Source organism: Aptenodytes patagonicus, chromosome 3 (assembly GCF_965638725.1).
Source record: "Aptenodytes patagonicus chromosome 3, bAptPat1.pri.cur, whole genome shotgun sequence".
NCBI classification, from domain to species: domain Eukaryota; kingdom Metazoa; phylum Chordata; class Aves; order Sphenisciformes; family Spheniscidae; genus Aptenodytes; species Aptenodytes patagonicus.
In genome coordinates, this window is record NC_134951.1 from 65,470,155 (window position 1) to 65,613,717 (window position 143,563).

At 43.1% G+C, this 143,563-nt stretch overlaps 4 protein-coding genes and 4 non-coding genes across 9 annotated transcripts; 5 read left to right on the top strand and 3 right to left on the bottom strand.

Moving 5' to 3' along the window:
* Positions 1-2,406: 2,406 nt before the first annotated feature.
* Positions 2,407-12,864, bottom strand: LOC143158112 (pantetheinase-like). Its single transcript, XM_076333626.1, has 8 exons — positions 12,680-12,864; positions 10,643-10,902; positions 10,408-10,538; positions 8,403-8,595; positions 6,643-6,934; positions 5,090-5,463; positions 3,179-3,349; positions 2,407-2,919 (listed from the first exon to the last, which is right to left on the bottom strand). The coding sequence occupies exons 2-8, from the start codon at positions 10,853-10,855 to the stop codon at positions 2,791-2,793; spliced, it is 1,503 nt and encodes a 500-aa protein (XP_076189741.1). The 5' UTR covers positions 10,856-10,902; positions 12,680-12,864; the 3' UTR covers positions 2,407-2,790.
* A 160-nt stretch (positions 12,865-13,024) lies between these two features.
* LOC143158114 (pantetheinase-like) lies at positions 13,025-19,606 on the bottom strand. Its single transcript, XM_076333629.1, is given in 8 exon segments — positions 13,025-14,307; positions 14,724-14,894; positions 15,797-16,170; positions 17,250-17,541; positions 18,074-18,266; positions 19,162-19,246; positions 19,249-19,291; positions 19,387-19,606. Coding segments are annotated over 8 exon segments (1,491 nt in total). The 5' UTR covers positions 19,600-19,606; the 3' UTR covers positions 13,025-14,187.
* Positions 19,607-21,555: 1,949 nt separating this feature from the next.
* On the bottom strand, positions 21,556-39,676 carry SLC18B1 (solute carrier family 18 member B1). 2 transcript variants are annotated; one of them, XM_076333630.1, is made up of 14 exons: positions 39,574-39,676; positions 38,898-39,025; positions 37,680-37,775; positions 35,907-35,980; positions 35,013-35,160; positions 32,041-32,197; positions 30,372-30,508; positions 28,544-28,645; positions 27,416-27,507; positions 26,147-26,242; positions 25,267-25,341; positions 23,769-23,862; positions 23,619-23,665; positions 21,556-22,118 (listed from the first exon to the last, which is right to left on the bottom strand). In XM_076333630.1, the coding sequence occupies exons 1-14, from the start codon at positions 39,617-39,619 to the stop codon at positions 22,052-22,054; spliced, it is 1,359 nt and encodes a 452-aa protein (XP_076189745.1). In that variant the 5' UTR covers positions 39,620-39,676; the 3' UTR covers positions 21,556-22,051. The 2 variants fall into 2 exon arrangements, with proteins under 2 accessions (XP_076189745.1, XP_076189746.1); XM_076333631.1 differs by lacking the exon at positions 26,147-26,242.
* A 19,192-nt stretch (positions 39,677-58,868) lies between these two features.
* RPS12 (ribosomal protein S12) lies at positions 58,869-62,977 on the top strand. Its single transcript, XM_076333632.1, has 6 exons — positions 58,869-58,934; positions 59,073-59,124; positions 59,573-59,689; positions 61,388-61,490; positions 61,992-62,093; positions 62,891-62,977. Exons 2-6 carry the CDS (start codon positions 59,111-59,113, stop codon positions 62,951-62,953), a joined length of 399 nt encoding a protein of 132 aa, XP_076189747.1. The 5' UTR covers positions 58,869-58,934; positions 59,073-59,110; the 3' UTR covers positions 62,954-62,977.
* Positions 60,422-60,493, top strand: LOC143159141 (small nucleolar RNA SNORD101). Its single transcript, XR_012995132.1, has one exon. It is a non-coding gene; the product is annotated as a small nucleolar RNA SNORD101 (small nucleolar RNA).
* On the top strand, positions 61,839-61,924 carry LOC143159153 (small nucleolar RNA SNORD100). The gene has a single exon (XR_012995144.1). It is a non-coding gene; the product is annotated as a small nucleolar RNA SNORD100 (small nucleolar RNA).
* On the top strand, positions 62,402-62,536 carry LOC143159152 (small nucleolar RNA SNORA33). The gene has a single exon (XR_012995143.1). It is a non-coding gene; the product is annotated as a small nucleolar RNA SNORA33 (small nucleolar RNA).
* A 336-nt stretch (positions 62,978-63,313) lies between the features above and the next one.
* LOC143159155 (small nucleolar RNA SNORD100) lies at positions 63,314-63,398 on the top strand. The gene has a single exon (XR_012995146.1). It is a non-coding gene; the product is annotated as a small nucleolar RNA SNORD100 (small nucleolar RNA).
* Positions 63,399-143,563: the final 80,165 nt, after the last annotated feature.

Here is a 143,563-nt window from a genome sequence, read left to right on the forward strand (position 1 = left end):
GCCTTACACCACCGACAGGGAAGTCACCACTGAGCTGCAGCTGAAGAAACAACATCGCTTGCCAGATTAACAATTCAGGCATGACATTGCTGTAGTAATGCAGCTCAAGGCAAGGCCAGGTCACAGCAGGAAAACAAGCCAGAGTTCGGGAAATCTCAGCAAAGACCAGCACGGACACATCCCTGGCCAAACCAGAGGGCACGGGGTGCAGGCAGGGCTGCAGGAGGCAGGCAGCCGGTCCCGAGCTCAGTGCTGCTGCACGGGCATTACCTGTGCCACCCCAGCTTAGCACAGCACCGGCTCAGAGTTGTGGGGCCTTTGGGGGCTGCTCCACATTGCAAGGGGGCTGCCAGGCAGGCTGTTTGTCTGAGCAAACCCATCAGCACATCGCTCAGTAACTGAGCTCTGAAGATCTCTCGTCCCCAAAGGTCTCTGTTGGAAGAGTATCGTGAATGAGAGCCACAATTTCTAAATTTTGCCTATTGCAACCTGCTTTCTTACATCTACGGATCACTCCAGCAGAAATCTTGAAGCTGAAGCTGCACATGCACTAATCACTTGTATCTGGTTGCCCAAGTTTCTTACCTTCTTTGGTTCTGTCCCAGCTGTCAGGTAATGAAATGCTTTTTTGCTGCACTTCCCTGGAAGAAGTGTTTATTGCTTTCAGTGGTTACACGCAGCCTTGTCTTTATACAGACTGAGTCGGTATGTGGATGCATGGGTAGACTTGCATCGGATTACTTTCTGTATGCTCGACTCCCTTCACACAATAACACATTTCACAACGATTAATGTTATGCAATCTTTGTAACAAAAACAATTTAGTGCCATGGTGACTTATGCCAGTCTTCTATAGAAAAATACTCAACATACAAATATACCTAAACCACAATGGCCTTGAACCAAATCCTGAATTCAAGATACTCACCAGATTCAGGGTTGGGATCATATACTACTTGCACGCACATTCCCTTAGCCAGAGGACTGGTATCGGCAGTGAACAGACCTGAAGGAGCTGCCTCTCACCTCCTGGACCAGCCATGCGCTCCTGCTGAGTCCCTTCTGCACTGCAAGATGAGACCTTCTTGCATGCCATAGCCTCCCTTAAATCCAGATCCTTTCCCTGGGAGAGAGTTGCAGTATCACCCTCCAGGTTCCTGGGGCACAAGCACAGTATCTGCACTGAGTTTGTACCCAAGAGAAGAGGATCACATGGGATAATCCCTTGACAGACTGGGACCAGTCTGTGGTCAAACAGTAACTGACTCCAACAGTGAACAAGGTTTTGAGAGAGCGTGGCTCTAGCAGCACTGATGTTGAGCTCCCATGAGTCAAAGTACATTGTCTGGGGCTTTTAATAAATGTCATTATGTTAGACATGACACTATGTTATGTCATGTCACATGTGAATATCTATTTACATTTGAAAACAGAAAAGGTCATATGGTGCACAGCAGTGATAACCAGTGCTGGAGTTTGGATAGTATTTGCACTCCCAGCTTCTCACCAGCTTCATAACAGAAGTACATGGGACTGAGGACCTTGAGAGCACCATGATGAGACCAGGAGTGGTGCCAGTGTGGGGAAAAGGAAGGAGAAATTAGATTAATAGGGGTCTCTGACCACTCTTAAAGACACATCCACAGAACATGGACATATTTATACACTGGTACACTGAAGGAAGGTCACTAGGGTCCAGCAGCAGCAACAAAGCACAGGTCGCTGGGGGAGGAGAGGAAGCAAAGATGTGAACAGTGCCTTGTCACCAGCAGTAGCTGGTCTTAAGTAGATATCTAACCCCTCTAATCCATACAGTAAATGAATTTGCAGGGCAGCACCACCCAGCATTATCATGAAGGAGCAAAGGACAAAGCTTATTTCACGTATGTTGGTGTTACACGGCCAGAAAGAAATAGAGAAGATGGGAGGGAGGAGCTGCTGTATGATACCAGGTCACTCAGTGACCTCTTTACTGGGTGCAAACAGTTCCAGCACTGAATAGCACCTAGTGCAGCCATCAGGTGCTGACAAGCTGTTGTTCAGAACTGGCAAGTAGAACATTTTGAGGTTTCAATTCGAAGTTTTTGTTCAACAGAGATTTCAAAGAAATGATGCTTCATGTTGAGTTCTGACCAAGAGGTGGTGGCAAGTTTTGTTTCAGGGTTGGCTCTTTGATTGGAGTTCTTGCTCAGCCTCCATGATGCACTGTTCTGTGCTGCCATGTGCCACACAACGTGCACCAATGGCATAAAGGCAACAAAACCAAGGCAACACGAACCAAGGCAACACGAATAGGAAAAAAAATGTGTAAGTGAGGTAAAAGAGCAGACTTGCATAGGTCAGCATAAGTAGTTGTATATCGGAGACAAAGCATTATTGAGCTTTTTTGTATAGAGCTGCCACGAATCACATCTTTCACTGTTTTATTTACTGGTCTCATAATAATCTGCAATTACAAAATATGCAATGCTATTTTAATAAGAATGTATCCTCTGGCCCACAATACAGATTTTCTGAGGGCTAGAAAAATAAAAATCCAGAAAACAGAGAGAGAAACACAACTGCTGTTTTGCACTAATAAAAGATTAGTAATCTTACGATATAGAAATAGATACTTCTCAATGAATTGTAGCAATAAAAAAATATTGCTGCATTAGTACTAAACAAAACACATTGATAAGAAGTTTGTGCAACTGGAAATAAGATACATAATTGGGATTGTTGTAGTAGAGGATGCTGTATCTCATTTGGTCATGAGATTAATAGTGTACAGCTTCAGTTATGGTAACATCATGGGAAGGCTGGTGGTTGCAGGACTTGTTTCAGATGATCCTTTTCATACCACCGTCCAAAAAGTGTCACAGTGACGACTGGTTTTGTTGGTCTTGTCTTACTTATCAGACGCCCATCATTCAATACCTGATTGAAAAAGGTAAGAGAAGGACATAATTAGAGGAGTACCCATATGAATATGCTAAGAGCTCAGAAAGGTGTGACAAAACAGGAAGAAGATACGTCAGACCATATCTCTTACTGAAACTAGTGACTTCATTAAAATTTATTTAATAGATCTGATTATTCACTATGAGCAAGGTCACTTTGGCTGTTTTGAGACAGTTTATTCCATTACTACCCTGCAGAGAACCTAGCATGACACAGCTCCAGGGTGTCCCATTACCTCGAACTCCCCAGGGGCCAGCTGCACCCCGCTGTACAAGACTTCTGGAAAGACGTAGTTAGTGCCAAACGTGCCGCTGAGGGAGAACGTCTCAAACTTGGTCTGCGCAGTCTCCACCGGCTGCCCGCATGTGTTCAGGTCAGTGGTCTTGCACTTGAGTAGCGTGCATATCTGTGGGGAGGAGAAGACAACAATTTATTTAGCAAGACGGAAACACTCTGGTAGGAAAGCCTTGTGTCATCAAAGCTAGTGTGTGTCAGAGCAGGTGACCATCACAGGATCTCCTTCATAATCTTTAAGCAATTCCTTTTTAGTTGCAGCTTATTTTTTCAACCCTTGATCTGATTGGGAGTATTGCAGAGCTGCACTGCCTTAGTAGTTAGAAGTAACCTTAGTTTCTGACATAAGTGCTCCCAGAACACCTTATTTCATCCCTGAATGTCAATCCTGTCACTTCCACTAATTCTTCCAATTTCCAGTTCTCTCATTTGAAGTTTCCCTTCTCACATGTCTTAGTAAGATGAGTTTGTGAATGGAAATTTTAGGCAAATGAAACGAAATCCTCCTCATGGGTACATTGTGCAACTGTACTGACAGGTCCTCTTACTGGCATTTGTACATGTTGCTAATGACAATTCGTTAGATGGTCTGGTAGTCCATGGGAAACCTGAATTTGATGTTCTCCATCCAACTCCTGGTGAATATATATCAAGGTGATGAAGTCAGCATCCTCTGTTACAGTTTTGTGTTAGCACTTGTAGTACATAGAGGAAAGTAGGAATGGAAATGTTTTGTCCTTAAAGTTAATTCTCCAGGTTACAGCTGATAAATGTTTATGAACACCATGAAGAAATATGAAATAGGGCTAGCACTCCTGTGAGGGTTCAAAGGATGTTGGCTGGTTTTGCTGACAGGTGATGGCGGAGTTTTTCTGTGTCAGATATTGGGGGATAGAAGAAGCGCGTCTGCAAACATCAGAAGTATTATTCATCAGCAAATGCAGTTTCCTGCTGAAATGCAAATAAGCAGAAAGAAAGAATCTAATTCTCTCAGTATGTTCTGAGGACATGAAAAAAATACTGAGGGGAAAAAGGAAGAGTGGAAATTCCCATCTTCTCTAGAAAATTCAGTACTGGTAGAGACCATGTGGCAGCTTCCACAATCACTGAAATAAATTTTCCAAGCAAGCTCACCAAGAACTGAATTTATTCAAGCTACCTTCTTAAATGTATCAGATGAGCTGTTTGCTGGCTAAAACCTCCCCCTGTATCCTGGAGTCTGTACCAGCTGATATGCAAAGGCCGTGTTGACAGACAGAAGTAAACAATAATCTAAATTATGAAGGCAAAGAAGGTTTTCTAATATGGCTTTAAGCAAATTCAACCAGGATGCAACTCACTGTCTTCCCAAACATTTGATAAAAAGAGAGGAAGAGTGGACATTTCCAGTGAAAGTCATATGCCATTTCAGTAAACTTCATTGCTATGATTTGAGTAATGACAAAAAATTAACATCTCTGTGACTCTAAATTATCAGAGCGTCTCATAAAGATAGATATAAGCAACTGATTTTTTAACAGCAATTGTTTAATGAAGATTACAGAGGAGATTCAGAACACTTACTGCAGATAGTCACAAAAAAGGAGCTAAATTTAGCCAATATTGCACGGCCAAAAAAATAGTGAGCACACTCTGGGAACTTAAAAGAGGTTTAGAGACCTTTCCACTGCATTTGTTGGATTTAAAGGTAAGCAGGCTTGGAGATTTTAGCAACTACTTCCCATTGCTAACAAATAGGACACCAGGACTCCAGCATACAAGAAAGTCAGTCTTTTCCCCCCTCCAGAGCTGAAGGTTTCTCCCTGTAAAGAAGCTTCCTAAAAAAAGTACTCCCCCTCCAAAGAATCATTACCTGCAGATAGTACTGTCCTTCAACAACATGAAGCCCATCAAAAGCACCTAGCACATAAACTTCATCTTCTTGTTTCTCTGCCACCTTGTAGCTCAAGTGACAGCAGAGGTCCTTCTGGCAAACGGTGAGATTCCACTCAGGCTTAGTGACCTCAGTGAAAGTGAACCAGTCATAGAAGATGCATCCTCTGAAATCATGGTCATTCGGTGAGAATCTTTCAACACTCAAAGCATATGAGCTCCAGTTGACAGCAGGCGGGGAGGCAGGAGAAAGGCGAGGATGTGAATCTAGTTCAGCAATGAGGAGGCGACCATCCTCGGTTTTCATGTTGTAGTAGTATGTTCTGGCTCCATCTGGTGCATAAATACCGCTCCCTGAGGAGAGCGCAATAGTCAGTCCAAAAATAATAAAAAATTTCATATTATCCTTTTAGTTGTCCCTACTGCTAGCTTATCCACTCTTTTCTAAATATTACAGAAATTTTAGTCTCACCAAAGGTGACCATTAGCAACTCAGTACACAGAGATCATGTTTTGGCAAAGAATAGCATTTATTACTCTTAGTGAGGTCTGCTCAGTGTAGACAAAGGCAGAGGATGTTATGTTATGGTTGTATTTATGGCCTCCCCCGTTCTCTTTTCTCCTGTACACAACAGAGTTGCTTGAGAATTCCTTTATTCTCAGCTAATTGATGTAAAAGGACCATCTACTGATTGACACCATCCAAAACACAACACAGGCAAGTATCACAGGACCGTCCTGGTGAACACAGAAGGAGATAGCAGCTGTCCAGCCCCATTTACACTGGCTGAGGACTCCTCCCCACGTGGAGAGTTCACACCTGACCAGTGCCAGGCAACAGAGGGAAATCAAAGAAGATCAGTCATACCCATCACTGCCGAAGAGCCACATAAAATGGACAACAAGGAGTAGCCTGTCGGGCATTTCAAATGAGAAGCCCCAAGCCAATTCTGTGGTTTCACAGCTCAGTGAAGAAGCTGGTCTAGCTGAAATATACTATCCCGTAAGCTAAGCTCTAGAAAATCAGTGCTACACTCTTAAAAGAAAATGCGACTTCTTAGCAGCGTTACTGCAACAGGTCTGAAAATTTGCTTTTAACACTTTTCCACAACTGTGTTAAATACAGCTACAAATAAATCTTTCATTTGGCCAGAATAAATGGAGCCATGTGTTGGGTTTACAAGTATATTTATCGTTCGGCGTTCAATTGCAAACTTACAGGTGGAGAGGAATAGAACCTAAGTTTCAGAAGTTTTTACTCAGATAGAAGGGGCAGTAGCTTACTACTTCTTTAGAGGCATTAAAAGAAAGAAAGGAAAATCCTAAAAAGCCAGGGAGAAGAAAAGAAAACACCACAAGTTTTGCTGTGCTTTGTATGGCACCAGTAGGGACAGGGGTTGTCAGGTTTAAAATTTGGTGACTAGACTCTTCACCTTCCAAATAAATATATTATATTCCTCTGCAAAATCACCTTGCAGAACAGGGAATAAAGATTCATGACTGTAAAGATTTTTCAGAGTGAGAATTAATTACCTGTCATAGACATGCTGGTATAGTGTGTATTGGCAGCTAGGAAGTTGACACCCATGCCCATAGCCCAGGCAGAGTGAAACTCAACCGCAGTCAGAAACGGCAGGACATTCATCCAAGCCGTCGGGAAGAGCACGGTGTCCACCTGCAACTCGCTCACCAGGACCACGGCAGGCTCCCGGAAAAGGATGTCGAAGCACGTGAAAATGCCAAACTTCCCGAAGGGGGTCTCGAAGGTGACGGCTTCTGGCTCTTTTGGGTAATTAAACTGAGTTTCTGACATAAAGAGATTATACTGTAGGGGAAGGAAAAAAAAGAAACCAGTTAAAGGCACTTACTGCAATATCCTGGAGTCATTCCCTAAAACTGTTCAGAATGACTAGAGAAGTTTTTTGACTTGTGTTTGAAGCCGCCACATGTAGGAAGTCAGGCTAAAATTGTATGATCACCATAGTGCCCAAAAGATGGATATAGGGAGACACATATTGCCCTGGCATCTAGCTAGGAAAGCAACCAGCTATCTGCAGGTCTGTTGGTGTCAGCCACCTGCAACTCCCATAAAAATAATCTTGCCGCTCTCCCCACCTAGTTTATAATTCCAGTGACCTGAAAGACACACAGAAGAGAAATAATAATGGAAGAGGAGCATGGAGGATCTGGTGCCAAGAGATAGGATTGGTAACCTTGGTGTGGAGATGCACAGAAGGACTGGAAGCACACAGCACCAGAAGGAAGCGCGAGACAGTACAGGGAGATTGCAGAGCGGAGAAGAAAACAAAGGCAGTGGTGATGGGGGAAAGGCAGATGATCTCAGCCAGCAGAAAAATCCAAGTTTGCGACATTGTCAGCTTTCCAACATTTTCCTTCTTCCTTTGCATTCATGTTTACTAAAAGAGTCCTTTAATCTCCAGGTGGTCTGGACAATAAACATGTGCCACCGAGTCAGAAAAGAGGTTCAAGTTTACTGAACTTGTAACTCAGCGCCTGGGCTGTGCCAGGCTGGCACATGGGGGACCAGACTTGCATTATCAGTGTCCCCCTCACCCAGTTTGCTCACAAAGAAATATCTTGGCATCGCCTCTGAAGAACCAGGTGAAATACTAGGCCCAAATAAACAACTGGCTTCAGTCTAGACACATTGTCATGATATCTGGCACATGACCCTCAAACAGCTTTGATGAACCTTGCAGGTAGGCACACAAAACTGAAAGAAGATACTTTCATTGGGTGCAAATGTTTCAATGCCCTCATCTCTTTTTACATCCAGCTTAGGTCCATGGTTTTGTCCAGATAATTCCCGTTATGCAAAAACTGTGCTGAAACATCATCAGAATAAAAAAATGGTAGGAAAGGGCCTGTCTTCCTTAAATCAGACTACTCATCTGAGATGAGATGCAGATGAACATTTTAAAATCCTGGAATGTGAAGGGGTAGTCTGGTGAAAACCTGGCACTGAAAACTAAAGCTGCTTAAGCAGCAGGATCTCCAGTAATAGGGAGTTAATGAACTGAGGCAGTCAACCAAAGCCATATGCCACGAAATTGGACCTGCGCAATCATTTTTCATTCTAGTCTGTTTTGAGAAACATGATAGCAAATGCAATTGTGGAGTCAACACTTCACAGCAAGAGAGAGATTCTTTTAAATTATAAACAGAAGCAAAAATCTGCCATGGGACAATGACTGCCATTTAATTATCTTGCCAAATGGAGACATTTTGGAAGTAGTGGAAAAATAGCTCCTGACTTTCCAAGGCCACTTTACCTTGTGGTAACGAGCCACCAGTTTCCCCTCCGGGTCAAAGACGACATCAGTGTTGTACTGATAGCGACCGTCGCTGGGGCAGCCGGCATCACTGGAGTTACACGGCTTCTTGTCCCCGATGTTTGCAACCACATAGATGGAGTTATTCCTGGCCATGCAGCTGAGTCGTTCCTGCACTGGTGCTGGAGCAAATCTAATGCATTTTAGAAAAAAAGACTAACAAAATCTGTGCTGTCAGTGGTGTCCATCACTGGAGTGCTGAGGGCATGCCGGCAGCACCTCCAACCCTGCAGTCATGACAGGGCATGCAGATACACAGGGTTGTATCTCCTCCTCCCTCAGGTTGCTTCCCACACCTTGGGGCAGGTCCTGGAGCCCTCCCATTGGCGTCCGGAGGGACATGCCACCCTTGGGCTGCCTGCCAGCACCCCTCAGCACCCAGACCGTGCTCTGCAGCAAGTGGATAATCCTAGTGCTGGGAAAAGGCAGGAGAGGAATCACTGAGCAGAGGAAGAGACTAACTTGGTGTCACACAGGAGAATATCTTAGCATCTGGCACAGCAGCACCTGAGGACTGTAGCTCTGGGCCCTCAACATACCAAGCAGAGTCGAGCTATGGAATAGTGCAGCTGATGTGGTCAAGGCAATTCATCTCCTCCCAAGCATGGGGACACACAGTCCTCTAGCCATGGCATGAACAGCAGTGGGATATTCCTTTTAAGATGCGACAGGCCATGTGCCATAAACTGGCAGCACCTCTGAAGCACCCGTACCAGGTCACAAAGAGAGCAGACATCTCCCTCCGTAAAGTGGCGATGCATATGGCTTTGCAAGGTGTGCATGGGCCATGGAGGAGCACCATCACGCAAGATACAAATATAGCACCAAGGAATGGGGCATGCCAGACTGTGATGGCAGGCATTATATTCCCACAAGGCACTAATGAAAACCTGATTTAGGACAGTGAAGAGACACACAGATCACCTTCACAAAAACTAACTGTGCAAAGAACTGGAATAAAGACCTGCTTAGACACACTGCCACCCCACACCCCACATTCACTGAAAGACTCTGTATATTTTAGCTACTTATGTCTCAGTAAAAAGTTGCACATCTGGAACTTCTCCCCATTGTGAATCTTCCTCTCAGGACCGTTGAGGAATTACATCCTCACAGATGTAATATTATGGTCTTAGCACCTCATCATCGAGCAGGTGCAGAAAGCAGTGGTGAAAAAGGCAGACCACAGCTGTAGTTCCATGGCTGAGCACTTACTTCGTGCTGTATGGATCTAAAGTCCAGCACTCAGCTGTAGGTTATCATGTCCCTGCTGGAACATGACATTTGAATGACAGATCATGTTCTACAGCACAGAGACTCTAGCAATTTGAACTTTATATTATCTTAACTGTGAAAAACTAAGATTAAAACTTTCTGGCTTTGTATCACTCAGAGATTTGGACTTTGACTACTGAACTCATCAGCTCTGTTTTTAGCTGCTCAGAAACTACTTTTTGGCTGTCCTCAAAAATGGTATGTGTGCTTTTATGCATGCTATATTTTATACATATGAACATAGCATTTGTAAAAAACCAAACAAACCAACAAAGCAAATAGAAACTAGTGTTAAGAATTTCCGATCAGTTCTATTCAAAATAGTGTGCAAATACTGAAAGCAGAATGAGAAGCAGCATATTCTGGCATCAAAGCTTTTCCAAATGCAAAAAAAGAAGAAGTTTCCTCTACATTTAGCAACCCAAATTCTGTATATTGTTTGAATTTCTCTCTAAAGTTCTTAATTCAAAAACCATTTTTTTTAACAGGGTTTCCTAGTCAATTAGTCATGGACATGCTATATATTTTATCATGTAACTTACCCTCATATGCAACTTTAATTGGAACTTAACCTCATGTTAAAAGCATTAGCAATTCTTAGGCATTTACTGGGTCATGACTCCATGAGACACTAGTTCGAAACCACATAAATCACTGCAGAAGAAATCACCTTGTGGGGTCGGTGCAAGGAATCCAGTTCACCACCGGATCAGGGATGTCCTCTAGGTAGGGGTAGATAGTTCCTCTTGTGAAACGCCAGCCATAAATGCCGTCTTCAGGAGTCACAATGATGTGGGCACCCTGACACAACAGGCTCCGTTAAGAATTCACCCATCGACAGATAACCAGGAGGGTCAGCAGGAGCAGAAAACACTAATTAACAATGCTCACAATACACCTGGTACCTGCTGGGCGGCTTCCTTGATGGCTCCTTCCAAGACATCCATGTTTTTGTTCATCAGGGCCAAAGCATCATCAGGAGAAACAGGCTCACCAGTGGCATCTGGCAGGATGACCGCGTGCTCGTAGACGGCTGCAGTGAAGGTGTCGGAGGCAAGGGCCTGAAGGACTGCGAGTGCAAACACCGCAGCGTGCAGGAGAGGCTGGGACGGGAGCATGGCTGGTGCCTCACAGCTCCTAGAATGCTCTGAGTCACAGACAAATGCTGCAAAAGGTGCATACATGGAAAATGAAAAAGGGACAAAGTTTAACTTTAAAGGAGGGAGGAAGCACTGGTCTGTTAAAGCATTACCTTGGAATCAAGCGTCACTGGTGACATACGGGAAGGTATAACAGTACACAATAAGGATGTCATAACTCAACAAGACTAAAAAACTGGGCAATGCCAAGAATAATTGTGCCAATAGAAAAATAAGTTATTAAACACATGGCTAGAAAGAATGGTCCAATTTTTGTTGTTATACTTTTTTCTGTCATTGATTGCAATAGTCTTTTGCTATCTGTGTTGGCTCAACTCTGATACCCACAGGAAAGGTGGACGTGTCATTCCTGGAGCTAGTCTTCTGTGAAGTTTGAATGGCAAAGTTGGGGGTTTTAAAAACTGTTTGCTTTATTCTAGTGCCTTCATATTCCCCGGTTCCTGTGATATGTGCCATTATGTGCAGATTGCTTCCCAGAGTTTCTTTAGACCAAAGTCATTACTAGCACCACTCTGTTCTTAGATGTGATACACTTAATGTGCCAGCGACAGAACTGTCCCTTGCATTTATCCCAGTGGCTCTCCCAGTCGCTTCTGTTTAGCCGTACATGACTTTCCGACAGCCTTCCACCAGAACACTTGCATCTGGAGGGAGTGTTTTCTTCTGGAATCAGGCAAGTAAACCACCAGCCAGGCCATTAATCAAGTACCTCATTGCCTGGCTGCCACTTGCCTGAAGCAGAAAGGCAGGCTAGTTCACCAGGCACAGTGGCATGCCTGCTCCTCAGCTCATCTTTCCTGTCCCCAGGAAAATGCTGTGTATTGAGAGGCCTTCATTTTTAATCTTTTACTTCAATTCAGTTCAAATGCCTTTTTTGCTATAACATTTTCTGTTTTTTTACTTTCTAGTAGTTGCAGTATTCTCATTTGGAAAAGCTTTTCGGAATAGTGGGAAGCGGAACAGGCTGCCTGCCTTCAGCTACAGCAGACTGTCATTGTCTGTCATTTTCTGAGACATTCATGTCTCAGAAAAGACATGAATGCAAGCACTGGAGAGTTCCCTGCAAGAGTAGCACTGACCAAGGGTTTCAACCATTAGAAACATGGATTTGCATCTGGTAATTTTCACCTCTAAGTACTTCTCTACATACATTGCTAGATACAGCACGCTCATTCAGGAGCCCTAAATATGAGCCTTTAAAAGGCTGCAATGGAGATTTCAGTGATAATTGAAGTAATGTAGCTTGGAAGCCTTTTTTTTCTCCTGTTTTTCTTATCAAATGAAATATGGATTGAGTCACATTAACTACAATCAGACGTAAGTCTGAAAGAGGAAGCAGTAAATGGTCCGTTGTTTAGCAACAGCTAGGACAACAGTCAGCCCAGAAAGGTGACTCCCCTGGCAGAGCTGAGCAGAAAAAGTGCCAAGTGCAGGGGCCGGGCACTGCCCCGCAAAGTTCAAGTCACACTGCCAGGACAGGGGTGTTTCCGTAGTACGGTGGGATGGAGGCATCCCTGTCTGCCTCTGTACCAGCAGGCACCACTGCCTATCGCCTGCAGAGCTGGGCGCTCACACAGGAGCAAGGAACTAACTCCGGTTAAACAAACAAACCCGCTGAATAAAATGTAACAAGGTCCAGGCTATACATGGCTGTGGACAATGTAAGAGGAATTTTATACTAGAGCTCCCTCTACTTTTCACACCTCCAGCCTCGCAGTCCACTCTGCTCACCCCTCTACCGCCCTCTCCCCCGTCTCTGCTACTGCCCGAGGACTGACTTACTTTTGTGAAACAGGAGGCGATTTGATGCTGAATCAGCTTAGCTGTAGAGGTAGTCCATCTTCAGATTGTGGTCGTGCTTCTTTTCTTGTGCTAAGAGAGACTGCGTGGAAGACTACTCCTTATTGGACGGGTTAATCTTGCTGTGGAGATGCCTCTGTGAAGGGTCACGCCTGCAACCATGCAATCACTGCAAAGCAGTAAGGACATGCGGGCAGGGGTGAGGAAATCGGAAGCTGCTCATTTTTAGCAAGAGCACATAGTTATGTTGCTCAGCTGTAACAGGACACCATGTCCTAGGGCGCAGATATAAATATAGAGATACAGTACTTTTTCTCCACAAACAAGTAGAGTGTTTTCCATTACTTCTATTATATGAATTGTAGAGGGTTACAATTTAATACATCTAGAGACTAAAACCTTGTTTTTACAACATTCGCTTTGTTCAAAAACAATGTATTTTACATCCTGCAAGTCTATTTTTCAGTACGTTTATCAGATTAAATGTGAACAGTGTTTTTATTTAAAAACAAACCTGCAGAACAAACAACAGAATTAACAGTACATAGAAATCTTAGCCACACCACTGAAAGTAATCCAGTCCACTTGCTTAGAAGGTACAGTCTGCAGAGCCTGCACCCGCACACGTGCCAGTGCGTTCAATCTATTCTAGCTGTTTGCCAGCCTTTCCCAACACCTTCCTGCACCGTCCTGACTCTCCCTCACACCAGCATGAGCAACCATTTCACGGCAAGACAGATATGCACCTGCAAAATTGCTCGTTCTGAGAATTTTTGATATGGACCCACTTGACTGCCTGAAAAAGGTGACAAGGTTATCAATAGTTCTGTGGAAAGGAAATTTTCCACACCCTAAAACGGTGGCCAGAAAGATTCAAGTAGACTCCTCCAACTGTAAGTTAGGGCATGGCATGGTAACATACTACACCGTGTACTCAGCTGAATAACTGAGTTATTTTTGAAGCAATGGTGTTTGGAGGCTTGTTTTCTTTTTCAAAGTAAATGGTAACTTAAAAGTTCAACCATCGGCCTTCAAAGGTTCTGTTAATCTCTGGTTTAGAAAAGTGTGTGTTCAGAGATGGGGTGGAACAGAGATGTTTGTGGAAATGACTTCTAATACCCCGCCAAAAATTTCAAAGAATTAAAAATCGGTTGTTATTGGGCCACAACCCACTGCTGTGCGCCTGAATCCTACACCACTGAAGTCAGAGGAATTTATTTTCTGTTGTCCCCAGTGAGATCAAGGTCAAGCCTATGACAATCAAAAGCTATCATACGAAAACACATACAGAACTGCCCAGTATAGTAATTCATTTTTGCTGCAAAATCCAGTCAACAAATCAATGTGCAATGACTACGCTGTTAGATAAGGCAACATGAGAAATAGAATGCCATTATAATTATGGTATTAACGTTAATTAACATGATTAATTATTATTAATTAGCATTACAGAAACAAGCAGATGAGATCTTAAAGGATCTGCAGTGAAATCATGGTGAAGCTTGCTGTGTGTGTGGAGGGTCCTTTTCATACCACCTCCCAAAGAGTGTTACACTCAAAACTGGCTTTGATGTACTAGTCCGACTTATCAGACGTCCATCATGTAGCACCTAGTTATGGAAAAGTAAAATAAACAGGAACATCAGCAAAGCAGTACTATTGTATGACAAACACAAAGTAATATATTAATTAATGTTGACCTAGTTGAGAGATGTCTTGAAAAAAGACAAAGCAAAGCATGTCTGAGTCTCTTATTCACTTGGAGATACCACAAATTCTGAGAAAAACTACACTTCTGTCCTGAGCAAGATCTTGTTCTAGGAGGTTTGAGGAAGAAGGGAATCAGGGAAATGGACCTGCTGTATGAATGCAACAAGGAAAATCAGGCAGAAATAAAGCTGCCTTGAACTCAAGCCGGTTACTGAAAGAGAGCACACTGATAACTCCCAAGTTGCTCCTGTGCCTTGCAGTGGCTTTTTGGCCATTTGTGTTACAAGTCTGACTACTCACAAGGGTGTCCCATTACCTCGAACTCCCCGGGGGCCAGCTGCACCCCACTGTACAAGACTTCTGGAAAGACGTAGTTAGTGCCAAACGTGCCGCTGAGGGAGAACGTCTCAAACTTGGTCTGCGCAGTCTCCACCGGCTGCCCGCATGTGTTCAGGTCAGTGCTCTTGCACTTGAGCAGCATGCATATCTGCGGGGAGGAGGGTACAGAAAGGCAAAATACCACTAAGCTTTCAACAATCAAGAGCTGGCTTTGATTGTAAGAAAAGCTGTCATGATGAAGAAATTATCCAATACATCTACTCATTTATTTAGGCCAAGAGGATCCATGGGTGCTCTTGGCACCTGAAACTTTGCAAGAAGACAGTTCTTTGCCAGCACCACAGCAAAGCACTGTGTCTGTGTGTACACGTGTGTTTATAAGTTACGTGTGCATTCATGCATTATGCATATGCATTTAGTCATAGATGTGGAATAGTTTATGATATAGGTAAGTTACTTCAGCTCTGGCTGAGTTTCCTAAAAAACTGAAGCCATACTTCTTTGCCTACTCTAGTGGGAATACTTTAAAGATATTGAGAAAAGATATTAAGATATAGCACGTTAAAAATGCCTAACTGAAATTTAAAAGAACGAATACACTGACAAGCCATGTGAATACAAAGGTTATATCCATATCTAGTTTCTTCATTTTGTGAGATATCTGCATGTTAGAGAATCACATCAGCACAATGGCACAATCCACTGAGCAGAAAACAGCTCTCTGTTGTGACAAGACCATCCCTATGAAGACAGGGAGAACTGTACGATCTCCTCTCCCTTTTGTACACATATATGGAAACCTCCTTGAAGTGTTATAGCACAGGGTCAACTCAGGGCCTTCGCTTTCATCATTTATAACATAGACAGAAAAGCAGGATCAGCACCCCTAATGAAGTCAAAATACATCATGAAGAAAACAAATGTTTTCAGAGGGGCCTAAAAAATGCCTCCTCTTAAACCCCCTCAATCAAAAATGAGACAAATGCAAATGGGCTGCAAAGAGAGTATTGCAGCCTTCCCACTACCCAAATAAGAACAGAAAACGTTTACCTGCAAATAATACTCTCCTTCAACAACATGTAGCCCATCAAAGGCACCCAGAACATAAATGTCATCTTTCTGCTTCTCTGCCATCTTGTAACTCAGATGGCAACAGAGGTCCTGCTGGCAAATGGCACGATTTCCCTCAGGTTCAGTGAGCTCTGTGAAGGAGAAGAGATCATGGTAAACGACCCCAGTGAAATAGTGATCGTTTGATGGAAGCTGTTCAATATTGCTGGCATACAATTTCCAGTTAACAGCAGCAGGGTAGTCAGGAGACAGACGTGGGCATGAACTCAGTTCTGTCACCAAAAGGTGACCATTTTCCATTTCTGTATTATAATAATACGCTCTTGGGCCGTCTGGGGCATAAATACCACTCCCTGCAAACACATAACACCAGAAAGCTTAGCTTTTAATCTGAAAGCAAATGTATGGTACAAGTAAGCAGTCTTCACTAATTAAACATGTGCCAAATTTTATTCTAATGTTTACCAGATTGTTTTGAAACTAAATTGAGCCTTCACAGACTACAATCCTAACCTAATGCTTTTTGCAATCAGTGGAAAGTAGACCAAACTCTGATGTTTCATGTATTGTAAGTGACAAGACTGGTGTGCCATTATGTATGATTTAAGTGGCTGAAGCTATACATTCCTCATTGAGTTTAGCTGCATCAGAAATCAGTATTTCTGCTTAAAATGAATGGTAACGCCGTCAAGTCAAAAATATTCTGCAAGGAAAAGATGTTACCAAAAGTCACATCTTTATGCAAGCACTTTACATAAATACATAAATCTTTAAAGCCCAGAGTAAAACCTATCCATAAAGAATGAGAGTTGTATGACATAGGGTCATCAATGACTGAGAACTAAAGCAACAGCCCGTATCTGCTTTTATTTGGAAGGCAAAGTTTAGGGCTACATTTTAGCAACACCAGTTGCTAAAACCTTACTCTCACTTCTGCAAGCACGTGCCCACAAAACTTGCGCTTGACTTCTAGCATCTGCTCAGGAAAAACACACGGTGAAAACAGAGCCCACAAAGAAAAGTTGACACAAGGTCTCCAGCCCAGAAGTAATGTTTGCAGGACTCACAAGAACGTTTCTCAGAGTTAGGTTTCCACCTAGTGGAGAAAAAAAAGTTTGAGCCTTCACATGACCAAAACATCAATAAACACCAGGGTCAGAAGATGAAGAATCACGTGCATAAACTCTCAGGACTGATCATTTAACAAATATCTAAAGGTGTTCTAGTCACCTTAAGCATTTCTGAGTTCTTACGTATCACATTTGGATTTCCTTTTTATCTGTTCTTGTTAGGACAAGTTCTCTTGTCCTAATCCTGTTGACACGTGTATGCATGCCTAAAGCTGATGGGAATTTCTGCTCAGGTCAACTGCACTACATAGATATAAACGTTGCTCACGGGAACAAGATCAATTAGAGTGATATCACATTACCTGTCATATCTAAAGTGGAGTTGCGCGTATTTGCTGAAAGTAAGTTGACGCCCATACCCATAGCCCATGCTGAGTGAAACTGGACTGCCGACAGCAGTGGGAGAGTGTTACCCCAAGCGGCTGGGAACAGAATGGTGTCAGCCTGAAATCTGCTTGCCAAGACCACAGCTGGGTCATGGTAGAGTGTGTCTGCACAAGTGAAAATGCCAAAGTAGCCAAAGGACATATTGAAAGTAACAAATTCTGGATCCTTGGGGTAATTAAACTGTTTCTCTGTCACAAAAAGGTTGTACTGTTCATGGGAAGGAAGGAATGGAGAGAAAAAAAAGATTAGAAAAAAAATCAAACCATTTAAATCAGACTAATATTGAATATAATACTCATTCACATAAATACAAGTAACAGAGAATATGTTTTGTGAACATGCTATACCTTAATTTCAAAAAGGAGAATTCATACCACTGCAAGAGAAGTCAAGCACAAATATCTGTGGTTCTGATTTATACCAGTGAAGGGGATTTGTATTTAGTTAGCAAGAGTTTACGACATTAATGTTTTAGTATCTCATGTGTCACTTCCTATTGAGAAGCAGTAAAAATAGAGGGCTTATTGAGGTTTAATTAATTTCTTTTAATCACTTGCTATTAAATTCAGAATAGCAGGAATGAAGATATCTTAAGGCAGTGGCTTTCACCTGTCCTCTGACACCTGCTTTATAATGACTCTATGTACACATACATTTAAGCCTGGGAAGCAGCTTCTGTTTCACATCTTTAATCACCTGAGGGACCATGCGCTTCCTGAACTTTGTAAAATCCTCTTACCTTGTGATAACGAGCCACCAGTTTCCCTTCTGAGTCAAAGGCAACGTTGGTATTGTACTGATAGTGACCATCACTTGCGCACCTTGGATCACTGGCATTACAGGGCTTCTTGTCTGCCATATTCGCAACCACATAGATGGAGTTATTCCTCGCCAGACAGCTCAGTCTTTCCAGCACTGGTGAGGGAGCAAACCTAAACAGCAGGGAAGGAAGAAAGAAAATAAAACAAAACATCAAAACCAGTCAATCCATAAAAATGCCAACACTAAGACTACAGATCACAAGAATGATAGGTTTAATTTAGTCATTTCTAATACAAGACTGTCGTTTTCTGTTATTCAACAGAAGGCAGCGGTTTTGTGCTTCAAAGCTTAGCGTGCTGAAAATCCAGCTTCACCTCACGTTAGATAAGTGAGGAACACAGGGGTCTCCTTGCAGTAAAAGCAAATCTTTCCACCTTCCAGTCTCCCTTCTGCTGCCGGCGTGTGGTACAGCGTTGATGTTACACCAACACGTGGGCTAATCTCAGCTTTCTGCTTCAGCTCTTGATTCAGCTGCTGCGCTGAGGTAGCTTATGATTTGTTTCTTCTACGGTGCATTTCGTTATCTTTCATCAAATACTGCAGCCTCAAAAAATGGTGCAATTTATTAAGGAAAATAACAGAATAAAAAGGCTACCACATCATGATTCACAAATACAAATTTGAAATTGTGCAGTATATCCTTTCACTAGTAGCTGTTATTTTATTCACAAATATTCCTAATATTTCTGTATCTTAAACATTTTCTACAACATACATGGAATACATTACTGAAATGTAGATTCTGTAAGTTTTTGGTTTTCTTTTAAATATATCTCAACCTTTATGACTATACTAACTAAAATCAAAAGAATTACAGCGAGAAAAAATGACAAAGAAAAATGATGAAGGAAGTTGTCTAAAGCTATTTATGGCAACTACATGATGTCTAACCTGCCTTCATTTCACAGCAGTTGTTCCAAGACATTTAAAACTACCAACAACCACTCCTAAAGGTAGCCATCTTTCCCATTGGACCGTTCCCCCCATGCACAGCAGGGACAAAACCTTCCAGCAGCAGCACATGGAATCCAGTCCACCTGGGGGTCTGGGATATCCTCAAGATAAGGGTATATTGTTTGCCTTGTGAAGACCAGCCGTAAATGCCATCTTCAGGAGTCACAATGATATTGGCACCCTGGTACCAACATACAAACCCAAAAAACACCATTAAGAAAATTAATAAATGGTCAGTGTTTACCAAAATGAATGTCTCTAACTCTGTCATAATACCTGTCTGGCTGCTTCTTTGATGGCTGCTTCCAAAATTACCATGTTTTTGTCCATCAGCACCAAGGCCTCCTCAGGAGAAACCGGCACTTCAGTGTCCTCTGACAAGACCACGTTGTGCTCGTAGACGGCTGCGACGTCGCTGTCCAGGGCACAGGCCTCCAGAGCAGACAGCACCAAAAGCACGGCAGAGGCACGAGCTTTAGGAAGCCCCATGTCTGGAGCCTGGAAGTCGCCCAAGAGGAGGATGGGGCAAGCAAAGCCAGGGGGCTTTAGAAGGGAAAGTCTTGCACAAAACCTGGGAATTCCCCAGAGTGGCAGAAACCTGACACCAGGAGATGCAATCACCCTGCCCGGAAAGTCTCACAACATCAAAGGCAAGAGAGCCGTCAGCATTGAGCAATTCTGCCTTACACCACCGACAGGGAAGTCGCACAGAAGTCACCACTGTGCTGCAGCCAAAGAAACACATCGCTTGCCAGATCTGCGAATGACTCAGGCATGACATTGCTGTAGTAATGCAGCTCAAGGCAAGGCCAGGTCACAGCAGGAAAACAAGCCAGAGTTCGGGAAATCTCAGCAGAGACCAGCACGGACACATTCCTGGCCAAACCAGAGGGCACGGGGTGCAGGCAGGGCTGCAGGAGGCAGGCAGCCGGTCCCGAGCTCAGTGCTGCTGCACGGGCATTACCTGTGCCACCCCAGCTCAGGGCTGCTCCGATCTAGCCGAGCGTAGTTTGGCTATACCTGGCACAATCCTTACTTATCACAGCTTCACAGATCGTACAACTGTGTCAGTAACAGCAGATGGGTATTTAGACCTGCCACCACTCACAGATCGTACAACTGTGTCAGTAACAGCAGATGGGTATTTAGACCTGCCACCGCATGAGACAAGCACAGCACTAGCCAGGGGGTTGCCGAGTTTCCCATAGGAGATCCCACTGCTCTGCTTTAACCACGGTTCTAGGACCCCTGGATAATCATGGCAGGAGAACATGCTTCTGAGTTAATTTGAACAACAAACCTAGAAACCAGGATTCCTCTTCAGGTTTCTTTCACCTCCATTGTGTACATGAAAGAATGAAGAGGGGCGAAGATGCGTTGCCAGAAATCTAGAGAGGTTAGTTAAGCCTGTCTAGTTTCTACTGGAGGTCTGGTGAAGTTCATGCATTGCAGGACAGCTCATTAATTTCAATGACATTTGTGCTCTTTCTGGTAATCCTGGCCACTTCAAGTCCCAAAAGCACAAGTCAGGTAAGCGAACATGTCATTCCACAAAGAGAGCTAATTAAGTCTCATGTCTACAGATCTGCATCTTGTGCACCTTGCGCCTACCTCTAGTCCTCTCAGCTCCTCCTCACCTGCCTCACCATCGGCACTGGCAGGGCCAGCACTTCACAATAGGTTGAGGTGTACAGTCCCGGTTTCAGTAAAGTCTAACACCTGATACAAAATGAAAGGGAGCTATTGCCAGGATGTTCCCAGGGGAAGCCTGCCCTTTGGTACCCTGATGCTTCACCGTTCAGCCAGCTACCAGAGCAGGTCTTCTTGCTAGTGCCCCAAAAAAGGGCTCTGGCAGAGAAAGAAGTATTTCTCATGTAAATTCCAGTAGCTAATCACAAGAGAAACTGATTGGAAATTTTTCTTATTTATGGAAAAATGGGTACCACCGAGAACCCCTTCTAGGACCCAGTTCCGGGCTCAAGGACAAATTAAGAGACTTTTGCCACGACCGAGGTCAAGAAGTCTAGTGTGAGTTTGCCAGGCATGCCCTTGTCTCAGTTCCCCTTCAGTTGTTTTGCTGAGCATCAGGAGGAGGTGAGATTTTTTTTTTTCCCCATTGTTGGAAAATAGTAGCCCTAGACTTTCAATAGATTTACTGTTGCACAATGTTGTACAAACATTCCATCTGGCATTTATTAGTAAAATAGATCTCACACACACCAAGCTGAGTCTTCGTATGTAATACAAACATACATATGTCTGTGAGTGTATGTATACACACATACACACACGATGCCAAGTCTCCTCCCAGGACCGAGGGATCGGTTAGTTCTGTGTATGGATTCATTACCTTTGCCTCCCATTTTCAGGCACTTTCAAGACAACACAAGTGCTGGTAGACACAAAGTCTTTTAGACTCTTGTTGTCTAAGAAAATTCACAAAACTTAGGGAAAAAAAGTTGCTTTATTGAAAACAGTATTGTGCTTAATGCTTTGTCATTTCAAATTCTGTTTCAACATTTTATGTTATCAGTTAAAGTATTACAAGATAGTGAACCTTCTTTTAAAAAATACAGAAAATCACAATAGCAAAATAGTAGCTTTACCCAAGAATAACGCACAGCAGGCTCAAGTATAGAAACCAGACATTTGAAAACACACTTCTTCGTATACAGTGGTGGACTGTATATGGAACACAATTAAACAGGCTGACATCTGAGGGTTACTCATGACTTCAGCCAATCCACATGAGGACTTCCAAGAGAAAGGCAGTCAGTGTTTAGCGTTTCAAAACAGTAATGCAGCTACAACTAAACAACAACTGGTTGTTCACTAATGGATCATGTATCCCAGCTCCAGAATAATGAAAGACTGTTAAGTCCACTCATCTCAACACTAGGTTAAAACACAATAGTACACAGAGAATTGAAAGTATGTCTGGCTATGTTTCACTGCCCATCAGATGACTTCTTTCTTCATTATTACCAGGAGGATTTTGCAGGCTGGAACTGGAACCGTTTGCATAAGGAAAAGAACAGGAGGGAAGAAACAGGTTTAATATTCTCTAGATACTTCTATGCAATACCAACATTATAGCAAAAAAGGCACACATTACGTGGAAGGAGCTACATGGATTACTGGATTTGGTTCCCCACTATTGCACAGAACCATGTACTATTGCTTTCACACCTAGAATTTCACAGAATGGTTCGGGTTGGAAGGGACCTCTAAAGGCCATCTAGTCCAACACCCCTGCCATGGGCAGGGACATCTTCAACTAGATCAGGTTGCTCAGAGCCCCGTCCAGCCTGACCTGGGGCATCCACCACCTCTCTCGTGGGCAACCTGTGCCAGTGCTTCATCACCCTCAGCGTACAAAATTTCTTCCTCCTATCTAGTCTGAATCTACCCTCTTTTAGTTTAAAACAATTACCCCTTGTCCTATCGCAACAGGCCCTATTAAAAAGTCTGTCCCCATCTTTCTCATAAGCCCCCTTTAAGTACTGAGATGCTGCGATAACATCTCCCCAGAGCCTTCTCTTCTCCAGGCTGAACAACCCCAACTCTCTCAGCCTTTCTTCACAGGAGAGGTGTTCCATCCCTCTGATCATTTTCGTGACCCTCCTCTGGACCCGCTCCAACAGGTCCGTGTCTTTCTTATGCTGAGGGCTTCAGAGCTGGACGCAGTACTCCAGGTGGGGTCTCACCAGAGCAGAGTAGAGGGGCAGAATCACCTCCCTCAGCCTGCTGGCCACGCTTCTTTTGATGCAGCCCAGGATACGCTTGGCCTTCGGGGCTGCAAGCGCACATTGCTGGCTCCTGTCCAGCTTTTCATCCACCAGTACCCCCAAGTCCTTCTCGGCAGGGCTGCTCTCAATCCCTTCATCCCCCAGCCTGTATTGATACCGGGGGTTGCCCCGACCCAGGTGCAGGACCTTGCCCTTGGCCTTGTTAAACCTCATGAGGTTCACACAGGCCCACTTCTCCAGCTTGTCCAGGTCCCTCTGGATGGCATCCCGTCCCTCTGGCGTGTCGACCACACCACTCAGCTTGGTGTCATCTGCAAACTTGCTGAGGGTGCACTCGATCCCAGTGTCTACGTCACTGATGAAGGTATTAAACAGTACCAGTCCCAATACAGACCCTTGAGGGACACCACTCGTCACTGATCTCCAGCCGGACATTGAGCTGTTGACCACTACCCGCTGGATGCGACCATCCAGCCAATTCCAGCTCACAGACACCCTCCTGGAGGAACCATCAGTAGGGTTTGCTCATTAATGCCACAGTCCTGCTGCTTGTATAGAATAGGCATTGCCTGGTTTAGGTCTCTGTTTAGGTCAGCAGGGATTTAGGAAAGCATACAGACAAAGTTTTTAAGCAATATTTCTACTGCTCATCCTGTCATTCATTATCAGGTTGGTAGTGAGGAAAAAATGGAAGCGCAGCTTTCAAAGATTTGCTTTATATGTCTGTAAGTAAAATAAAGAATAAATATCTCAGCATACCTTCTCCTTGTTGCCTCAGTGATATAGAATATTCCAGTTGCAAGACCCTTTGAGGAAACAGTCAGTTACAATTGTAATAATAGTAACAATCTTATGCAATAGCTTATAATTGCAATAGATATAAAAAGCAAAAAATGTGTAATTACTTACACTTAACAGTGCCCATCCTCCTTGTATGGCTGAGGCCCATTCAAAACCCAGCTTTTCATTTAGAAATCCTCCCAGAGTGGGACCTGCAAATGCCCTGCAACAAATCAAAATGAGGTATTGGCATCCCAAACAAAAAAGATAACATATCATATTCTCACAGAACTTTTTTATTGCGTTTTGTGGCCTCCCTCCATTGATTCTCTCTCCTTTGTCAACAAAGAGATTGTCTTCCACAGACCTAACTTTCCTATAATTCACAATAAGTATTAATTCTTTGTTTGCCATGGCCCAAATAAACCTGTCTAGTTACCTCCTCAGCTGGAAATAGGATCCACATCAGAAAGCTGAATGCACTCTTTTCCGTATCTGGAATGGCTTAGAGGCCCCACTAAGGACCATGTTCTAACAGGGCATCTACACCGATCAAGTCTATCATAAAAGAAATTTAAACTCTCATCCCTCAAAATGTAAACCTTCCAAACTTCAAGACAAAAGACTGATGGATATAGGCAGGTGGGAAGGCACATTGTGACAGATGTGGTCACTGCAAGGTTGAGCTGTAACTGCCCCGCACCTTCATGGCTGTCTAAGAATGCCACGAAAGGTTATGCAGCTGCTGTCACTTTATGAAAGGTCTTACCATGATACGGTCTCTCGCTACAGAAAGGGACAAAATTGTGTAAAACTAGAGAGGCTTCCCGGAGGCAAGTCACATAATAAAACCAGGTTTGATAACAGTGTAAAACTGGGGTTTGGTAACTTTATACTACCTATATCTGTACTGAACCCTACGCCAAATAAACAGGACAGCTAGAACTTCAGTTAGCTTGAAAAAAATGGTGCAAATTTGTACCACTGAAACCCACCTGCAGCCACAGAGGACTACAAGGACAGATAAAGTCCTAGAAGTGGCTGTCAACAGGGGGACTCTGTCACATCCGACCAAGTGACAACTCTGAAGGGTCACTCAGCCAGTCATCACACTCATTCCTGTGATGACCACTGGGTAAGAAAGGCAGACACACTCTGCTAAGCTACGCAAACACAGACCTTGAAATATGGCTGTGGCTGAAAGAGAAGAGAAGATTCTACCCTAAGTTATCCTGGACAAAAGGAGGAAATGTGGAAAATGAAAAAGGGGGAACAGAATTAGTCAGGAGCAGATACCTTCTAGACCACTGCATGTGGGCAGAGTTAGCTTTGTAAAAAATGAGGATCCACCTCTCTCTATTATTAAGCATCAAATACCTCAGTGACAACAAAAATGATCACACAGAAGAGCAAGCTAACATCCACTTAATCACTGCAGCTTTTTGATATGCATTTCAAGGAAGACAAGTTCAGAGTCCACTCCCTTTGTTGGGTAAAAAGCTTTGTTTTAACATGTCAACACAATGACTACAATGCAAGACTTCTGGTTGTAATGCAGCAGGCTTTTGTGTGGCAATAGCGTAGAACCGAACGCTCATAGCTTACAAAAAGGTGACTGTATACTTACCCAAGGGACCACATGGCACTGAAGAGCCCAGACACCAGTCCCAGCAGACTCAGACCTTCTTCAAATCCATTCTCACTGCAGAAAGACAGACCAGTTAGAGTACTACAATACATTATTGTGTCTCAGCCTACAGCCTTCCCCTATAGAGTTTTTTCCCTTCTTTTAATTTACACACAACATAAATAGTTAACAAGCAAAAGTGTACAGTGGAATCATGTCTGTTTACCCAGTACTTTCTTCTTTGCTGCCTCTCTGGAGGACTGCAGTGCTAATCCTCATCTCTGATGTCTTCCGAGTAAGATTCCTAACATCACACCATGGCTCATTCCCCATGTTTCATACAGCAAGTGTAAAACAGTGACAGTTGACTTCTAAGAAGGAAAGACCTTGTTCCAAGAGGAACATACTAATAAGAGTAAATCAAGACCCTTCTAGGTCATTACTGCCAAGCCACATCACAGACCTTGTACTTTGGGCAAGTGAGACTCCTGTAGGTGCAGTTGTTAAAGCCAACGCAGTCTCAAAATACAGTGAAAACTGCTTGCTATTAATCATCCTCAGAAGCTGAAATAAATCCTATGTATATGAAACCACACACGGGTCGCCCCATGCTATGAGACTCAAAGTCTGATGGACTTCAGTGTGTTCATACTACTGAGGTACACACTCACAAAATTATATTTGGAGTATGACTGGGGTGCTCAGTCAGAAAAAACTAAGACAAAAGAGTAGTGGAAGCATTTAAGTGTTATTTACTGTCTTTGTCTCAAAAAGGGGGAAAAAAGCCACACCAAAACACCACTTCATATTCACCCCCGAAAATTAGTTGCGGTTTCCTACTGTCAGTAACATGAAAGATGTGTTGGACCGAGTTACTTACTATGCACAGTGCAGTATCTCTGGAAACACTGGGATAGCACTCATGCCAAGGGAAAAGCCAATCAAAACCAGCACTAGCACAAACATCCACAGCTGACTGAAAAAGAGGCATTTAAAAAGTTAGCTGCTGAAGACTCTTTTCAGAAAAGACCCCGTTTGACTGAAGGCTGTTATATCAGCTCTCCATGACTGACCAGAAAACTAGGTTTCTTGAAGCCAAAAAGAACTCTACTTTAATGGAACACTAAGACTTGAAAAATAGAGTTCTATGCTTAAAAAAAGACTTTGTAAAAGAATTTGAAAATCCTGTGCTCAAATTAAGTATTTCCTTATCAAATGCAGTTCATTTTAAGAGGAGCACATGGAGAAGAGGTAGACAGACAAGCTTAACTCAGCAATACATATGTCCAAGCTCCAGGCTTGGTTTGTTGCACAAGTGAAGGATTTTGCAGCTAAAATTTTGTAGCCTAATACATTATAACCAAATAGACTTAGCTAAAGAAAAGAATGTTGAAGATTTTACTGATTTCTTTTTCTCACCAGCTCAAACATATGATCTCACCAGTTTCAAATGTATGATCTTCTTTAAAAATCAGAAGTCTAGGAGGAAGGAGTTGGCTAATTCTGCACATTAGCAAGCCTATCATCATCTTTAGCAGGGTGTATAACCTAGGACAAAAGGACTGTACAGCTGTTTTGTAAATGTAGCAGAGTCTTTTGCTGTGAATTAACTTGAGAGAGATGGCAATGCAGTGTTCAGGTGCAGACACTGTCTTTACTTAGCGAGCTGAAAACAAAGCTATAATTTGGCATTTTCCTCAGTAAGCTATATACAGAGAGAAAAAAAATCAATACTGCTGCACAACCATGCAAATAAAAGCCATAGTTAAGAAACACTGATAAAATAGAGAAAATTGAAAAATAAGACAGAAAGAGAACTTTGTTTTGCTGGAACGAAGCACTTCCACTGGAAATGCCACAGAACTGGGAGGAAAGGAAAGCAGCATTCTTCCCACCACACACATTAACATGAGCAAACACAGTAACAGTAAAAAGCAAAGGAAAAGGATCTATTTTACGAAGCTGTAAAATCTCCATTTTCAGATGCTTCCAATGCTTTACATTCATAATCTCATGTTAGAAGTTAAAAAACCCGTTTCATGGTCAGAGGTGCTAATTATAGACTTGTGGACATACATGACTATGGTCATGATAGCTATCGCAAAAACATCACATAAGGGGACAGGCTCAAGAAAGGGCAGTTCTGTACCTTTCAATGTGCAGTACAGGAGCAGGTCCTAACATGAAAAAGCACAGTGCTGTCATTAAGCCTCCAGATACCAGCAGCCACTTCCTGAGGTACTGTGAAAGAAAAGGAAGAGGTATGTAATTTAAAGATGTGAATTTGTAATGTAACTATTTTGTCTTTCCTAATACCCCTCTTCTAAATCTTCATCTCCTGAAAAGTACGGCTCCTGTACAGACCATCATTACACACAAACTGGGAATTCACAATTTCTCTGCCAGTGCTGAACACCATCAAGAAACACTGAATTCATGTTTCCTTGCCACCAATGCAATCACTGGCAGCAGCTGCTTAATACAGAGATTTCTTCGGGATACCAAGTAACAGTGCTTCTCTGTTAGCGAAGTATTTTAGGTCTTCACAATGATTCATTTCAACCAGAGATGTTACCCTTATTTTAGGTCTTACTCTTCCTTAGTGTAAGGAATATCATGTAGCATTGCATGTAATTCTCATGTACAAAGGCCACTATTAGTTTCTGTCAGGAAAAAACAGTGTCAGAAAACTGGCACTGTCCTTCATGCACAGCATTCAAAGTATAAGTTTCCTTGATCAATTAGCAGTGGCTGTCAACCAGGCAGTTTTAGGTATATCGCTGTCAAAGTCTCTTTCTATGGTGCAGTTAAGAGCTAGAGAACCATAGCCAGTCAGTGTGCTGATCTGATTTGGATATTACACTTTTTAAGAGATAAAGTCAATACAGCTATCCAGAACATCTTTACTCCTCTTCTCAAAAGCTGATAAAATTACATGTGGTCAAAAGCATGGATAACTGGGACATATTTTCCCACTCTCCATTCCATATTGGCTGGAAATAGATTGTGCTTAGTCCACTGGAAAAGCTCAACACATTTCAACTACAGGATACTTGTCCAACATCCTTTACTATTTTGGACATTCTTGTATTACCTGGACCTTGCAAAAGAGACCTTCAAGTTGGCAGCATTCAGTGCACGTGCAAGGTCCTGTAAGACACATCCCTTTACAGGACCAGGCCTACATCCATCGCTTCAGCATGGGAAGTCCTCTAGTTTTAACTAAATGTACAGAGTGCTTTACTAACCCTGCACAAACAGCCAGGGTAGTACTCACTGGCAGTTTGTCACTTAGGAGTCCGAGGAGGGGAGAAGACAGGGAGTACGAGAGTGCCAAACCGAGGAACACCAAGCCCACATAACCAGCTGGGAGTTTGAACTATGGAAAGGAAGACAAATAAAACAAAAACCAAAACATCAAACTATATATGCTACATTCATTAAAGGACAATCCAAGAATTATATTTTAGGTCAAAATACTGAAATGCATGATTTTAAGTATTTTACTGGTACCATACAGAGGTTTTTCAAGTATTTGAAGTCATCAGCAGAGCTCGTTTCCTTCCACTTCCATTTCTAAGCATGGAGTGAAAACACCTGACACAACTGTACTCAGATAAAGCCTAAATAATCTCAGGAGGAAACACTGTGCTATGTCCCTACACCAGCACACTGGATTCTAACATTAATATCTGGCACATTTGAAACAGATACTTCAGACACTGAAATTTAGATGGATTTAGTCTTTACCTCTCAGTTTTATTTCCACTTAGAAAAGCATAAATACTGTAGTCATCCACTGCTAATCAGTGCATCTTAAAAGTAAGCAGTGCTATAAAACACAACTCTGGCTTTTCAACCACAGGAGGATTTTTATGAGAATGAGTAAGAGGCTTTTTGCGAACACCCCAAGGTCTACATTTTCCTAACGCAGAGTCACATTTCTGTATTGAAACAAAATGTATAATGAAGCAAAAGCATACTAGTCTCTCAAACAAGTGCTTTAACTACCAGTTAGAAGGTATTCCAAGATGTTTCATGTGGCATGGACTACATAAATATTCACTGTTTCTTTGCCATATGCAAGCACATGATAATAACTCTAATTTAGTGGTTAGAACACCTGCCAAGAAGGCTACAGCCCTTTCACAGCAAATACCTGTTAGCACAGAGCAGAGGGAAAGCAGAAGAGCCACACAAGTACACAATATTCTACAGTGGGATAATACAGATCCCTCCTGGGTGGTGGAAGACGTACATTCACATCTACACTGATGGAAGAGGTTAGCACCAAGTCTCCTCCACCCTGGATGAGTGCTCTAAGTACTGGACTAGACAGACAAAAAAGGAGCACAACCACCTGTGAAATGCTATTCCCTGGAAAAACAATTAATAAATAAACCACTCAAAAAACATCGCTTAATTTCACACAGGAACAGAACCTTAAACTGTTTACTTCAAATTCATTACCTTAAACGCCATGGGGAAATTAAATAAATAAAATTAAGTAGGAAACAAATAAATAAATATTAAAATAAATTGAAAATAAATAAAATGGCATTTGCCTTTTTAATGAGTGAGTGAAGAAGTCAGCTGGCAGGCTACATAGTTGCAATCAGTTTAATTTTGGCATTGCTGTAAGAGAAGGCAGAGCTGTGACATCATGTCCCCAAAAACAAATGTCCCCAAAAACAAATGTCCACATCAAGAGACAGAACACTGTCAGTGACTGTTGCAGTTTTGCAGAATTTGCTTTCAGAAAGGAGTAAAAAGTCCCTCGTTTACAAAATCAGCTGCTATGCCCCGTTCAAAGAAGGTACTCTGCAGTTGAAAGCCAATTAAGTGGAAAAAGCACATTTTTAAAGGCCTTACATTTCCTCGTTCTCAAAGTTACCAAGACCCAGCAGCAACAGATGGTGTCAATGGAAACTGTGATTTGTCAGTACTGTGGAAATCAAGTTATTTGGAAATTATATTATTAACAGTTAATTAAAGCAGTGTAATTGGATAGGGCTTAATTTTGTTTAGAATATTTAAACCACATTTATAACCAGTTATTCACTGTTTAGCAAGTCAAGACTTCCCTGCATGTTAACAGGACTTACCTTCTTTAAGATAAATAGAGACATTGTGGGATCCAAAAAGCCCAAGCATGCACTTAGAGAAAATATAGTAAGACACAGTAGTAAGACTTTCGGCAGAAGAATGAGCTTCCAAAAGGAGCCCTTGCTAGGGATCGAATCTGTTTCAAGAGAAAACAGGGGGGGAAATTGCGTTATTTTCAGCAGCATAAGCTCATGATTGATCTTCTTGCTTCAGAAAAGAAATCAGCATTTCCCTTTTTCTAGTCCTGTCACTCTTGTTAGATAACAAATGAAAGTCAATAGTAGATTATTATGCACCATACTATTTTTATATTAGAAAACCAAATTTGATAGGTGAATAAAAGAAGAAAGGTACACAGTTTAGATTCCAACATCGCAAATCCCCAACTTGAGAAGAACAAAAGCATGTACTATTCCAATTATGTGAAAATACGGTTACTTCTCTGCTAGCCCTTATACAATAAAAATCTCATGGGTACGTCTCAACTTAAAACAACATGCACATGTGCATGAACCATTCATATCCAATCAGAGAAGCATGCTTTGAAAGTAAAATAAAAAGATGGCTATTTATCAGTTGAGATCTGTCCAACTTTTTAAGCAACTAGTCATTCAGGTCTCCTACACGTTCAATTTGTACTCCAGACAGGAAGCTTCTTTCAGATGTCATGGTTAGATAACATTTCTAAGTCAGGCTCCCTTCCCCTGATGCCGTTGGTGCTTTAATAGTTGAATGTGGTCTCAAAGTATAAACTAAAAGTTCATTCATTAGCATCCACCAGCTCAGAGCTAACATTTATTTAATGTAGTTTCAAATTGGCTAGTAATATCATGAATCCAGACTTGGGGCATTTCAGAGCTCGGGGAGGTGGGGGGGGGGGGAAGCCAGCAGCAGCAGCACATGGTTAACCACTGTCAGTTTCTTCTAAAAGCCAATATATATGAAGTTATTCTCCAAGGTTTTCATATTTAAGAGGAAAAAAAGATTTTAAGAAAAGTATTTTAAAGTTAGTAGGTTTTTTTCTAGAAAAGACTAACAGAACTGTAACCTTGCAATTACGATCTTGTGTGAAGACTTATCTTTAAGTTAGCTTTCTTTCTGTCCAAGCAGGACCATCTAAAATTTAATCAAATTTATATGACCTCCAGCACTTCAGTTAAACCCCTCATTTATTAATTTTAACATTCTTTCACGTTAATCAGATCCTGCATCATTCAGTACAAATAAACCCCTTTTGTTCACCCTGTAATTCTGTTCCCCCCCCCTCGTTAACCCCTCAAACATGTCAAGTTCTCTTGTTTTAGGCAAAACCTATCTCCAGCTTTTCTTCAACTAGCTGCAATGACAAGCTGATACTAAGCAGACACAACTGATCCTTTACAAGCCCTGAAGCTAAGGAGACAGAAGAAAACAAAAATATATCTCAGTTCACTTCCACACAGAGTTCTCAGTGTTTCCAGAGATGGGCATAAGGTGTTGGATTCATTCCGGCCATTTGCACGCATGAATTTGTTAGCATTAAAACATGGGCCTCATGATCACAAGTTAATTCAGCTGGAGCTCTGCCCTCTGAGTGGATCAGACTCCAGAAGCTGATATTTTTTTAAAGGACAGTTAAATACATGAGAAATTAAGGTGAGTGAAGGAGGCAGGAAGAAGGATGCTTACCATATTTTGGTAATATGCACATATTCACAGGCACCAAGACCAACACTATGCATCCCAGTGTAATGAAAGGGACCTCATAACCAAACGATTGATACAAAAAGCCACCTAAAGGCGGGCCCAGCACCAGTCCGAGTCCTGTAAAAATTTCAAGGCAGCCCTAAAGGATGAAAAAGAAAGCAAGCAAAAAAAAGTCAGTATGCTGAGAAACTCCAGTGTAACAATAAAAAGCAAGCCATTTGTCTGAGGAGCAGCACAACATAGTCAGGCTAGTGGAAAGAAAAAGGCACTGCATCACTAAGGGGGATAACAGCTAGCAGTGACCTTCACAAAGTGGGACAGCGAAAGGAATTTCACAGCTGTCTACGCAACAGCCATCACCTCTTTTGCTTCACTACAGGGAACCACCTGTACTGCAGTGTTAGCCACCCTGCACTCACCTAGCAGATCCCAGTCCTGAGGCAAGACAAATGCTCTAGTGATGGAAAGCATCCGTAGCACAACTCAGGCTGAAGTGATCATCTCTCCCACCTGCCGTTACACTCCAGCCTGAGGGGGAGGACCCAAACAAGCCTCCTCAGAGGGGTCATTATCTCATGGGATGAGGTACATATGCCAAGTTAAAGCTTTCTCTCCATAACCGACTGTTTGGATTCACTGACTAGTGGTAGGAAGTAACAGTGAAATTGCAATGGGGATAACTCAGATTATTTTGGCTATAATTTAATAATCTAGCATCTTTTATAAGATACTAATTTTTAAAAGGACAATAATACAGTTACACTTAAATCTTGTGTTACACCACCATAGTCACCACTGTCAACATCTGCCTCAACACTTGATTAATCAATATTTAGACCATCAGTAACAGCTGGTGGTAGTAACTGCTTACAGTTAAAGTTTTGCTAACTTCTGGGACCCAGAAACATAGTATGGGGATTCATCCTCATCTTTAATTTTACTGACACCATTCAGAGTGCTCAAATGGCCCGAGAGCAGGCACAGTCAGCAATAGCCAAGTTCTTCACCCTAGGTCAGCCTAGGGTCACAGCCTTTTCCTCTCGTAGCAAAGGAAATAACTAGTAACAACATATGACTAGCAAGTCTTCAAAATTTCTAGATAGATTTGAGACATTTTGGTAAACTTCAACACATGGAATGCCCATGAGTTAATATAACTGCATCCAAATAATGCTTTGACTTGTGTTGCTCACCAACCATAAAAAATATTTATGATTGGTGAGACTTCAGTTCAAATCAGGCTGTACATCATTTAGCCCTTCTAAGTTAATGAATTACTGGGGGGGGGGCGCGAGGGAGCTGAGGCATTGCATTATTACAGATCAGAGGAGGATAAGGTAAACCTGATATTGTAAGAAAAGTGGTATCGCTTATATTCTGAAGTTCATACCTCCTCCAACAGAGGGATCATGTTGGCAGATGCTGACCTTCCCACTTCAACAAGGCTGACATGCCTACATTTAATAACTTCCCCATTCATTCTCTAGGGTACCCAATGGGTAAAAGGTGCGCTGAAAACTGGTACCAAAAGGATAAGGAGAGGAAAAGTGCTTTTCAGTATCTAGTGCTATCAAGGGCAAAGGAAAGCAAGGCTAAAAATCCCTCTTCCATTCCTTCAGGCTTTATGGTTTTACCCTAGGACACATCTTTCTTCAACTAATCAGCTCTTTCTTCTGCCTCCTGCCTCTGCCACCACCATGAGCAGAGCTCGAAGTAACAAGAGGTTTTATTCTCACGCAGAACAAGACATTAGAGTGTATAATATGGCAAACAGACCAACATTTAAAAGTGATCTGTCTTCTCACAGCACCCTTTCTAGATTTTAAATCAAGGTAGCTACCAAGCCACAGCTGTGTAGCGCTTCCGATTGTGGTCTTGAGGTGACCTTCATCACTACGTACCGTTTTCAGCTACGCATCATGTTTATTGTGCTGCCACCACAGAATTTCATTTATTTTTAAGTCTGATTATAAGATAGATAACTAAGTCCCTTTAAGGCAAGGTTACTTTAAATTTAAATTACATTTTAAAATTTGCAAACAGGAAACCTTAACCTTATTGACTGAATAAATCTGAAACATGATTACAATACATAACCTGCTTTCCAAAGAAACTGCCAGCTCCTCACTGCTGATACAATTTAGTAGTTTTGTGCTAATTAGGAGGCCGTATTTTTACAGACATTTATTTATAGAAGTAACTATACAGCTTAACAACAATATTAATAAAAGCATCAACTTTTCCAATTATATTAAATGTTCTGAAGGATGTTCTTAACATTTGTTCACTCATTAAAATTTAACCCAGTTATTTCTGTCAGTCTATATTTGACCTGAAACCAGAATTTATTGAAAAAGAGAAAGAGAAAGCAGCATTTTATTAAATACAAAACTTTTTTTTCCTAACACCATAAAAACCAACTAAATAAGGGTAACATCTCTGGTTGAAATGAATCATTGATGACCTCCAGATTTCAAGTTCTAGCTCTCCTCTTCTCATATATCACTTTTATCAATAGATTAGAAAAATGAAACCAAAACTGTTTCCAGTTTTGCATCTTTCAGTCATTTAAATCAACACTATTTGAATGAATTAATCAAACTTATTGAATCAATCCACATGGATTCTTACTATCCACGTAGAAGTAGTCACTAAAACCACGTTAGTGTTTTAATAGTCCGATTTCAACTGAAGAGGTAACTACTGCCATCAATGGTCAGCTGTCTTCAGAACATAAGCAACTAATACATACTGCTTAATTTTTATCTGATTGGAGTTATGCTATGGTCTAAACTTGTTCTGGGATTGCGATTCTAGATTACAAACAAACATGTGATGATTTCAAATATGCCTGCATGTGAGACAGCAGATTTTCTCCTCCTGGTTTTAGGCTGCCTACTGGCAATTTATCATATTGCAGGTACTCAGCTGTTAACACTGGTTTTTGCACTTACCAGGACAGTAGCTATATTATTGGGAAATGCCTTTGCAAGGATTGAAAACGATGCTGTCATTGCTGCTGCAAAACCTACTGCATCCACTGCTCTTACTAAAAAGCACAAACCGATAAATGTTGGTCCACTTGGCACCTTGTCCAGCATTCTGAAGGAAAAAAAACAGTAAATGGAGATCTCTCAGGATGCAACAAGTCATCTACTTGCATCATTTCTTACTCATTAAAGGACACAGTTACAAGACACTCAATGCTTTCTATTGCCACATCTTTTTGAATCACATTGGTGAAATCATTCCAACTCTACCAAACTATTTCTGGCAGCTTTCTCCTTTTCCCCTTTCTTTGGTGGTGAAAAGAGCATGAAAAACCTAACCTGTGAAAAACTCCAATGTCATCTTCTGTTGTATTTCATAGCTTTTCCAAGCAACTGTGCAAGGAGTCTGACACAATGAGTTACAACCACCTAGTAAGAGCTTCCTTCATTGTTAATAAAACTTGTATTTTGCCAAAATGAGTGGCTTAGCCTCTCCACCTGCCAGGCAAAGCTTCTCATTTGCACTCAATATTTTTAAGAAAAGTATAATTAAAACATTATGCATAAATAGTTCCCTCATTGCTGCACTTTGACAGACTTCTTGCCGTTCATGAACTATAGTAGTTATTTAAATACTTTCAAAGTAGTAAACAGGCTTTGAAACCTACTGAAAGGGAGAAGCGTTCATTCTGCTTTACAAGGGAGAGATAAAAAGTAAAGATGCAAAAAGTTAGGTGACCTAACCAACACCCGAAAGATGCCCAAGAGTTTCCAGTTTTGTTTTGTGTCCATCTTTTCATATGGATGAACATGATTAGAAGACAAATGCAACAAAACCAACCAACGAAAATTACTCACCCAAACAGAATGGTCCCACATCCTGAAACAAACATCCCTGCCACAAACATGAATTTTGCTCCAATATGAGTAAGCTGTAAATTAAATACCATTTTTACATGATGTTATTTCAAGCCTAGATCAAAAATCTTTCAAAGTATGTTACTGTTAAAATCAAAACGTTATGGGCACTTTATAGCATATGTAACTAAAAGATCTGGAGACACTGCTCCTGCCAGTGTGCCTTCATGCAATACTGAACCTAAAAATATTCTAAATGGTTAAGTGACTTAACCCAGTTTTCCGAATGGTAAGACAATGGTGCAGTTAATTATTTCACAGCGGCGCGCTGCAGCTTCTGCAGAGCAGCAGGTTACAGCAGCATTCCTCATTATAAACAAACAGAAAGTAATACATTCCCCCTCCAGCACCATCAGTGGTGCCAAGTCAGCAATACCTGCCACATATATGGCTACGCAGAGTCAATGGAAGCTGATTTTAAAGCAAGTTTATCACAACCTTTAATAGAACAAAACTTTGGCATAGGAAGCACAGTAGCTTCAGGCTTCCCCATTCATTACCAGGGAAAGGACCCCACCTTCCTTCATTTCAGACTCCATCACCAGGGTGAAGGATGACAAGAGGCATGCCGTAAAGCTAACTCAATCCTGTAACAAAGTATATCTGAGCTTCTAATTCTGTGCTGTAACTTCCCCTAAGGACAGTAGGTATTTCAGATTCTTTCCTTGTTCAGGCCTGGGCAAAGTCCCTGCGTTTCAGCCATTATTACTAAAGCCATATTTTGTCGAGTTTCACTGAAAGTCTCAGGATTTCTGATTGCTAGACTGTCCACCTCTTTTGGTGCTTACTTCACCCGTCTGCAGTGAGGATGGCACGCTCACTCTCTCTCTCCCCTGCAAAGTACTTGGTGAGGGCTGTGCCACAGTCGAATGCCATCACAGGCACCAAGATTGGACTTACCAATGGCACTTGTGTGACACCTTGATGAGTCACCTCACCACCAGAGAAAATCATTCACCATGGGGTCAGCAAAGAGACTGTCCAGCCCCAGCAAAGAGAAGACTGTGACACTGCAGCAGCCCTACCTTAGGGTATGATCCTGAGCAGCCCTAGCCAAAAATGCATAGACAGCAGTGCTCTGGCATACAGACAAACAAACTGTTATATAATTTATTTATAATTCCTCCAGCATGAGAAAAATCCTGAATCTATGGGAAAACTGAAGTTGCAAGACCTGGAGACATTTACCTCATACTGCTGTATAATGACGTGGAAGGGGAAAACGAGTTAAGCAGCAGAGAGTCATAATAGGAGGAAATGTTAAGACAACATACCAGAAAAAAAGAAGGGGTGCAGCTAACTAAAGAGAAAAAACAAAACCAAAACAAAACACCTTAAGAATGTCGCCAAAGGCAAACAGAATATATAAGTAAGTGCAATAAATAAAATGGGACGTAGGGGGAAAGGAGGTAATAGAAAGGAGAATTGATCAGCAGATTACTCTGAAGCAAACGGAACAGTTAACCAGAGAAACAAAACAGCTACATGTCCACCACCCTGTGCTACCCTCAAGAACCACAGAAGAGTAATTTTTAAGTTGTACTGACAAGACTTAGATCAGATTCAGACTGACTGGCCAGGCTCCAATTACTGCAGACACAAGCCTGCAGGAGCATTACTGAAGAGATGTCTCTTTTCTCAGCCTTAGAGAACTGTCTTCATGTACCAACCTGTGTCATCACAGAAATAAGTTACAGCTTCAATTATACTTACATAATTTCCCAAGATTAAAGCAACCAAGAAATTGACCAAAGCAAAACATCCGAAAATCAGGCCAACAACGGTGTTACTGGCACCTTTTTTTTCTGCCTGCAAAAAAGATCACAACTGTGTAAGGATGGAGGCAAATTCCTGAGGTGAATAAAAAACAATTAAATGTACAAGGCATGAACGTTAATTCTCTATTAGCGCAGTTACAAAGCAATTTCCTTTCTCAAAGGCAGTAGGGGCTCATAAGGTAACAACATAGCAATTTAAATACATGTTGCACTTCTATTTAAGCTATATGTAATCAAGGGAAAAGCAATGTTCATTCCTCAATGAATGGAAACACTGTGCTGTTTGCTGAACTACTGAACAGGTGACCAGACTTTAACAGGTGGCTTCAGCTGGTGTACAACGGAGCTAGCTACAAAGCTTTGATCCCTTGCGTGGTGAGAGGGCAGTGAACAGAGATATCTGTTACCTTCACTGTACCATGCCTCCCCATAACAAGCACCAGGCAAATTTTTGACTTATCCAACTGGCAAAATATGCTTACTTGGGTACAAGCAGTACATAGGAATATTTAGAGCAAAAATAATCTTAACATTTCCTTATTAATACTTGGGAACAACTTGGTCATGATAGAAATGGACTTCTGTTGCAAAGGCACCATGACCATTTTTTTTCATCCTATATTTAAACATTTAAACACTCAGCATAAGCAGAGATTTCCTCCCCCCCCCCCCCCCCCCCTTCCAGTTGCTAGGTCAGGAAGTTTAACACAGTGCACAATGGCCCAGCATGAGTTAACAGAGAGGTAGCTATAAATAAAAAGTCATTGAGTGATTTAAGGCACTGAAATGCAAGTCAGGACACGGGCAGAGTTTTAATCTCATCTCTACTACCAAGCTGCTATGCAACACTGGGCAAAAAACTATTTCACTTCTCCAAGCATCCATTTCAACTTCTATCTCATCATTAGTTTGCTGTCTCCTCTGCAGCCACAGGAAAGATGAAATTAGTCCATGGACAGGACACAGGTCACTGTTACACATACTCTAACCTATTTTAGCCAGCATCAGGCTATCACTATGAATTCCCACAACTGAAAAGTCTAACGCGGAGCTTACAGACAGCTATAAAGGTCCCACAGTGTTCAAGACCCTTTTAAAAGTTTCAACATGCAAAAACTAATCTAAAGAGTAGCTGCCTAAATTGTTCGTTTACCTCTGAAGGGAAAAAGGGTCCCAGGATTGAAAAACATATCATTGAACTGAAGTTTATAGAAGCTGTCGCAGCCACTGTAAATAGCTGTTCTCTGGTAAGCCTTCTGGATTCCTCACCAAGTGCTTCTTCTTAAAATACGAAAGAAAAAGGAAAAAAAGTATTATAAACTGATAGAGGGAAACACAATTTGCAAATCCGGTTTGAAAATTAAAATCCGCACAAAACTTCTACCCTCCCGGCTCTGGGGAATTAAATCAAGCCATACTACTTTTTTTCCTCATGCAGGAGTGCAGACTTCGCGGTAAAGGCAGCACCTTCCCCCTGCGGTGCCAGCCTGCAGCCGCCCCTCAGCCCACCCCGAAAGCGCGCGGGTTTTTGCAGGAGCTGCCCCGCCGCGCTCCCGGCCCGGCACCACGCGTACCCCCGCGGGGCGCACACCGGCTGCGTGAGCGCACGCCTCACGGGGGCAGCCCCGGTACGCGGCACTGCGGCATTCAACCCCGGGGAGAAACCCGCCCTCGTCCCCTGCACGCCCGCTCCCTTTGCTCCGGCGCTGCGGAGCGGCCCTTCGGCGCCGGCCCGGCCGCAGCAGGCGAGAGCCTGCGGCGCGGCAGCCGCCCCTCGGCCCCGGTCAGTGCCGCCGGCGGAGGAACGCGGGGCGCCCCCCGCCTCCCACCTGGGGGCTGCTCGCTCCCCGAGCCGTCCGCCGCCCGGCTGCCCATGGGGAAGGAGCGCCGCGACCGCAACGGCCGGCACGCTGCGGCACCTCGCCGCCGCCCCGACTGGCAGCGCACCGGGGCCGACGACAGCCGCGGCGCCCCGGCCGCCGCCACTGAGCATGCTCGGCCGGCGGGGGCGGCCTCGCCGCGCCCCACGCACCGCCGGCCGCTGCCGGCCGCCTCGGACTGCCGGCGGGGCGGCCGGGGGGTCGTGCTGCGCCGGCGGGGATTGCCAGCCCGGGCGGGGAGAGCACCGAGGGCGACAGCAGGCGCCGGGCGTCGGACAGTCTGACAGTAACCTGCTGGCTTCCAGGGTAGGCTGCGCATCTGGCTGGGGGAGCTGCTCACTTACTGGACCTGGTCAAACGTGAAGTGCAGCCTGTGCTCGTGGTACTGCGGCTTCCACAGGTTGCAGGTGAAGAAAACCGAGGAGGTAGCAGCAAAGCTATCAGGAGAACAAGCGGGTATTTGCTGAATACAGCTATACCTCACCTGGACATTAGAAAGATGTTTCCGACAAGCAGAACAGCACACATTATAGAAAAGCCCCTCACAATGGAAGTGTAAATCCCAAGTGTATTAAAACAGGCGCTCAAAGAGTTTATGAATATTATGTTATTGTGACTGCTAGGGACTGGGGGAGCTGGGGTCAGGGACCCAAGAGGTACATCCCACTTCGTGCAGCTAAAGGAAGTTTGGATGGTAAAGAGGAATCGGCTCTAGGGACTCTGCCTTGCTACAGCTGACTAACCTGACTGCGTTTCCTGACAACTTAACCCCTTTGGCCCGGCTTCGCTCTCTAAGATTCCTCAGGGGTGGCTGGCAGTTACTGTAGGACTGCTGATGGAGATGGTATGTAAACTTCGCAATGAAGCCGTTACTGTACCATGGAGACCATTTCGTGGAGACAACTAGCAATTACAGTAACTTTTCTGAGAGTTTTTTTACGGAGGAAATACAGAATGGCAGTGTCACTACCTTCTTCTATGATGTTTCCTCCTTCATTACAGTAACTTTTCAGTATTTTGAACATCCTTGGGCAGTTAAGATACTTCTATTGGTACTTCTTTGGAATATTGTTTCGGTTTTGTCGAAAGTTGGTAAGCAATTTAAGAATATCATCCAGAGATCTGCCCCAAGGCTGGATAGTTATGAGTGGCAGGGTGTGTGGGACAAGATGGGCAAGTACCTAGGCCAATGGGCACCCCCAGTGTTTTGGAACTTCACCCCTGAGCAAGTGCAGAATCCTGAAAAGTTAGTAGAATATTTGGAAAAAGTATGCTGTCACCCTGGCAACTCCAGAGAGATGCAGCTCATTGCAACGTGCTGGGGCCTGGCCCATGCCTACCGAGCCCTGTTCAACACCATTCAGTACCCTCAAAGGGAAGAGAAGGTCTCTGGCTCTGACAGTAAAACGACACGCACTGCGGCCACTCAGACCCGGGCAACGCGCCCTGCGGCCACTCCGACCCCAGCGACAGGCCGTGCAGCCACTCAGACCCCGGTGACATGCTCTGCGACCACTCCGACCCCAGCAACATGCTCTGCAGCTACTCAGACCCCAGCAACAGGCCCTGCGGCCACTCAAACCCGGTGACATGCTCTGCTGCTACTCAGACTCCGGCAACAGGCCCTGCGGCCACTCCAACCCTAGCGACAGGCCCCACGGCCACTCAGACCCCGGTGACAGGCACTGCGGCTACTCAGGCTCTGGCAACAGGCCCTGTGGCCACTCAGACCCCGGCGACAGGCCCTGCGGCTGAACCAAAGAACCAGCCTGTGCCGGTATCAGTCGCCCCTGTACACAAGAATAAATCTTGGAAGCAGAAGTCGGCTCGTTTAGTAAGGGAGGAAGAAGCTTCTTCTAAAAGGGGGCTGGAGGAAGAAGTGTACGAGACAGACAACCCTGGAGAAGGGCCATCACGAGAACAGCAGGAGGAGAGCCGGCCGCTGATCGGGGAGGAAGAAGAGGAAGAACTCATAAACGAGGCAGTGACCACCCGATCTCTATCCCTGAGTGAGCTGCGAGATATACGAAAAGATTTCAGCCGCCGTCCAGGTGAGCATATTGTCACCTGGCTGCTCCAATGCTGGGATAATGGCACCCGTAGCCTGGAATTAGAGGGTAGGGAAGCCAAGCAGCTGGGATCCCTTTCTAGGGAAGGGGGCATTGACAAAGCAATTGGAAAAGGGACACGTATCCTCAGCCTTTGGAGGCGACTCCTGTCAAGCGTGAAGGAAAGGTATCCCTTTAAGGAAGATGTCATATGTCGCCCAAGCAAGTGGGCCACCATGGAGAAGGGTATCCAGTTTCTGAGAGAATTAGCTGTGCTGGAGGTGATTTATGATGACCTGAACAATGAACAACTACCTAAAGATCCAGACGAAGTCAAGTGCACACGACCCATGTGGCGGAAGTTTATAAGGAGCTCACCATCGTCATACGCCAATTCATTGGCAGTCATGACCTGGAAAGATGGAGAGGAACAAACAGTGGATGAATTGGCTAGTCAACTCCGGCAATATGAGGAAAGTCTCTCTTCCTCCCTCGTCTCGGCTGTGGAGAAACTGTCCCGGGAGATCCAGCAACTCAGAGAGGATAGGTCCTACTCCTCACCTGTACGGACCAGTATCTCGGCTATTAGGAGTCAGCGTTCTTTTGCTCAAAAGAGAGAATATAAAGGGTACACACCACGGGGCACCCTATGGTTTTATCTGCATGACCATGGAGAGGACATGAGGAAGTGGGATGGAAAACCTACTGCAGCCCTAGGGGCACGGATACGTAAATTGCAAGGGAAAACAATCACAGGAAAAGGTTCTTCCAGGAAAATTGCTGCTCCAGTTTCCAGCGGGCAGTTCCCCAGAGAGAGTAGAAGGGCTGATCTTACTCTTGATCTTAATGAAGAAACTTCTGACTCGTATGTACAAGAAATGAGAAACGAGTACTGTGATGAGGATTAGAGGGGCCCTGCCTCCAGCCAGGGGGAGGAAAGGGACAACCAGGTTTACTGGACTGTGTGGATTCGGTGGCCTGGCACATCAGACCCACAGAAGTATAAGGCTCTAGTGGACACCGGTGCACAGTGTAGCTTAATGCCATCAAGCTATAAAGGGGCAGAACCCATCTGTATTTCTGGGGTGACGGGGGGATCCCAACAGCTAACTGTATTGGAAGCTGAAGTAAGTCTAACTGGGAATGGGTGGCAGAAGCACCCCATTGTGACTGGCCCAGAGGCTCCGTGCATCCTTGGCATAGACTACCTCAGGAGAGGGTATTTCAAGGACCCAAAAGGGTACCGGTGGGCTTTTGGTCTAGCTGCCTTGGAGACGGAGGAAATTAAACAGCTGTCCACCTTGCCTGGTCTCTCGGAGGACCCCTCTGTTGTGGGGCTGCTGAAGGTCGAAGACCAACAAGTGCCAATCGCTACCACCACGGTGCACCGGCAGCAATATCGCACCAACCGAGACTCCCTGATTCCCATTCATGAGCTGATTCGTCGACTGGAGAGCCAAGGAGTGATCAGCAAGACTCGCTCACCCTTTAACAGTCCCATATGGCCAGTGCGGAAGTCTAATGGAGAGTGGAGACTAACAGCAGACTATTATGGCCTAAATGAAGTCACGCCACCGCTGAGTGCTGCTGTGCCAGACATGCTAGAACTTCAATACGAACTGGAGTCAAAGGCAGCCAAGCGGTATGCCACAATTGATATCGCTAATGCATTTTTCTCAATCCCTTTGGCAGCAGAGTGCAGGCCACAGTTTGCTTTCACTTGGAGGGGTGTTCAGTACACCTGGAACCGACTGCCCCAGGGGTGGAAACACAGCCCCACCATTTGCCATGGACTGATCCAGACTGCACTGGAACAGGGTGAGGCTCCAGAACACCTGCAGTACATTGATGACATCATCGTGTGGGGCAACACAGCAGGAGAAGTTTTTGAAAAAGGGAAGGAAATAGTCCAAATCCTGCTGAAGGCTGGTTTTGCCATAAAACAAAGTAAGGTCAAGGGACCCGCACAGGAGATCCAATTTTTAGGAATAAAATGGCAAGATGGACGTCGTCAGATCCCAATGGATGTGATCAACAAAATAACAGCCATGTCTCCACCAACTAGCAAAAAGGAAACACAAGCTTTCTTAGGCGTGGTGGGTTTTTGGAGAATGCACATTCCAAATTACAGTCTGATTGTAAACCCTCTCTATCAAGTGACCCGAAAGAAGAACGATTTCAAATGGGGCCCTGAGCAACGACAAGCTTTTGAACAAATTAAAGAGGAGATAGTTCATGCAGTAGCCCTGGGGCCAGTCCGGGCAGGGCAAGATGTGAAAAATGTGCTCTACACCGCAGCCGGGGAGAATGGCCCTACTTGGAGCCTCTGGCAGAAAGCACCTGGGGAGACTCGAGGTCGACCCCTAGGGTTTTGGAGCCGGGGATACAGAGGATCCGAGGCCCGCTATACTCCAACTGAAAAAGAGATATTAGCAGCATATGAAGGGGTTCGAGCTGCTTCGGAAGTGATTGGCACTGAAGCACAGCTCCTCCTGGCACCCCGACTGCCGGTGCTGGGCTGGATGTTCAGAGGAAGGGTCCCCTGTACACATCATGCAACTGATGCTACATGGAGTAAGTGGGTCGCACTGATCACACAACGGGCTCGAATAGGAACCCCCAGTCGCCCAGGAATCCTGGAAGTGATCATGGATTGGCCAGAGGGCAAAGATTTTGGAATATCGCCAGAGGAGGAGGTGACATGTGCTGAGGAGGCCCCAATGTGTAATGAACTACCAGAAAATGAGAAGCAATATGCTCTGTTCACTGATGGGTCCTGTCGTATTGTGGGAAAGCATCGGAGGTGGAAAGCTGCTGTATGGAGTCCTATGCGACAAGTTGTAGAAACTGCTGAAGGAGAAGGTGAATCGAGCCAATTTGCAGAAGTAAAGGCCATCCAGCTGGCTTTAGACATTGCTGACCGAGAAAAGTGGCCAGTGCTCTATCTCTATACTGACTCATGGATGGTGGCAAATGCCCTGTGGGAGTGGTTGCAGCAATGGAAGCAGAGCAACTGGCAGCGCAGAGGCAAACCCATCTGGGCTGCGCATTGTGGCAAGATATTGCTGCCCGGGTGGAGAACCTGGTTGTAAAAGTCCGTCACGTAGATGCTCACGTACCCAAGAGTCGGGCCACTGAAGAACATCAAAACAACCAGCAGGTGGATCAGGCTGCTAAGACTGAAGTGGCTTAGGTGGATCTGGACTGGCAACATAAGGGTGAATTATTTCTAGCTCGGTGGGCCCATGACACCTCAGGTCACCAAGGAAGAGATGCAACATATAGACGGGCTCGTGATCGAGGGGTGGACTTGACCATGGACACTATTGCGCAGGTTATCCATGAATGCAAAACACGTGCTGCAATCAAGCAAGCCAAGCGGTTAAAGCCTCTCTGGTATGGAGGACGATGGCTGAAATAAATATGGGGAGGCCTGGCAGATTGATTATATCACACTCCCACAAACCCGCCAAGGCAAGCGCCACGTGCTTACAATGGTGGAGGCAACCACCAGATGGCTGGAAATATATCCCGTGCCCCATGCCACTGCCCGGAACACTATCCTGGGCCTTGAAAAGCAAGTCCTATGGCGACATGGCACCCCAGAAAGAATTGAGTCAGACAACGGGACTCATTTCTGAAACAACCTCATAGACACCTGGGCCAAAGAGCATGGCATTGAGTGGGTGTATCACATCCCCTATCATGCACCAGCTTCTGGGAAAATTGAACGATACAATGGACTGTTAAAGACTACACTGAGAGCAATGGGTGGCGGGACGTTCAAACATTGGGATACGCATTTAGCAAAGGCCACCTGGTTAGTCAACACTCGGGGATCTGCCAATCGAGCAGGCCCTGCCCAGTCAGAACTTTTACGTACTGTAGATGGGAATAAAGTCCCTGTAGTGCACATAAAAAATATGTTGGGGAAAACAGTTTGGGTTATTCCTGCCTCGGGCAGAGGCAAACCCATCTGTGGGATTGCTTTTGCTCAAGGACCTGGGTGCACTTGGTGGATAATGCGGAAGGATGGGGAGTCCGATGTGTACCTCAAGGGGATTTGATTTTGGGTGAGAATAGCTAATGATCTGAATTATGTGATGTTAAGTACTAATTATAGTTATAATAGTTATACTAATAATACACAGATACACTAATAATACACAGATATACTAATAATACTAATAATATTATATGCCATACTAATGTTATTACAATAAGAATCACCCAGATTAATGAAGAATAACTTCAGTGAAACCAAGCAAAGCACAGTGATGATGGTACCAGAACTGACTTCAACATGAAACAATCCAACACCACATACCATCTCCATTTTTTCCTGCCCTGGAAGATTATTATGACAGATGGAGCCCGAAGTCATGGACTAAATGAACTCACCGAACGTTTTAGAGGGATGGCCCACAGACTAAGGGTGTGGGAGACTGGCTGGCTGAGCAGAGGCATGTCAACATAGAATTGATAAGTCAGCAGGATCTCAAGAAGTGGCGAAAACAGCTGGTGTGAGAACTAATAAAGTGCAAGGACACACTGATCTTGTTTACTCCGGCATAAAGCCGACAAGAAAGTTGTGGTTAGCAAAAGGGAACGGCAGCTGGAGGAAACAGGGTGTTGGGAGAAACAAGATGTGTATGTAAATGTTGGGAGAAACAAGATGTGTATGTAAAGGCTGGCATTTAGGCTACTAACCAATAAGGAGCTTGGCTTTTGTAATATGTATGAGCTAATTAAGGAACCTATAAAGTGTGATGATTGTATTCTAATAAACGAAGTCTGCTGATCCCTCACATTGAGTGACTGCTCCTTCCCTCTGCTTTGGCAAATGGCACGACATTTGGCGCCCGAACAAGGGACCCGGCGACCCGATAGCGGAGTCCGGAAGCCACGGCCAGTAGAGAACTAAAGTGCGGTCCTGTAAGCAGCGCAGGAGGTGAAAGGGATATTCGTCCCCGCACCCGGGAGCACCTAAAGAGGCTGTCCCGCCAGCTACGCGCCGCCGAAGTCTGCAAAGGCTGCAATAGAGCGCTCTTTAAAGGTATGAACAGGCAAGCGGCGTATAACTTGCTCAAATGCTTCTTAGAGAAGCGGGGCACAGAAGGGGTAGATTTAAAGAAGGAACTCCCTGACTTGTTAGAGTATGGGGTAGCCCGGGGAATTTTTTCAGATTCTAATACGGACTGATAACGGAGCAGTCTGGCCAACTGCCTCCCAGTGAGCGACCGCTATCATGGAAACAGAGGCGGCAGCTGTGTTGCTCGTAAGCATCCTCTCCAAGAGAGGGATCGAGACAACGGTAAAACAATTATGTGCGTTGATTAGGACAACGTTGGGGACATTTTAAGGACAGTCAAACTATTTTTTCTGACCTTGAGTGGCGAGAGCTTGGCAATACTATGTGGGAGCAGACTATCACGGGGGATGAAAAGTCAAAGAAGGAGATTAAAACAGTGCGGGAACTATGGAGGTCTGTATCAGAGACTTTAAAAGCCATGAAAGCTGAAAGAAAGGTGGCTTGTGCAGCCACTCAAATGCTAGCCCCAGAACCCTTGCCTGATAGACCGAAGAATACAACATCTGGACTGTTTCGGTTCTTTGGGCCGTCGGCAGTCCGAGGTATGTCGGGTACCCCCAAACGAACTGCCTTGGAAGCCAAGTATAGTGTTCTGGGGGGTGACGGCGCTTCTGAACTGCTTGAAACGTACCCTCCGCTTACGGACTGCAAAGATGCAGAAACTAGCGGTAACGGGGCCCCTCTTTCACCTGAGACGGTCGCGGAAGAGCGACGACCCGGAGAGGAGGAGCGGCTGGTTCCGTTAACCCCTCCGTGGCCAACAGCCCCACCTCTAGGAGTCTCTTCAGGTGCGTCTACTCCACCACAGGGTGACAGCAAAGAACAGAGTATGGCTGGGACTAATGAGCTCCTGAAGAAGGTGGTGCAACAGTTACAGGACTTAACAATTACAGCCCAGAGGGGAGGAATAGAACACCTGTCCGGGGCATCAGGGGAATCCCTACCCCCTTGCCTCTCTGGACCACCAGCGACGGTTCAGCCCAGACGCTGGAGCGAAGTGGCTAGAGACGCTATGCTGGACGGGCAGTGGCAAGCGGTATCCAGCTTGGGGGCGAGTGCTTTTCCTGTGCTGCAAGAGAATAACGGCAATAAGTGGGCACCTCACGATTGGAAAATCCTTCAGCAAGCAAAAAACACTGTGTCCCAGTATGGGATAAAATCAGAAGCTTCACGTCAAATTGTAATCTGGATCTTTTCGGCTGACCTGATGTGCCCTGCTGACTGCCAAAACCTTATGCGGCTTTTATTGTCACCTACGCAGTATTTGTTGTGGGGGTCGGAATGGTCACGGCGGGCGGCAAGTGCTGCGGCACAGCATCAAACGCAGGGGGATCCCCTCTATGGGATTACCGTGGAAATGATAACGGGGACGGGAAGGTTTAATGATATTAATGCTCAGTTGTTTTTTCCTATTGCTTTGTTGCAGTTGTCTGCCAAACTGGTGCTAGATGCCTTTTTAGCCTTACCCGGTTCGTCCACTCCATCCTTTAGTTCTGTACAGCAAGGTGCCACTGAAGCGTATAGTCATTTTGTCGATCGCTTGTGGGGGGCGATATGTGGGAAAAAAAAAAAAAAAAAAAAAAAAGAGAGAAAAAAAAAAAAGAGAGAGAAAAAAAAAAAAAAGGAAAAAAAAACAAACAACAAACAAAAAAAAAACAAAAACAAAGAGTGCCTACAGTGTGTACCGTGAGTATTGTGTCAGTGTTACCATTGTGATAAGAAGTGGTGGGCCCGGTGCACGTGCGCACAAAGGTGATCTGAAACTTGCTATCTGAAAGAAATAGTGCTGTATAGAATATTAATAACCACTGGACACGAAATACAGTCCACGAAACTGCCAAATTGATTATTGTTTATAAAAAAAAAAAAAAAAAAAAAAAAAAAAGAGGCAATTCACCTAGAAGAGAAAATGTTGAGCCAGGCAGATGTGATTGTAATTGGGCTAATCTTAATAATCCCAGGGTCGGCAACTATACATCGCATTAACCCAAGGGAAAATATGTGGGTAACCTGGGCAAATAAAACAGGGCAGCCCGCATTTTGCCTTTCCCTCGCCTCAGCAACTGAGCCGTTTAGGACTTGTTTGTTAGGTATGCCTGGATATAAGGAAGGTGACTTTGCCAGGTTCAGTACTGGCAGTTGTACTAATGTGACTGCAACTAGCAACTGTAGTGCTAACTTGATAAAAGGATTAAATCACTCGCTACCCTGGAATCCCCAGGAGTTGGAACTATTAGGGTCGATGCGAGTTGGAAATACATCTAAAAATTGGACTCAGACATGTTTTATATTTGGGGGACCCCTACAGACGGGTATCCACTTCTACCAGGCAAGAAATTGGACAGGGTGGACTAATGTCACCTCTCACGCATCTTACTACAAGTATCAGGATGCGGGCGATTTTTGTGGTACCAATGACAGTGGTAATAGCTATGCTTTAGGAGCGGCTGGAGCGGAAACAAAGGGAGGAATAGGGATCTGGAACAATGGTACCCCAAAGGCGTTGCCCCCACAGGTATTTTTAATATGTGGGGACAGGGCCTGGCAGGGTATCCCAGCAAATGCTGTAGGAGGGCCATGCTACTTAGGAAAATTGACCCTGCTGGCTCCGGGAGAAAATTGGTGGAAAACCGTAACAAGAAAAGAGCAGCAACAAAGACGAAAAAGAGCCGCCACGGGTCTTTCCCCAGACTGTCGTGATGACGTAATTCTACCTAGCGACACCGAAAAGGTCTTCCTTTCACTATTTGTACCAGGCGCTGCAGCTGCGAGGGCCCTAAATGAGGTAGGGAAATTAGCTTGTTGGGCTAAAAAGCAGGCTGATATGACAACAGAGCTTATTGAAAAATTACTTGCAGATCAGGATAGCTTCCATCATGCAATTTTACAGAATAGAGCTGCTATTGACTTTCTGTTATTAGCATAAGGACATGGGTGTGAGGATTTTGAAGGGATGTGTTGTATGAATCTGTCTGACCATGGGGAGTCAATCCACAAACAGCTACAATGGTTAAAGGACCACACCAAGAATATTCAACAAGATCACGGGTTATTCGATACCTGGCTTAAGAATATATTTGGGGAACTGCCATCTTGGATAATAAGTTTAATAAAAGAAAGCTTATGCATTTTAATTGTTATATTAGTAATAAGTATATGCTCTTGTATAATTTTTAGCTGTGTGAAGAAAGCAATTATGAAAATTGTTAATCAAGTCTGGGTTGCTCAAAAACAAGAAGGGGGAATTGTGGAGGAGTGGCTGGTACAGCAGGGGCACGATCTAGTATCCCTGAGCAACCGATGTTTTTAACAGTAGCAGGGATATGCTGACAAAAACGGCTGGTGACCTTGACCATCCTTCCCTGAGCAGAAGAAGGAGCCTCACTACGTGATGAACAACAACAGCGGAACAACACCCAGGATAAGGAGGAGGCACAGATCGGCGAGACCAGCCGGCAGCTACCAATGAGAAGGGCTAACTAATTGGCTAGGCCTAGGAGGGTGGTTAAAGGGAATAATTCAGAGCCTAATATTAATACTAATAATAGTGATTATAGGATTATTGTTGTTTAGTTGTGCTTTGTCTTGTATTAAACGATTAATAACACGTATATCTAGTGACGCTTGGCTAGCCCAAAATAAAAACGGGGGAATTGTGGGAGACTGGCTGGCTGAGCAGAGGCATGTCAACATAGAATTGATAAGTCAGCAGGATCTCAAGAAGTGGCGAAAACAGCTGGTGTGAGAACTAATAAAGTGCAAGGACACACTGATCTTGTTTACTCCGGCATAAAGCCGACAAGAAAGTTGTGGTTAGCAAAAGGGAACGGCAGCTGGAGGAAACAGGGTGTTGGGAGAAACAAGATGTGTATGTAAATGTTGGGAGAAACAAGATGTGTATGTAAAGGCTGGCATTTAGGCTACTAACCAATAAGGAGCTTGGCTTTTGTAATATGTATGAGCTAATTAAGGAACCTATAAAGTGTGATGATTGTATTCTAATAAACGAAGTCTGCTGATCCCTCACATTGAGTGACTGCTCCTTCCCTCTGCTTTGGCAAATGGCACGACATAAGGGAATGATATCTCTGTGTGTGTGTGTGTGTGTGTGTGTGTGTGTGTATATATATATAAAGGGGGTGGTGATTAATGAAAACGTACTGGAAAATATGAGACTTGAGCATGACGCAGATGGTATAGAATAAGGGGTGGATATTGTCCTGGTTTCGGCAGGGATAGAGTTAATTTCCTTCCTAGTAGCTGGTACAGTGCTGTGTTTTGGATTTAGGATGAGAACAAAGTTGATAAGGCATCAACAACAGTTGATGTTTTAGTTGTTGCTAGGTAACGCTTACACTAGCCAAGGACTTTTTAGTTTCCCATGCTCTACTGACTGAGAAGGCTGGAGGTGCACAAGAAGCTGGGAGGGGGCACAGCCAAACTGGCCAAAGGGACGTTCCATACCATGTGACGTCATGCGCAGTACATAAACTGGGGAAAGCTGGCCGGGGGGGCCGCTGCTCGGGGACTGGCTGGGCATCGGTCGGCGGGTGGTGAGCAATTGTACTGTGCATCACTTGTTTTGTGTATTATTATTATTATCATATTATTATTATTATCATTTTATTTCAATTATTAACTGTTTTTATCTCAACCCACGAGTTTTTCTCACTTGTGCTCTTCCAATTCTCTCCCCCATCCCACCGGGTGGCGGGGAGTGAGCGAGTGGCTGCGTGGTGCTTAGTTGCCGACTGAGATTAAACCACGACAGTAAGCACAGGCATTCATCTGTTTTAAGAAGAGCTGTAACGTCTCTGTCTTCCATACCAAAGGGAGATTCAGGATGGCTTCTTAGGACTGGTAGACCAAGTAAGATTGAAGATCATCTCCACAGCCTCTAGCAAGTTACAGGAACCACAAAACAGTAACAGAAGAGCTGAATGACAAAGTTGTCACAAGAATCAATAGCTATAAACTGGCCAGGAGTAAATTCAGGCTGGAGATGAGGAAGAGGTGATGTACTCAATCCATTTGTCACAAGTTCCTAACGGGAGGGGAGGAAAGTGAGGAAGGAGATGAGGCATGAGCTGGGGACCTCTTCAAAATTTAGTGAAAGACAGACCACCTATTGCTTGAAGAGAAAAAACAGTAATTACTTCTAAAAGCACTATTTTAACTAGGCCATCAGTATTCCATCTAGTCACCAGTTATAATATTAAGATGCATAACAAGGCATTGCAGAGCAAAGGTTGCCATGTAGCTAACTTTAGAATCCCACACTCCATGTGATAAGAAAAAGCAGAATTACTTTCTTATCACAGGATTAGGGAACTTTAAAACTATTCAGCAGCCACAAAGAACAACAGCCACACATTCCTTTGGGGAAGCCTATTTTGATAATATATCGTGTGTGGCATATATTATGGCTGTGAAGTTAAAAAAATCCCTAAGAACTACCTTGATCTTTTCCTGCCTGCCTCCAGAAAAACACGGAAACGTAAATCCTTTTCGTAGATACTGCCCCTTGAACAGCCTTACGCCCCCAAAAAAGAGGAAGAACACTTGCAAATGAGAAAGGCAAAAGCCCAGCTAGAACGCAATCTGGCCGCTGTCGTTAAAGACAACAAAAAAAGTTTTTACAAGTATATTAATGACAAGAAGAGAGCCAAGGAAAATCTCCATCCTTTATTGGATACAGGGGGGAACATTGTCACTGAGGATGAGGAAAAGGCTGAGGTACTCAATGCCTTCTTTGCCTCAGTCTTTAACAGGCAGACCAGTTATCCTCAGGGTACTCGGCCCCCCGAGCTGGAAGACGGGGACAGTGAGCAGGATGAACCCCCCGTAATCCAAGAGGAAGCAGTCAATGACCTGCTACGCCACCTGGACGCTCACAAGTCTATGGGGCCAGATGGGATCCACCTAAGAGCGCTGAGGGAGCTGGCGGAGGAGCTTGCCAAGCCACTCTCCATCATTTATCAGCAGTCCTGGTTAACGGGGGAGGTCCCGGACGACTGGAGGCTTGCCAATGTGACGCCCATCTACAAGAAGGGCCAGAAGGAGGATCCGGGGAACTACAGGCCTGTCAGCCTGACCTCGGTGCCGGGGAAGATTATGGAGCGGTTCATCTTGAGGGCGCTCACAAGGCACGTGCGGGACAACCAGGGGATCAGGCCTAGCCAGCACGGGTTCATGAGAGGCAGGTCCTGCTTGACCAACCTGATCTCCTTCTATGACCAGGTGACCCGCCTAGTGGATGAGGGAAAGGCTGTGGATGTGGTCTACCTGGACTTCAGCAAGGCCTTTGACACCGTCTCCCACAGCATTCTCCTAGAGAAGCTGGCGGCTCACGGCTTAAACAGGTGTACTCTGTGCTGGGTAAAAAACTGGCTGGACGGCCGGGCCCAGAGAGTTGTGGTGAATGGAGTTAAACCCAGTTGGCGGCCGGTCATGAGCGGTGTTCCCCAGGGCTCAGTACTGGGGCCGGTCTTGTTTAATATCTTTATCGATGATCTGGATGAGGGGATTGAGTGCACCCTCAGTAAGTTTGCAGACGACACCAAGTTGGGCGGGAGTGTTGATCTGCTCGAGGGCAGGAAGGCTCTGCAGAGGGACCTGGACAGGCTGGATCGATGGGCCGAGGCCAACTGTATGAGATTCAACAAGGCCAAGTGCCGGGTCCTGCACTTCGGCCACAACAACCCCATGCAGCGCTACAGGCTTGGGGAAGAGTGGCTGGAAAGCTGCCCAGCAGAGAAGGACCTGGGGGTGTTAGTCGACAGCCGGCTGAACATGAGCCGGCAGTGTGCCCAGGCGGCCAAGAAGGCCAATGGCATCCTGGCCTGTATCAGAAATAGTGTGGCCAGCAGGAGTAGGGAAGTGATCGTGCCCCTGTACTCGGCCCTGGTGAGGCCGCACCTCGAATACTGTGTTCAGTTTTGGGCCCCTCACTACAAGAAGGACGTTGAGGTGCTGGAGCGTGTCCAGAGAAGGGCAACGAGGCTGGTGAGGGGTCTGGAGAACAAGTCTGATGAGGAGCGGCTGAGGGAACTGGGGTTGTTTAGCCTGCAGAAAAGGAGGCTCAGGGGAGACCTCATCGCTCTCTACAACTACCTGAAAGGAGGTTGTAGCGAGGTGGGGGTCGGTCTCTTCTCCCAAGTAACAAGCGATAGGACGAGAGGAAATGGCCTCAAGTTGCACCCAGGGGAGGTTTAGATTGGACGTGAGGAAAAATGTCTTTACTGAAGGAGTGGTGAAACATTGGAACAGGCTGCCCAGGGAAGTGGTGGAGTCCCCATCCCTGGAGGTATTTAAAAGACGAGTAGATGAGGCGCTTAGGGACATGGTTTAGTGGGCATGGTGGTGGTGTGTTGACGGTTGGACTCGATGATCTTAGAGGTCTTTTCCAACCTCAATGATTCTATGATTCTATGATTCTAAGTCATCCTGAGTTCGGCAAAAGGATAACAAGAAAAAGGTGATATATGCAAAGCATGACACACAAATAGAGCGAATAAGAGAAACTTGTAGAGAGAGATTAAAATTGTGGAGAGATAATAAAGCTTTCATTTTGTGGCTAGAGATAGACAGTCAATTATGTTCAGGAGGTGCAGTAGTTTTCACTCCAACTACTTGCTCTTCTCAGTCTAGACTCTCACTCAACAGATTCCAACTCCTTTCAAAACCCAGTCCTCCTCTCATTAATAATTACATGTGAGTAGTGAGTAATCCAATAAAGCCTATGGAGTCAGATTTCCACAAAGTCAATGAAGTGTGGGAAGTAGCAGTGATGCACTGTGATCAGCATGAGCTATGGCTCCAGTAATGAAATGGGGCTGTGAACTCCCTATGCATGCAAACAGTTTACTTACGCACTGCTCATTATTGCCAGAAGAAACTGTTTGATGGAACATGTTTGTTATTTCTTCATATATTCTTCGTAAGCTATAAATATTTGGTAACCTTTGAACTGGGACTTGTTACCAGCCTGTCACAATACTTTTTCAAGTCTAACAAAAATCATTTTTTTAAAAGCATACAAGCCCTTCTTGCTTATGTCATGTCTGCAGCAACTTTAAAAAAATGTATCTTTCCTTTCAGATCCCAAATCATATGTAGAATTCGAACCTTGGAGCACTAGCTCCAATACTACAAATAGAGTCTACATCCATTGCTTATGTCCACAAGACAAAAACATATTAAGAACAATTGCTTTAAGAGCAGTTTCCTTCATAGACATCCAGGGCATTCTGAAATGCTCAGCACGTGGGAATACATCTCCCTTATTATTGTTCTGTATATTTGTAGAGATCTTAGAAATACTTTTGCATTACAAGCCAGAAATCGCTTAGCCAGTGCTTATTTGCATCATATTGCTATTTCTTTTGCCAGAAGTCATAGTGGCTGCACACAGGTATTTGGAAAGAGTTTAAAATGGGTCTAGTGTAACCACATGATAACCACATCCTTTGAGAGTCTAGTGCAGAATCTGTGGAAGGCAACAAAAACCAGCAAACTGTTTTGTTCAGTTACCATGACATCAAGGTCTTTTTTCTTTTCAAATCGGTATTGAAACGCCATAGCTTGTCCTCTTTCTGAGACCACAGAATGGTCTCACCATAATTTCTCCAGGCGCTTGAAACTCGACGCAGACATCTCTTGCACTCTTGAGTAGCAGCACGTGGTTGGCTGTTCTGAACCGTTACCTGGAAGCACTTGGAAATACACATCTCTCCCCTCTGGACTGGTGAGCAGGACTTCTGTGGATATAGGGCAAGAAAATCAGTAAAAATAGCCTGGCCTCCCATCTTTATGATGCACGACGTTTTTTTGGACTGTGTGACCAGGAAATGAAAAAGATAATTGTTTAGGAAGAGTAGGGTGAAATGTGCACTGGTGTTATTTGCAAGAAGGCTTCCAACTCGATGTTCCACAAGACTGAGAAATCATGTCTGTTTTGGAAGGAAGATGAGATAATTCTATCTTGTGACATTGGAAATCTAATCCTAGCACATGCCTGTGCTTGGTATTTCTAGAAACAGATGCCAGAGGGAAATAAGTTTTGCAAGGATTGTTCAGAACTGAAATTCAGAATTGATTGTTCAGAGTTTACGATGTCATGGACTTCTCTTGGGAGTTTGTAATACATGACACTTTTGCCTGCCTACCTGGCTGCCTCGCCATACTGTGCCGCTGTCTGAACTACTCATTACTCAGTTCCTGAGCCTCCAGTTTACAGCACGGCACTTAAACTATCACTGGAGTCTGGCATTTTGAAGAAAAGTGGGTCGTGGTTGCCAGGGTGAAGGTAAAGGTTACCACAGCAAGAGACAGGGAGAGAAATAGAGAAAGCAAAAAGGAGCAGGAAGAGGATTGCTGAGGTGGAGTGAACCGTTACATCCTCACTGCAGTACCGCTCTTCTGAAAAAGCCCCCAAGTTCAGTTGCCATTTTGATCACAGAGGGAAAAAAGAGGAAGGCTGCCACCCCGGAAAGGGGGGACAGTCAGGGGGAGTCAAGGAATTGAATGGAGAGCACAGAGGGTAGTAGCTATAACCAAAGGATTTTTAAATATATGCAGCAAGATGGTGAGTCCAAATCGATTGCCCAGAACAGCTGGCTGGTGAGAATCCAAATTCTCGAATGTCATGTGACAGCAGCTTGTTGTTACTCTTCCTCTCCCCAAATCCAAGTTTATAGACAACGTGTTATGCTGTTTATAATATAAGCAAATCTTGAGTGGACCAAGTTCCTCTGCTGGGGCTGGCTGCTCAGTGAAACACCAGGCCAGCGTTTGCACTGACACCACTTCAGCCCTCTAGAGCCCAGGCAGGCTCTTGCACTGCATCTGGCAGCTCCTGGTTTTCTAGCACTCTGCTTGTCACCCCACTCACCCTCCCTTGAGTGCACTAGAAGTACGCTCTTAGCACGGGACTGCAATCCTTGGTTTAAACGTGTCATGCCCCGTGGCTGTATGCCAGCATTTAAACTGCAGGGTGCTAAATGGACATCATAACTCCAAGAGAAAATACAGAGGTTAAGGAACTAGCTACTCCTTGTAGGAATCTGGACAGAAAGGTGGAGCGGGTGGAGTAGTGCCAATAGCGTGCAGAGCACCCACATGAACGCTGAGCTCACATCAACACACTGTGCAGCGGAGTGGACTTTCAAACAGGATCACACACTTCCATTAATTATTACACACAAATATGTACACCTACTACACTATACCAACATTTCAACACAGAGTTCAGTGCCAATGCAAACCTCCCCTCTACACATAACATAACTTTTATCTTGGCGCAGCTTTGTTTTCTTGCAACTGTGCTAGGAAAACTATTTTTGCATATTCTACTTCTAGAATATTAAATTATAAATTGACTGTGATTATCACTGTTGCTGTAATCCAAATCTTTCAGAAATGCATACTTCCATCTCCTGGACAGAATATATATTGCACTTATCCAGCAATACTGATGTGTCTTATGGCTGGCTACGGACTTCTTGTTATCCTGTGATGACCTTGAGAGAGATAATGGTTTATTGTTCCACTCAGTACAAAAACTGCTCTATAGATTAGGCATCTTTGGGGCTTTTTAAGGGGCACAAGAAGGTTAAGTGATAGATGGATATAGGGAAGAACATTGTCCCTGGGGAGAGGGAAAGAAGGTGGGCATTATAATTTGTGTGTATTTGTGTGCTTTCTGGGGTCTGAGCAGTATGAAGGAAATTATATGTTCCCACTTTTTCTGGAGGAAGGAGCGGAGAAGTCATGGCCAAATGTCCCACAGGAGCTGCTAAATAAGAAGACCTGTCTTGGGGCTGCAGTTCAGAGTTTCAAGCAATATATGGCAGTAGTTGGAGGTGGCCATGTGCACCTTGGAGGCTGTCAGCGTGAGTAAGGGGCAGTGTTGTTCCTACTGGGTTTGCCCTCGGTAGCTCAGAGTGCAGGGAGAGGAGCACCCCCACACTACATTTCTCTCCGATTAGCTTCTGCCCCCTCTAGATCTCTGTCATACAAAGGGTATGTATCTGACTGCCTCAGCGTTGGCATTAGCAGGGAGAGAGACAGCTGGAGCCTGGGAGTGCTGCAGCCACAGCCCCCAGCCAGCCCTTTCCCCCGTGCAGGCTCAGAAAGGTCGTGCTGCCTGAGCTTGAGGCCCGTGGGACAGTTCTGAGCTAGCTGAGAGGCTTCTACTTTCCCTCGCTGTCCTCCCCTGCCCTCATCAGCCCTGGTGGGTCACTGTGTGGACAGTGTCTCCTCACTACCTGGATTTAGCCTACAGCCTGCCGCTTGACGATGCCAGGAGGATCAAGGAAGGACATACTGTAGAAAAGGTGACTGACAATGTTGGTGACAAATGTGTTCGATTGCATGAGCCACAAACCATGGCTATCAGTGTTTGTTACTTATTTTTGTTATATTTTGTCACTACATATTTATTACAAAGTTGTCAATACGTAGACCACTCGACGGTCAAATTGCCAAGTCTGAAACAGGTAGGATGGACAAAGTCCCGTGTCAGACTGACAGCACCTGAGCAAGTACCATGTTTGAAATGTGGTGGCCATGCTGCACACGCACACATCAGCTGAATCACTCGTGCTGCCCACGCACGCCACATGTAACCTGTGTGAGCATCTGACAGGAACGGGAACGTGCGGTTGCACTTTTTAGATTTCTGAGTCGCAGCTAAGCCCTATAACCCCCACCGAAAGACAGCAGAGATTTAAGTAAGGTTTGTTCCCCATCTTCCTCCAGGCTGCCAGGTACGGAGGAACAGTGCCATCTGAAGCCAGACCACTTCAGCAGCAACAGGTGCACTCACTGCTCTAGGGAAGATGATGGGACCCAGCCCCAGGTGGCCCCTAGCCCCAGGCGGCCCCTACCCGGCTGCTGCAGTTGGCTTTCCCCCCAGGAGGCCGCGCTCCCTGTCGGCCGGGCCGGGCCTGCTCTGGCACCGAGGGAGGGAGGGAGGCCCCGCGGCCCCTCCTCCGCCGCCGCCGCCGCCGTGGCTACGCGGGAGCGGGCGCTCGGCGGGCGAGGTGGCGGATCAGGCAGCGCCGCGGACAGCCTCCGCGCGCGCGCGGGCTGGGGTCCTCGCGCGCTATAAGAGCGTGAGGCGGAAGGCCCGCCTCTCTCTTTTGCTTGCGGCTCGCGGTGGTGCCGGGGTGAGTAGCCGTCATGGCGCCGGGGCCTGCCGGGCTGAATCCCCGCGGCCGGCGGGGCATCGCGGCGGGAGCGGGCCGGGCGGGGGCCCCGGGGCGGCCGGCGCCACTCACCGGGGCGGCCTGTGTCTGTATTTGCAGCAGGAACCCGGGCGGGAACAGCACCCACCGAGAGCGCCATGGCCGAGGAAGGGTGAGTGGGGCCGGGGCCGTTGGGGGCGGCGGGCGGGGGGGCCGCGCGGGCCGCGTCTCGCCTGACCGCGCCGTTTCGCGCCGCTCCGTGTCGGGCCTTGCGGCCCCGGCCGCGCGCGGCCTGCGCAGGCCGCGCCGTGGATCTGCCGCATGCTTCCTGCGGGCGGAGGCGGGGTGCTCGGCCTGGGGTCTGGCTGACAGGGCGGCGGTGTGCATGGCTTCCCCTCCGTGAGGGAGCGTGGAGAGCGCGCAGCTGGCTGGCTCGCCGCGAGGATTTAACCTCTCTTAGTTTCTTCTTTTCAGTTTCTCCTTGGGCTTGGTTCTTTAGCTTGCCTGCTTTCTGTATTTTTTTTTTTAACGATTGGATGCCTGCAGGAGAACGGGAAGCTTTTGCTTAGAGTTGTAAGACGTTGGCGCGATCAGAGCAATATCATCTGTCTTCTCCTTAGCATTACTGCTGGAGGTGTAATGGATGTTAACACCGCCCTGCAAGAAGTGCTGAAGACCGCACTTATCCATGATGGCCTAGCTCGTGGTATTCGTGAAGCGGCCAAAGCCTTGGACAAGTAAGTGGTGTTCCCATTTTGTCTACGGTGAATAGCAAAACTGGATGAGGTATGTTGTGATGAGGTATGTTGAACACATACAGTGCTCACTTTGTCTAGATGTTTAATTGAAAGCTTTTGCAAGAACTTGTTTTTCTGCCAAGGAGTTTTGTCTTTTGCTATCTCTGTTTCGGGGTTCTTAATTGTGATCTTAAAATACAGACGCTAAACTCAGTGACTCAAGAATAACAGCATCTAGTGTAGTTAGTTAGACAGTGTTCTGTCTTTTCGTGACCCTAGTGCCATCGAGTTTTCATGTGGATTGGTTTTGTGAAGAAAATGGAATGGTGCTTGCGGTATGTAGCTATGGAAATCTGGGGCTCAAAAACCTTGTGTTTTAAGAAATGATAAACTCTTCTCAAAACTTTCGAAGAATGTTAATTGGGAGGGTTAATACGTATGTCAGACTTAACCTGGAAGAGTTGGTTTAGTTTTTATGAAGAAAAACTGAAATTCATAGCTTGCCTTTTTTGCTAGGTTCATTTTGTGTTGCAGCTGTAAATAATTGCTTTGGTACAATATCAAAACAATACTAAACTTGTCACATATGTGCAAACCATGGTAATTAGTTATGGTTTCTTGGTAGGGTGAAGTACTGTATGTGTATCTATACATGCACACACCTGTGTGTATGTGTCTATATATAGGCACATACTTTTAAGAATAGACAGTGCTTAAGTGTAATGCTACAGTGTTTGGGTGATGACTTAACAATTTGTCGGATACCCCTTCACTCTCATGAGTGAGAACAGCAGTCTGACAAACCTGTATGCGAAAAGCTCTAAGACAAGGTACCAGATAATGAAAGAGAAATACAACTTAGGTGACTGACAACTAGTTTGTAACAGTTCTTCTGAGTTCAGCTACAACTTCGTATGCTGTGTGTTAAGAGGATGATGTATGTACAAGGTTTACATACATTTGTGTGTGGTGGTTCTTGCTTGGAAATGTTTCTGAAACATTCTGGTGAAACTCACGATGAAGGCAGCCATAGAGAAAACTGACTTTGTTTGCAGTGGTCAAATTACATCAGGTTAAGCATAGAAGACCTATACAGCTCTCTCTGTTGTCAGGTATCCCTTTGGTATTCTTAACATTGTACCACAGTATACAAAGAGCCTAATTAGAATTGGGGCCCTGTCATAACAGCTTCTTTGAACGTAAGTAGAAAAGATTGTTCTGAAGAGCTTATAACAACTTGACATGGAAATTCAAGCTTTTAATAATTACAATTCTAATGTTAAGTTATTGTAATCTGAGGTAAACAAGAAAAAGCAACTTGTAACTTAGTAGCTTTCTAACAGTGACACCAGGTCTTTATGGGACCTGGTGTTTATCCAGTCATTACACCACCTTCCAATGGCTGAGAATTTATTTAGTGGGATTTTTAGGAGCTTCTGAAACTGGAATAGAATCTGATAATAAAGCTAACAATGTATGAGTAGTCTGTTATGTATATGAAAAACATAAAAAGTAGTAGATCATATCAAAAGTGTATTTAGTATTTCAAAAGCTTATGGTGTCTCAAAACCAAAAATTAAACTTGGGAAGTGGTTGTCTAGAGATGCACATGCTGAATTTTGGTCTTTGCAGTTTTGATTATTAAAGAAAGTTTAAGCAGCGTCTGAAGTTACATTTGTCAGTTCTCATTTTTTTTAGACGCCAAGCCCATCTTTGTGTTCTGGCTTCAAATTGTGATGAACCCACGTATGTAAAGTTAGTTGAAGCACTTTGTGCAGAACATCAGATCAACTTAATAAAGGTGAGTGTCAGAACTTTAGACACAAGCTTGGAACGGTTATCCTGCTTGCAATATAAACTGCTTGTTTCAGCATATAGAGAGCTGAACTTTTGAAATGCTATGCTGTAATTCTGTATATGGCTTATCTATGCAAAATTTCTCTTAGCAGTAGAGATGGTTTTAGTTCTATGTGATTGTCATATAAGCAGTACAAAAACTGGATGTAAATGGCATAGGATGTGTATCAGGTATTTTACAAAGTTGAAATGAGTTTTTGTCCTGTATAACAATAAATAGAATTAATACTGCAAGTGGTCGTGGAGCATGGGAGGAGTCTTAACATGATTCTTCAAATTAAAATACTTCGGAGCTGTACAATGATGATACTTTGGCTCCCTCTACTGATACTTGTGAGGAAAGAGCCATCCGTTACCCAATACTTCTGAGAGTACAGCGGCTTTTTTGCTGAACCCAGTTATGTTAGAAATTACTAGTTCTAATGTGATGCAATGTTTTACACAGGTTGATGACAACAAGAAACTGGGTGAATGGGTAGGTCTCTGCAAGATTGACAGAGAAGGAAAACCTCGCAAAGTAGTGGGCTGCAGTTGTGTGGTTGTCAAAGTAAGATGATGTTAATTCTAGCTTATTTCTTGACTTCTGAAAATAAGCAGTAAAGATTAGGATGCTCTTGATAAGGGACTATTAAATAGAGCTCTTAGATTATTTTTTTAAAACAGTTGCTTTCCATTGTTGATAGTGAAAGTGAACTGCTTCCCTCTTCTATATTCCCTTTCATGTTTATTTAAAATACTCCTATTTAATTTTGTGAGTTAATGGTTCCGTCCTTAAAGTATCTGTGCCCGCTTGCCAGTAAGCATTAAAGGAAAGACCTTTTAACTAGAAGAGATGAAGTTTTGTTGAAAGAAAAAATGCCAGTTAAATGTGTCTGCTCAACTTGAAAATGTTTTGCAGAGCATATTTTAAAATAAAGCTGGTAAAGTAAAGCCACAGTACGAGCCTTGAAGACTTTGTTGTCTTTGAGGTCCCAGGAGATGGCTACATCTTCACAATAAAGGCTAATGCCTTCTGCATGTGTTTTCCTACTTCTGTTACTGTGTCGTACGCTTTACTTGGCTTTCTTTAAGCAGAAATGATGAATTTGTTTGAATCCATACCAATGGCTGTTACACTTGAATGAAATAGAATAGTCCTTTATTAGAGTAGTCATTTATAAGAGAAAGAAGGGAAAGCAGCTGGCAGATCGCTTGAGGTTACTAGTATGGAATTTTGAGAATATTTGACACTTTTTCCTCAAGGCATTTCCTCAAGGCATTCCCAATCTCAGTTGTCCTTTTAAAAATAGGTTGTAAAATCTTGAATGGGTCTGTATGTTACTAATGTGTTATCTTGTGTTACAGGACTACGGCAAGGAATCTCAGGCCAAAGATGTCATCGAAGAGTACTTCAAGTGCAAGAAATGAATGGAAAATAAATTTTGAACCTGACGTGTGTGTGTGTGATTAATGGGTGGGTATTTGTGGAATAGTTTTTTGAGTTGCAATGGATAACATCAGAAGATGAAAGGACTTTGCTGGTCTTGGTGTAGTTTATTAGTATGTTAACTCAGCTTGCTAAAAAGATAACGGTAATCCCTGCCATTCCTGTTCTAGGGTGCTTCTGTTTCCTGTTCCTGCCCCAGAGGTTATCAACTTACGGAACTTCGCACAGTTTCTCAGTTGCAAAAATGCTGACAGTTGATTGCTACCTTTGCTTGACAGTGCTTAGGTCTGTGCTTCTGCAGGGATTCTGAGTAACTTGTTAGGGAAAGTCCGAAGTACTGCTGCATCTGTGATGAAAATTTGGCTCCCTCTGCTGAAACAAATGAGGAGAACAGCCTTAACCGTTACCCAAATCTTCTGAGATGTTGCAGGGATTTTTTAAATGCTATCTTAATTTATTCAGGGAACTTACTTGACACAAGGTGTGTTTTCATGGGTGGCCCCCCTGCCCCCACTCAGTTCTGAAGCAAATTATGGGTAGAATTAGCTTCTTGTAAGAAGTACTGTCCTGTATGTCTAGATCTGATTCTGTAGGCGTTCTCAGTAGTTAAGGTAGCCAAGTAATTGAGATCTCACTGCTCAAACAAGGCAGTGTTGAATTCTGACTTGCCTGGTGTCTTGGTTTCCCTAGTAGTTGGATCATGTACAGTACTTGTGGTTTTTGTCAGTTTTTCTGCTTTTTGACGATAAGGTGAGATTGGGACTGGAATTCAAGATTGCTTTTCTCTCTCCTGCAAGTTGTTTTATGTGTCTTACATTTTTTTTGTGGAGCAGCTCTAAGTGGAGTTATAAGGAATTCCTCCATTATGCTGATCAGGAGGACGTGAATGTGAGTATGTGGGGCTGGGTACCTGTAGACTGAGGAGACAGGAATGTGTATCTCTGTTTACTTCTTGGGCTCCTGAGTTTGAATTTTCATTATAGTTTGTAACCCCTTTTTTGACATCCCTAGTCATTCAAGTGTAGAGGCAGATACCTTCTCCAGATGCTGGGCTCAGGTGCACTTCGTTACAGCTCATTAAAGCTCTTGAAATGCCTTGTTTTTTGCCCTGTCACAGCTTTCTAGTAGCTAGATCTGGGTGACTTGGATTTCTGAGAGGTTCCTGTAGTAGCCGTTTCAGGCGTACTTAATGATGGAGTCGCCTGTTCCAAGTCTGGCTAAAAACAGGAAATGTATCCTTGCGCTGAACTGATACATATGTTCAGTCTTGTCTGTGAGTTTCTCAGTAAAGGAGTTTAACTAAAATATTAAAAGCTACTGTTTGTCAAGCTAGTATTACAAATAGAGGGAAGTTCTTAACACAAATGTATGAATGTTACCATTTTCCATTTGGATGCTTTTGAATATAGTTGAAATTACAGAAATTCACTCCTATAGATAAAAGCCTTAGTTGCAGATCTTATTTCATTAAATTACTGGAGGTTCCTAAGCACTGAGAATAGAAATAATTTGTAAGGATAATCCTTTTTAAATGGAGTTGAAAGACACTAACTTGAAAAACTGTCAGTTGAGTTTGGCTAATAATGTTGAGTGTCTGACTCTTGTGTACAGAAGCGCACCAAAGCACGCTTCGTCGTTTGTCCTGTCTTAAGCTGCTGCTTCTGAGAGTTTTGTATAAAATACACGTATGCTATTTGTTCTTTGTATTTTTATGATGCTTGCAGCTACATTCTAGAGAAAGAATTGTCTGAAATGGTGGTGGTGTTGGCAGTCTTAATAGGATTTATGGTTTGCTTTTCCTTGGCTGGCTGTTTTATCAGGGAATTGGGATCCAGAACCAGAGCTTGGTACCTGGATTCAATGGCCTGTGTGTTGCTGAGGTTGAAAATTGTTTCTTAATTGAACATGGTTCTGTACCAGAACATTTTTTACCTGCTAGGAGTAGTAAAGTCATCTTAATTCCTTAAATCTCTGGATGCAGGGTAACAAACGTGCAATCCAATAGGCTCCTCCAGGGTAGTGTGTGAAGATTTTTAAAAAAGATGAAATCCATAGACTTCTCAAATTTGAGGAAGTCTTTGCTAAGCCTGTGCAAGCAAACTGAGCTTTTCCAGATGTTTGGCTTTTTGGCTAAAATACAGCTTTTCATTTTGTTTTTTAACACTAAATGACCCAGGAGAACGGAGAAGAACACGGTCCCTAGTTCAGATACACTTCACTGACTTACAAAGGGAGTTTAGGCAAGTAAGTCATGTATAGATATTTGCTTTCTGGATGTATATGATTATGTGAAGCTAACCTGCTTAAGGTTTTAGGGCTGTTTGATAAAATTCTGGTTGCTTTAGCATGGGCAGACAATAGATCTTAGATTTTTATTTTTTTTAAACTGGATTTGCCCTTCTAAGTGAAGCTTAACTTCGCTTGAGGTCAACTCAACATGGAAAATTTCTGCTGGTACGACTTACTTTCTCATAAATCTACTAATGGTTTCTTGTGAGGTGAAGCACCAATACCACCACATACTAAAGTTTCAGAGGGGACTATTTCCTAATTTGCTATTGGAGGGAGAAAATAGGAAGGATATCAGTGGAAGAAGGAAGAAATGGTTGTGTCCAGGTGAATTGTAATTCTGAGACGATGATCTTCAACTATTGCTGAAAAGAATGAGTAAACATAAAGTTGATAACCTGTTGCTTTAATAAAATTCTGAAGAAGTTGGCTGTTAGTTCTTTACCTCCATAGAGTATGTGGAAGGCTGTTCACTTTGTTGTGTATTTAATATCTCGAGTTGTTCCCCTTTGCACTTCCCTCAATATTTATGGAGAAAGCTGATTGAAAGTAATACTGCATTGCGGTATCATCACTGGATTTCCTGTCCGACTATAACACTAGAGAAATAGGATACGCTGGGTAAAGAAAAAGATGTTCTGTGAGCATTCACAACCTACAAGAAGGTTACAGTAAGGTTACATTCATTTGGTTAGGCTAGAGTAGTACAGCAGCACTGGTTTCAGATTTGCACTAAAGGTAGGTAAGGTGTCCGTTTCCATGGATTTGGAGTTAGTAGACTGCTTTTTACTTCTGACAGGAGCAGTGAAATTCCTTGCAACAAGTTGGGTTTTAGTTTTGGGGGATTTTTTTTAAAGCCGTATAGGGAAGATGCACACTGAACCTGTAGTTGTATAAGACTTGTTAACACATTGTGAATTTATGTTTAGTCAAGTTATTTGTCTTGATTGTAATGTAAATAGGTCCTTAAGGAGTTTTACATATTTTAAACCTGCGAGCAATTCGAGAAGAGTCCAGCACACTCCAACTATTCAACTTTACAGAACATTCTACTTCGTTTAACACATTTCAACTGTTTATTTTCAGTGTGAGAAAAATAACATTCTCTTCATTATCAAAATGGCTTCTGTGTTTCATTTATACCATGGGATATTGGAATCGCTACTTCAGCAGTAGCTGGGTTATACATTTCCTCTTAATCACTATCAAGTATGATCAGTTAACTCCTAGGAAAAGGAGTTGAGGTCAGGAGAGCTGTAGGCCACGAGCAAGTTTGTTAGGCAGCCTTTCTTTCGCAACAATGGAATGATGCCTCTAACTTCGGGGCTATGTTTTTTTAAATAAGTCACTTGAACGTTTTACATGGCAATGAATATTAATACTAGGGAATGACAGCTGTCTTTCCATGCCAGAGCTTTTTCATTGGAACAGAACCAACAGTTCCTAAATATTTTTGCCAGAAGGAATTGGGTTTGAGGTCTTAGTTTTCTGATCAAAATGCTTAGGTATCGAGTTAGGGTTTTTCCTATGTTTTGTTTCCTGGATGTGACCTTAGAACCTTTGCAGGGTCAGCATTGGAGAACACAAATCTGTGTTTGATTTATTTTCAAAAACTTCCCGAGAACTAAATTCCACCCAAGCTTTCACCTTCATCTTTTGTAAAAGTTAATTTTTTTTAATTCAAATTGGCTGAGGAAGACAAGTGATTGCTAGTCCATCATACTGGCAGACTTCACATATGCTTCTTTGAGACCTCTGCTTTGTAGAGTAAAGAGACACGGTTTCTTCACACTTTCTTGATAGATGGTATTTTTGTTTTGCTGTAGAAGATGTATTGATATTGATGTGTCCTGCAGAATTTTAGATAAGGTTTCAGAGGAGTAGACTTTAGATTACTTCCTAAATTACAGCCATCTGTAGTCATCACCCTAAAGGTACCTGTTACCTGTCCCCTGAAAGGATGTGGTTAGACAGTGTTAAACATGAGACCGGGAACTAAAGACTTGAGAGTTAGAGTTCCAGGACTGACCCTGAGTTTCTCTGTTGCTGATCATATTTAATGTCCCTTGCAGGTTTTCCTTGCTGTGAAACGGGGGTAATGCAGAATGGTTTTCTCAACGATGCATGTTTTGTGGCTTTAGGTTGGCAGAAGAAGCAGAACTGAATTTCTTTTGCTGGACTAAAATACCAGTTTTTAGTGGTTTTGCATGGATTGGTAGTCCTTTCCAGGCCTAAATTCTTATGTTTCCATGGGAAGTAGAAAGCTAACGGTGCTTTGGAGAAATGCTGGTAAGTCATTGTGAAGGTGCTAAGTACAGACTTCTAGACAGTATCGGAAGAACATGCTATGTGAGATTCAAAATAAGTATCTTGAGAACAGTTCAGCACGCTTTGTTTTGGAACCACCTGTGTGTTATCCTGGCCAGTATTGCTTTCGTCTTGTGCATTTTGCCTTAAATCATAAAAGCTTGAGCATCTGGACACCACCACCACTACCATGATGTATTTGCACAGCTCCTACAAGAAGGAAGTATGTGTGCTCGTAATGTGTAGTGGGAGCCTGAGTGCTCACTTGAAGGTAATTTCTTATCAGGACAGCTCATTCACATCAGGATCTCCCATTGTAATATGCTGATATGTTTTGCAGTAGCACAAAGTCAGGGGGATCAGGGCTTTGTCAGCAGCAAATCGCCATGCTGCGCAAGCACTTCTGCAGGCTCCAGCTATTCCTTTGGAGAGCATGGTTTATTTTGCCTGCTTTGCAAAGAGAAAAGTATATCTTCCAGTCTTATTTAAGGCATAAAGTAGTTTATGGAGGGTGAGCACTAATCCCACATGAAGAAAAAATGTATTTAATATTAAAGCACACACTGTCCTTAACACTTTCTGTTATGAATAAGCATAAACCCCAGTATTTTCTGACTAATGTTCCTGATGTAGAATTGCCTCCACCTGTTTGGTTTTGTTCCTTGTTTGTACTACAGAACCTGGATATCCCAGCGGTGAGCTGGTGCCCCTTTTGTGTCCATGTTACTAAAGCTGGTGCAAACATGGTCCCTAAAACATGCTCCCTTTCCCGGAGACCTCACGGAGGTCTCTCATCCAGCGTTGTAAAGGAACTCTGAACATACATCCATTTGTCAGCCTTGTCTTCTCCTTTGGAGATGATGTGAAGCCTCAGTAGGATTTTTAACTTTGTGTTAGGCCATTGAACTGGATACTGGATGTTGGATGAGCACAGTTGTGGCTCGATTTATGTAGCCTGAAGGAAAATGGAAGAAATTGCAAATTATTTTCTCAATGGTTTTAGGCAATTAATTTTGGACAGTTAAGTAAATACACAGGATTTCTTTCAGCCATTGGTCAGCAAGCAAATGTTTATTTTGGGAGTCTTAAAAAACTGAGCAGGTGAAGTGGTTACGATGCTTGTTGTATATAATGATCCTACACACATTCAAAACTTCCTCATGCGTTGGCATTATTTTTGAATGAAGGTCCACCTACAAAAAACCCTAAATCCACATTCTCTGCTTTATGTAGCTGACCTGTTGTAAATGATGATATACTCTTTTATGGAAGTAAAACACTGTACAGATATCTGAACTTTCAGCCATTGGTAACTGTGTGCTTCCTCCATTCAATTCCAAAAGTGTCTGGGTCACGTAATACTATATGAATGAGTGAAAACTAATTTGAAAATCAGACTTACAGGAGCTTTTCTCCTCCTCTTCCAATTCAAAAGCAATTGGGGGGGCTTTTTATAGTACTTAAGCAAAGGTATTTAAAATACTTTCAGTGAGACCTGTGTGAGCGATATGGTATTACACAAAATGGGGATACTTTCTATGAGTAAAGTGACAACTACACTTTTCAAAAATTTACAAACTGATATCATTTTTTTTTGTACATGGTTGGCTTGTTTAAAAAAAAAATACCAATTTTTAATGATCATGTGATATTTCATATTGCTGAAAGATTATTAGGCACAAAGCAGAGTTATATAAAAATACATACCCACAAGGGGAAAACTGTTTATGTACAAATTAACCTAGCTGTTGTTTTGCTTCTCTGATTGGAAGTTTGTTACCTCTAAGTGGTCCTCTAGCTCAGTAAATGTCAGGAATCTGTTAATCTTTGCTATCGCCTGACTGAGGTCAGTGTCTGTAAGATAAGAGTAAGTTTTACTGTTTGAAGCACAACGGTAGAGTTTGTATGTCAATACTCTGCAAAAATACCAATGCATAAGCACTCAGAAATTCTTTTCTAAAAGCAATGAAATAATAGGCATTTAGGTCAGTGCCTGGCATGCCAAGTTCCTGCCCTGTAAAATTTTACAATCAAGTTATGAAACTGAAAAAATATATTTTATGCTGACATGCAGAAAAATGTTTATTAAAGCAAATTTCCTGTTTTCATACTCCAAAAAATTGTAATTCCAGTATGCTTCGTTTTTTCCTTTTTTTTTTTCCAAATGGTTCTAAGACATTTTCCACAGTGAAAGAGTTCAAATCCCTGTTAAAATAAGCTTTGTATTTTGAGGACAGAAAAAAGCCATGCCCCCTAAGTAACCTTTTATATTGATTGTATTGTTAGCAGCCAGTGTGTTGGATAACATAATACAGATGGTTAGGACAGGTTTAGGAAGGCAAATAGGGGAGAAAAAAACCTGAAATGTTTCTAGTTTTAAGAGTATGTGTTTAAGGGAATGGAGGTCATGTTTTGTAGAACCCCTCCACAAAAAAATGAAACACCCTCAGATATCCATATATATAGAAGTGTTTGTATGTCAATACAAGCTATGGTATATATTCTCTTTTTCATCCATTTATTTGAATGGACAATATTCAAGTAACACCCCTCGGCTTTGCTTTTTTCAGGGTAGCAAAATACAATGTTTGTCACAGCACATGTACAAGAAATGGCTTTATGTGCACGGAATTTAGCGAGCTACTGTACTTTTAAAAACATATAAATTCAATTCCCGTTTCTGCAGAGACTGACTTTCACCATTCTGTTCCTTCCATTGATATGTTTTATATCCAAATCAAAATCTCAGCTGGTTCTGACTCTTTCCTCATGGCTATCTAACCATCTGTTAGATGGTTAAACTCGGCATGACAGCTTTTAACATTTCCTCTTAAGACCAGCATGTCTTGATCCTTTTATGATCATTGTGAACAGCATCATCATTCTGTCTGACCCTCAAGCCTATTTACATGTCCTCTTCATATGAAAGTTAATTGGAATACATGTGCCTCTTCTACTTGCAACTGTGTGAAAACACCCCTAAAAGTGCTGTTTGGACATGAGCTATAAGTGATTTTGCATATATTTGGAAGAGAAGAAAAACTTTTAGCCAAAATGGCCTACAGCCAAGAAACAAGGATGGAATTGCAGTGCCGTTTGTACGGCTGTCTCCATTATCTTATGATAAAATCCATCATGTTGTTATTGACTGGGCTAGTATGGTTGTGAATATAGATAATGTTAGCTAGTCCTTCCCATAAGATCCTAATTACATTGTTTCATTGCTTATTTTCCATGAACTGTAATTATTCCTAGTAGAGGGTCCATCTCAAATATTTTGATTTTTTTTAACTTAAAGCAACATAGCTGTTTCTGAGATGTTTGTTGTGTGTATGTTGTTTGATAGGGGATTGTTTACTTTTTTTAACCCCAGCTGATTTCTTAAAATCTTTTCATTGGGAAGTTCAAGTGTTTCCATTCATGGACTTGAGATGTAATAGGAAAGTGGGGGGAGAGGAGGAGCACTTCCAGATGATGGGTAAAGGGGGAGGATTGGATGTGTAGGAAAGAAAAAGCGATGGGTAGTTAGGCAGACTGGTCAACATAATTAATAGTAGGTGGGGGCAGAGCAGGAATAGCAAGAGGCCGAGTCAATGAGACACAGGAGACTCTGGTATTGAGCCTCAAGAAGCCCCTGTCTCACCACTGGTTTCTTGCCAATAATCATCCATGAAAGGAGTGGCAAAGTGTGTTTCTCATTGTCCTCTAGCACTGCTCCATAGGGAGGATGATTGTCAAGGGACAGAAGAATTCAGCGGAGGAGTGAAGATGCATGCACACATACACATGCATATGCCATCCTAGGGGCAGATTACAAAGTTCCAGGTAATATTAGGAAAAAGAAAAAAGGCTGCATGTGCAACCCTCTTCAAGTCTCTTGGCAGATTATATATATAATTTAAATAGTCATATGCTGTTGTTTCTACAGTTGTCTTACATAATTTGAAGACAAAGCAGACCAGCAGACCCTAAAAATGAGCTAGAGCTCTACTGTGAAGAAGGCTGCTGTGGATTAAAAAAAAAAAGACTATGGTTTTGTGGTTAAAAATGGTGTAGATTCTGCCTCTGCCACCGAGTTCCTATGCGGAGGTCACCAAGTCACTTAGAAATGTTCACAAAGGGTGACTGATGGTGATTTTTCATTTTCTGGGTGCACCAACTCACCTGTGCCTTGCTCTGTAGGAATGCCAAACATTCACTGCTATTGAAATCTTGGGTTAAGCACAGAAAGCTACCAAGCATGCTTTTTTCCTGAAAAACAGAAGTTTACAAGAGTCTCAGGTTGGCTAGTCTACACGGGTGGGTGCCTGTAGCTTGTGTATTATGACTTCCCAAAGCGTAGAATGGGGAAATAATCCCCTTCGTGAGGACGGTGAAGACCGATCCCTTCCTGCTCGTCGAGCACTTCAGCGGGGACGCGTTTTGGGGTTCGGCCGGTTGCGGGCCGCACGCAGTGCATCCCCCGTGGACCCTGACAACGAGCGGTGCCCGGGCCCTGGCGGGCGGGCAGCCGAGGGAGCCCCCGGAGCCCGGCCTGTGCGGGCGGCTCTCCGCCAGCCCTGAGGCTGCCGGGCCGGGCTGGGGGCACGGCCCGCCCCGCGGTGGGCAGCCGCGGGGCGGCCCTGCCCCTCAGCCGGCCGGGCCCGGCCTGCCGCTCCCGGCAGCGCTTCCCCGGGCAGGCAGGAGGTGGCACCCGTGCTGCAGCGAAGGGGCCACGGCCCGAAAAAGGGACCAGGCCCGTGAAGCGGCTGGCTCCGCGGGACCGGGGTTATAGGAGCAGGTGCTGCCGTGATCCCGGCAAGCTGGCGACATAGGAAACAAATGTGAAATGAAACTCTCTAATGCCTTTGAATGTTGTCGATTTCTATGCGTATTTTCCAGTATTGTAGCCTTGTAAAATCCAAGTAAGTCAGATGTTTAGACTTTTACGGCGTGTAGAAATGTGTTTGCATAAACCAACGCGTTTTGTTGTACAGCTGCGACTCCTTTAATCTGTTTTTCTCAGAGTTGTACCGCACAGAGCAAGCAGTCTTGTCTGCTTTCTTTCACAGGGGTATTTCACGAACAAGGTACAAACTTAACAGAGGTTTGGGGGATACGTTTAAATAGTCAGTTGTTTGGAAGTTCGCTTTGTATGTTTTAAGTAGCACCGTCTATGAGACTAGAGAACACCAGTGTCAAATTAAGCACTTAAAGGGCAATATAGACTTAAGATAAGAGCCAAGATAGGTGAAGGCTTTTTTTTTTTCCCTGCTGCCTCAAGTGTCTGATGTATTACAGCGTTCAAAGCATTTCAGTATGCTTATATTGTATTCACACATATGCAATGTATTTGAAACATTCCTACCGAGGAGATTGTGGTAAAAACTGTAATGTGCAGCTTGCTGGGTTTCATTGTAAAGTAATATAATCTCCACATGTGCGAAGGCCAATGCAATATTTTATTTTTTGCTTACCCCAGGGAATGTGATATTAAATTTATCAGCTGAAGTATTTGAATGAGAACTCATAAATATTTTTTGAGGTGCATCAGTGGCGTACATGGGGAGGGAGAAGACGCGCAGCACTGGGTGAAGAGGAAGTAGTTCATACTTTTCATTCTCCTCTGTCACATAACAGCTATGCCTTGCTCTTCAGATGGGGTACTGGTAAATTTTCTCAGAGACTGAAAACAAGTTTTAAATTGGGGAGAATTTGTTAGTCACTGATTTTTATTGATAATTATTAACTCTATAGTACGTGGACTTCAGATGTTCTTCACATCGGATACAGAGCTCCGGACACCTTGGGGGGAGAGGAGATGCTTCCCTAAAAGAGAGGTATCATTCTGAAGACATTTCAAATGCACAGGAGGGACTGTTGGCCTGTCCATTTTATCCGATGCGCTGTGATTGTAGGCACCCTAGCTGGGCAAGGTACTGCCAAATCTAGGAGGAGTCTGTGCACTGCGTTAACGTCGTTACAAATCTTCCAGGGCTTAAGCAAGTATCTGCATGGCATTATCCTCTGTTGTTGTGTGATCTAGTCTCTTGTCTGGAGTCAGTTTGGGCATCTCTGAAACAACTCTGTGGTGCTTTAGAATAATCCAGGCCATGCTGAGTTAGCAGTTTTTTGTCATCGTTGGCTCAGTGTTCAGCTGCAGCCAAAATTGCCCATATCAGGAAAGGTTCTGAGAACATGACCAAAGATGACGTTTTGCCACTGTAGAAAATCTTCATGCCTCCACATCTTGAGTACTGCATACAACTGGTCTTCACATCTCAAGAAGAACATAGTTTTTTTCTTTTAAAAAAAGAAAAAAAGGCATGGAAAAGGACATCTAAAACTATTAAGGGGAATCAATAGCAGGCTTATGGTCTCACTTCAGTTTGGAGAGAAGGCTGAGTGAGGATGAAGCTGATTTACAAAATCAAGAAGGCGGTGCGGAAGATGAGTGCTAAATTTGTTTACCAAATCCTGTAACGGTAGATCAGGGAACATGCATTGAAACTGATAGGACATAATTTAAAACAGGTTTCTGAAAGTGCCTTTCTTCAAAGCATGTGATAAACTTCTACAACTTGCTGTTGCAAGAAAGTGTGGAGTCAGAACACATCAAGAGGTTCAAAATGGAGTAGACAACAGACAAAAGGTGCAAACCAGATACTATTGGGACTAGGCAGCGATGTTCCCTCTGACATCTGAAATCTAATAGCAGGATGCAGGAGCATGAGGATTGGGCCTCAGATAGTGGCTTGTTTCACGTGCTCTCCCTAAGCAACTTCTGCAACAGCCACTGTGGAAGACAGAAAACTGGGCGATGGACATTGGTCTCACCCTGTGGGGCACTTCTGACAGGAAAAGATATGGACAGGCTCCCAAGGGTGCTAAAAGAGCCCAAATGGATGCCTAAAACTTCTGCTTTCACGGTCACAGCCATAAAAAGGTACAAAAGGAATCGTTAGCGTTTGCAGAGAAAGCAAGCAAAGAGGAGGTGGCTACTTCAATCCCTTGGAAGTCAAGGAGCTAGACCTTTTCAGGAATCTGCTTGATTAGCAGCCGGCTCAAAACTGAAGGCTAGCAGAGACTGAAGGTGGCTCAGAGTGGTAGATCATAGAAATGAAAGAAGCAGTAAGCCTTTTTAGTATAATTTAAGTTGAGAATATTGGAACTGTGAACCTACCTAATCCATTTAGCTTTCCAGATGCTTGTAGGTAATCTTGTTTAAAAGTTCTTGGGTTTTTTTCCCTCTGAGGTTGCTCCCATTTTGCAGCGGACATACCTTCTGTGCCTTTGTCATCTTGGGAATTACATTGCTGTGATGCACTTCACTCGGAACTACTTATCGAGCCAGCTCAGAAACTGAAGTCAGTCCAGGGCTGAATTTGGCACACGCTGGCTATTGCCCTGCAAGTATGTTGCCTTTGTGCACCAGGATGGGCTATTTCCAAAAGGAGTTGAAAGCTGTTTTTTTTTTTTCTACTCCATAAAGTCTTTAATGACCCAGGCCTGCCCATATTAGACACCAGCTCTTTTCTCTCCATGATATTTCATCCAGCAGAAAAGATGAGCTGGCACTTTTTTGGTATAATAGTGAGGGAGCTCTTGGCACTTTAGAAGGCATTTCTCCCTTTGATCTAAAATAGCCCGTGTGCGCCGGCCTCTCTGGCACACTGCAAAGTTCACCAGTTCTCTTAAATTTTTCTGAGAGGAACAGAAACGTGAAGGTGGTGAAAAGGTGAGTGGGGGCAAGGATTTGTTTTTTTTCTTTCTCTGAGCTGTTGTTGGCCTGAGATCTGAGGAGTGAGCTAAATTTGTCATTTGTAAGGACTGTATTTTAAAATATTTGCCAGTTGCTCCAGATAATAAAATAGGGATTTTTGTCCAGAGGAGAAGAAATGAAAATAAACAAACATGGATCTTTTTCACCTAATTTACAATCTGCAAATATGGTTCCTCCTTAACCTGCACAATTAAGTCTCTTCAGTCAAGAGTGACCATCTTGATTACATCTATCAATAAAAAGCTATGAAACCTTTTTTTCATAAGAGAAAAGAAATCCAACAATATCAGATGACTGCAGTGTAGATTGTTTTGCCATTTGTACCAAGATTTTAACCATATTACAGCCAATATATAAATTACAGTACCTCACCTTTAACATCACTGTCAGATTTAGTATAGCCAGTTTAATGGAAATTACCCTTACTCATACCAACTTTAAATCCAGTAGAGCTGGAAAGCTTTTTTGTATGGGCATACTACTTGTTCCAACAGGTGCTGGTTATGATATAGCGTTGGTTTTCGACCATGTGGATGTATCAAGAGGGGTTAGAAAGATCTGTTTAAAATGTTGCATTTGATTATAATTTTTGAAGCCCAGTTTTCTTCTTTTAGAAATACTTTGTGGCCTAAGAGCTTATAGAAGATAGTTGATTCCCGAAGGAAAAGGTGCAGCAGTTCTGTGTTAAGGTCTCTGTTCAAACTTATTATCCCAGCCTCAGAAATATGTTTTCACTAACCTAAGAGTGTGATAAGCTGAAGGGGCGGGTGTGCAGCTTAAGCATTTGGCAGTGCTTCCACTGGAGCTGCTGTGCTGGGATAGTGGTGGAGGTTCATGAAGTGAGGTGTTCTTTCGAGCCTATCATGTCTCAGCTACTTTACAATCTCTGGAGGGTCCTGGGCAGAGTTTCTACAAGCTGTGCCTTGGTGTTCATCAGATAGTACATGTGTTGCAGATGTTTTAGGCTGACCACCTGAAGTTTGTGATAACTACAACACGTGCTATATTTTGGATGATCTCAGTAGTACGTCTAGTATCTTATTTCTGAGGCATTTTTGCTGCATGAAGCAATAAATTCAATTCTGTCATCATTAGGCAGGTGTTTATATGTACTGCAAGACTTTAATCTCTCTCCAGGGAACAAAATACTTTAGGGGCCCATTCTACAACTTGGCGTTTGCTTTGCATCTCTGGCATGTTCCTGTTTCTCTCTATGCCAGGAGAACAAGCATGGTTTTATGGTTAGGACACAGGTCTTGGATTGTTTCCCAGCTTTGCTAGTGATTGCTGTGAAACCTAGAGCAAATCTGTCCCTCAGCTCACCAACTACAAAGAGTGAGGGTAGCGTGGCTTTTTATTTCTGCTGTGTGTTCCATCTACTTAGCTTGGAAACCCTTTAGGACATAGACTGCGTTGTGTTAGATGTATGTATCATGGATCCCAAGGTTTGTACACAAAGTCAGAGTCTGCTGGTAGTAATGGAACAGCAGTTTAATCTACAGAATATTTGATAAAGGGTCCCCCAAAATACAAATTACTTGCCATCATCCTGTACTTTGATAGTCATGTGATGTGCCAACGAGGCATTCATGGTTGTGACGTGACTACTGTAATGTTTGGGTTTGGGAGAGTGTCAGTGTGTACCAACTTTATTTTCCTAAAACAGCTTTATGTAGTTGGTGAGCTGATTTATAACTGGATCGTGAATTAATTTTCTTCAGACCTACCCATGTCTTATTCACGCAATGTCTCCCTGGTTCCTGTAGGGAGTCCTGGTGGTCCCTCATGTTCTCCATCTCTGAGGGACTGGCTGTTTCTGGCTGCAGCGGCTCCCAGGTCTGAAGGCAGTTTGCAGCATCTGAATGGCCTGGAAAACCTGGAGTTCACTCACTGATAGTTGTTGAGCAGTCGTTAGTGAAACTTTGTGCTGAACCTTAGTGAAAATTACTGGGGTATCCATGAGAAAATTCGTAAAACAAAGAACAGGGTGGAAGGAAATGCCTTGAAGATGCTTTGAGGAGAAAGCTTAGTAGCCCACTAGCTCTTATCGTCAGAAAATTACCTCAGGGAAGAAAAGAATAGCATTTTAAAAGTTTTGGATCCTGGGAGAAAACTCACAAAGAAATTCAACATTTTCTTGCAAGATAATTTTGGTATGCTACATAGACTTGAAACAGCCCAGCCATAAAGGCAATGTTAAAACAATTATCTCAAGGAATTGTGGTCAACTGAAAAAAATAAATAAACATTTCCAAGTAAACTTCCCGTACTTAGAAGACAGTATGGTAGGATAACACTAAGTTAAACAGAAAGACTATGAGAAGCCCAAACAAATCCTTACAGCTTTAAACATGAGCTAATTTGTTGTGTGCATAAAATCAAGACAGCAGCTACCATTTGCATCAAGCAGTTAATGTTTTCTCTTAATCATAGCTATATTTTAAAAAAATTATTCCATTAGATTAAGATAATATTCTTTATTTTACTCTTGAAAACAATTACAAATTCATTATAAAATATATTCTAGTCTAATACTTCAGAAGTCTGTGCTGATACAAAGGAGAAATTTCTACATTGTTATTTTGCAACTTTTAGTTTGCTTATTTAAAGAAAAATACACCATAATCTGAATTTCCTTTTCCTGTGGAGTCTAAGAAAATAAAATTGCTTCCTTTCCTGACTCCCCCACTGCATGTGTTCGCATACATACAAGTGCATATGTGCACACGCATGTGTTTCCCTCCTTGAAGGAGGTCATGTACTTGCAGATATTCATGTTAACTCTACCCGTTTATTTCTTGACTTTAATGATAATGATGTCAGACCTTCACACTCACGTGTGCTTAAAAATCTGAAGTGCTTAAGGATTTTTATATGTGCAATACTTTAATTGGGTATATTTTTATTCTAGCAAATGAATGTCCATTTTATTAGCTGTATCCTGTGTTAGGAAGTTTCTGTAGTGGCAATTTCTACTGATTTCTCTTCTGAACTAATCCAGACCTTTCAGCCTCTCTATGTAGGTAGTGTCCCCCCTGCCCTGCCGAAGGTGGACCAGTGTAGCCAGGAATGCTAAAGTCTTGGGGCAAGAAGGAGAGGAGGCAGGAGAGATCCTGATCTGTAGTTCAGTGGATACAATCCTGAACTGGGAATTGGGAGCGAGAAGTCTGGTCCTTGAAGTCCAAGTAATTTCTTGGAACTTTGTTTTGGGGCTTTTTTTCTTCAATGACTCTAAAGTAAAATGCAGAAGCAGTCCATGGGGAAAAAACATCAGGATTGTTACTGACTTCCTTCTGGTTAAGTGCCCTCATCTCTCCCTTAGTGTCTCTGTTTATGACTTCAAGGCTGGTTTATCAAACCTATGTAGCTACAAGGTACAGTTACCACCCCTGACTCTCCTTATTGCCAATGCAAAACAAAAACGGGAGTCACTTAATCTCATCTTAAAGTAGGTATTTAAAATGGTGAGCAAAATGAAGCACCTACTCCTCAGGAACTGCAAAGGGAGGCTCTGATGACCGACCCAGATGTCTGCATGCCTTTGGTGCATGGGCCCTTGCGGTGCTGTGAACAAAGCTACCTCAGGCCAAGTCTGAATCAGAGTGAGTCCCCCATTTAAGTAGCCCTGCCTTAATTTGTTACAGAAAAAGCCTGAGTTGAATGACCTTTAGTTTTGTTTTTCCATGTTTTTTCTGCTGCAGTCTGAGTAGCAGCCACTAGTATTTGTCAGTTCTCCAAATTTGATAAGAATGGAGAGAATCTCCCTCCTTAAAAAATAAAAAATACAGGAATCCCACAGAGAAAGAAGTGTGTTGTGCTCTGTTAGTGTGGGGGAAGGCATTGGAAGGAGATCAAAGGCGGGGTCAGTGCTTAAAAATAGCGTGTATGCAGTACCAAATGGCCGCTTTACCCTGACCACAACCACCTAAAAACTGTTTAAAGTTGCAGTTTTGCTCTCAGCATGCAAGCTGGATATACCCCAAAGCTCAAATTGCAATCCATGAGACTGCAAACCCACATGGCCAGTCAGGTATGCTGAAAGTCAGTTAAACAAATCCCAGTAAATGCGAGTATGCTGTAACTGCCCCTACTTTTAAAGGAAGAACTAGCAAGTAGATGTACACAGTTGGGCCCTTCATCCTCACTGGCTTCAGTGGAAGGTGATATGGAAACTCTTAAATCAGGTTTGGAGATTATTTAGTCTTAGAGATAAAATTATTTGAAATGAAAACACCTAATACAACAGAAGATCCTTGCCACCTCTTCCACAGCATGTTTATTCAGGCTGGTACGTTTTGAAAAGTAATGGCTAGGGTGTTTCCTCCCCTCTGAAAAACTCTGAAAGACACAGAGGACACTCAGTTTCTCCCCGCTTCACAATAAGGAATCAGAACTGTGTGCCCACCTTTTGTACAAACCAGGTGCTAGGACTGGGAGTTGTGTCTGGTGCTAGGACTGGGAGTTGTGTCTAACTGTAGCAATATATAATACGGGCAAAACCACAAATGCGTCTAAGCCTGGGAAAGATGCACAATTTTGCTTTCACTGAATATAGGAAACAAAGTGACCCTGCAAAATGCAGAACAGATAAGGTCTAAACTCTTTTCACTCCAGAGCAGTGCCGAGATCAGCGTGGTATGGGGAAGGTGCAGCTCTGATCAAACGGTGAGCCACATGAAGGGAAGAAGGAGGAAGGAGCTAAAGGGGGTTTGCTGCATGGCTATACCTCTTTCAGGTGACAGCACCTTCTAGTTGTGCTCAGCCATGCCAACTGCAAGTTGCCCAACAATTCTGGTAGATGTACCTGTGCCACAGATCTGCCCTAGTGTCTGAGTTATCCAGGCTTAATTTTATGCTTCCTGATTAATTTCTTCTGAATTATTTAATTTGTCATCCTGAGGAAAACAAATTATTAGTAGCTGTATTACAGTAGTGATGCTGTTAATAGAGCTTGGAGCACTCCTGATTCAGCTGTGGCAAAGGTGCTCAGGCTCCCTCATCCTAGGGTAAAACTAAAGCTTCAAAAACAAATACCAAAAATCTTCTCTATGGCCTTCTCTCTTGCCTGCCTATAGGACCAAAACTCTCTCATGTCTCTGGGTTTTTGGCAGAGCAGAGTGTGGGTTCTGTACCCCTTTTTATGTCGTCACAAACAAGGTAACTACTAAGAGCACTTGTATGCATAGGAACAGTCCCTGAGTGCAACGCGGTGAAATTAACTGTAGGGCTGTGTCTCCCCTTAGAGCAGGAAATCACTCAGCTGACAGTATTATAAAACATTACATAGTTATTAAGTGGTTTTCCAGCAATTTTTCAGTACTCAGCAGAAAACATTATCATAACCGATACACACTAATTTTCTCTTGTTTATGTGTGTATATAGTGTAACTTCCATTAAAGGGCCATTACATTTACAAAAGGGATTCTGTAAAAATGACCTGGTGGTCTTCCAAATTTATTCTTTCAATGGCTCCAGATCAAATTTGCCTACTTTAAACAATATTTTTTAGAATTGACAGTGTTGTGGATCCCACCTGGGATCAAGTTGTGTTCTTTCTGTGTTGCATTTATAATGAGGATGATTTAATTACTTAGCTGACAATGTTATTAACAATGTGTAAGAGAGAACAGAGTCTGGCCCCCTAAGCCTTTCTCCCTTTCCATCTCACCCTCCCAGGAGTCATCGTAATTGTAGGGTGTTAACAGAGGCAAAATCTGTGTTGGTTAGTTGAGTGAGGAGGTATAACTGGATGACAAAGACAGCGTTTGGTGGGAAGGTGCCATACTGAAGGTTTTCTGATCATTGTGATATTTTAAGGCTAATGAGAATTTAGTACACATGTTGAGTGAAAGGATTTAGGCATCTTAAATCACTGAGAAACTAGCTTCATTGGTGGTTGTCTTCTGTTTCCTTCCATCTTGGCTCCGGAAAACTTCTGTAAGAGCAACCTGCAGCCCTAAATCCCACCCCAGATTTTTGTGTGTTACTGTTGGACGTTGCCCAGGATCCATGAGAAGGCTGCTTCACCGCACGTCATGGCTGTATTGCTTCAGCCCCCTCCACTCCCCCATCAATGCTGGAATCGTTTGCTGGCCATTGTGCAGCTTCTCCAGAAGTAATAGGTCTGTCTGCATTCAAACATTTTGCATATACAGCTTTGTCAGCTAAGAGCATGGGGAGAGAAGAAAAGAAACATACCACTAATTAAAGTGTCAGTTCTGGTAAATGTTCTTATACCAGCAAAAGGCTCTATTGAGAGGTATAACTTATGTCATTTGGGTAGCTGGTATAAACACTGCTAGCAAAAATCTCTCGCTGGTATACACCACATCTCCACTCAGAGACTTTGTTGTAAAAGCTATGTCTGCAAAGATCTTGTACTACAGAGGAAGGCCCTAGCCACAGGGTGGAAGAAGCATTACGTTGAAAGTCAAGTTTCAGTTTTTCTAGTCTAGAGTAGAATCTGAAACTGCATGAAATTGAGATAAATGGGCAAATGTACCCCAATATCTCCTAACACTTTAAACAGTAGCTTGGCCTTCAGAGCAGATGCTTTGCGAATGTTGCCTCTGTCTGGAAGCTTCTCATCACCTGCAGAGCCTCCAGATGATGATCCAGAGCACGTAGGCTTCAGCAGAAGAGCTTCCACCGACTCTTTGGGCAGCCTTGCCCTCTAGTTTCTTCCCCTAATTTTGCTGACTGGAGATGGTGTGAGTACCTCTGCTCTCTCCCAGTATACGAGAGTGCCTGTGGCTGAACAGAGAAAACAGCTGGGAGGCAGCGGCGAGGCACCCGAGGCCGGTGTGCGGGCGAAGGGCGAGCAGCAGCTCGGGAAAGCCACCGGTGGGAAGGGGGAGAAGTGTAGCTGCACTCTGTCCCATGTGCCCTGCACCTGTGGGCTGCCATAACCCTTCCCGGTGATTTTCCTGCTGGCGCTGCTAAATGTTTACTTGGTGCAAAAAGTGAAATCTGGAAATAAAATACAGGGGGTGTTACAGATAATAACCTTTCCACAGAGCACACCAGGTAGAGGCAAACAGCAGGACCTCAGACCTAGTGCCCCCAGTCTTCTGTCAAGCAGCGGGGGCCATTTCCAGTGGTTTGTCTACGTAGAAAAATTCAGATCAGAAGTATTTCCCTTCTGTCCAGCCTAGAACATCTGGACTTTGCTGAAGTCATTAGTGCAGTTATTTCACTGGGAACTATATGGCAATTAGCATAGTGAGGCCACACTAGAAACAGGATGCACGACCAAAATTTTTAAAACCCATGGTGACCCAGACAAACCGGGAGTAAAGTGCAGGAGAATGAAAGCTCCTGTTCACACGGGTTTGATAGCTTTACTTGCAGATAAGAGGGAAAGGTGTCTTAACATAAGCTTCATTTTGAGGGAAATGCACACATTAATTATAGTCAAATTAAAGGAAAATGTTATTATGTATTTTAAACAATCCCTAGGAGTGCCACTGTTATCACTGTTAGTGTCTGGAAATTCAAGGAAAAAAAAAAGTAAACCCACAGTTTTCACTGTTTATCTGCTTTTGCATGTATCTGCTTAACTCGGTTTAGACTATGAAATTACTAGACTTGTCTGGTTCACTTTCATTTATGGGCAGTGCAATGTTCTGGTTTTCGTATCCTATAAAAGTAGCGATGCCACAAAATTACAAGGGAAATGCTTCGGTCCCTCAGTATAGATATAATTAAATCCAACTAAAGTCTTTTCATTGCCTGAGATGAGGAATCTTAAATAAAATAAACAAGCTGCTCAGGTAATAACATAAAGATAATTTTTAACACTGTATTGTCAGACCATTGATGAGAATTTTCAATTACATATTTAAATTTAAACCTTTTCTTTAGTAAAACATACAGTCATTATCATATGTTATAATGCCTATAACCAGCTATACCTAACAGGACTGTAATCCTGTTGAGCTGCTGTAATGGCAGGAACCACAAAAGCAAAACCTGAGTGGTTTATCAATGTCAGCAAAGTCCCAGATGGAATTACAGTCTTATATGCACCGTTTAGTTGTATGCTATTCATTATAACATATGACAAAAATTATGCTTCTATTAAAAATGCACAGATGAGAATATGTGTTGTTGAAGGGGACTTGTTCAAAGAGCAGAAGGCATCTATCGCTGCAAAGCAGAGTCATTTTCAGTGCAGTACCTTTTCAGGCGTATTTGCAGGATGATGGAGACTTGGATTCAAGCTCTGAAAGAAATATGGTGCTTCAGGCTCAGTAGAATATTTCTGGTTTTGTCTCTTCAGCTGCAATTTTCTTGTGTTGTCTGCCTTTGGGGAAATCTGGCCATCTCTGGAGAAAGTGTGAGCTGGAGTACGGCACTGAGAATCTTTGGAAAATAAACCATGAGGTGCTGGCCAGGGAAGTCCTTTGGGACCCATCAGGACTTCATAACAGAGCAGGGGCACTTCTAGGATGTTTTAAGGATCATTATTTTGTAAAATTTCAAAACACGTCAAACAGCACGGATTCCAAAGTTCGATGTGCTCTCTGTGCAGTCATGTTTGTCATCTTTTTAGAAAAGCCCCAGTGTAAAGAAAATCTTTTTCCCAGCTTAAAATGAAATTGCGACTGGAAAACAGTGTGGTGAGAGAAACATGGAGCTAAATTGTACCAAGTAAAAGTGTTTTCTGTGTTGGAACTAGCTTGGGAACCCCCAAAGTATTTCAAGGGATCTTCAGTGCTTCAAACGCCACAAAGTTCACCCATCTATAATTGACATAGATGGACTTTCCAGTATTTACAGGTGTAATGGCTGCACAGGCAGAGAGGAGAGGTAAAAGCAGAAGAGGCTGAACCTAGGGAAGCGGTTCACCATCACTCAGGACCCCCAGGAGAGATGTTAGCTCTGTGGATGACCAACCCCCAAGAGAGACGTCAGCTCTGGGGATGACCAGAAGAGTTCAGCAGTTAGCTCCAGGGAAAGAGTAGGATGGGCTCTACAGTGAGAACAGCGTGCTGTTGTGGGTTTCATTCCCCGGTGCGATACCAGAAATAGGGTGATAGCATTGTAGGATCTCAGAGTTTTTTAATTCCCCCATCCTAGAGAACTGAAAGGCTTACGCCTGCACAGAGCTGACTCCTCCAAGTGCGCTTTATGCAGGAACAACAGTGGTGGAAAGAAACGGGATACGCGTGCGGGCTAAAGAAGGGAAACACTCCTTTAAATTCCACGCTGCAGCGAGGAGACGCTCAGTGCAGATTTCTGCGGTATGCACTGCAAGTCTCAGTGTGGAAGTCGTGTCTGGGGACATAAATCCTGTCTCCACAGCCCTCACGATACATGCGCCTCTCCAGTTGGCCACTAAAGTGTGACCACAAATGCAAGCAGCTGCCATCATCAGCAAGGGCAGTTTCTCTGAATTGCTGACACAGACTCAGTCTCCTCATTTGCTTTTCTTCTGAGTTGGACATGCATGGAGCTGTCTTTCAAACATACCGAATCTGACTTAGCGGAGGGAAAGCAGGGCATGCCTTGGGTTGAATGATGGTTGACAGTAGCTGGGCAGTATCAACTGTATGTGGAGGACAAGCTCCAATTGGTTCTAAATGGGCAGTGTGGCTCTTAGGTTCATTTGCAAGACAGCAAGAGATTTTAAGGGCAAAGACTAGGAAATTAGCTTGAGCAGGGCAGAAATACTTTCATCAGGTTAATCTTGGGGTTTCTTTGTTTTAGTAAAGCAGATTTCATCCCAGTGTCTCCTCAGACCTAGTCCCCTAGATTCTTTCATACGTTTTCCTCATGTACAAATCCAAATTTAAAGCTTTGTTTTCAGAAAAAAAAAACCTGAATTTAGAATGAGAAGGTTTTCCTGTAAGGTTTATATTTTGTATTTTTCATTGTAATTTGTATTCTGTAATTCCATGACATGTCAGTAGAAACATGTTTCAGGACAGTAGAAATACCACCATAACATGTAATAGTTGCAATATTTCACATTCTGTTTTTAAAATTGAAAGAGCCTGCTTTGTACTGACTGAAGTATCAAATCTGCTTTTCCATAGCAAAATGTCTCCTCTTCATCTTCTAATGAAACCACTTGATACCTTTCCATAACAGGCACACTTACGGCTAACAGGAACAAGTGTAAAAATATAAAACCACAAATGAAATTTAAAATGAAGTCTCAATTTGCAGTACAACATTACCTGTTTTCCAAGACAAATGCCAGAAAAGCAGAACATTTTTAGAGAACTGTTGTTGTTATAATTCAGAATTCAATTGGGGGAAAAAAGAGAACTTTAAAAGCTTTCTGCAAATATGACTTTGCTACGCTCAACAATTTTCACAAGGGGACTAAAACCAGGCGTGACACAACCCCCTGCCCCACTCCCTGATCCCTTCCCAAATCCCTTGGTGCTGCTCCGAGTCTGCCTGCAGTTGGGTGGTGGGTAATTCTTGAGCGAGCTAGAAGTAGCAGGTGAGAGGGTTAAATAAGCTTCTTAAACAATTTCCATCCTGCCACTGCCCTGTTTTAAAATCCCTGAATTACTCACCAGCAGAACTGTTTATTTCATTATTAAAATGAAGCTGCAGGGCTCTCCCTTCTCCCACCCACGCATGATGTTCACGGAAGGAGAACTACTCCCACATGATTACAAGGTCTGCTATTAAGTGTGAACTTCATATTTAATTGTAATTGCTAGCAAAATATAATTTAGCAGCAAAGTATGCTGAATTTGTAACAAAGTACCCCTTTTATTTGAGCAGGAACATGGATGCTGCCCAAATGTATCCGCATGGTTCCAATTAAGTGGAGGAATGTTTAATGTAAAACTCAACTTGATGAAAATAACTGAAGTTTCTGACAAACCAATAAATTGGAGTCTAGAAAGCTCTGCATATACAGTACAGTCAGGGAGGGGCAACACCCGCTGGGTCATCAATTTTGGTGCAGTCTTCCTGTTCGTTTATGCTAAAATAATACCATGTAGGTAATTCAATTTCTCCCCAGCTGTAAACATAGAGAGGAATGCTGGATGCAGATCTGGCTGAGGATGGAGGGGGGTCTGTGCTGACTCCTTAGCCCCTGTGCAATTCCAGGCTGAAATTTTGAGAAACTTTAAACCCAGGGTTGCTTTTCTTCTCCTCCTCCTCCTTCTCCTCCTTCTCCTCCTTCTTCTTCTTCCTCTTCTTCTTCTTCTTTGTCTTCTTCATCTTCTTCTCCTTCTCCTTCTCCTTCTTCTTCTCCTTCTCCTTCTCCTTCTCCTTTTCTCCTTCTCCTTCTCCTTCTTCATCTTCTTCTTCTCTTTAGGGGCTAGGACATCAACAGGTGTCAAAAGGTCCCACAAAATATCCACTCAGAAGATCTGAGTGTTTGTTGATGGAGATCTGAATATAGGGTTCCCCATAGGAGCTACCAAGGATGCTGGGCATGCTGCAGGGAGACTTCCAGCCAGCGAGGTCTGCTCCTCTCAGCCCCTGTTGTTACTGCCAGGTCCCACCTCAAGGTTTTGTTTAAGCTCCAGGTAATGCTGGAATCAAATTCTGATCTTGGATACAGCTATATAAAACTGGATGTGCTCCACCAGCTGAGTTCAGAGCGTGGCCCTCTACCTAATACAGGTTTTGGGTTGGTTTTTTCAGTAGAATTGCTGAATTATAAACCTAAAGCTGTGGTGGTTAATGAGCCACATACATTAAGGAGGAAATCTGTGGTGGACTGATCGTTTTAGCAACCTCGACATTGTGTATAAAACATGCAGTTCTTCTCGGGAGTCCTGCCTTCAGGAAGAGGAGAGGTTCAGGGCTATAAAAGCAGCACGAATCCCCGGAGAACTGGAGCCAAGGGATGCTGGTTGTATCCTTGCAACGAGAACTGCTGTGTGTGGTAAACGAAATAATCATCAGCTCTTTAGCAATCACAAATAAATCTTCCTCGGGAAGTAGGGAAGATAGGCTAGGTGGGGTGAGTTCAAAACAAAGGCAATAGATTATGAAATTTTTACCTTTTCACTGCTGCTCTTACCAGGGTGTACCTCACTCTTCTCCACAGCCACGTCTGCGGGCAGCACAGGCTCGGGCTTTCAGAGGTGGTTACATGCCCAAAGGGTTTCATCAGTAACTAGACCAGGGTCTGTAGAAGGGACGAACTCTCAGGTACCCCAGCTGAACCCATCACACCCAAACAGCGCAAGAGAAAAGCGTGCTGGGAAATCATCTGTGCCAGTGTGGGTCTTCTTATCCTCCTCTGAACCACCCATCCATGGTCTACCTAATCCTCTTTTTTTCATTGCAGAATTCATCTTATACGCTCATTTTCCCTCACTCTTGCTCTGCCTTGCCTACTGAAACAGTGAACTCCTCAGCAGTGTTTTCTGTACCTACCAGGATAGTGCCTGATCTAAGCCAGGCCATAACATGGCCTGATATGTTAGGCCATAACATGGCCTAACTCCTCTGATATGCATAAAAAATTATCTCAGTTAACATAAATTGCGCTGTAATTCTGCTCAGGGTTTGTGTGCGGGCTATTTCTCTGAATTCAGCTGGCATCTTTTCTTACTCAGGTGTAAGAACTAAAGGCTCTTATGCAAGGGCTGTTTTGTTCCTCCAGCCCCTCTCCCCTCTCCTCCCCACCTCAACAAACAGCTTTGTAAGACAAAAGAAAAGCTGGCTAATTAATTTACCCTTTCCTCTCTATCTACGGAGAGATCTGTTTACACTTTAAATGGGGCGGCCAGGTTACTCTTGCCCTCCAAAGGCCAACATAAAAGCAGACTTTAAAACAGGACTTTGTAAGTACCTATGTTTGCTAGAAATATTTAGCTTCTTAGTCCTGTGACCAAAGCAAATTGTTCACTTGAGCAGAACACGACGGGCTTTTATTTCCCATTATGGGAAATACAATCTGTGTGATCCTGAGAGCATCGTTTGGTAGCTGACGTTTGAGGGTCAGTTCAAAGTTATTGTTAGCTGTCTCCTGCTGTTGTGTTCCGTTTTCTGGCTGGTCTCTTGATGAGAGTCTGCTACAGTCAGCATTTAAGTGTCCTTTTTAAGGGTAAAAAAGTTATTTTTGCCAATTTTTCTTGTAACTTTACAAATTCAGAATGCACTCTCTCAGGTCATTTTGAAATATGGTGACAGAAATATGGACTAAATAATCAGCAGTGACTCAGAGGATCTAATATGTATTTAAAACTATCAGGATATATTGTTCTATTTTCCCAGAAGCTTAATAATGAATAACCATAAACCTAGCATACTTATATTAATCTCTTTAGGATATTACAGTTTGCACTCAAGACCTGAAGTATTTTTTCAGCGACAGCACCGGTTGCTTTGTACCTTTTCCATTTCTTCTATGCTAGACAGGTCAGTACATAAACCATGTGCTATTTTCTTATTGCACAGAGACAACAGCTAGAAGATAATGCAGAGAGAGAATAGACCACATTTGTATTTTCTACTGTTGAAATACTATCAACAAGTTCTGTTTACATAAGATATTTCTACACTTTGGAAGACACACCTTTGTTGATATGCCAGAACATTAAATTGGTACTTAAGGAATAGTTTGATATTTTTTTGTGTAACCTTTATCTCAGAGTATAAACTTATGAAATTGGGCAAAAAGTAGCTTGATAACCAGGAGCAAGTTAAAACTCAGCATTTAGGCTTAGACACATCATTAACGATACCGAAGGGGAATGGTTATGTTTGGGACTTGTGTTTAACTTCCTGTGGGTGTCCTCCATCGTGGGTACCCAATCCAGCAGAGCCTGCTGGCTGCAGGAGCCGTCCATCAGCAATGGGAAGCTGCAAGGGCAGAAGTTACTCCGAGATTGTGCGGTTCTTTTCCTGCAACAGTCCCTAAGTTAGGGACTTGGGAACTTTTTGCCCTGGCAAAGCCAACAGTGTCATCAGCATCTTTTCTACCCAATAAAGTAACACTGAGCTGGAAATAAGTCTCTGCGTTATGAACATTTGCTTGCTTTAGAGGAGCTTCATAGCAGCTGCAGCTGCAGCTGCATGGCTTCTCTGGCTGCCAGCCTAGCTAGTACCTTGGTAATGCAGCCATGGGGCTTGTTCTGCAGCTAAGTGTGTATTTTGACGTCCTCTTTACTTCCTGATATTGAAGATTAAACACCCCTTTTGTGCTTTTCTAAAGGCTTTACCTAACGCTTTCACGTCTGTGCACACAAAAGCAAATCCCGCTCTGCCGTCTGTGTGGCCACTCCCCAGCCCAGCTCTGGTCCTGGAGGCATTTGTGGTATTCGTGGCCCTGGCCGCTGCAGCCGCACTCAGGGCTGGTTAGCTGGAGTGAATCTAGTGCTTAAAATGTCAGTAAGTTTTGTGCTCTTAAAAGCGAGGGACTAGTACTCTTTGGCTTGCAGCTGGGATAATGTAAGTTTCCCCATGCAGTGTTGCCAAGCTTGCTCAGTCTTGGCCTATATTCCTTCTGCCACAGAGGCTTTAAACCAGACTAGACAAAGTACTGAAGAATATGCTGTAGGGAATAATCTTGCCCTGGGATGACGGTGAACGAAATGATCTAATAAAGCTTCCTCACCTTTAGTTTCCATCATTCCCTTTTCTCTAAAGCAGGTACCTGCTGGCCAGGTAGGGAATTTTGTGACCTGCAGACGAGGAGGACAACCTCAGACCTGCGGTCTTGGTTTGTCAGCAGTGAAAAGCCAGGGCAGCTCCAGGATAGGCTCACAAGGGATAGTTCAGTGTTGTCATTGGCGTGGCCGTCGGTGTACAGATGTTCTGCTGGGCATTTCCATCACCGTTACAAGCAGGCAGCGTTTTGTTCTCACCAGGATTTCTAAATGTCTGGAATATTGGAGCAGGAGAAACTGTATCTTTCTAGAGTTATTTTTATGGAATGTATTATGAAAAGGGTTCCTTAGGAAATAGCAAGTCACCAGGATGCTTATTAAAATGACCTTAAGGTCAGATTCTGCCACTGTTAATCACAATAGTTGTACCTTACTCTGTGAGCTTTCCCATTCGATTCAGTGGGATTACTTAAGGAATTTGGGTACTACCTGATGGGACCAAAGTGGCAGAGAGACTGGCCCTTAATAAGTGTAGCAGCTGTAATGCAACATGCCTTCGTTTTTCCCTTCTATTTTAGCTAGGTAAAAACACTTCATATGCAAGTTATTTTCTTTTGAGGATCCCTTCTTCACAAAGATAAATTTTATGTAGCAATTGTTAATATATTCTGTCATTTTTATCAATATTTTAATATATTTATTGTTGTAATGGGAAGTCATCTTTGCTGAGAATGTGCTTCTAGATTAGAAGCTCCCTTGGCTTTTGATTGAAAAAAATCCGCAGTAGGAAAAAGAAAATAATTTTATTCTGAACTCTCCTTGAAATTCTGAAGGTTTCACAGATATTTTCCAGGGTTTGTTTGTTTTTCTTTTTTATTTTATTTTAAGCCACTTCTGCCAAGTAGCCTGATTTAGAAGAACTGGGCAATACTTCATGCTCTTTCTGAAATTATAAATAGTGGACAATGACTTGATTCAGTATTCTAACAGCTGCATGAAACAGAGTGGGGCTGCTACACAATTATGAATATAAATGGGAAACTCACCTATGAAGAATTATTTGTACTTCTGCAAAATAAAGTGATGAGAACTTATTTACACACTTTTATGCACTGGGAGAAAGGGATGCAAGAATTAATGTTTTATTCTCCTAGCCGGAGAAGAAAGCAAATTTGGCTTAGGTTTCACTCTACTAAATAGGTTCTTTTCAACCAGAGACACAAACCACTTCTTTGGGTGTTTGCGAGAACATTCTTAGCTTTGAGCGTTAGTTCAGGTTGTTGAACTTGAACTCAAGGGCTTGAGCACTGCAAAAAGGTATTTTACTAATAAAAGCTTTCATTTTTCAAAGTAATAAAGGGTTGTTCTTTGTTTTTTTTAAAGCCAGCAAATTTAATAATACTCAAATGCAGTGTAATTCTGTGATATACAGGTTCCAGTGCAGAAGCCTAGCCCTTTCAGAGGATTTCAGAGGACAGCAAAGGATTAGGCTTTGTGCTAGTCCTGTGATTGCACACAAGCTTAACTCTATCTAGTCTAATGGTGAAATTGTTCTCATCAAACATTGAAACTAGATTTTTTGAAAAAGAGCTTAATAATGATTTGACTGTAATTAAGTGTGTACTATGCAAATTTAATCCAGAAGAATCAAATGTCAATATTCAAGTCAGAAAATACATGGTTTAAGACCATTTTCCTGTGTCCTGCTGATGTGACTGCAGTTACTGAGATGTTTCTTTTTAACTTCCTTGTGATGGAAACAATCATGATTATAGAAAATAAAAATTAGAATTTAAAGTAAATTTAAATTTGAATGATGTCATGTGAACAGACAGGATTGTTTTGCTCCTTTTCTTGAGCCAAACTGTGCCTTAAAATATGTATGTAAGTGTCAGTGATTCTTGCACGTTTCATGAATGTAAGGGTGAAAAATCTGGTGGAGTGTTTAGCTAACCAAGAACAATTATTTCTTATTTATTATTTTTCTAAGTTCTAAAATGTTTTCCTCAAATAGAAGCAAAGCCAAAGAAATTTCTTGTTATTTTTGAACATAGATTAGTCAATGTGAACCATTAACAGGCAACTTTTATGCTGAAAATACTTCTGGACTATTTGGACAATATTTCTGAAGAATTAGTAAATTCAAAGGAGAGTGAGATTCATATCATATTATATCTAAAAGGAAAAAGGAGATAGCTGTTTACATTTGTCAACTCTAGAGGAGGAAAATTCTGCATCATCTATTCATTTTATTGACAGTACAAGATTGTTCATTATTGAGTATCTATAAATGGTTTTGTCCAATACAGCACTTAACAGCCTAGAAGCTGAAGGCAATATTACTTCCCTAGAAAATTCTTTTGTACATTAATATCTCAGCTGCTTGAGAACTATTTTTTTCCCCAATTTTAGCTCTAGTGTTCCCCTTTCTTATCCACTGGTATAATGTTGTGTATCTTTCTGTATAATTTCTCTCTATTGGAGACATGGCAGATCTTTTAAATATTTGTAATTTACGTTTGCCTCTGAAATAGCCAGTATCCAAGTTATACTAATTTTGCTCTTTATATTTCTTGCCTGCACGTGGTGGTAGCAGGACTACACCTGCAGACTTTACTTTCCAGTCTTACGACAGCGCCTGGAGAGCGTGGTCATGGGTCATGGTCCCGCGGCGCTAAGTGCGATGCCAACATAAACCAAGGCGCCGTAGCTGCTGAGGAGAGTTTACAGACTGAGCATAAAATGGGGAGACAGACACCAATGTGGGGAATACCAGAAGAGCAGGGGAAATGCTGGTCAGCCCTCAGTGCTTAAAAACGTAGGGCTTAGGAAAGGCCCCTCCTTGGCCAAACCTTGAGCAGAGGTTTACTGAGGTGTGCTTTTCGTCAGTCGGGTCATCTGTGATGGGCTTCTGAAAAAGGGCCCTAAGGAAGATTGCTTTAAACCAACAGCAAAAACTTTTCTTGGCGTATGGGGTTAAGCCTCAAGACATTTCCCAGGACGGAGAAACCCCTTGGCTTCCGTGTGTGTATAAGTGTATTTAGTCTCTTTTTCCTCAGGCAGACAGTCCCCGAGTTTCTCATTTCATAGTTTGCATTGGCTGGAAGCAAGAGGAGTTTATTATATTTAAATTTATTTATGTTATACTTGTGACTATTATATTTCTTAATATTTTAAAATGTCATAAACATTTCAAGTGCTGAGGGCTGAATCATTGCAAATCACAATAAATCTCAGTGTTCAGAAAGTAAATCAAAGGGGTCTGGCCCCTCAGCCAAAAAGGCACTGGACCGGAGGAGCCTCCTTCAGGGGGAGCAGAGGAAACCTGTGAGCCCCCCAGGGCTGGGGTGCCCAGGCATCCCACTTGAGGTACAAATGGATTTGTGGGCTCTAGAAATGTAGTAAAATGACTGGCTGGCAAGTATTTAAAAGAAATATCAGGACAATGCCTGGATCATGACCTTTATGGGAGAGGCAACCTGTCTTTGTTGCAAACTGGTGTCCCTAGCAAGGGACTCTCTGGCCCCATTGTCCTCCGCCCCCCCCCGTGAGGTCCCTGTCCACAGCAAGAAGCAGGAGATGGAGGCCCCCACCTCGGCTCATTGTCCTGGTGGGACACGGTCGCCTTCGGAGAGCACTCGGGACTCCTTCCTCCTACTGCCTATCCGCTTTGTACCTCCTGCTTTCGTGGTGTCACACTCTCCTTTGCCTTTTTTATTTACCCTGTTATGCTGCACCCCCATATTCACCCCTTTTGCTAGAAAATCAAGCTGAGGGCTCGTGCTGTGGCTCTAAGGAGGGCCACGCAGGGTCAGACACACTGACCCCTTGGTTCCCACAAGCATTGGTTCCTTCCAGGATTGTGACTCCCATGTTGCTGTCTGTGACCTGCTCCTCTTGTTTGTAGATGTACTCATTCGCATGTGGCCACTTAAAATGTCTCCTTTAAGAAAAGGGGCACAATCCATCCAGGGGTAAAACGTTCCTCCGTAAGAGATGTTCTGAGTTACAAATGTACTGGGAAGTATTGCATCCCTCTGGGTCTCTAAAATACAGAAAAGAATAATTTATTTTGCTTTTCCAGCACTTTTATTACATATTCTAACCCCTGCCATCTCATTCTACATTATGTTTGCTTTTGCTCTTATTATGATTGTTTTTATTGCCAGCCTGATCAGGTGAACAGGCTTGCTGTATCTTTGCCTTGGAGTTGTTATTTATGACTCTATGTCTGGGTTTTGCTCCTCTTTGCCATTAAGTCAAAATGCATTTGTAGCCAAAGTTGTCGTCCTCGGTTGTATAGGGTTCTTGGGCCTTTTTCTCTTAATGTAATAAATTATTTTTAAGAAGCACTTCAAGGTTTTACCATTTATTCTCCTCCTCCCAGTTTTGCTTGTAGCGTTCCTTACTTTTGAAAACTAGTTTTTCTGATGGACCAACTCTACCTGTTTGTGAAATGTAATCTGATTTCTGTGACAACGTCTTCTTGTCTAGTAAAGCAGTCTAGTAACTGATTTACATCGTAAATCTTGTAAATCAGTCTAGTAACTGATTTACATTTATTCACCAGAATACAACTCAAAATGGAGGTTTACACTATTGCTGAACTTTCAGCCTGTAGAAAATCTTTAAAATAACCCTACTGTGTCACTGAAAACTTCTTTTTACATGGGAAAGGAAGAAAACTTTTGCACTTAGAAAGCTTTGGGATTTCAGATAGACAGTAATTTTCCTTTAGCCTTGCTTACTTAAGTAGCACTGGCTGCTGGCAGGTGTAATGCTAATTTCTCCTCACCAACCAGGAGAGTGATGCTTCTGAAGAGGAATTCAACCCCCTAATTCATTGACATCAAACTGGCTTCAGTGGGGGTTTGGGTGAGTCCATATTTCAAGGAGTATGTATGAAGTTTGATGCGCACACCATCCATCTATCACTGAAATCTGTTGTTCTGCTTGTGTTTCTTCTACCCATTCTTCTAGAAGAATGAAGACAAGGGTGATGTTATGCTCACGTGGAATCCCAACTGCAAATATCCTGCCTTTGGCTTTCTCTCACCTAATGTTTGATATCAAACTAATGATATGATTTTTTTTAGGATATGATCAGCTGTACAGTGTTAGAAAATGCCGCACTATGGTGATTATAACTGTAATAAACTAGACGCAGAAAAGATTACGAAGCTGTTTTTCTATCCAGTAACTCGCTGCTGAGGCTATAGAAAAACAAGCTTACAGCGTGCTTAACGTCAGTCACAGGTCTGCGCCACATTAAGGCACATTTCAAACAGAGAAAAACTTAAGCATGCGTATAGGTGTTTTTCAAAATGGAGACTTCAAGCGTAAATGTGAGAAGGGGATTTTGCAAGAAATCAGGATGAGGTCTGTGTGCTGCTGTAGGATTGTACCCAGGGATACGTCTTTGGTGAAGGGCAGGTCCCCTGTTTTCCTAGGATTTTCGCTATGCAGTCCCATAGATCCCACTCAGGCAGCACTGTCGTGAGAAATTCAGCTAGCAATAAGGCAAGTGAAAGGGAAGAAAAATAAAGCAAAAGTTTTTCTTACCAGTCAGCTGGGATACTTTTGGCAGAAAGTGACACAGTTGTTCAGATAACTGGGCAGTCAAGCTAGAGATGCAGCCTGTAATACCTTATTTTCCAACAAATGTTTCCACTTTTTTTCAGTTGAGTTGCCATTGAGAAGATTTTGATTAGTTATTAATCAAACTTATTTACAAAATTCTATGTCTGTAGTTAATTTATGAGTAGTTCTTGGCACACTTCAAACAGCTGTAATGGCTGTACAGCGTATATGGTGTATTTCTGTTTCCTGACTGGATGAGGGGAATGAGATTTCCACTGCAAATATTTTTTGTAGGAGTTTAAAATTTTCTTTTCCCAAGTATTTAAAAATATTTTTAATACTGTTTCCATGAGCATTCCTGTTTTTGTGAACACAAAGTCAACATGGTTGAAATGAAGAGTTTAAAATTTTGAAGGAAAAAGAAAGCAGTTCTTTTTTAGTGCAATCATCCGGCTTGACCCAAAAGTCACTTTAATCCTAGTTCCAAGGTTTCATAGGGAAGTACACAGCCACAGGCACGTTCACACATTACTTGTGTTCACGGAAGCATTAATTGAATTTCCCAAGTCCTGTCTCAGCACGTGCTACATGCAGTGGGAAGGATTCTTTAAAAGTCTCTCTCACTGCTGGATCCCCAACCCTTGTGGCAGATGGCTTCACACAGGAGAAGGAGGAAGGGAGTACCTAAAGTTCTGGTGGATAACCAGTTACGGGAATGACACTATAGTGTAAGATGCCTTTCATCAGACGAAGGGAAACAAAGTAGTGTCGGGGCTGACTACAAAATTGCAGTTTTCCAAGTTGTGGGAAAGAGAGTCATATGGTGGTGTTCAAAAGCATTTTTACTCTGAATTCCTGAAAGAGGAAACACTTTTCCTATACCGTAAGTAGTAACGCTACCAGCAAGAGATAGCCTCTGAGCATTTCTGAGTGACATACAAACAGAATCAACAACTTCACCTTTGGCACAGAAGTCTCACAAAAATATGCAGGAAAACACCACCCTACAGCTCTTTCATTAAAGGTGGCTTTTCTAAAATGCCTCCGATGCAGATATCCTTACCCAGCTAAACCCAGACTGCCCCTGCGGCGGGGTGGGATGGATGTGCTGGACCGGCGATCAGATTAGATCTCCTCTCTGTCACGCTCCTGTCAGTCACCATGCGTCCTGACTCCAAGGGAAACCTGGCACTGCAGCAGGGGAGCCCCAGCATTTCACTGAGCTAAACCAGCCTCTCTTCTTGCTGCTTGCTAGCAGCGGTCAAGATTGCCTTTCTCTCTGACCGGTTTATTTGGGTCTTGGCATCTATCCCACGCTGTAAGCAATGTGCAAGACCAAAAAGATCTAAAGCTCAGACTCAGCCTGGCTCGGTTTCTAGGGATATTACAATTGAATTTTTTCTTTTACTTGTGCAACATTTCCAAGAAATACTTTACAATATATATTTTTTTAGCATAGCTGTCTGTCAGTTTTCATGGCAAAAAAGTATTTGGAAACTGGAGAATAGTAATAGTAGAGTTGTTTTTAAAGGAATCACCCTACACCATTCTAGGCCAAAACCTTTTATTAAAGTTTTATGAAAATCCTCCCTGTTTTTTACATTCCAGTTGAGTCTATTAGCTTTGCAGGTTTTGATGATCTAGCAGGTATAAGCACTTCTCACATTAAATGCAGTGTTGACAAAGGAAATTCACTAGCAAAGGTTTCATTAACTGGGGATTATACTGAAACCTTTTCCCAGAATTGCCAATAAATGGAGCCCTAATCCAAAATTTGGCTTTAAAGTCAAGTGCAACTAATATAATTTTGTGTTTGGTTTAAAATTACCTGTGGTTATTTTCTCATTTTTGCAATATACAGCATTATGTCATCTGGATTCTCAAACAGCATTGTTTTTATGATGAAAAAGCAAACTTAAATCCTGTGTATGAAAGAAACTTCAGTTTAACTTATGCTTCCAATGAGTCCTGTGGAAAAAGAGCTTGCTCCTGCCAAGATGGAGAATTAACTAGTTCTCTCAAACAATGCCATAGGTAATGGACACACACTGCTCAGCCAGGGCTGGGTCCTGGGGTGAAGGTCCTGAGGTGACACATCTACAGTATGTCAGCACTGCTCGGACCTGAGGATGTGCCCTCCCCATGTTGGTCAGGGTTTACGGTAAAAAGATGTAGAGATGGGCCTGAGTCGTGAGGGCAGCTGTGATGCCCAGGGGTTTGCAATTCCCCCAGCGCTCAGGCGCTCCGGCCGGGGGAAATCGGGCGCCTTCGCAGGCAATGGGAGTTTTGCCATTGACGTAAGCTGTTTGACAGTCCTGCCAACCTTGGTATAAAATAATGTAATACCCTCTTCTGGGTCTCTCTCCTGGCATTGAAGTTATCTGACAAGATCGCCTGGTTTGCTCTCTCCAGGCACATGAAGAGGCTACAGCAGCTGCTGGCTTCCTCAACCAAGAAAGTTTGCAAATTTACAGACTCTTTGGGTGGGTGCAGGAGTCATATGGGGTCTTTCTAAGTTTGTTTGTGCACTACAGTGCCCTTTTTCACTCTGTTTCTAGGGAAAAAAAGTTGCAATGACAGATTAGGGGATTGCAATTAGGGAGGCATTTGGGGCCCTGCTGCTATGCTGTGGTCCCTGATGCCCGAGGAGGAGATCCCTGGCCTGGAAAGGCGACGAGAGCCTGATCCAAATCTCCTAAACTCAGTGGGAATCTCTCCAAGGATCTAATAGGTTTAGGGTTTATAACAGAGTCTGTTAAGATGAAGTTTTTGAAACTACCTGAGGGAGCTGAGTGTAGCTTTCTATTAAAATTAATAGGAATTGGATATTTAAATTCCTTAGACATCTTTGAAAGTCTTACCTCTAAGTAGCGTATAAAGATCTAATGTAACTTCCATTGCACCTAATTTACAGTTTATAGTTAAGATGATGTAAACTCTGGGGTTTTTTTCCAAATGCAGTTCATTTATTTACAGCTCCCCAAGCTAAGCCACTGTTTACTGTTCTATGAGAAGAAACCAAATATTTTGTAGTAGCAGGCACTGTGGTCACAACTGGCGTTTAGCCTTGCATTTCATCCGAGTCAAGAAGATTGCAATATCTCATGAGGAGAACTGAGACGGAATTGTAAATCTGAAGTCTCTTTGGTTATCTTCTTAAAAAGGAGTTTGAACTCGTATCACCCCCGGCTTCCTTAATGGTTTTACATAAACAATGAAGTGCCTCAGGAAAATCACAAACGGCTCTTCTGTCAACAGACAGCTTCATTTTCTCTCCCAGATTAGGGTGGTCTGAAGCTATCAGCAGCTGATCTGACAGAGTAAATCTGAAACAAATTGCTGTTGCTATAATCCTTCCTTGGCATGAGGTGCTGCAGAGGAGAGAAACCAAGTATTGTTGCATAACTAAATTGGTTTGGCTGGTGGTTCATTAGCGTATATTGAAGAGTGTTAGGTTCCCTGCAATTCCTATCTATCTATCTATCTATCTATCTATCTATCTATCTATCTATCTACCTATCTGAATTTACTTGGGATATATTTCTTCCCCTCCAGAATAATGTAAGAGAAGCCATCTCCCAGCACCTCCTGGTGTTAAGGTTGATCTACAGGTATAAAACGAAGTTTTGAATTTCATCATCTGAAGATTTTTTCTTGAGGTTTAAGAAATGTGGTAAACTTTTTGGTTTTTTATATTTTTCCTGAGACTACTATTTTGGTTGAGATTAAAATACTATTGGAAAAAGCTGTTAGTCATGACAGCAGCTTAGTAGCACAGTAAAGGTGATGCCCAGCTGCTTGAAGTCCTGGAAAGGCTGTAACGGCGGTGACCGGCAGAGTATTGCTAGCTCCCTTGGCACTGGTGGAGCCACTCAGTTTGGTAAGCAAGAAGCAGCTCTACATTACTTCCAGAGACTTTACTGGGGGGTTGTGGTTCAGATGCCGTAGCTGTGTTTATTGCCATTTCAGGGACTGGATGTCAAAGATATATTGGCTCCATCCCAAGACATCTCCAAACCCTGTTGGTTTTCATTTTGCTGAACAGGTCTTAAGGAAAGTGGATGCTGCAGGGAAGAGCGTCATGTCTCTCAGCTTGAAGGAAGCATCACTTTGTTCTTAATGTAAGCTGCTGAGGGAAGTGCCACCAAGGTAGGTCCTAGCTGGCCCCAGGCCAGCACCATGCTCTGGCTGGGGGCAGAAGAGGGAGCGGTGGGAGAGGAGAGGTGAGGGATTTCTGCTCTCCTCACAGGAATACAGTCCAGAGGGTGGCACCCCTGAGAGTGCTTGTCTCCTCACCTCAGTACCTGCCCTCTCCTCTTTCCCCTTCAGTTATCGTGTGCACACTCATTTACATGGCTGACAAGCTAGCTGAATCGGTTTGGGATTTTTTGCCTTTTGTTGGAGGTAAAACACCACCAGTGGAAGAGAGGGTTCCCCTCTTACATCTTAGTGTAATATCAAAAAAAGCTGTGTGAATTAAAATGATTTTTCTTTCCTAGCAAAACAAAAGAGCTGAAAGATTTTAAAGCCTAATTGCATCAAAAGAAGGAAATTAAACTATCCTTACAGGAATTCAGGTTGCTGAGAAATTCAGGTCCAACCCAGACACAAGTATGTTTTATATTAAAACTTAAACAACCAGCCAGTATAATATTTCCTGAAGTTTCATCCATCATGCTACTGGTTTCTGCAGGGAGGGAAACATAACCTTCCCTTGCTATGTCTCAGGGAAAGTAAATAATATTGTTAAGAAACTCGTCATATCACAAGTGCCTAATTAGGGAGGCTGGGGAGCTGGCAAGTTTGTAGACTTCATTAAACACGCTGCAATGCCTTGAGGAAGAAAAATGTTGAGGAATATCTGCAAATTATATAGGTGCAGGCTGACCTGCATCCTTGTACCACTAGACTGTAGAATGGTTTCTCCAGAGGGGCAGAGAACAGCATATAGCTGCACGGACTGAGACACAGAGCTGACAGGAGTGGGGTTGAAGCAGCTGCAGCATGGCGGCCAGTTTGCTCTGCTGCTTGCAGAAGACTGTGGAAAAGCAGGAGAAGGGTTTGGCAGTAGCCCTACACATTTTGAAGACAGCCAGAGACCTGCTGGATCCAGGAAACTGGAGCGTTGGTGCGTGGCGAGGGCAGTCTCACCACGCGGTGACCAGGGTTGGGGCTCCACCAGGAGAGAGCACGGTGAAACGCGGTCTTTCTGAAGAGCCTTCCCATCTCACAGGCTTGGTCCTCTCTGCTGTGTGGAGAGCACATGTCTGTCTCTGGTCCTGGCCTGAGAGTGTGAGCTCCTGCCTACCACGGGGAGGTAATGACAGCAAAGAGGAGAAGAGGCCCCTCCATCCTGGCCCTCCATTGGCATAGGAGTGCACGTAAAGCTGAATTTCCCTCTACCTTGACAAATTCTCCAAATGCCACACCCCAACAGCATTCTGATGGGGATCTCTTTTAATTCCTCCCGTTGAAGCTGTTGCACTTTTAATGCAATAATTTGGGAACCTAATGGTGGTGATATACAGGAGACCCGAGTATCAGTCAGGTCAATTATAGGTCTCCCCTCTCCCAAGTGTTTGTCCCAACCACTGATCTTGATGCTAGGGCTTTGCTGGTCCTTTCTTCAATGGCCAGCTGATTACTCAGTCAATGAAAAGTCTAACAGCTTCAGGAGGATAGACAGGGAGGACCATAACCCTGGATACTCTAGAGCCTGGGAGAAACAGAGCTGGAACAACTTTCCCATACCGTAGGTAAGTGGGGTTTTTAACCAGAAGTGCTAAGAGGTGAGGTAGCAGCTGTACCAGGTTCTCTGTGCTGTGCAGGGGCCAATCTGAGATGTGCTCTGAGACCATCTAGTTGGTCAGATCCTGCAGGGTGCTCTCGGCAGTGGTCCTGATATCGCTGACACAGGTGCCAAGCTGCTCAGCATTGCTGAGGCTAAAGTGTTCTAGGCATGTCCAGAGCAAGTAATCTAGATAGCTAGAAAATCTTACTGGTGGGGGGGGGAGGCATAGCTACTTCAAGTCTTTAATAATAAAGCAATTTAGCTTTAATTCGCAAAAGTAGGAGGAAATCCTCTTTTTTCCTCCTTCTCACTAAAAATGTAAAGATTTTTTCAAATCTTAAAGCATGGTTTCTAAAAATTTATTTATTTTCTGGTGAAAAATTGAAATGCCTTTTAGGGGAAAAAAGGAGTCTAAGAAAACTGAACATTATTATTTATTTAAAAATTAAGTTTTCTATTAAGGAAAGAAGGAAATAAAAAAGTCCTAGCTACATGTTTGACACATTTGCATGACTAAAAAGTGGAAGTCATGGGGAGAATTAATATTAAGTGCTTGTATAAACATCTCATTAAAAATAGAGTGAAAAATAAACAGGTAATCCTCCCAAATTGCTTTTCATGCCCTAAGCTATAACTTCTATAACTTTATAACAACTGTGTTTACTACTAATGAACCACAAAATGTCAGAGCTGTATAAAAGAGCTGCAACAAGTCATGACTTTACGGGATAAACCCAGAAAAATCTTCAATCAAGTCCACATTGGGATTAGGCATATAGGGAGGCTTAATTAGGCATTAGCGAGGCCCTTAATGGAGCTACTGTGAAGGACAACGGCTGAGGATCTAGTTGGACATCTCTTTTAAACATATTTATACCCAGCCTCTGGGCTGTGGAGTTGACATTTGGTGCCTGCTCTGCTGATCAGCCTGTGTTTGCAATTGTTTACAAGCTAAACAGCAGGGGGGCAGGGGCAGTAAATAAATAACATACTGTCCAGCTATTTCCTTGTCCAATAGTGGTTTCTCATTAGTTCCTTCCTGACCCATGATCAAGGAACGATAAAGGCCTGAAGACAAAACAGTTCATTCTTTTGCATTTTTTTTTTAAACGGGTGACTTGGAAAAGTCTATTATTGTTATGAAAGGTATATCCATACCTGTATCCCCATTAGTTAATATACCTGTTACCTTTCACTGTTACTTGCTAAATGTAGGTGCTACTTCCTGTTGTTTACATGAGTTTTATACCAGGGTAACTGTTTTGGCAATTTTAACTTGGATAACATGAAACCAGTTGACGAGGTCTTCATGATGTTCCTGCTCTAAGTGATTTTTTTTCCAGACAACTGCTCTGTCTTCCTCCTTTATACCACTGGAGTGGTGAACAAGGACATCCTCCATGGTCACCCTCATACCATGGCAGTCCTGTCTGTTTTTCATGAATTTTCTCTCCACTCCACCGTGTTGTGTGCAACTAGTGGCTTTCTGGGATAGAGGAATAAATAATCTTGGAAACAAGAGTGGGCTTGGGCTTGAGTCCATGTGGAGACTCTTCACACCATATGGGTGCACTTTGGTGTTCAGACATGGACTGAGGCTATCTTCAAGGCCCATGGGAAGGGGAAGAATCTGGGATCTCAGCCCACATTGTACCCTAGTAGAGGCCTGAGCAGATGTTTATCTTTGGATGGACAACTGTTTGTCACCTGTCTCTGCCACCTTTGTGTTTATCAACTATGTTTGTGGGATTTGTTTGTTAGGGAACCACTATGACGTATAATACAACCCGGGAGCCTACATATAGGGGACCCATATAGCCCATGTAAAGGACCATGAACTCCTAGGCAGCCAGAGTTGAATGTGTCTTTACACATTGCAGACTAACAGCTTGGGTAGGATCAAGGCTTCTACAGGATTAAGGCTTCTACAGTTAGCTGTCTGTCCGTGCATGGACTAGGTGTCTGAATCCAAATCTGGTCAATGGAAAACTCATCAGTACAGTCTGTGGAGCCTAAAGAGAGATTTGGTTGACTGGTCACTGAATTCTGTCCATGCACAGGTGTCTGATACCATTTAAGATGGTATCCATCCAGGGTGTCCTGCCTGACCTCCTAGCTGCCAGTCTAGGAAATCACAGGTCTCCTGTGGGGCATGTGTCACCTTTACCTCCCCTATGGTTGTGTTTCAAATACCTTAAAGCGTCTCAAATAGCATGGGACACCTAAATGCCATCAACCATGCCCTAAGTGTTTAGTTTGGATTGAGGTGAATCGCCATTCAGATACTGTCGATGGCATTGAGTAGATCTCCATTAGCTACAATGCCAGTGTCAACACCTATGTGCACATATCTGAAGTTATGTGTCTTAATGTAAGGTTGAATCTCACCCTGTAAATGATAGGTTAATTGAAGACAGCAATATTGATAGGTGCTGGATCAGAGAACTTGAGCAGTTTAGCTACCACTCACATAAGGATTTCAAAAGAGAGTGCAGATGCAGCCAGACTGTCCAGCCAGGGATTGGTTGTGTTCAAGAGTGAAACTGCCCAGATTTTGATTCAGAGCTGGATGTCATTTTGGCTATAATAAGAAAATTCAGAAGTTTGGCTATTAGTTAGACAAACTATTGCTTTATATTAATTGTATTTCATTAAAGTACTAGAAAGAACTACATTTTCAGCTGAAAAACATGACCTGAGACTGGGCTATTCCAGTTAACACCTATTTCACAGAAATGCCACCCACCAAGAGCTTTTCTGAACAAGATCAAGAATCAATTTATCAGTGCTCACTTTAACTATAATGCCAGGTCCTTAGCAACTTTACTCTCTTTCAGTGATTACCTAACTTTGATCGCATACTGAATGCCCTGAAAAACTCAGATGTGGCTCAACCATCTGGCATTATATTATACATTTTAAAAGGTGTATTTAAGACCTTCTGTGGCTGGAATAACACTTCTGTGGAGCTAGTGCTCTGATCTGTGTTCCAAATCCATCACATTATTTTCTTATAAGGCCAGAGCTACCATCACTAATTAGGCCTTTTATTTTATTTTACTAGATTATCTGGTTTTTAACTTTAAGATCTTGGATGAAGTTATCTGAGTAAATCCATGCCAACTCTCAGACAAAACTAGCGAAGTTGATTTAAGATTGCCACTTTTCCAAAATGTCGAAAGCAAAGTTTTCCTTCTTTCCCAAGATCCATGAACACCAGTTTGAATGTTGCAAACTGGACCTCATCATAGCTGTGTTTCACTACTTTGCCAGTTTTTTGTCTTACTGTGAAAGGAAACTGTTACATTATGAATGTTTGATTATATGCCATTTCCAGACTTTGCCATTGTGTTATGATGATGTGATATGACAAGGAGCACCATGAGAACCTGATGTTCAGCTTCTTTGTTTTGTATATGAGTCAAAAGGTAGATATTAATCTGAATCAATGCCTTTGCATTCTCATCTCCTTCACATTTTAGAGAAATATATACATTACTTGGTGTACTCTGTGAAATAGGCAAGTGAAGATACAAATGTAAATATAAGAATGAGTTAGGAAAGCACATAGAGCGGAGGAATATGACAAGGTGGAAACAATTTGCTGTACCTAATGGGTTAGAAGACTTTTTTTCTATTCTGGATGCTATTAACAACAGTAGGTGAAGTTCAGCAGGTTTGGGAGTTGCATTTGGGTTAGCTTGTTCAGACTCCCCTGCAGCCTCCTTAAAGCAATGAAGAGATTCTTTAAGTATAGGTTGCTTGTAAAATTACTTCATTACTATCTGCTTTGGACTGAATTGGTGCTCACCCCAGCCTCCCTCCTGGATTTAGAATTTCTCCACCAGAATTTCATTTTAGAATTTCACACCAGAGGGTACAAGAGTTTCTTTGAAGAGATATCTCAAATAGTAGAAAATAACCATTAGCAAGTTGTTTGTCACAGCTTCATATTTGCTGATATTTTGACCATTGGATGTGCCTGGTGATGGTCACTTCCATCCTTCCAGGGGAGGAAGTGGGATGTGTCTGTATATCCCCCATACACCTGGTGGGGAAGATGGGGCAACCCCTGAGCTTGCCTGTTGTTCTGTCCTGGATCCTTTTCTCTTTGAGCCTTTTCTGGATGCAACAGAGAAGGTACAGATCTGGCTCTGCCCTCTGAGTGTCCTGGTTTTGAGATCCCTTTTTTGTCAGCCTTTATCTTGGCCTGATGTTCCCCACTGATGCTGAGCACTGATTGGAGCCTAAGGGTGCTTTGAAATGACAATTTCTACAATATTTTAAAATCCTAGGCATGGATTAGCACCATCAACATTTTTCTTTTGTGATTTTGAAGAAAGGCAGCAATGTCTGCTTTGCTTTGTACTGTGCTTCCTGCTGTTCAAGCGCATGAGCTGTGCCCAAGGCCACCTACCAAATAGCCAGGATAAGTCTGAGTCGAGACCCCATCCTGCACAGATTCAAACAGTGATACTGCTTGCACAGAAGCTAAGCTTTCTATGTGTTCCATTGAAAAGTGTGTCTGTGCATGCCTGGGAGCTTAATCACAGCCACCAGGAGCTCTGTGTTCCAAAATGAGCTACATCTACTGAGTGTAGGTACCACCAGTCCTGGAGGGCTGCTGGAGCTGGTTGAATCATTCCCTCGGATTTTGGAGGGATTAAAGCTTTTTGGTCCTGATTTGCGCACTGTGGGAAGCAGTCTGAATCTCACTCTTCACCTTTTCCTCAGACTCTACTTTGTGAGTTTACAGACTGTGTGCGTGCCAGAGAAATACAAGTAGTTTCTTTGAAAGGTTTTTTCCAGGCACAGTATAGCTCAACAGTGTCACCAACCGTAGCTCAACCACCACATCACCAAGACAATGGTATAGTTCAGATTCATTTTCAGCAGTGGTTTGGCCTTCAAATTGTGGATGACCTTTGAGATATTATTTGAAATCTCCTATTTGTTACTATTGAAGCAAACAGGAGAAGAGGCAGGCCTGTGAATACCACTAGCTCTGTGCTGAGATAAAAATACTACTCTGGCAATATGCAAGCTGCATTTTTTTCCTTCATCAGATGTATGATATTGGTTTTGTTTTGCTTTAAACAGCATGGTTTATTATGCCACAGTTTTCTAGACAGCAAATTCACTTTTCTGTACAGAATAGGGTACCTCCTAGTAAATAATGCATTTGACATTTCAGTTCAGCGTTAAAAGAATTATCCTCTTAGATGAAAACCTGTCTTTGATCAAACTTGTGGACATCCTTAAAAAAAAAAAAGTTGCTTTTTGGAGTTACGTTTGCTTCAGCATCCAAATGTACCCTAGGGGAAGATCATTGTTCTTCCAAAAAAAAAAAGAAGGAAAGCAGATCTCTGCCAAATACCTCTCTATTATGCAAAAAGCCTCCAAAAGAAAGAGAGAGGTCAGGATGGTGCACTTACCAGTAAGAAAGCTGAAAAAAACAAACAAACCTGCAATTATGGCACAGATTTCAGCAACAAAGATCCCTTGTATGAAGTATGGGCAAGATTTCTTTTCCATATAAACCTGTCCAGGTCTGAAGTAGTTCTATTGATTTCAGTAGTTTCCACAGACCTGTACCAGTTCTTTGTCCCATGGGAGTTACGGGTATTGGACAAGTTATTGGTACGTGTCAATGTAAAAGGTTAGAAAAGGAATAAATAGCAAATGGCTAAATGTGCTCCCATTAAAGTGGAACTAGTGACTGCAAGAAAATTTATGCTGCGAGGAAGGTCTGCATGCAAGTCTCAATTGAAGGCCTAGATTTTAACCTATGAAATAATTTTGCTTTTCTTGGCTCTTGCTTTTAAGGTCTTTGGACCCCAACAGACTATGCCTGAAAAGCTTTTAGAAGAAGCGTGTCAGAAAGTCCCCATCTCTTGCAGGGACTCTAAGCTCCCTTCCAGGCGTGGAGGGTGAGCCACCCGGGAGCTGTGGGCATAAGGGGCTGAGCTGGCCCTGCTTCTCTGATGAGGGCATGTCCTGCAGAAATTGCTAGCAGGAAGCAGTGATCATGCCACAAGGTACCACTCCAAACTCCCACTGAAGCTGATGGACTCTTTGGATGCAAATCTCAAGGAAAATCCATTTGGAACTGTATAGAAGGATTTATGTTTCTATGTCATAGGTAATTTATGTGTTAACTTTAACATTTGTGCAATATGTTTTTAATTTTCTAACCTAAAAATCTGACAAACATTGTAAACAAGTCTTTAAAACTTCCCTAATTTTTGTTTTGTTTCCAGGTTCTATCAGAAATCAATAAATGAGCAGTGTAGTTTAAAAACTAAACAAAAACCATATCCATACCTTAAGTACTACAAAAAACAGAATTAAAACCGCGTAACAAATTGTAATCATAAAGCCATGTCGAATGCAAAGTAAAAATCCCTCTAAAAATACCTATGTCACAGAAGACTGCAGTGTTTTAAACAAGGATCTTTTCCTGACAATTTTTGCAATGGTAATATTCTTAAGGGTTTATGTTAAGGTTCATTTGATTCTATTTCTTTAATTAGCCAAAACATCTACCAAAGATATGCATACAACAACTTTCAATCAGGAAATTTAAATCACCATATCTTGCTGCCTACAGTTTTTGTTATTTTAATATACAGTTAAGAAAACATAGTAAGTCCTTGTTTCTAGAGAATATTATATTCCAGTTGCAATGCAGCAGGCATAGCCTCCTCTATTTTGGGAGTAAAATGGCCATGAATATATTTGTTCTCCAAAGCAAAGCCTACCAAATATGCTTTCTTTATCCTCTTAAGCATGTGTGCCTGTACATATGAGCTCCTACTGACCATTTTGGGAGGAACATCCTCAGCTGCTTTGAGTTGCCATAATTCCCTGAGATATTTTTATCAAAAGAAATTAAATTATTTTATTGAAAATGCTTAATCAAAACAAAATATTTACATTTATGTAAGGTGACAGCAAAGGGGACATACCAGCCAGCTTACCTTTCTGCTCCTTCTCTAACTACTTTCAGATTTATTAAGCAGCTAGGAGGAAGGAAGCAGGAGTTACATGAGGACTGAGCTATAGTGCCAGTGATTACCAGGTTTGATGGACTCAACACAAGAATTTCTTTACTTTTTTGTGTTGTGTTGTCCCAACACCTGACACTATTGGAGCTGATGGATGTTTTTCCACCGGCTTTTACCTTAGAGGAAACAAGTCTACTTACAAGAGAAACTCATGGAAGACATTTGAAGCACTGCGGTCAGGCTTTTTATCCTGACTTGTGTTACAGTCTCAACTTCATACTTCTTGATTTCTAACGCAGCTTTCAACAATAAAAGGGGGAGAACACCTACTGTGGTTTGGGAATGCCAGTAAATGTGGAAATTATGGGAATGGCATCCACTGACTGCAGGAAGTTTGAAAAGCAGAACAAGGAGAGATCACACCTCAGTAAAAGATCACCGAGGGAAGAGACTCCCAGGCAAGACAAGCTCAGCAAGCCTAAACTAGAAAGTATCATGAAGGTAATGACCCGCATTCACTAGCTTCTTACTGGAAATTTTGGAGGCCTGTTTTCCTGTTCTTAGCTTTATTAGGTTTTTTCGCCATGCAAAGAACATTCTAAAAAGTCTAGAAAGAGGCAAAGGCAGCGTGATGGATACAGTCTCATGGAAGAAGATTGTAATATATTATTGCATGCAGCGATCTTGGTCTTCTATCCTTTCCTTTTCCCTCCTTTTCAGAAGGAAAAGAAGAGGAGCTATTGCCTGACCAGCACGGAAATGCGTAAATTTGAGATTCATGAATAAAAAACCTCAACAGCTTAAAATACGGTTACCCAGCACTAAGGCAGAGATTTAGCCCCTGCATGATCTGACTTCAGTCTTCACCAACACGCACTATTTCATGCTCATGGCAGAGCAATCTAAGAGCGTTGCTTCAGCGAAGAAAGAAAGAACTGAACTCATAGCTGCCTTTGCAGCTAAAAATAGGGGGACGTCAGTGTGCTGCCACATGACATTTTTTGGCAGGGAGCTGGAACATTTTCATTTTGCAAGGCAAGCCTGTGGCACTGGATTTGCACGGCTCACGACCGCTCTGCAGGGACCACCCTCTCTCTCTCTCCGCAGTCCCCCTCCCCACGCCAGCCTTTGCCAAGGGCTATGGATTTCTTCCCCCGCGAGCCTTTGAACAGAGATTTCTCCAAGTGCCACCACTGGCCCTTCCCATCAGGATAAGCTGGCAGAAATTTTCCTCAGAGGGTGGCTTCCAACGGATGAAGTCTTTCCAAGAACAGTAAACACCAGGTTCTTGCCCACTGCATCAGGGCAAGAGTCCTGTTTCAGAAGATACTGTGTTGGTAAGGCTGATTTCGGCATGTCACATGCGGTTGCACAACATAACGCAGTGCAATGACGTGAGACAACTAAATGACAAAATGCTGGCTCTCAATCAAACATGTAAAGCACCTATTTTTGGCTCTACCATCTGCTATCAGTTTGCACTGTGTCTTTCCCAGCTGAAAACACAAGGCAGATTGGCACAAACGGAGCATTCCTCTGGTTGGTCACAGACTGCAAGATACAAAATTTTTCTCCTCTTGTGACCAGCCCATCTCTGACTTATTTATTTTTTATTTGCATAATGAAGTAGGCTGTTTTGTGCAAGCTAAGTCATGATAAGGAAAAACCCAGTCCTCTAGGAGAAATGTTCTCTAGCATCCTACCAGGCAAAATAATGGTGTGTCACTTCCACCTTCAAAATAAGCATGCAGAAATTAACAACTGAAATTAATACCAAGATTGGCTGAATCTTTTCTGTTGAAAGTTTTTCAGTGGGGACCCTTTTTCAGTTGCTTGATACTCTACAAGATCATTAACTCTACTGTCATCTACTGATAAACAGGGAAAAGTTAGAGTAAATAAACTTTTTAGTTGGCAAATAACCTTCTGTGAAAAAATAGACACTTTGGGGTATTTAATGTGGAAAACAACAAAGGAAAACAAAACAAATCCAATAACCTCTGAGCATTTCTGTGGAGGCAACCCCCCGCCCGCAGTGGGGGGTTGATCACTCCTTTAGAATAAATTGATTACTCCTTTAGAGCCCTGATTTGGAGGGAGGGAGCTGATCTGAAATTCTTTCCTTTACAATAAAGATCAAAACCACTAGGACATTTGCTGCTTTCTTCCCTGAATAAATAAGATGTTTCTGAGTTGAAACCTGGCTCCGCTGACTTCACTGGGGCCATGATTTCACCCCAGGAATTATTCTAAAAGCATTACTCATTTAATAAGCATACCACACTAATTCTCTACTGTTTCCGTATGAGCACCTCCCAATGCCAATGTAAACCCACTGCACAAAGCTACATTAAAGCAATATTTATGGTTGAGATCTTAACACAAAAGTCAGGAAACTCAGAGTTATGGTTCCCCCAGCCAACCATAACCAGGGGTAGCTTTAGTGTTTTGCATTACTGTGTCTATACTCCACAAGGTATGTCCAAATACCAATGACTGAGTTATAGCTGCTGTGGGAACTATAGCTTTGGATTTTGGTATATTTTTGCATTTAAATTCTCAACCCAGGTCATGAACAACTGTGAAAATTATGATTGCAGCAGAGGTTAGTATCTCCAGCTTGCTGTTCTTGGTTACTGCCGAGGGTGACCTGGGAAAACAGTGAGCTCTCCCTGTGGTGTGGATGATGGGAAGCCCGAGGGTCTCTTTTACCTTGACAAACAAAATACTTCGGCTGCACTCATAAGGTATATAATGATTAACTCTTCTACAAGCTTTGTATCATTCAGCAGATACTCTGGAAGAGAGCAAGGGAGCTAATAGGATTTGACAGAGATTACTTAACATGATTCTAATTCTAATATCCAATTAACTTGGTCAGAGACAGGGAATAATAAGCTGCTTTTCTGTACATTTTATACTGTGTTGGGAAAATGCTGTGTCTTTACTTCAAGGAAAATAGGACTGTTTTTATCAAGTGTCTTCAGGAACAACCTGCGTGAGATGTGGAAAAGAGAAAGTTTGTACAGTGGGCAGCGCTAACCAGAACGACTCACTGTGGTGTGAGATACTCTGCCCTCTGCAACAATACCTCTCTAGCTCAGATCTGGGGCTATTCTAGGGCAATTTTACCTGTAACCTACTGGGTAGTTAGTATGCATTTTATTTAAATAATTGTTTTAGACATGAATATTCTTCAGTAAGGACTAAAAATAGATTTAATAGGTTGACAATAACTGGAATTTGATGTAGAGGTTTACAGTAAATTGAAGATAATTTTTCTAATGTTTCTCAAGGATCATCAGATTGAACTCTGACTTTACAAAGCTAGCTGACTCAGGAGCAGGTAATGGCTTGAATGCCAAAGAGGAGCAGCAGAGGCTAGAAGCTCTCTCCCCTCAGCCTGGGCTGGAACTAACTAGTCCAGGCACAGAGAGAACCAAATAGCTGAAGGTTGCTGGCATTTGTCTACCATAAACACTGGAGGAAAAAAAAATTACTTAGGCATGTATTTCCTTAGGTGAGAAGTTCACAAACAGAATCAAGACTGTACAACCCCCATGAATTTAGCTGGGCTGTATTTCTTGGGGTGCTGTGGCCTCACCTACATTTGTACTGTGATCACAATTTGTAATCGTTAGTGAACATGGCCACTTTTCTAAGGCAAGTTATAATCTTGTCTGTTGAGGAAACGATCCAACCAAAGCAGAGCATGATAAGTAGAAAGAGAGCTGCAAGTGCCTACTAGCAGCCACTCCAAATCATCACCTTTGTTTGCTTTCAGATGTTATCAACATCCCACCGCAAGGATGAATGAAGTGATACATCTGGCTCATGGACCAAGACATGAAGAGTGTTTTCCCTTGCTCTTAACGGATGCCAGCAGCAGCACACAGCTGAACTGGCCCTTCCAAAAGCTAATCCCTTTTGAACATGGCTGCTGCTATGTTCATACCTCATGCTTATATGTCTTGGCTTTTAGTTTTACATATTGAATTGCTTGGATAAGGTCAATATGTACAGCAACAACATTCCCACTGACTACATAAGCCCAGCTACTCCTGCCCCATATTTCCATCACATTCCCACTCCATCTGAATATAGCAATGATATAATTGGATTGCACAAGAGCAAAACTGCCCGTTTTAAGGCCAGGTGGTAGAAATATTTTGCTTTGTGCATATGTATTTCTTCAGCGTATTTTGCAGCAATTCTAACAGATCGCTCTATCTCAGGTAACAGTTAAAGCCAAGTCGCTTCACACAGGACTTCTGCACAACCAGGTCAGAGAGCAGTGTGTTACTTCAGATGGGTTTACCATTGTTGTTCCCCTGTACATCTCAATATGGCATGTGTACGGTGCTCTGTCTAAATGAGTATGCATGTGGACAAATCTTTTGTTTGCATGTACTTAATATCTTGAAGGAGGGACAGAACTAAGCAAAGCTTATAAAAAAACATGGAAAAAGGAAAAAACTCAAAGTAAGCTATTTTTAGCTCTGTATGAGCAACATTTCAATTGTTTTAAAATAATCTTTATTGGAAACTGCTTGAAATATAAACATACGGACATTATAGTCCTCTGCAAAAGCTTTGCCTGTGCTCTGCTGAACTGTTGATTATGCTGAGAAACTCTGTCATTTTATACTCTTAAAAATAATGAAAAGGAATTAGAATTGCTTACCAAGCTATAAATTAATCCCAGGGTACAGTATAGTTCTTGCAAACTGCTTGATCATGTACAACTTGTTGGTATCTCATGCTTACCAGTTCAGTAGGATGTTAGTTTGCAAATCCAGAAGTGTAGTAAGTATGTATCACACAACTTGTAAAGCAAATTGGAATTAGGTGTAAACATACTTTTCAGTGTTACTGCTGCTGCTGAAAAGAGATGTTGTTGCCACGGCAATAGGGTATCAGGCTTTTGGGTAAAACTGAATTATCTACCCCATTGCTTATTTAAATCACAGTTTGTAAGTAATTTCCTACAGGTTCTTTGAGTTCTGGCTGTCTCCTGACCCTAGTTGATATGAACCACTGATTTGGGGTTTTTTTTGTTTTGTTTTTTAGGAAAAAGGGACTGTTTATGTGCATACCTGTCATGAAGTAGGGTTCTGTAATGGGAACTAAAATCAGTAGTGGCATTTAGAAAGGTGTGGGGCAGCTAGTACCTACCACTTAGCTTGATGTAACCAAGAGTGAAATGCAAGTGTCTGCCCCTTCGTTTTCCATTATTTTCTTTCGTATGTATGGAGTGTTTTGCATACCTGTGACCTCTCAATTAATGTTATTTATATCTCAGTAAACTGCCATGCTACTTTTCCAGATGTCCTAATCCTTTATGTAAATGAACTTATTAAACCCAGCCACCAGCCTCAATGAAACCTGCCAAATCCACTGTGTCTGGACTCACACGCTCCATAGACTAAGCTTTATTTGCATAAACTTGTTCTGTAAGTGTAATCTTACTTATCATCTGCAGAGTTAAAGTTTCACTAATGTAAATCCCTGACAAATCAAGCACAGATGTAGCTGTTTGCCCCCAGGCTCAGCCTGTCAATTCACCACCACCCTTGTATCTTCCCCCTACTCTCCCCTCCAACCCCTCCGCCATCCCCCCCACCCTGCGAGTGTTTTTTAGTACTAAGAGTCATTTAAATCTGTTTATGTAGATACATTGCAGGTACTAAACATGACACTGAACATTAGTCATTTGGGCTTTTTCCTTCTGATCAAACTGCCTCACAAAATAGTGTTGGCATGTAATTCTGGGTGTCTGCTTGTACCACCTGGAAAAATTTGCTCTGCCAGTCCTCAGGTGCCAGACAGATTGTTGCAGTTTGCCAGGCGATGTTCCAGATAAGGAGTCGAGCTCAACAAATGGTTAATGTAAGCTGGCAAATTCCACAAAGCAGCCAAGGAAAATTCAATCAGAGGGCAGCAGGGGGTGTAACTCCCTAAAACCACCAGGAAGAAGTGGATGATGGGGTGAGGGGTTGATTCTTGTGCTTCATGTTCCATTGTCTGTGAGAAATGAAAATCCCCTCCCAGTCATAAAAACAGTAGATTTAAAACCAAAGCAAAATCTGCCAGCTCTTGAACCTTTTATGAAAAGGAGGAAAATGTTACTTTTGAATTCAGAGGGTGTTGGCATACACTGGGTTTGTTTCTGATTACTTGAAGGTCTAAATATGTTTCCTTTGCTGGTACCCAGTTGCTATTTATTTGGCTTTAGTCTTTGATCTCCCTTATGCTGGCACATCATAAAAAACATATTCCTGTTTGAGCTCTATATTATGCAGTTAGTCTCTGCTTGGTATGTTCACCAGGCTGGTTGTACCTACAGAATAAGACTCTCTTTGTTTTTGATAGACTCCAGGTGTTTATCACTATAACTTACTAATGGATTTGACCACAGAATATGCATGCAAGAAGCAAACTGAAAAACTAACGGCAAAATTACTGGTTTGATAATTCAATGGCCTGCTATACCATAACCACAGGAACCACACACGTGCACGCATGCATGCACACATGCACACAGAGTGAGTTTTGTAAAAGCAGGGATCTTTTGCTTACTGAGTTCTCCTGAGATGAATTTTCTGTTCTGGAAATTAAGTTTTGCTTCAGATTTATTTGTCACTCTGAGTTTTCTTTGAAAGCTTTCCAAATTTAAGCCCTGCTCATTCAACTCCATGCGATAGCGCATTTTAGGAAGGTTCCGCATCCAGCTGAAGTGCTGCAGTTCCTACAACTCTGCTCCTTCTCGCTTGCAATTCCAAGAAAAGGGAGCATTCCCATCAGCATGCCCAGCACTGGCAGCTCCAGCTAACCTGTTCAATCCACATTGCAATAGCTTGGGGTCTGCAAATGTTAACTGTGGTATCTTGGTTGAGGAGCCATAGCTTTGTACCATGTATTAACCCCACTGCTTTGCAATAGCCAAAGATGACTTTTTTTTCCGATTCTGGTGAATCCAACTTTTTCTAATAGGAAATTATAGAAATCCCACTTTAAAAAAAATTCCTTATTCCTGTACATACCACCAAATGAGAATTGCCTGTTTAAGTGCAGCTCTCTCACCACTTTAAACCCAGAAATAATCTGTCACTGAGTTCTTAGGAGGATGAATTTGTAGCAAAATGGCCAAACATACCTACTTGCAAAGCCAGTGGAAGAGTTTCCTCTGTGGTTCTGCTAGAAATGCAAACGATTTTTGTACGCTTTTTTCTTTGGCATATGATGCTTACAGGAACAACAGCTGAACTGCAGGCTGGAGAACACGCTGTAAAGGTCAAAGCAGCAGTGGCAACACTGTCCTCTGCCACCCCTGAAGTTAGTGCTGATTGTAATGCTAAATATAAGATAAATGTTGGAGGCACTCAGTTAGGGTATGGTGTTGAGGCTGAGGAAACTCAGTTGTTTGTACCGGCTAAGAACCAGGTTCACAAGCAGCTGGTTTTGTTGGAGACTCTTGTTCTCTGTCCTGCACTGCTCACAGAGCAAGGAGCTGTGTTGGTAAGCTTGTGCCCTCACTGTAGCTTCTTCACCAACCTCTGTTATCACCTTGGATCACAAGACTGAGTCAGAAACGCCACCCAAGCACTGCTGTTTCCTGAAAACTGTGTTGGTATTTTGCACTCTTGAGGTCAGTAGTACCATGACAACACTTACAGATGCCATATAAATTGAATGCGCTACATGAGGATGGCATTTTGTCACCAAAAGCTCCATTTTAGGGAATTCGCATTTTGCAGCAGTTCTTTACTACTCAAAAGCCACATGGTAATTCACTACCCTAATATAATACAAATAAAGACCAACTTCTAGAGTTATTTCCCCATCAGATTATATAGGCCTTCGGCAATGAAAGCTGATTTGAATTTTTCCTTCAAACACGTTGTACAGAAATCATGTCCTTTCAGTGCTCAGAATCTTTTCCCTTGTATGCATCATTTGATGTTTTGAGATTTTGAAAGTAAATCTCGGATTAGTTAATTGATTAAGTTTAATGAGTGAGTTCTTTAAGAAATGCAAAATTTATCTTGGGTTTGCTTGAACACAGTTTCAAAAATGAAGCTGCACAGATTTGTTCTGTATATGCCTATACATGCAGGTGAAATCACATACAGGTGAACCTTGCATGAAACTGATTTTAAGTAAGATGTTATTAATGACCTTGTCATAGTTAGAATTAAGGTTAGGTCTGTAGCTCAGGTCGTTAATAAGTGATTTCACTGTGATATCAGAGGTAACCCAACCATTTCTCACAGATGAATTTTTATTTCATAGTTCTACTGTTTGATGATTTCCATACCTTAAAAAGTAGGGATGCCTTTTGAGTCTAAATGGAATGCTGTATTTACTGGCTTCTTAAAAAAAATGAAATTTTTATCCCAGTGTATGGCTATGTACTTTCAATTTGACATTCAGCTTAACGTAGTTATCTAAGAACCATAGAAGTGATGAAGTTTAAAAGTGTATAGAGAAGACTCTCAGAATAGATTTATCACATTGAGGTTCAGACTTACCCCATTTATACCTGCTAAATATTAAACACTGATGTTTTGCTATTTTTATCTTTGGCTGCAGGAGAGGTTTCTCTCAGAGGTCAAACATGCTTTCTGTGTTGGTTACTTGTGCTGTCGCCATGCTGATGCAGGGTTTTAGCTAACACCCATGGGCTTGTCAGGCTATTTCCATTAGGAGGGAAAACCGATGCGGCAATTCAGCATATTAACAATGGATGCATGGAAACCCTGTTTTGAGGAGTATAAGGAAAACAAATGACACCAGACAGTTTCCTTGCAAACAGTTTGTAGGACCGTCTTTCTACTGGATCCCAAACATTTGACTGTCACAAATGCTTTTCTGCCTCTCTCAAACAGCTTGCCGAAAAGTAGTCTCCTGGTTCCCAAATTATGATTTGATTCCAAGTCTGAGCCAAAGATTGAGTCCACGTCCCAGCCCCCTCCTGCAGCGTGGCTTTGGTTTTGGACAGGCCCTGGTGATCTTGTCTCGAACAGTGACTGCCATTATTTCCAGCTACTCATAGAAAATGACTTTAATTCCTTGGACATGAAGGAAGTCAGATTAGCCTCTGGCTCTTCTGTTATCTGTAGATCAGGTACAGCTGAAGGCAGCTATTTACATTTGCTAAAGAGTGGAAAAGGGAGGGCCAGGAACCAGGGCAGTGAAGGAAAAGACAAAGAGAAGATAAAGCGGTGTGAGTGAATGGAGCAATGACAACAGTTCTTAGGTCCATGTGATACAAACAAAAATAATGTATAGAAGAAGGCAGAGCTATGAGGCATAAAAGTAAAGAAAAAAAGAGTGCTTACCTGTCTTTTGTGTTGCTTTAAAATACTTCTTTTTTTTTGTACTTGGGAAGGTAAAGTCCTACCCAGAAATGAAAAAGCAACAAAAGCAGTTGATTTTATACAACATACTGCGCAGAACTATGAGTCCCTGCTTATGTTCCTTCCTACCATGACAGTTTAATTTAAAGGAGAAAATCTAATTTCCTGTGCCGATTATATATCCAGTTAATTCCAAACTCTCATGTAACAGTTAAAATTGCTGACAATTAGTAGAGGAGGCACAGCTCTGCTGGTATAGCTTAGACCCATTCTCACTGAATCACTGAATAATTTAGGCTGGAAGGGACCTCGGGAGATCACCTGGTCCAGACCCCCGGCTCAAAGCAGGGCCAACTTAGATCGTGTTGCTCGGGAGTTTGTCCAGTCAAGTTTTGATACCTCCAGATCAGAAATCCCACACCCTCTCTGGGCCCCTGTTTCAGCATTTGACCACCCTCATGGTAAAAATATTTTCCTAGTATCTAATCAGATTGTTTTTTCACATTATGACAAGTGCTGTTTGTCCCCTGCCTTACTGCTGTGCACCTCTGAGGAGAGCTTGGCTCTGTCTGCTCTGCACACTCCCATTAGGTAGCTGAAGCCAGCAGTAAATGCCCCACAGCCCTCTCCAGGCTGAACAAGGCCATCTCCCTGCCTCTCCTCCCACACCAGGGGCTCCAGCCCTGACCACCCTGGTGGCTCTCCACTGGCCTCGCTCCAGTATGTCAACGTCTTTCTTGTACTGGGGAGCCCACGACTGGACACAGGACTCAACTGTAGGCTATACTGGTGTGAATGTTTCCACAGAAGGACTTTTGCTGGTATCTAAACTTCCTTGCTCTGAGACTGGGTGTGAATGCCCTGTTGCGTCCCTACAGGGGACATAACATATCAGGCTGTGCACCAGTTCCCTCAGGAAAGAAAATCAAGACTTAGATGGATCTGCGGATGGTTCCTGCAGGTACATAATCTTCCAGTGGCCAATCTGGACAGTGCTCCCTCGTATCACAGGGGACAGCAAAGAGGTCAGTGTAGATACAGCCTCTACTAATCGGTGGTGTGCAGTCTTTATCCTCTCAACTTACAAAACAAATCCCAACAAAATTCTTAACTTTAGACCGGGCTTCAGAAAACATAAATGTCTTTTCTTTTTGGGCATCATCAATGGCAGAGAAACAGAAGTAAAGGAAATACCTTTCCCTATCTATACTTTGTTCCTACACAGACAGTGTTGTCTGGAAAAATCAAGAAAATGTGTCTCCCATGCTTATTATCCTTAGCATCATACCTGTGCTTAAGGAATCTCAGCATCTGAGTGAGTGGGATATGAAAGTAAAACTTTGTGCATTAACTGCTGTTACATTTTGTAAGCCTATCCAAAATGTGCTATCCAATGGGATCTCCTCCAATACTAAAATTAAATTTACTGAAGAAGTGCTATTTATTTGCCAAATATATGCCTGCCTTTTGAACCTCTAGTTGATCTGTAGATGCAAATTAATGCCTGGTATTCGGTTGCTGCTGCAAATTCTGAATAGTTGTGACTAAGTTTCCCTTATGGGTATGCATTTTATAAACATCAGCGGACACTTTTTGAAAACATACTGCTAAATCTCAATAAGGTAGGTACCAGCTAGTCTGTTAAAGACTTAGTAGGTATTTCCCCGAACCAATTCTCATATGTAAGGGTTTTTTTCAAGCACTCTGTTCTCTTTAGAGGTAGATCAGAGAGAGCGTCAGTTATTAGTAGTGTTTCAATAACTATTTAAATGAGGAAAAAGCTTTCTGCTTAGTTTGCAAGAAGGAAAAAAAAATATCATCCAGTTTACGTGTAACAGGCATCATTTACAAGGCAGCATTTACTGCTAGCTACCACCTATACTTGGTTACTTCTCTAAAGCTGCGTGACCCTACATAATGGTTGTATTTACAGTGGTAAGCGGTATGTGCCCTGCGAGATCTGATATGTACCTCAGCATGGCTGTTACGTGATCCTGGGGGTTTCCGACAGTGTCAGGTGCTTATCATTCTTGTTCTTGTTCCTCCTGTCATCTGGGGTGGTAGTTATGGAGACCCTGGAGGCAAATTAGAAAATAATGGCTTAACACTTATATCAATGATGCAATCAAACTGAATGATTTAGGTGTCCTGGACAAGGAGAACCCACTCATCCAACTCTCTCTGCAGCACTGATAGAAAAATGTATTTTAGTCATTAACGTTAAGACAAAGAAGTTTTTGGATAGTCTTCTCAAGAACAGAGTCTCAGGAGCTCAAGGCTGTGTCAAAAGCATCATATGATCAAACCTGTACTGTTGCTTTTTAAATTCCACTACTTGTGCAGCTTTGGCACTTGCATGTCTTCAGAGTCAATTTTTTAGATGTTGTTGAAGATGGGAGTTCAGAGAATTAAGTCCTTGTTAAAATTTTAGTTGCAAGACCTCACAGAGCAGAAATCCCATCCTTTGAACAAAAGTATGGCCTTTATAAGCTCTGGTGGCCCATGTTGGCCAAACGCTGACCTTTGGGTACCCTTTGGGTATAACTTGTGCCTCTAGGAATGCACCCCTTGTTGGGCACTGCAGCCGGGTAGCTCAGGAGCTGAACCTGGAGAGACTAGGACGATAGGCAGGGTTTGTTCACCTCTCATGGAGAGGTCACCCACAGTTTGGTTTTCATATTTACTGTTTCTATATTTAGTCTTTATATTTTAAAGCACTTCTAAAGCTATTGCCACATGTGAGCAACTCAGCTCTTGGGCTGAAAAATGGCATCTTGGTATGACAAATACAGTTGACGATTGCTATGTGCAAACCTGAAATACCTCAAGAAGCACAAAACCCAAGCTGATGCGGGGGAATGGGTTTCATGAGCGGGTGACCAGTGGACTGGCTGCTGCTCTCGCTTGCCGTGCTAGACAAAAGGGTGTGAAGTCCTTATTTCACAGAACTAGAAGCTTGTGTGGTCATGGAAAGTAAACAGCAGAAAACCAAGCTATTTTTAAGGGGTGGGAGGGAGCTCATTAGTTTGTCCTGAGCCTAACCCTGGTGACCCAGACTGCCTATCCACAGCCTGGTGGCTGTCAGCCCTGTCTGCCTCACCCCTTCCCGGCAGAAACCGCTACTGGCTGTGGCATCAAAGCGCCCTGGGAAGCATGGTCCTTTCCCGCTGCCCACTGCTCCCCTCGTGGCTGGTCAGGAGTGTGCTCAGGAGAGCCCTGGGGTCTCCAGACCCAGGAAACCCTGCTCCCGGGATGGCCCTGAGGACTGGTGGGGGGACCCATCCTGCCGGGTGCCCCAGTGTCAAGCACACTTCAGCCTTCTGCAGTTTCTCCTCCAAAAAAAACATGCCGCTGCTGTGCCGGCTGTCAAATATCTGCAAAGTATCCCAGCCGCTTCTGTAGGGTCTTCCGAGCAGCGAGGGGGGGAGCAGCAAGAGGATGTTTGTTTTAAAAAATGAAGGGGAAGAAATATTCGGCTGTAAGTGTATCTGGGGGTGGGCAGACTGGTAAAGCGTGCAGGTTGTATTTCTCAGAGTTGAATGGGAACAAGACAGCAGTGGAAACAAAGCACTCTTTAAGGAAATAAAGGGAGAAGTAGAACTGAAAGAGTCCTTAGTGTAGCATTCTGAGTTTATGAGGCGTTTCCTCTTGCTGATGAATATGGATGGCTGAACTTTTCTGCACATTGTTGTTAAAAATTACTGGAGTACAACTACAAACAGCTGTCTGTTCTCCTGTCTACAAATTCCAAACACAAATATGCAAAATTTAGTTTTGGGTTCAGTGTAACATCCCCTGTGAAGCCAATGGAAATGGTATAGTTTACACCAACATAAAATGTTACCCGCAGTCTGGATTGCTAAACCACTAGGGTAAGTAGTGAGAAAACTTATTTATAGACATTTCAATGACATCTAGAAACCTTTTCCCGTGGCTGTGTTTCCAAGCATCTTCATTTGCTCATTGTGCACTTTTCTGTAAATACAAGTTTTAGTTGCACAAATCTTTTGGACGGTCAGTTTTAGCAGAATAGCAGACGTTTCTTTTGCATAACAACATATATTTGTCAACTAAATGAAATGATTTCAAGTACATGAAAAAAAAGTTAAGAATAGTTAAGTCATCTAGGCCAAGAACTGGGGCAATAGAGTGGAACTTGAGTGACCAGTTGCTCTACTGAAACCAGAAATTCATGACCGTTGAATAAACCTTTGAATATGTGCCAAGAATAAATCTGACTAAATTGGCCAAGTGGTTCAATACAAACTGATCACCCAAATAAGCTTGGAAATACTAACATTTGAGCTACACAATGTCAGGATTAATTTGAGAGGTAACTGGGTAAAATTTGGCAATACATATATTCAGGAAATTAGACAAGGTGATCTAAAAATCTGTTCTGTCTTCAACCCTATGTATCCTTATGTAGATACTTAACATGGCACGCTGGTGCATCGGCTTACAAGAGTCACCCTTGACCTTCTTTTTGATGACAATAAAATGCGTTCTTTGTGTGTCTTATTTTAAAGCATATTTTTCTAGCCCTTGTGTTGTTGCTATGGTTCCTTTCCTAAGTCGCCTTGGAGAGGTAGGCCTTAGAATGAGGTCCAGGGGCTGCCACAGTGCTGCTGAGGAGGCCCTGAGGGGCCACGCTGCAATGATGGGCTCTGCCCACCTCTGCTCAGCTCTGCTGGGTCTGGACAACTCTGCAGATATTACAGAGGAGAAAGCTCATGAGCATCCCATGCTTGGAGGGCTCCCTGTGCAGACTTGCCCGCTTTTTGAAGAGTCCCCCAGCTTAGGACCCGCCATTCAGATCTTCTTTAGCTTAGAGAAAAATACTTTTTAAAATTAAAATTAATTTTAAAATATGAACATGTGTTCCGAGAGCCAAGGGAGGGGGGCCAAGACTGGGCTAACACAAGCTGGAAATGTCAAATGAAGTGTGCATTAGGCTGCACTGTTGGATAACTTGGCTATTTAATCCCCAGTTACGGGGCAAGAAATCCCTATGCAACGTGCAGGAGGGTTTGACAGGAAGCGAGACGGGAGAAAATGAATTGTTGTGTCTTGTGATATGCTGCATGCAAAAGTGAGCCAGGGGTGAAAGGGTATGATGACAAAGCTGTTGGCAATTTAAACCTTGGCTCAGGGATAAAATAAATACATTATTCCTGATGGTGAAATTGGATGGTGCTGTCATGGATTCATTTTGTCTTCCTAGTGTTTTTCTAGCCCCTTCTCTTTCGTCTGACCCGTGGCATTCATATCTGCACGCCGATGTGTCAAAACACTCTTTGAACATGTCAGGTTGGGAGTGCACTTTAATTGCAACCCTGGTTGCATGCATTTTAGCTGAACTCCACATCCAGACCCCATTAAAATCCACAAATTTCGGAGGGCATTGTATCAGGCTCTCTGCAGATGGCACTGATTGGGTCAGTTCTGGTTTGGGGCACGGTACCATTTGTACCCCAGCTTTTACGCTGCTTTGGCGTGCGAAGGGCTCACCAAACTGGCCAGGAGGGTGGTATGGGCTTTACACATGGCTGGAAACAGTGTCCTTAAAATTCACGAGAGGTAACATGCCGCTCATAGAGGAAAAAAGTAAAAGCAACCCCAGGAACATGATGGCAATAACCGCCAGAGAGTGGGTGTGTTGGGAACACTACCTTCCTGTTTGTGTCACCTATATTTTTACACTTTCATGCTTTTTTTTTCCATGCAGTCTGCTTTCTCTCCTCTTTCCTCTACAGTTTTTACATCTTCTAAAAATGACACCTTTTGTCATGCTGTAGATATTAGTGCAGGGAAAGTCTCTGACTGCCGGCCTGGCTGCTCCTGCAGCGCCGAAGACGGGGATTTCCTCTGGGTGCAGGAGAGGTAACCTCTGTTTGCACGTGACTCCGCTTGCTCCTAACCTCCCTGCTCCTTTCAAGACGTTTCCTTTTCAGTTTGCACCAGCGGCTGAGGGTAGAATAAAGGGAGCAGGTTGATATTTTCATTTGGATAACCCCCCCCAATTTCATTTGCTTATCTAAGGCTTATCTGAAACTTTATGGGCTGGAAGATAGGCTGGAAAATCACAAAATCAGATGTTCTTGGGAGTGCTTTACTGCTTTCTGGGCTTGGTGTGGCTGGATGTACCGCAGGCACAGCTTGTCACGCAGTGTTTTGGTAGCTCTAGCTCCTTACAGTCATCTAGAGCCTGGCTAAATATGAAAAATTAAATAAATGAAATATTGGTGGAATTCGGTAAGCTCTCTGGAGCGGCCAGCGCTGCCTGCAGCTTTGTGCTTGGCTCGCTGCTTGTTTTTCTGGGAAAGGCTGACCGCTCCTTGCTCTCAGGGCACTACAGAGTCAACGCAGCGCTGCCGGTTTGCAATGGGCCCTCGCTCCTGCTCCTGGGACCTGCGCTCTAAGCCAGCCATTTTGAAGCCCAGGTGTAAAATGGTCTCAACCCCCCCCTCCATTTATATTTAAATTCCTTATAAAATATTTGGTGCCAAGAGGTTATTGTGGCTGTATCTTGGTTTCTTATGGATCTTAATGGGGGGAAAAAAACCCTTTCAGCCATTTGACTAAAAATATGTGGAATAGGATTAGCCTGCACCTTGTAAAATTTTATTTTAAGAAATTAAGGCCCTGATCCAATCACAATGAGGTCAGTGGGACGCTTTCCACTGATTCAGTGGGCCTTGGATATGGCCCTAAGACATTATTTTCAGTAACACGGACTGTGAGAAATGTATCTAATATTAGAAATTTATTGTTTATATTCTTTCTATAATTAAAATGGCCAGCTGCTGTAAAAAGGTTTCCTCTGAGCTGAACGTCTGCATGCTAAATTTGAGCCTGAAGCAAAATTAAAGATGTTGGCTCTTGGCAACAAAGGCTTTCTGCACAGTGATCCAAGCGGGATGGTTTCTCAGCTATCCTATTCCACAAGGCACTGCTGCGAGACATTTGTCCAAGTCCTCCACGGCCTTCACAAACATGACAGAAAAAGACTGCAGTCAACAAGTAGAGTTGGATAAGCTGTTTACATATGACAACGTCACGACAGGGATGTATGTGGCTGATCTGATCCACGCCTGACTTATGTTGTTCTTGGACGGACACAACTGAGCCTGCCCTGAAAGTAGTTTCTGGTCCTTGCGGCCTGAAACCTTGAAAGACTGAGGCGCTTGCTGTCGACACCAGGTGTATGGACAGCCCAGGCCTCCAGATGGAGGGAGACTTTCTGGGAAAGCAGCTCTTTGCCAATATCTTTAGTAAATACAAGGAACTGCTTGGGTAGATTGGGGCCATTTGTATGCAGGCAACCGACTGAGGTCATTTTTCCTTTTACAGCTGCTAAATAATGGGGCAAAATTACCATCTGTGTCCACCATCTGTGTTACCCATGCATGGTGTGGACAGTAACTCTAGGCAGAATGCAGCTTGTGGGACTGAGGTACAACATCCAACCTGGAAGGCATAGAAGAAATGGAGAAAGGCAGGAAAAAGGAACTGATGAGGGATGACCTCCCTTTCGAGGGGTGAGGATCCTCTGAGAGCGCTGAGGGTCACCCATTCCTCTGCAACGAGCCAAAGCACTCCCAGGGCAGCTCTCAGAGACGGTCAACATGGATGGGCATCCAAACATACCCAAATGCTGAGCAGCGGTGACAGGGAGTGATGGCTGGGCCACCTCAGAGGGGTTTGGGCAGGGCACAGCCCCATCCTTGGCACAGGCTGCCGAGTGCTGCCCCAAGGAGCCGAGTGGAGTTTCCCTTCCCAGCCATGGCCACTCAACACTGCCTTTGATCTGGACATCAGCAGGGGTAAGAAAAGCCTGTGACGGTGACTGCACCAGCCAGCCACAGGAGCACTGAGCCAAGGGCTGCCCAGGAGGTGGTGGTCTCCCCTACTGTTGAGCATTCACCACTTCCAAGCTGCTATTTTATTGTGTCCCCCACCTCCCCTTTCCCTCCTGTAAAGTCATGTCTGAGTAAACCCCTTTGTTTAAACCCCTGCGCCTGCCTGGTGAGGCGTTGCTCATTCCTGAGCGCTCCTGGAGAGTTATGCAGCTTCCCGAGTTTCTGCATGGGAGGCCTCGGCAAGTGCCATTTAAGCAATTTTCACAGGAATACCTGGCAGCTGAATCAGTCCTTCTTGCTGCCCAAGAAGGAAGAAACACTTCAAACACCGATCCCTCTAAAAAGTTAAATTTCAGCCCATCTCAGAGCAATCTGGGTAATGTTGGGCAGGAATCATATGTGCTTTATTTCCTTTGTTCATTGAATCCAACTGCATGCTACAGTCAATACTTCTGTTACAACTCTTGCTAACGTATCAGCTGAAGTCAAATTCTGACCTCACTCCAGCTTCACACCTGAATGACTGCACCTACTGCAGCTTTATTGAAAGATATGAGATCTATTGGACACACATTGATATCGGTGAGCAGTTACACACATAACCAGTCCTATTGGAGTAAGTAATGGCTCACAGATTTGAACGAACTTCAACATTTGGCCATTAAGCATCACCTTAACCTCTTTACCTTTTGAACATATGTTGATTAAGTAATGCTTTGGATATTCTGGAGAGATGGGTTCGGTTTTAATAGATTTCCGTATGAAATAGGACATCTCCTATATTTGCTTGATCTAGATCACATTTTATAGTAAATAATTGGTATCCAGAGATTTTTAAAAACTGAATTATTATTACTACAGTGGCATCCAAAGCTTGCTCAGTGCTCCACCAGGACCCCAAAAGCCAGAGCGATAGGGAAGTGGACTCCCTGATAACTATGGCTATTTTACTCATCTAAAATCAACAAATGCAAAAATTGACACTAAAGATGAGAAAATCTTACCTGATGTCACCAAACTGGTCTTTCACAATACATATGCTAAGCAATGTTGCACATAGCTGATGCAACAATAAATAGGAATGTCTTTCCATTTAGTTTCCCCTTATTTATCATGCATCAGTGTGCATGGTTATATGCCACATACTGAAACAGTTTTGCATGCTGTATACAGTCTCAGAGAAATGGATCTTTCCTTCTGATGGAAACATTTGTTTTTGACATTTGAGAAATGGAAATGGAATGTTTAAACTTAAAATTAATTTTTAAGGTCTTTTTAAAAAAAAGATCTTCATTATGTTCAGTGAAGACATGCAGAGTGTTTAATCACCACTCATCTTGGAACAGTTCTTGAGTGAGACTGATACCAGCACACCACCCTTAGATTCAGGTCAAAATTGTATGCTTGCTTTAGGTGGTGTTGTGTGGGGGCTGTGATGAAAACCCCAGTTCCTCCTTTCTGTTGTTCATCCAGTCGCATATCCCCATCCTTTCCTTGTGCTCTCATTACTGGTCATCCAGCCGTGCAGTGCTGGAGGAGCAAGGCGCAATGAAGGGCTGGGTGAGGGAAAGCTGATTTTCAGCTGGATCAGTTCCCTGATCCGGCTCCCTGCAGAACCGAACAAATTACACACAGCCGCAAGGACACAAGTAGCTTTGGGTAGATGAAGAAGGAGGAAGGGACCACCCCACCCACCCCCTTTCAACACAGCTCAGACTTCTGGAATAAAATAATCATGGAAATTCAACTGCAGTCAAGCAAGCAGAATTACCTGCTGAGGCTTGGTTTGGGGGGGAACAGAAACAATAAAAGTTGAAAGGAAGCTATAGGGTTTGATGAGGTTTGTCTATGTTTGGCAAAGACTTTTTCCTTTCTTAGAGTTTCTTGGAAATGTCTTCAAAACATTCCAGGCTTGGTTTTGCTCCTTAAATACTCTTCAATGTTTTATTTAAACAGTGAGGAGCCAAATTCTTTCCTCAGATATGCATGCAAAAACTCCCACATTAATCAGAAGAATTGTCTGCACATATCCTAAGTGCAGGAGGTTTCTTTTTTGGTATGCGCTTTGTTTCCTAAGGAGAAGTAAATTCTGAGCACAAGCTTCCTCCTATTCCCACAGAGGAGAACAAAATTTTGTGTGCTTCCAACATGTATTGGGGACCAGTTGCTCTCTCCCTACAGGGAACACTGACATATTTCATAAGAAGCCCCAGTGGCTACCTAAAGACTGCCCACAGAGCGCAGGGTATATCAGGACAGTTAAAATGGGGAGTCCTACCCTCTGATTTATGAGACGTGATGAAGAGGTAGGAAGAGCTGCATGTAAGAATGGAATAAGACATTAATTCACTGAAGAGAAATTGGTACATCATATTTGATTTAAAATGCAGGGATTGAAACACTAATGTAGGTCTTTAACCTCCTTGATAAAATACTAGTGGACTTAAAAATAGGTTTTAAAAACTGAGCTGCTGTTTTGATTTGTAAAACAAGTTAAACCAAACTTGACAATAAGGCATGTGCTTTAGATTTCCCTGGTTTGAGGCACTGTTTACTCTGGCAGATATATCCTTAAGTGAAGCTTTTTTTCCCCCCTCAAAGCTGTTACATGGTAGACTGATGTTGGCTGACCCTGAAGCAAAAATTTGAAAACAGCACATTTATTTTCCTCTTAATGCTAAACACACATGCCATGCAGCATTTTTTGGTCTAGCTGGAAAATCTTCAAATCTGGACTATTTGTCCCTTTTACCCTGACTTTAATGTTTTCATGAATATAAAAATAACATAACGAACTTGGGGGACGGGAGCGTGTGTGTTTTACAGCAGGAGCACAGCCTGTAATTTGCAGGCTGCAGACTGGAACGGGCAGACGGGAAGAGCCGATGGGTCAGCCCAGTCCCGCGGCGTGCCGGTGACAGCGGGCTTTCCTGCACGCCTCAGCACCCAGCAAAGCTCCCAGAGTGCCACCGGCCAACTGGGTGAAATGTTAGCAGAACTGTAAAGTCGATTCTCAGTCATTATCTTCCTTATAACACAGGCATACAAAAACCATTAACCTTTCCAGCGCTTAAATGTGTGATGTAGCAGGAGGGGCCAGATGACTTACCATCCTGTTCTTCAGTTAGGAGCAAATGTTTAGCCTGTGGCAAAACTCATGTGGTTGACACTTTTGCTACTACTTGAAAAATCCCTTGGGAAAAAAAAAAACCCAACTGGCAGATCACTGCCTGCAATATTGTTGATATTTAAGGACAGCTCTGAAGGAGGATTACTTTTTGGGACATAGGTATCGCTGTGGTAGTTTAGACCCTAAGCTACAGAGATTTTGTACGGGCCATATGCAATTAACTCTTTTTTAACAGCTTTCATGTAGGTATAAATGAAGCCGGCATACCTGTAGAGCCACAGTCAACCTCAGAGACACTGATTTCTCTCACTGGAAGCCCATTTACAAGGCCCCCTAAGTCTTCCAGGAGCCAGCCGAGGGTGTCAGGGTGGGTTACCAGAAGACGGAGCAACATGAGCTCGTTGACTGAAGTTGCCGTTCTTACTCTTCTTGCTAACGGAGCAGCGGTTTGGGTAAAACACTGAGGGTCTGTTCCATGCAATTCTTGAATGGATTTGACTGGATTGGACTTCAGCTAAATGGATTAAATTGTTAAGCCAATTTAAGAACGTCCATGTTCAGAGATGAAAGAAGTTGCTTAAATTGGTGCCAATCCTCACATCAGTAAAGAGGGAAAAAAGATTCAAGAAAGAAGGACTTACAAGAGATCATTTCTCTTGATGAAATTTCTAACTTTTTGCCAATGCTAACTGAAAGGAATGAAAAAAAAATCCTCTGGAGAGCTTTTAGCAATTAGTTCCTGTTTGCAAAGAATCTGGGCCTGTGCTGCACTAGGGCGCTCGGCCCAACCATTTTTTAAAATTTTTTTTCATAAACTGCACTGCATCTCGTTAGAGATGCCCAGCTGTATTTTTCTCTCTCTTTCACAGCCATACACATCACTTTTCATCCTGTCCTTTTCATCACCTACTGCTTCTATAGCAAGTAAAGCAAGTGAAAATGTAGCACAAAGAAATCTCTTACATATTTAGCAGATTTCTCCTGCTGTTTAACAGCTGGAAACACAGAATTTAATGCAGCACCTTGAGACACAATGCTGTGACCATCACCCTTGCTGATATTCTGCAGCCATCAGTGGTGCATGGACCACAGTTCAAGCAGCTCTGTTACATGGTACCCGGAGACCATGGATCTGGTACACGCAATCTATTATTGTATTGTAGAGGGCCAAGCTGACTTTGCCTCCCACCAAGCTGGCGTATAAGCTAGCTCTAGCCTAGAAATTATATGGCTGCCTTATTGCAAACAGCAGAGATGAAGGGAATCACACACTATCATGTTGCTACAGCTTCTAGATTAAGTCAGTGCTACTGTGTTAGAGCGAAACCTGCTAGTCCTCATCTATGTAGACATATCTCCAGTAGGTTATGGGTTAAACCTGGAAGAGCACCACAGATTGTTGTGGCTCTGAATAGCATGCACACTAAAAGCTATGAGGCCGGTCACATAACCATTCTGTAAGGACTGTAGCTGAGGGATGTCCATGCATTACTGTTAAAGCCATGGGTATCTCATGTTTTTCTCCTATGGGGCTGGCTAGTAGAGATGCTGATAAGGTAGGTGTGCATTTCTGGTCCCCCTCGGAAGAGCTAGCAGGAGGTTGCAGTCCACTGGATCAACCATTCTGTAGGAGGGAACCCTTGCAGAAGTGCTCTGAGGAGATGAAAGGAGAGCGACCAGTGTGGCAGAACACTTTGCCAGCCTGTGTAGGAAGAATAACATGGCAAAAGACACTTGCAGTTTTCTACCTTTACATTTTGCAAGGATAAAATGAGGTCATAGTCAATATACATTACAGATTATGAATAAAATCTTGCCTTTTCTTTCTCTTTCTTTCTTTCTTTCTTTCTTTCTTTCTTTCTTTCTTTCTTTCTTTCTTTCTTTCTTTCTTTCTTTCTTTCTTTCTTTCTTTCTTTCTTTCTTTTCCTTCCTTCCTTCCTTCCTTCCTTCCTTCCTTCCTTCCTTCCTTCCTTCCTTTCCTTCCTTTCCTTCTTTCTTTCTTTCTCTTTCTTTCTCTCTTTCTTTTTCTTTCTTTCTCTCTTTCTCTCTTTCTCTCTTTCTCTCTTTCTCTCTTTCTCTCTTTCTCTCTTTCTCTCTTTCTTTCTTTCTCTCTCTCTCTCTTTCTCTCTCTCTTTCTCTCTTTCTGTCTGTCTTAATAGCAGAATTCCCACTGCTGGGCCAGAATTTCAAGGGCTTCAGTAAAAGACTTGCTGTCAAAGGCAACAACTAAACCAATATGTGCTGGTGTCCTTGAATGCAGAGATGTGGCCTCTGAAAACAAGATGTGCATAACAGTACCCTTCTGTTCTGTAGCTTAGCAACTCGGGATGTAAATGGATACTCTTCAAAAGAAGATTTCCCATTTTAATTGGCAAGAACAGAGATCCATGTTAGAAAGTAGATTTTGTGTTCGAAGCTGTCCAGTGTAGATGCAATTATATTTGTACTAAAGTGCATTTGCTAGCGTTCAGCAAGAAGTCAACGTTGGCTCCATTTTTATATTTCTGCTGTGACATACATATATACACATATACATCTTCATGTGTGTTTGTGGGTATGTGTACGTGTGTATACATATAAAATGTATGTTGCTGTATAAAACTCCTTTTGTATTTTGCTATATTATGGGAAGCATTTCCACACTGAATTTAACTCCTGTCCAAATAAAATAACTTGCTTAATTTTAATATTGAGGTTATTTTGTTTTTCATTCACTACATTTACAAATCAAATGTGCCATACTAAAGATTTTTTACATGCATATAATCAAAATGGAGCCACCGTTTCATTTGCTGCCAGTATAAAATGAGCTATTTGCCTATATTTACTGCCTAGTTGACTGATTTCTACATAGCAAAAGCAAAAAGCTCACTGGCTTGTGCTCTTAATAACTCTCCCAGTGAGACCAAATCAAAAGACAAATTTAAATCTCTTTACTGTTGTATCACCTTCTAGTTATTATGTACACAGTCATGATAGCTTATGCCTGGAAACAACCACCAAAATAACATTTCCCCCTTGATACTGGCTTTTTAAACAGTTTTCTCATGCCACATTAACACTAAGCGAGGACCAGAGGAGACTGGAGAGAAGGAAGAGCCTGGAGAGCATGGCGCCACATGGGCCAGTTAGACAAGGCACGGAGGAGAGCGCGGCGAGACGAGTCACACCATGCACGGCTTGGCAGCTGTCTCCAAAAATAGTTCCTTGGACCTTCTGTGACGTGCTAAACATGCTGGAGTTAGCACCATTTGTAACAGATGTGTGGGGTATAATCGTGTTTGTACTTGATGGTACCTGCCTGAAGAGACCATCTTACAACACCTTTGGAGCTGCTGCTATCTCAGGCAGGGACTGCTTTTATTAGCAATAAACTGTTTACCGGAAAAGGGTGCTTCAGTCACTCTGTCACCATTAATCTGAGTTTGCTAAACAGTTTTATTCAAAGACGTCCTTTGGTATCCAGCTTCATGGTACCGACAGTTGGAGAGGTGGTGATTTTTAGGGCAGTTTCCCTTAGCTATGGAGAGCTCCACCACCCCCTGCCTATACACTTGGGGAGGTGGGGTGGGAGATGTTGGTTCCTGTTCCCTCAGGGAAGGGCAGGAATCGAGCCCAAGAAGCCCACAGCGAGTGCCCTGGAGACAAGAGCTCCCACCTTTTTCCCTTGGCACCCCATTTCTAAAGGCTTCCAACCTCACCTATAAGCTTTCCTAATATACTCTAGTTTGAAAGCTGCTGCCTTCATCTCTATGCTATTGAGTAAAAAAATAGCACACTTACGTATGGTGCCAAAATGTTGCCCTTTATTTCAATTGCCCTGTTTCTCTTCAAAAGGCCTGAACTGGAATGGAAATATTTTGGGTTTTTCAGTCTAGCAAGAACCTCCCAAAAATTAATTTCATTTGTAGCAAAATATTGCCCTTTCTCACTCTCCTCCCCTTTTCAGCAGTGTTTTATTTAGGACTTCAGACAAACAAAAATTCAGTTATTCACTCAGCTCTGTTGAATACCAGGAGACCTCTTCTACCAAGCAGCACAGCTTTCTGTCAGTCCTTTGGCTGGTTATCTAAGGTAAGTGTCACTGTATTACCAGTATTTCATGTTTAGTGCTGGTGTTACGTATTTTATTCCAAAGGATTTTCCTTTCCAAAGTAAATGACTAATTTTTAGTTATACTAAAATTTTTTAGTTATACTAAAAATCAGTGCATCACCATAGAGCTCAAGCTGGCTCTCAGGTGGAGCCTGGCAGCCCCCTAAGGATCAAGACCAGCACGGCAGCTTAGGAGGGAAGACAAAGATTGTACCCAGAGGCTGCAGGAGGGACTGGACTGAAAGCATCCTAAGGAGTTTAACACCTCATGGGGTCAAACCTTCAGTTTCATGCATTGACTTACCTCGTACTGACTTGTAACCACGGGGGAATGATGGGTTCAAGAGATAACTTAATTCAGATTTTGATTCGGCTGTATGTACTGCTCCTTCTGTCAGAAACTTCTACCAATACATCACCTCTGTTATGCATGATAATGGGAGCTTGCAGCAAGCCCTGCATCTCCGGCGCTCTCTGCACTGGGTGCTACTTGTCAGAGGGACTTGGCTGCTGCTCACCAGGAGAGACACCTTGCCACAGCCTGGCAATTTCTGCATTAGGCTTGGCATGGGTTCCTGCTGGGCTCCTGGCAGCCCTCAGCACCCATCACCTTTTAGCAGCCCTAACTGGGAGACTGGCTTCTTCCTTCCTGAGGGAGATGAGGGGTGACCGTGCATGCATGTGTGCGTGTGCACGTGTGCGTGTGTGCGCACATGTGTGGCATGTGTGTGCATCTGACGAGCTAGTGCCAACTTTGTCCCTATCTGATTGGGATTGTGTTTGACAGTGATGATCCCCCTTAGTCACTCCAATTTTTCAGGCAGCTTATGGAGTTACGAAGATTTTAGTCACATCTTTCCTGCTACTGTTATTAATGGTGGAACAACCTAAACCATCTGCTTTCATGGTCCCTATCTACATAAAGAGGAATGATCCAACCTTGTTTGCTAAGGAGTTTATTTGCAGGGGACTAGGCCATTTCTTTCTCTCCTCCTGCCTGAGAGTGATTCACTTATTTATTGTTCTTTATAGCATGTTCCTGCCTTCGACCTTCCTTCTTCTGTTAAAGACGCCTTAAAACACTGTGCTAAAACTTTGCACATCATACACCTTAGCAAGTCATACTCACATCTGGTTTAGTGTCATGGCTGGAATCAGCTATTCTTACTAACTTTAGAAGCTGAACATTGATCAGGGTTTAAGACACTGTGAAATAGAGCCCAGACTGAATGGCACCTCTCTAGCCCTTGGTAATTTCAAGGTACCCTCCTGACACAGGTGCGATAGGGGCTGGGACACAACAGCATCTTGGCTGCTTTACACTGAAATGGCCCAACAAGGAGTCATTGCATATCTTTGCAGAGTAAAGTAGGGGATATTTAAGGACACGACTTTGTGAGGACTGATTCCACCTTCTCAAAGGTAGAAAAAGCCTTGGTAATAAGAAGTACAGCTAGAATTAAAGAAACATATTCCTTTTTTTCAGGAGAGTAACGGATTCATCCAGTGGTATGAGAATGCACACATCCCTTGTAAACTAAAACAGTGTTGATGATGTTCACTGATTTATCATTTATAGGAATAACTCTTTAATCAAAACGTAATTATAAAATTATTTTTGACTATTAAAGTGTATTTTGCTGTAATGGGTAAGAGAAAAAGGAGATTTGTGCAAAATTAGCACTCTGTTTTTTTGGGAAAGAGCTTGAGCCACAAAGTCTTGATCCATATCCAAACTTCCCAAGTGGGTGTTGTTCAGTGGCTTTGATTCAGTCAAGGGAACAGCTTCTAAATTCAGACCTTAGTTTCCCTAATAATCAAGGAAAGGGGAAATAGGTCAGCTCTTGAGTCCAGCCCCATTTCTAGTATTAATCCACAGAAGACAAATGGTAACGAGGTGGGAAGTTTACATGCAGCTTCTCTGGCAGTGAAGCCAAGTTCAGAGATTATCATTTGAAGACTATCATCAGAGGTTATGATAGACCTCAGCAGAACAGTCCTACCTTGGTCTGCTAATGCAACTTTTGTAGAGCCATACTGGAATTTAGATTATTTCTGTGAGCTGAGTTAAAACAATGCAAAACAATGAAGAAAAACAAGGGAGGGAGTTGTTTGTTATTGTTATTGTCCCAAGTTTCTCCATGGCTGGTGGGGTCACTTTATCTCTGCTGCACGATAAGAGCTCACAGAGAATCAGTTGCCATTTTCAGCTGCGTTTTGTGCTGCTACCTTGGATTATAAGCCCTCTCTACAGCTTCAGTCATAGCATGTTAAGATAATATCAGAAGTCCGGTTTTGCTGTAGACAAATCCTTGGTCTGCTGCATGCAAAAAAAAAATCCATCTAGGAGGAAAATTCATTGGATTCTGTTAGGATAAATTAACATGACAATATTTCTCTTTCGTTTATCTACAGTTTGTGTTACTCTCTTCTGAAAAAAAGCAGTTTGATACTTCCCGGCAGAGAACTTCTGTGCTAGAGATTTCCTTTGTCTATTCCACTGGTTGCATCAGATAAAAATTAAGTGAAACATGACATACTGACAGTGAGACCAGCAGACAGAAATTTGGCTGGGTCTTCAGTTACACTTGAATTTCTGCTAAGCATGTCATGAATTGTGGCAGCTGGGGGAGGTTAGTAAAATAAAAATAAAAATTAAAAAAACCCAAATAAAAACCTCAGAGAATTAAAGTTTCTCAGTTCTGATTTCATCAGGAAAGCAGAGCTGCTAACAGAGTCTTATTTTTATCAGTATGTTAATTTACCTCTGACTTTTTCTACTGAATAACGACCACAAAAGTGCTGTTTAAATGTTCTTGGTGTGAATGTTTGATTATTGGTATTTATTTTACCTCACTTTACAAAAGACACCTTAAATCATAATGATCGATCTCCTTACTATGGTCCTGCTTACCGTGACTCCAATCTTACACACATTTATGACTGAAAATAACTGAGTTCAGGGGGCTTACCTGCATGTGCCAAGTTCCTTGCAGGCACATGGTTTTGCAGCATTGGCTCTTGTGGGCAAGGTTTTCAAAAGCAGCGCTGAAAGCCTGCCTTTTCCCGCGGTGAACCCCCACCCTTCTTTCTGCTTATCGAGCCCTCCCAAATCCTCCCTTTCTCTGTCATCTCCTCTGCTTTGGTCACAATCCTGAGGCTGCTCTAGAAGAAACATAGAGAGAAGAAACATATTAACTCTAATCCTACACTAGTACGTTACACAATAGATGCCTGTAGCGGTGTGGCATATCAGCTCTGCAGCATTGTGCCCTAGTTGAAGCCCAGCAGCTATTTCCCCTGCAAACCACCCTGTTTGGATGTGGTTGTGCCACTAAGAGCTGAAGGTCCCCCTGGAATGCATTTGAAAGGCGTGCGGTTACGTTTTGTTTGACATTATGACAAATCCCAGCTGCACAGCCGGCTGTAGGGTTGCACTGAAGGCAGGGGCTTTCCTGGTCTCTGGCTTTGCAAGGCTACTGGGGAGGGCTATAGTAACATAATTCTACTTTGCTCCATATTTTTTCCATATTAAAAAAAAAAAAATCCTATGAAAAAGTGCCCTTCCCACATGTATAAGGACTTCTGAACTCCTGCTGTGCTCAGGATAATTGTTCTCAACTTGTATTTAATTTTAAAGCTTGCTACTTCTATTTCAGACCAAAGAGGGGCTTGTCAGCCATTTCCAATTACAGTAGTTTGCCTAAGAAAAGACATATTTCTACTTACAAACCTCGCCTTGCCTGTGTGTCTTTACCCATCCCAGCACACATAGGGCTGAGAACAAGCAGACAGTGACATTGTTAAGATATTTATTTTGTAAGGTTATACAAAATGCACCGCATTTCACTGAGGTAAGTCACCACATGAACTTGCAAGTGGTTTTACAAGCCATATGCTTTGAAAGGCCTGTGCTTTCCAGGCAAATGTCACGGCAACAGGGGCATGGCTGGCAGGGGCAGGGATCAGCTTGTTGCTTGCATGCTGCACCAGCTCTGCCCAGGCCCTTCGAGTCCTTCAGACAGCACTGGCTGCCTGCAGGTGCGCGGGGCTGAGCCTTGGGATGCTCTGGAACATCTTGATGGGAAGAGGCTGTGGCGAAATGAATCCAATGTAGAATCAAGAGGGGATTTTCAGGAGAGGTGGAAATCGACCACTGAAACAAGCTATTAAGGGAAAGAAGAGTTTGGTATCTCGCCAACTTCGGATTAAGCCTGGATTTCTTTCTGGGAGATGTATAATACTCATACTCAGGTTACTGAGTTCAAGTCAGAGGTAAGCAGTAAAATTTTGAGGCCACCTTTAGGCAAGAAGTCAAGTAGATATCTAATGACCCCTTTTAGTCTTAAACTCAAGGGTTCTGTGAGGGAACACCAAAGTGCTTGGAGTGAAACTGCAAAAGCTTCGCTGTGCGTGGGAAGACCTGAGAAATGCTAAGGAGAGAGGCCCTGATCCTACAGCCCAGTTTGCGAGCATGGTTGTCCATCTCCGGCGTTGATGTCTATCTCTGGAGTAGATGTCCGTCTCTGGAGTGGACTTACTTCCTCTGCTTAGCTCAGGGAGTCACCAAAAGAAATAACCAGAGGACTGGGGTTGTTGGATAGTGTGTTTTACTATAAGGAATCAGCTTTTAGTAAAGCCCTGCTCTTTTTCATGGGGTCTTTGAAAAATTGACAATATGCTCCCATACATAAGACTCTTTAAGTCTTATAAACTGGCTGGCCTCTCCCAGGCCATTTTTTTTCTCTCAGTGAGCTTCAGTTTTGCTTTTGCCGCTAGCTCGTGGTTCTCAAATGTGATGGGGAATGGAAGGGACTACCAGTGGGGAAGTTTAAAGTCATTTTCATTTATAAAGCAAACCTCCTGGGGAGTCACTTTGGGTGGGAGCCAACTCTTTGTTCACCTGCACAGCCATGAGGGGGCTGGGACGTACACAGCTCACTGCCACCGCTGCTTTCTCTCGACTCTAGGCTGCTTCGGAGGTCCTGTCATAGCTGACAGAGCCAAGAGGCCTCACTGGGCTGTGAAATGACCTGCAGCACTGCCCCACATCTCTGCCCTGCTGCGAGACCCCTGTCCCGTGCCTGACACCCCTCAGTCCCCCGTTGGCACACGCTGCTCTGCACCAGCCGGGCTGCGGGAGGTGGCCAGGCATTCTGCGGCATGCACTGGCACAGCATGGCGACACATCTAGGGATGCTGCGTGTCACACCTCAGCTGTATTGCATCACAGGTGAGGCTAGGTTTTGTTTTAGAAGACAATGGCTCTAAATACTGCCAAGCAGTTGATAATTTTGCAGGTCTGCCCATGGGTGTCTGGATGGAGAGCGCTGCTTTTTGGGTTGCTGTACGGGAAGGGGGGAAACCTGCCCTACAATAAAAACGTTTGTTCAGGCAGTGCTTTTACTGGTAGATTACATCTCAGCGGAGCCATGAGGACTGATTCTGGCTGCATGAAGGCCTCCCTTGTAGCAATATATCTATTCTGAGCATACAGAAGTCTCATTAGCATTAATAAATTGGCACTGAGGGGATTTTATAACATCTCTATGGCTGGCTGTCTCAGTTCCCTGCGGCTGGTTCAGCTTCAGACAGGGCTCTGTGAGTAGTTTTTAAAGGGGCAGACTGGGAAAAAAATCAAGATAAACCAAAGGAGGAGCAGGGCTTAATGTAGGCATGACAGGGAAAGGCAGGGTGCCTTTTTGCTGTCTCAGCCCCAGCTTGTTAGATAAACATGTGAGTGACTCTTTCCAAGTCCCCAAGTGCCATTACCCTGCCTCTCTTTAGCTACATGTGTAAGGGGTGGGAAGGGGAAGGATGTGCTGGTGCTGCCCATTGCCCTGCTTGTATCCCCTCCCTTTCTTTTCATCTAACCTAGAGCTGTCCCCTGCCCATAGCACATCTCTGACTGTCAGACTACATAGCTCTCCGCTCCCACTCCCCATCTCTGTTACATGCAGCTCCTTTTACTCCCCAAGCTCGCTCTGGTTCCCCTCCCAAGGGCTCACACGCTCTTTCCCACTCCCCTAGAGTTTCTTTTGTTTTCCCAGCAGCAGCAGAGAACTCCAAGTTTCACCTCTCCCCACCGTGGCTGTGATCCTCTCACATTCTCCCTCCTTTGCTCTTTTTCTCCACCATGCAAACACGCCTTACCCTTCCCCTTAAATGCCCAGGATCCTAAACCCCTGCAACTCACTTTTCTCATTGCACAACACGGTAATCCCTCCCAAACTCTGGTTTAGGGACTTGAAAAGCATGTCTGTGTCTATGCAATAACAAGACAGCCTTATGCTTTGAGGCAAACTAATATGGAACTAATGTGGAACAGCATTCTTAACACAGAGTGAGCTGCGAAAATTAGATTGGCAGTGCACCCTTTTCCAGGTTAGAAGAGATGAGATGCATTAGTTGCATCCATATGAGCACTTCTGACCCTGACTGTTTGGAGTCACATCTAACCCCTAATGTACTACTCATCCTGGGTGGGATAAGGAAAAAAAATCCTGCAATTTCTTCTCCAGCTAGTGATATTATAATACCTTATACTGCTGCTAGGAGTAGAATCCTTTTCAGACTTACCCAGCTGCAGGACAGTATTCTGGCAAGTTCCTGTTGTTGTCCTTCACAGCGGCATTCAAGCACCTTGGCAATAGCCAGTCAAACAAAGTCCACTTTGAGGCACAGCCCAGAGACTAGCACAGAGGCGGAATAAAGCAGTAAAGAATAAACCTCACCAAGATCTGCATTTGGAGTGGAAAACCACTTAGGCTAACAAGCAGGAAATGTCAAGCAGAGGCTCTTGGGAACTAAGTGCATTTCTCCACTCAGTTTGCATGGCAAGAAAACTTCTTATGTAATTAGCACCAAAACACCTCCTTTCTCACAGAAAGCATGGAGATACAGCAGATGGACAACCCTTTCACAAGAGAACATCATGGTGAAGGCAAATGGGATCTTGGCTTCTGGAGACTGAATTTGAATCCAGGTCCTCCATATGCCAGGAGAGCAGTCCAGCCATCAGCCATGGCCCACGCGGCAGTGGGTGTGTCTCCTCCCAGTTTGTATAAGCCATTGTATAAGCCAATTGGGCTGCAGAGAACATCAAGATGACATTGGGCCCTAAGGACGAAGGGCAGAGCATGTGTCTGCCAGGAGCAGTGAAGGCACCAAAGAGTTTAAACTTTGAGCCTCATCTTTCCAGCATGAGGAGGCAGCTGAACGTGACTTAGAGGCAATCCACTGTGAATTTAATTACTTTAATATTTGATGGAGATTGTGAAATTCTTTAACATAAGATAAATAGTTTAGAAGGATTCAAAAAAAGAAACGAGATTTCTAGAGTTAATGGGAACATCCAGTTCAAATACAAAATCTCAGTGAAAGAGCTTTGGAAGGTTTATAAATGCTTTGAAGTTTCATCTGTGCAGTCAAACTCCAGGAACTGGAGGAAATTTCTCCATTAGGTGGGCCACCCCATGGATGCCCACCCAAGCTGGTACTGATCAGTACCACAGGAGAGACAGGAGACAGGATTTGCTGATCTCATCCAGTCTGGCTGAATTGCTTTGTAGCAATTTGAAAAACACCTAAAAGGTAATATATTTTCTGCCAATTCTTTTCCTCTGTCCAAAGTAGAAACCAACTAGGAAAATATATTTAACATCAGACATACTTTTTCCCTGCATATGAAGAAATCCAGAAGATGAGTGTTTCATTTTAAAAATATTTCATACTTAAGAGATACTGTCTGTATGTCCTTGGTTGGGTAGCAGAGTAAACAGTTGCATAAAAGTGAAAGGATTTAAGATGTGTTAAAAGGGAGTTCATTTTAGCTGCACTGTAACTACAATAACATACCTATTTTTTTTCTTAGCCATGCCAATCTTGTATGAACACTCTCCCTTCCTGTTACTCTTTCCCATTGCCTGGATAGGAAATCAAATGCAACAGAGATGGGTGAGACCAGAAAAGTTTCAGATTTTATTGAACTTTGAGGGATTTTGGAGCTAGTGGCTTGCAGAGGTATCACTCTGTGGAGGACTTCATCTGTAGCTCGGTGATTAGCAATTGAAGGATGGACCATGTGAACGGATGTGAACGAAGAAGAAGAACGACATTTGGCCCCAGTTTTGTCTGCTGTAACGCAGGAATAATTTGCAGCTTGAACCATGTTTGTTTGACTTGTGTGTAGAGAACACGACATTTTTTGAAAGAAACACAGCTTTGCTGACTCCTGTGTTTGGAAATTACCTTTTCGGTTTCTCAAACAGGAAAGGATAAACACTGTAAACGTTATTAATAAAACATTAAAACCCCCCAAACCCCCAGCTCCTAATTCAGCAGAGGTCAGACAATAAAGTTTACAATCACGCACTCCACGCTGCTCGGCGCTCAGAGCCAGCACACTAGTGACTGGCCAGATTAGTTAATCTTCCTCAGCTTCGTCTTGGGCCCTATAACTACTGCGGCAGGTCATTAACCAGCTGGTGAAGCCCCGGCACATCGTACATTTATTCCCAAACCTTAGCAGCCGTTGTTGAGTCCAGGAGCCTTAAAGAGGTATTTCTGATGTTAGCTGACAGAATGATAATTTATGCTCACTGTAATTCAAAGGGATTCCAAGGCAACTGTAAACTAATGAAACCTGAATAGCTTTCCCGGAGAAGGTTCCTTATTTAATCAGTTGAACAAAAATGGAAATATGTAAAATGGGCAGTTGTTCTTTCTTTTAAAAAATACGGCCTTTTTGTGAAAAGGGAGATAAATGAGATCATGTTGTGTTATAGGAAAGAAATGTAGAAAAATGTTTGATTAATGCAAAATGTTTATTCTCCCCATGTTTCTTGATTTTTTTTAACTTTGCTATTCATCACTGCCAAAAGTAAAAGGCGAAGAACGCAGTGTCTAGTAAGTTTGGTAACCTAATAGAGGTATTGCTTTCAGCCAGGATTTTCTTTTTCTTTCCTTTTTCTTTTTTTTCTTTTTTTTTTTTTCCAAATCTCAAATGAAAGGCTCTCTTTAATCAGATAATTGACCGGCTGGTAATTTTAGCCTTTTGTGACACACCAGTTGGCAGGTACAGTGGTACATAACCATGAGCCTTTTCCTACAGCCTTCCCTCCCTCTGGGACACTCACAGACGTGTCTCTGTCTTATCAGTCCCAGGGGACCATTCCCAAACGTTTTGCAATGAAAATGCAAAGGAGAGAGGCCTTTTCCCTCCCGCAAAGGAGGGCCAGCTGTCGGAGGTAATGACTGCCGGTGGAAACGCAGATGGCACTAGAGGTGCTCCCTCAGCCCACCACGCACCTGAAGAAAGGAGGTGTCCATTGCACAGCTGTTCCCCTAGGGGCCACGCTCTGCCCCCCGTCCTGGGGCTCTGGGGTCCTTGCCAGGCTCGGGGGGGGCTCGGTGGCGGCAGACACAGATGTCCCCAGAGCGTGCCGTGCTGGCGAAGAAGGCACGGCCCCGGGAGATCGTCCTTTGCAGTTACTGCCTGCTCCTTGCTCTTACCCCTCCTCTGCTCATCACTTGCAGTGGCGTCCGGGAGTGAAACGTAACTTGCTTCATGACTGACAGCCCTGCAAGCTCCTCGGCAAACCTCGGGCCTTATTTTGAAAGGCCCATGAAAGAAAAAGGATTGTGTGCTCTCTGAATGCGAGGCTGCTGAACCGCTGCCAACCCCAGGCTGCTCCATTCAAAGGGCTGAGTGAATAAATGAGAATAACATCCTTGGGGACCTCGGGGATCGGTTTACTCTGAAAATCCTCAGCCTTACAAAGGGTCAGAGTCACAAGGTAAATGAAAATGGCTGGGAGGGGACTTTGATGGCCGAAACACTGTAACTGTAGAGGACTTAAAAGAAAACTGTATTTTTTAAACAGTGAGAGAAGGGAGGGAGCAAACAGGGGAGAAGGTGGCTGGGAGGGGGACTTCAGCCTGCAGCCTCACCAGAAGGGAGGGGTGGGGAATGGGAAGAGGAGAAGAGAAAGATGCCTCTCCACTCTCTTAATCCACAGCGATCTTTAAAATACTGCTATTTAGGGTACAGACCGCGGCTGTAGCAAGGGAGAGCCTCTCCCCTGCCTGCTGCCTCAGTGCGACCAAGGTATTTCCTCTGGGTAACCGGCAGCTCTCAGGGCACAGAGGGCTGAGCAAATGGCACTAGGGGCATTACTGCACCATGCCCTGAGAAGCTGAAAAGCACAGCACCCAAGTATTAAGATAGTTTGGGCGTTTCAGTTAAAAAATGCCCATGTAAGTTAATGAGGAGACATTCAAGAAGGGCATTTTGGAAATAGCCTTGCACTGGTATGGAAGGCAAATGATGTGAATGTGTGCACTTGCCTTGGGTCTGTTTAAGATTTGCTGTGTAAATGTCGGTAAGTCGTGTAGGGCCAGATCCGAGTTAACATCTTGAGACCAGTGGGAATTAGACACCTAAACACTTCAGCCTCAAAATCTCTGGCTTTCGTTGGTCTCATCTCTTTACCTTTAGTTCTCTGAGCAGCTCCATTAATACTGACAGTAGTAAAGTTAAACACATTCCTAAACATTTGCAGGATCAGGATGTAAGTGACTCAGAGCAGCCGCAGTTTCTTATTAGGTGTTTGTATAGTGCCTGGCATCTGGGCCCCATCTCAGTTGGAATTACTGTAATTCAAGCCCTAGTAATTACAAAAATAGGTTAAATGCTGAATTATAACAGTTTTCTGTCAGATTCTCTTCTGCTGGTTAAATATTTTTTAAAGTCATTTAATTCAAGATGCCCAGCTGACAAGTGCATAATTTTGGTCAGACAGTGTTGCTTTCTCAGTGATGTACCTTAACTAAGGGAGAAGCTGTATATACAGCTGAACTCATCTTTA

What these genes read in the sequence shown, in the direction of transcription:
- RPS12 (XM_076333632.1), top strand. An exon ending in GCGGCCAAAGCCTTGGACAA is followed by an intron (nt 59,690 to 61,387) that starts GTAAGTGGTGTT and finishes CATTTTTTTTAG; the next exon opens with ACGCCAAGCCCATCTTTGTG. An exon ending in ATCAGATCAACTTAATAAAG is followed by an intron (nt 61,491 to 61,991) that starts GTGAGTGTCAGA and finishes TGTTTTACACAG; the next exon opens with GTTGATGACAACAAGAAACT.
- SLC18B1 (XM_076333630.1), bottom strand. Translation starts at nt 39,619, where the DNA reads ATGGGCAGCCGGGCGGCGGACGGCTCGGGGAGCGAGCAGCCCCCAG. An exon ending in GAGATACTGCACTGTGCATA is followed by an intron (nt 25,342 to 26,146) that starts GTAAGTAACTCG and finishes GTCTTTCTGCAG; the next exon opens with TGAGAATGGATTTGAAGAAG. An exon ending in GAGGATGGGCACTGTTAAGT is followed by an intron (nt 23,666 to 23,768) that starts GTAAGTAATTAC and finishes GTTTCCTCAAAG; the next exon opens with GGTCTTGCAACTGGAATATT.
- LOC143158112 (XM_076333626.1), bottom strand. Translation starts at nt 10,855, where the DNA reads ATGCTCCCGTCCCAGCCTCTCCTGCACGCTGCGGTGTTTGCACTCGCA. An exon ending in TACCAGCATGTCTATGACAG is followed by an intron (nt 5,464 to 6,642) that starts GTAATTAATTCT and finishes CGCTCTCCTCAG; the next exon opens with GGAGCGGTATTTATGCACCA. An exon ending in TGGCCCCTGGGGAGTTCGAG is followed by an intron (nt 2,920 to 3,178) that starts GTAATGGGACAC and finishes TTTTTCAATCAG; the next exon opens with GTATTGAATGATGGGCGTCT.